The sequence below is a fragment of the Monodelphis domestica genome, chromosome 1, assembly GCF_027887165.1.
Source record: "Monodelphis domestica isolate mMonDom1 chromosome 1, mMonDom1.pri, whole genome shotgun sequence".
Classification (NCBI taxonomy): domain Eukaryota; kingdom Metazoa; phylum Chordata; class Mammalia; order Didelphimorphia; family Didelphidae; genus Monodelphis; species Monodelphis domestica.
The window spans coordinates 695,792,332-695,914,879 of NC_077227.1; the positions used below are offsets into that span (position 1 = coordinate 695,792,332).

The 122,548-nt window shown below is 39.7% G+C and overlaps 3 protein-coding genes across 13 annotated transcripts; 1 reads left to right on the top strand and 2 right to left on the bottom strand.

The window, feature by feature from the left end:
- The first annotated feature begins 17,111 nt into the window (after positions 1–17,111).
- On the top strand, positions 17,112–90,002 carry PSKH1 (protein serine kinase H1). Of its 11 annotated transcripts, none has more exons than XR_459482.2 (7): positions 17,118–17,210; positions 48,431–49,465; positions 85,692–85,799; positions 86,750–86,875; positions 87,208–87,310; positions 88,552–88,622; positions 89,340–89,408. XR_459482.2 is itself a non-coding variant. In XM_056809061.1 (7 exons), the coding sequence occupies exons 3-7, from the start codon at positions 48,518–48,520 to the stop codon at positions 89,473–89,475; spliced, it is 1,389 nt and encodes a 462-aa protein (XP_056665039.1). In that variant the 5' UTR covers positions 17,157–17,210; positions 48,237–48,345; positions 48,431–48,517; the 3' UTR covers positions 89,476–90,002. The 11 variants fall into 11 exon arrangements, 9 of the variants coding, with proteins under 9 accessions (XP_007477271.1, XP_007477267.1, XP_007477273.1 ...); XM_056809061.1 differs by lacking the exon at positions 87,208–87,310 and adding an exon at positions 48,237–48,345 and having other exon boundaries at positions 17,157–17,210; positions 89,340–90,002; XM_007477205.2 differs by lacking the exon at positions 87,208–87,310 and having other exon boundaries at positions 89,340–90,002.
- Positions 90,003–90,986: 984 nt separating this feature from the next.
- On the bottom strand, positions 90,987–95,647 carry CTRL (chymotrypsin like). The gene is made up of 7 exons (XM_001373744.4): positions 95,590–95,647; positions 94,537–94,640; positions 92,740–92,819; positions 92,418–92,496; positions 91,858–92,035; positions 91,547–91,680; positions 90,987–91,251 (listed from the first exon to the last, which is right to left on the bottom strand). Exons 1-7 carry the CDS (start codon positions 95,639–95,641, stop codon positions 91,078–91,080), a joined length of 801 nt encoding a protein of 266 aa, XP_001373781.2. The 5' UTR covers positions 95,642–95,647; the 3' UTR covers positions 90,987–91,077.
- A 16,677-nt stretch (positions 95,648–112,324) lies between these two features.
- PSMB10 (proteasome 20S subunit beta 10) lies at positions 112,325–117,435 on the bottom strand. The gene is made up of 8 exons (XM_001373762.5): positions 117,011–117,435; positions 116,567–116,654; positions 116,328–116,425; positions 115,848–115,988; positions 115,555–115,670; positions 114,518–114,576; positions 112,674–112,825; positions 112,325–112,510 (listed from the first exon to the last, which is right to left on the bottom strand). The coding sequence occupies exons 1-8, from the start codon at positions 117,064–117,066 to the stop codon at positions 112,399–112,401; spliced, it is 822 nt and encodes a 273-aa protein (XP_001373799.1). The 5' UTR covers positions 117,067–117,435; the 3' UTR covers positions 112,325–112,398.
- Between the last annotated feature and the right edge of the window lie 5,113 nt (positions 117,436–122,548).

Here is a 122,548-nt window from a genome sequence, read left to right on the forward strand (position 1 = left end):
CTCCTGTCTTGGAACCAATACACAGTATTGATTCTAAGATGGAATTAGTGTTATTAAAAATATTTTAAAGCATTTATTAAGCACTATGTTCAAAGCACTCTGTTGAATGCTAGAGATTGAAAGTCTCTGTCCTCAAGTTGCTTACATTCAGAGAAGTAAATGGTCCAAATCAACATTTTAAAAATTGGCAATATGAAATCACACATGCAACAAAAAGGCAGGATAGTGTAATGGGGAAAGAGGGACTCAGATGTTCCTGGAGATCATATGAAGAAAGTGGGGACATTTAGCTTGGAGCAGAGAAGATTTAGCAGGGAACAGGATAACTGTAGTCAAGTATTAGAAGGGCTCTCATATACAGGAGGGTAAATTAGATTTGTTCTGCTTAATTTCAGAGGTCAGAAATAGTGATAATATGTGAAAGTCACAGAAAGGTAGATTTAGGGACAATGAAAGGAAAAATATTTTAACAATAATAGTTAACCCAAAATGGATTTGGGAAGTCATTGTTTCAAGAAGTACTGGGCACTGCACCCCATCCTTCAACTCAGATGACTGATTATTTGGGATACTGTTAGGAAAAGGATTTTTGTTTCAGGAATGGTTTGGACCAGAAGGACTGTGAGATCTTTTTCAGTTCTGTTTCTATGTATTTATGTAATCAAATTAACATTCAAAGCACCTACTATGGTCTAGGCATTGTACTATATGCTGGAGATCCAAATACAGAAATGAAACAGTCCTTGCCCTCAAGAAGATTACAGGTTAGGGAGCCACAACATGTTTTTGTTGTTGTGACTCCATGGACCATAAGGTTCATGAGGTTTTCTTGGCGAGGATACTGGAATAGTTTGCCATTTCCTGTTCCAGTGGATTAAGGCATATAGAAATTAAATGACTTGACCAAGATAACACAGCTGGCTAGTGTTTCTGGTCAGATTTAAACTCATATCTTCTTGACTCCAGGCTTAGTACTCTATCCACTGTGCCACCTAGCTGCCTTGTATAATAATCTGTTTAGAGAAAAGTAAATGGAGGGTACATACAGTATAGATACATGATTCTTTGGAATGGGCAGGGTTAACAAATGGGGGAATCATGAAAGAGCATTTGGAGAAAGTGACACTTGAGCTGAAGTTTGAAGGGAGCTAAAGGTCTCAGGATGTAAAGGGGTAGAGAAAGTATTGGGGAAGCTTGAGTAAAGGCACAAAGGTGGGAGATTGCATGCAAAAAGTTTAGCAACAAGGAGTCCAGTTTGGTTTTGTGGAAGAGAGAAATTATAAGGCATGCAAAAGGACAGAAGCAATGACTGAGTGATGACCTGACTGTCAATCACAGAAAGATTCCATTTGGAATGTTACCTGGAAACAGTTGAAGGCAAGAGCCAACTGCTGACTGATTTCTGGGCTTCTTGGCTGATGGTGGTAACTTTGAAGGAAGAAGCTGGGTTTATCTCTGGGACTTGAGATAATCAAGTTGGAGGTGGCCTGGCTGATTTGAAGGCAGAAGAAGAAGGACAATAGTCCATATATGAATTGCCATTTCTCTCAATATCCTCCAACCTAAGGCTCCCTGTAGATAATAGGGAAACCTTCAACTCTCTTACCTCCATTCTCTACCCTTTTCTGTTTTCCCCAAATAAATCCCTTACTTGAGATAAAAGAAGATAAAGACTGCATCATTTTAAACATCATAGCTCACCCTGAGGGACTTACGAGGAGGCTAAAGAAGAAAGGGGGGAGGGGAAGAAGAGGGAGAAGGGTAGGAAAAAGAAGATAACTACCTGATTTATTAATTATCATTTACCCATCAAATATACCCCCTCAATAGTATCTCTTATAGTTTGGAATGCAGAGTGGATGAATAAATAGGTCTAATCTGGAACCAGAGTGTAAAGGGCTTTGAATGGCACGAAGAGGAGTTTGTATTTTATTGTAAAGATATGAGGATCCACTACAATTTCTTATTTGGCATGAGATGGGGTTATTTGGTTGTTGTTTTTTCTGGCATATTTTCTTTTTTATTATGATCTTAAACCAGCAGCAAACTCATTCAAATACACAAAAACTAACAACCAAAAAAGATTGTACCTGAGATAGTAAATTTCTTTTGCAAAGCTTAAAAAAAACTGATACTAAATATCAATTCCAAGTTAGAAGTGTGCTAAGGGCTAGACAATAGGGCTTAAGTGACTTGCCCAGGGTCACACAGCTAGGAAGTATCTGAGATCAAATTTGAACTCAGATCCTCCTGACTTCAGACCAGGCTTTCTATTTACTGAATCCCCTTTTGCATAGCTTTAAAAATATTTATATTAAAATTAACAAGGTAGTAATAAAATCACCTTGTTTCTCTGGCCCTGTCTGACTCTTTATTTTCCTCTGTATATTTAAATTTGTGTTATTTGTTATTTTTTTATTTTAATAACAAATTTCCATAGGAGTTTTCAAAAGTTATATAATCCAAATTGTCTCCCTCCTATTTCCCCTTCCCCCTCCCAAAGCTAAAAGCACTTCAATCTGGGTTATACAGTATTATCATGCAAAAATGTTTCCATATTATTCATTTTTGTAAGTGAATAGTCTTATAAAATCAAACCCCTAAAACATATTCCCAAATAAACAAGCGATAAATCACATTTCCATTTACATCCTTACTCCAACAATTCTTTCTCTGGAAGTGGATAGCATTCTTTTTCACAAGTCCCTCAAGACTTGTCCTGGATCATCATATTATTGTTAGTAGCAAAGTCTATTACATTTGATCATTCTACAATCTTGCTGTTACCGTGCACAATATTTTCCTGGTTCTGCTTATTTCACTCTGCATTCATTCACATAGGTCTTTCCAGCTCTTTCTGAAATCATCAAGTTCATCTTTCCTTATAGCACAATAGTATTCCATCATCATCACATAATAAAATTTGTTCAGCCATTCCCCAATTGAGGAACATCCCTTTAGTTTCTAATTCTTTGCTATTTAAAATTTTATTGATATTCCTTTTATTTTACAACTGTTACCTCACCTCAACTCACTCTACACACAAGCCCTCCCTTGTAGCAAGTACGGTAGGACCTCATTTTCTGTAACCAATGGCTCCAAGATCCTTTGGGCAAGTTGGAATTCATTCAGAATAGCCAACTCCATTACTTAATAAGTATTTTTATATGACTATATCTAGGCACTTTATGACTTTTCTCAGGCATAGCAGAGATACCAGCATCACTGTTCTTGTACTTTGGGACCACAATTAATAACTAAGTAGCATTAATGAAAGAAAGAAGCCTGGGACAGACTTGTTACAAGTGAGAACTCAGGACAAAGACTGATAAAGGAGCTCATGTTTGGCACCAAACAATGTAACGACTCACATTGATGCTTCTCAGAGTGAGAATGAGTGATTTGAGGTGAACTGCTGAGGGACTTTATTCTGCTTGGGGAAATGGCTCAGATTTAACATATAATTAAATTTTTAAATGTTATGTAGTTTTCAGCCTTTATTTTTTTCAATAGCTAATCTTGTATACCTGAATTCATGTGTTCAGTTTGAATAAAATGAAGTCCTACAGTAAATATTATTAAATAAAATAAACCAACCCATTGACCTTTCCTGATGAAGATCTCATTCTTTTCTTCAAATATCATCTCTTTCCTATCTGACATGGAAGGCTTATTCTCCACAGGTTGGATCCTCCCTATCTCTCTCATCTTCTCACACTGGATTCTTCTCCACACACTTTGCCATCTCCAACCACACTGGCCCACTTGCTATTTCACATGAGATCCTCTCCTCCCCACTCAGTGTCTTTGCCCTGGCCAGCCATCACCCTGACCTGGACAATTTGTCCTCTTTATTTCTGCTTCCTGGCTTCTCTGACTTCCTTCAAGATCGGTTCTAATCCAGCCGTCTATAGGAAGCCTTTCTTCATGCTTTCCCTCCTCCCTCTCTTCTGAGATCGCCTTCCACTTACACCGTCTTCAACTTGTCCGAACATAGTATGAGTGTTGTCTCCCTGGATTAAAACATGAGCTCGTTGAGGGCAGGGCTCCCTGTTTTTGCTTTTCTCTCTATCCCCAGGGATTGCCACTGTGCATGAGTAAGCATTGTTGACTCACTGACCTCTCTTCAGAGAAGCAAAAGAATAATGCTTCATTTTCCTTCTGAAATCACGATTGGTTACTCCACTGATCAGAGTTCTGAAGTCTATCAGTTATTGCTTTCCTTTAGTTACTTGTTCTCTTATCTATATATTGCATGTTATGTGCATGGCACTCTATTAAGTGTTTGGGACACAAGGAGAAAGAATGAAAATCTGTCCTTGCTAAAAAATCACATTCTAATAGTAGAGATAAATACATATAAAAGACATACTACATATTGAAATATCAAGTGACTAAATAGAAGCAAATACTAGGGTGCTGATCCCTTATAGACCCCATTAAGTTGCTCAACTGATGTAACTTCCCCAGGTGGAAACATCTGGAAGGCCTGCTTCCAGAAGAATTAGGATGGCATACACAGAAGGAACTATGGGGAACTAGGAAGTCTGCCTAGTACTCAGTTCCTGGCTCTCTTCTGTGAAGGATGTGATGGGGAGAAGTTTTTTCAGCTGGGTTGTGTAGCTGCAACTAAGGACATCTAAAGAAAGACCCAGCAGCATCAGCTACGTCTCTGACTCCTGAGACCATGATGCCATGATGAAGGGAAGAGGTCTGGGGGCCTTCTCCCCACGAGGTCATATGGTCCTCGGAGACTGCCTTGGTCCTTGGTCTCTGTGTTTGTTCTTTTCCATTCTAGGAAAAGGGAGTGGAGTCCCTGGCCTTGAGAGTTTTGAAAGGTCAGAGGAGTGAGTCACAAAATCCAGCCTGGAGTTTTTGGCCAACTTGGCATTAATGCCTCAAGGAGCAAGGAGTGACCCTCTGGATCCAGGCTGCTGGAAGCTGAGATGAAGACTTGTTTGATGATCACAACTCATCTGGACATGCACTTGGTGGGACTAATGTATGGAGGAACTGAATTATGAGCCTATTCCTCCCCCAAGACCAGGGGGTACAGGAGAAAGTGTGTACTTATCCAAGGCAGGGTGCTAAGGAAAAGGTTTATAGCTTTGTCCATGCTTTAATTATGATTAAATATGATAATATTTATTATTATTTCATAATAATAAGCAAATAAAAAATAAATAAATATATCTTTGTAAAACATAATTTATATTAAGTGGTTAAATGGAACAGGGGCACTAGTCACTGACCCCTCACGTGAGAGCTATCCAGCCAGTGGGAGCTTAAGCTAAGGACCTTAAAGAAGTGAAGAGGAACAGCTAGGTGGCACAGTAGATAGAGTGCCAGGCCTGGAGATGGGAGGTCCTGGGTTCAAATTTGGTCTCAGACACTTCCTAGCTGTGTGCCCCTGCTCAAGTCACTTGACCCCCATTGCCTAGGCCTATTGCTGTGGCCTTAGAACCAAATACTTAGTATTGATCCTAAGACAGAAAGTAAGAGAATACTCCAAAGCCCTCAGGGACCCTTGAGGAGTATAGATGTGGCCATTTTAGCTCTGAGAAGGCCAGACAGAACATACTAGCAACAGTAATGAAATACAAGGTAGTTTGGGAGCAAGAACACTAATCATTTAGAGAGAACAGGAAAAATATCACTCTTTAAAGGTGCCGTAGAAGGAATAGATGAAGTCCAAATGCAGATTGAAACATACCATCTTCATTTTATTTCTTCCATTTTCTAGTGTAAGCAATGTGTGTCTTATTTCACATGAAGACTAGGGAAATATGTGTTATATGATAAAATATGTACAACCTGCATCATCTTACTTGCCTTTTGGGGGTGGGGGGGAAGAATGAGGCAGATTTTTTGATATAGTTGATAAGAAAGTCTGTTTCTTTTAGATAAGCATATGTATTATAATTTAGTAAATGTTTGTAACAAAAAATACTAGAAAAGCAAAAAAAAGGTGATTCAATGAGGCTGAGATAAGGAGAGAGGGAGTTTCAGGCTTGGAACCAGCCAACACAAAGGCACCCATTTATGGGATGTGTTTGTATAAAGAAATCAACACAGCCAATGTAGCTGGATTGCAGAGTATGGGAGGAGGAATAGAGTGATAAGAGAAGTTGGGGCTGAGTTGTGAAGGGCTTTAAAAGCCAAATGAAAGTTTATTTTTGATCCTAGAAACACCAAAAATACAGTGGAGCTGATTGAGTAGCGGGAACATTTGCACTTAAGGAAAATACTTTGGCCAAAGAATATAGGATGGACAGCAGTAGGGAGAGACAGGTAGGGAGAACCATTAGGGAGCTGGTCCAATAATCTAGGTAAGAGATGGTCAGGGCCTGGACTGAGCTGCATAAGTGAAGCTAAGGGTTTGGATGTGAGAGATGTTATAAATGTAGAAAGCTGGAAATTGATTGGATAGGTAGGATGAGGGAGTGTGAAATCCAGAATAATGTCAAAGTTATGAACCCTGTACCCTGGACAGAAATAGTAAAGATTGGAAAAGTGATAGGTTTGGTGGCAAAGGTAATGACAGACATCCTCAATTTGAGATGTCTCTAGAATGTCTTTTTTGAATATCCAACTTCAAATGTTAATTCAGTTTATTTTGCTCTATATTAGTTCTTATGGGGGCAGCTGGGTAGCTCAGTGGATTGAGAGCCAGGCCTAGAGATGGGAGGTCCTGGGTTCAAATCTGTCTTCAGACACTTCCCAGCTGTGTGACCCTGGGCAAGTCACTTAACCTCCATTGCCTAGCCCTTACCACTCTTTTGCCTTGGAACCAATACACAGTATTGATTCCAAGATGGAAGGTAAGGGTTTAAAAAAATATTAGTTCTTATGAGTCTTTCCAAGTTTCTCTAATTTTTTATATTCATAATTTCTTAAGATGCAATAACATTATATTCATATGCCATAATTTATTCAGTCTTTCCCAAATTGATGGGCACATATTTTACTTTCAGGACCTTGCTATCACAGAAAGGATGACCAATATTTTTCTATATATATAGGATCTTTCCCTCTACCTTTACCCAATTTGGGGTCTTTGCCTCATAGTGTTATCAACAAAGAGTAAATGTAGTTTGCCACTCACCTTCCTGAGTGGAAGAATGACATTGTCAAACCTGAATATTAGGAATGTCCATTTGGTATTGAACATGGACTGTAGAATGGATAGATTAGACTCAAGGACATCAGCTAAGATAATGCAGTAATTCATGTAAGAGGTAAAAAGAGAGACAACTAGGTGGTTCAGTGGATAGAATATCAGGCTTGGAGTCAGGAGGACTCAGAAATTTTCAAGGCTGCGGAACCCTGGGAAAGTCATTTAAGCCTCATTGCCTACTCTTCTGCCTTGGAACTGATACACAGTATTGATTGTAAGGCAGAAGGTAAGGGTTAAAAAAAAAGTGATGATAAGGGCTAGTGGTCCATTAGGGTGGTGTCTGAGCCAGTGGAGAGGAAAGGCAAAGGAGACATATACTGAGGAGCCATAATCAACAAGACTTGGCAACTGATTACTGTAGTCAGTTGGTAGTTTGCATACTTTATCATGTGTTGTCTAGAATTGGGATTGGTCATTTCATTGATCAGAGTAAAGTCTTTTAAAGCTGTCTTTACAATGTTGTGGCTATCGTACAAATTGTTCTACTCATTTCACCCTCATCCATTCATACAAGTTGGAATACAGATTTTTTTTTTGGATTCTCAATCTATGAGTTCCCTATTTTACAAATAATAGGTTCAGAGATGGGGAGCCCTTTGGGTCACACTTAGTAGTGTCGGAGGTCAGATTTCACAGAATCACTGAATAGGAGAGTTGGGAAGTATCTCAATTGTCATCAAGTCCATGTTTCCAAACTTTTTGATCATGTACTCCATTAATGATAAAATTGTTGAGCATGTACCAATGTATGTATTTTTGTAAATGATATATGTTCTATTACTTAAATATATGCAAAAATGGTGTAAAATGGGATAAGATGAAAAAACAATATTTTTTATAAATTTGTAATTTTCCTTACTAATAATTTTTAAATATTTTGCTTTCGAGAGTAATGTATAAATCCATTTTATTATTTTTAAAATACCTATGCCATGTCCTGGGGGAAAGGGTGGTCTTGTAAATAATAATTGTTAGTGATTAATTATTCAGTTAACTTCATTGATGTAGCTAGCCAAGCAGGTGAATTTTTTTAGTCAGTTGATAAATCAATATAATTTTTTTCTTAAACCCTTACTTTCTGTCTTGGAATCAATACTGAGTATTGGTTTCAAGGCAGAAGAGTTAGACAATGGGGGTTAAGTGTCTGAGGTCACATTTGAACCCAGGACCTCCCATCTCTGGGCCTGACTTTCAATCCACTGAGACACCCAGCTGCCCCCTCAATACAATTTTTATTAAATGTTTACACTGTGTCAGGCATTGTGCCAAGCACTGGGTATAGAAAAATAGGCAAAAAATAATCTCTCCTCTTATAAAGCTTACATTTTAATGAAGTAGACGACATGTAAATTACTATTTATACACAATTACGTAATGAGGAGATGGAAGCAAAAGGAAAGTTCAGAAGGGAAGGCTCTAGGAGCTGGAAGGCCCTGGGAAAGATGTCTGAGTTGATGGAACTGATGGAAGAGAGAATTTTTAGGAGACAGAGGTAAAGAAGGAGAGCATTTTAGACATGGGGGATAAGTAGGGAGTTGGGAGATCAAGTGACATGTGTGGGGTTAAAAAAATCTTCCAGTTTAACTAGATCATAGAATTTGTAGGGAGAAAAGACAAGGGTAAGAAGACTGGAAAGATGGGAAGATGCCAGATTGTGAAGAGCTTAACATTTGGTCCAGGAGCTAAAAAAACTTGGCTACTGGAGTTTATTGAGTGAGGCAGTACAGTCAGAAACACTTTAGGAAAACTACTCTGGCAGCTACAGAGAGGGTTGATTAGAATGGAGGAAGACATGAAGCAGAAAGGTCAACTAGGAGGCTAGTGTAATAGTCTAATCAAGGCGAGAGGAGGGCCTGAACTAAAGTAGTGGTTGTGAGAGTGGAGAAAAGGGGAGAGATATGAGAGATGGTATGGAGGCCAAAATGGCAAGATTTGATAACTGCTTCAAAAAGTGAAGTAAGTGAAAGGGGGGAGTTGAGGATGACACTGAGGTTCCAAACCTAGATGACTGTATGTAAGGATGGTGGGGTTTTTGATTTAGGGATATTCAGGAGAGGGGTGGGTTTTGAAAAGATAATATAAGACTTCTTACCATAGACCACATGCCTATTCACCCCTTTGCAAATTATTGTCCCATCTTTAAAATGAAAAGGTGGATAAGGTCACTGCTTTGGAACATAGGTATGCAGAGCCCATCCTCCAAACCTGCCAAAGAGCCAGGATATGAGGGCAGGAGAGAAGTATGAGGGGGGGGGGAGGGAGGGAAGAAGGGAGAGAGAGAAGGGAAGGGAGGGAGGGAGAGAGAGAGAGAAAGAGAGAGACAGAGAGAGAGAGAGAGAGGGAGAGAGAGAGGGAGAGAGAAGCAAGCTAGAGGTTTGGAATGTTGGGTGTATGTAGGTATGGAGATAAGTCCATCTATTGACTGTTTATCAAGTGGGATGTATTTTCCTGACCTCCAGTAGGATGATCACCTACCCTTTGAAGTCATACTTTGGCCTCCCAGGAGGTCGTGGCAATTTACCCTGCCACTTCTTGGAGACCATTGACTCGGTCAAATTTATACATGAAAGAAATCTTTATTAAAATTATCCCTCTATTCATCATCCAAACTCTGTCTTAAAAATTCCAAGGAGGGGTGGAACCCACCACCTTTCTAGGCAGCCCATTCTACCTTTGATTAGTTGTACTTGTCAGGAATTACCATTAGAGGTATCCAAAAGTAGAATGGCACAGCTGTATGTAGCTGGGTGGTATAGCGGATAGGGTGCTAGGTCTGGAGTCAGTAAGAATTTTCTTCCTGAGTTCAAATATGGTCTAAGACACTTAGTAGTTGTATGACCCTGGGAAAGTCATTTAACCCAGGTTGTCTCAGTTTCCTCATTTGTAAAATTATCTGGAGAAGGAAATGGCAAACTACTGTAGCATCTGTCAGAAAAATCCCAAATGGAGTCATGAAGAGTCATATACCACTGAAAATGACTGAACAAATGCAATTGTCAGGAAGGTTTTCTGGTCTAAATTTGTCCCTTTGCAACTTCCACCAATTGCTATTGGTTCTGGCCTATGGCCAAACAGAACAAGTCTAATTCCCCTTCTCTATCTGAAAGCCCTGCAAATACTTGAGGACAGCTATCATGTTCCTCTTGAATTTTTCCTTTTCCAGGCCAGACATGCTCAGTTCTTTTTTTTTTTTTAATACCTTTATCTTCTATCTTACAATCAATACTGTGTGTTGGTTCCAAGGCAGAAGAGCAGGGAAGGCTAGACAATGAAGATTAAGTTCCTTTCCCAGGGTCACCCAGCTAGGAAGTGTCTAAGGCCATTTCTGGGCTTGGCTCTCAATCCACTGAGCCACCTAGCTAACCCAGTTCTTTTAATCAATCCTCATACAACATGGATTCAAGGCCCTTCCCCATTCTAGTTACCCCTGGATAAGTTGATTGCTGGTAAAGTTGATTTTTTTTTTTGTACCCAAGTATAAAGCTTGAAATTTATCTATATCAAATTTCATCCTGTTTGACTCACCCTATTATTCTAGCCTGGTCAAGTCTTTTTGGAGGCCTGTTGTCCAGTATGTCAGCTAGCATTCCTTCCAATTTTGTGTCATTTAAAGTGTTTAAAGTGACTCTAGGAAGTGTCTGAGGTGAGATTTAAACTTAAGATCTCCCACTTCTAAGCCTGACTCTCAGTCCACTGAGCACCTAACTCCTATTGTCACCTATACATTCGATGAATATGTATGTTATCTTTCTTCCTTGACTAAGTCACTGCTAACAGTGTTAAAAAGCCCAGAACCAAAGACAGATCCCTGCAGTAATTCTTCAAGTCATGTTGATGTCAATGCCAACTTGCCTTCTTATTGCTGTCTACATAGTTCTACATCCTATGCTCTGAAGGCAACTTGGAGACAAAGTGAATAGATTGGTCTGAATTGAGAAGAGGAGCTGTGTAGGGGAGGCTCCACCCCGAATACATCTTTCATGTAGGATCTGGCATCAAGAGTCTCTACATTTGAATCCCACCTTCTTTGACCCTCATTTACAATATGGGAAGAATAATAATACTTGCCATGTCTACTTCAGAGAGCTGTTGTGAGAAACAAATGAGATAATGGATGTAAAGTGTCTTATAAACTTTGAAGAGCTATTACAACAGCTATTAAACCAGCCCAGGATGTTGCTGCAATTACTAGACAGAAATCCTTTTCCATCCACTGGGGTAGGTCCTCCCTCAGCTATCCACAGAGCCCCTGGGGAATCTTGTCTAGGATAGAAGTGGGAGAGCCTCCTCATTCAGCTGCTGGTGGTTTAAAAACTCCAGTGACCTACTTTCCCTTCCCAACTTTGCTTCCTAAATCCCTTAGATGGCTCCTTTCCAGCTTTTCCCTATTGCAGGGGATAAACTGGAGTGAAGCCTAATTTGCTCTCTACTGCATTCTGGCCAGGAGATTAAGTGCTTTGTGGGCATTATCCCTTTCCTTCCCAGGGACAAAACTGGGGCCTAGGAATAAAGAGAAGGGGTGGAAGAGAGGACTAGAAATTGCTCCCTTTCCTTAGGGACTTAGCCTTGGCAACTAACTCCCTCATCCTCTGGCGCCTTCAGAGCATCAGCAAGGCATTAGAAGAATGGAGAGTGATCAGGGAGGCAGCTTCCCACTAAAGGAGGAGCTAAGCTCTGGTAGTGAATGGAATTACCTCTTACTTTCCCAAGCTTTTTAGCCAGGGTTGGGAAGCTATTAGGTGAAGTGTCTTCCTAGAAAAGACACACTTTTGTATTATAGTGTTATATTACACACACACACACACACATATATATACATATGTAGTATTATTAGAATTTTAAACCCCTTCCTCTAATAATGAGAAACAGTTGTCATTTATATAGTATTATTTAATTCCTATAGCACTTTATATACATAGTCTCTTTAATTTGATTTTTATCCCCTAATCCTTAGCAATACCTTAAGAGAAAGAGGGGAGAAAGTAGTTACAAAGCTTTCCATGTATGGTCCATTAATTAAGAGGGTAGGATGACATATTGGAAAGAGGAAAGGATATTAATTCAAACCCTCATGCCCTACTGATCGATGTGACTACGGGGATGGTACATAATCATCTTTGAATCTTAGCTTTTTCATCTGGAAAACAAGAATAGCTGTTGAACAAGTTGTACCCCCATACCTGGAATGCTCTGCCCCCTTACCTCCACCTCTCTTTCCCTGGCTTCCTTCAAGGCTCAGCTCAAATCCTACCTTCTGTAGGAGGCTTTTCCTTGGCTCTACAAAGCTACTCATGTCTTCCTCTTTTAGATTACCCTCATCAATTCCATCTATTTTGTGTGAGCTTAATGATTTTCATATTTGTTTCCTGTACTAGAATGTATATTCTTTTTAAAAACCACTTCCTTTTTTGTCTTAGTAACAACTTTAAGACAGAAGGGCAAGGACTAGGCAAATGGGACTTGCCCAGGGTCACACAACTAGGAAGTATCTGAAGCCAAATTTAAGCCCAGGACCTCTCATTTCTATGCCTGGTTTTCTATCCACTAAGCCATCTAGCAGTCTTGTCATGAATTTAAAGCATTTAAAAACCATCATACTGGAGGCAACTTGGCGGTTCAGTGGATTGAGAGATAGGGTCAGAAATGGGAAGTCTTGGGATCAAATCTGACTTCTGACACTTCCTAGTTGTGTAATCCTAGGCCAGTTACTTAACTCCCATTGCCTAGCCCTTACTACTCTTCTGCTTTGGAACCAATATATAATATTAATTCTAAAACAAAAGGTAAAGGTTAAAAAAAAAACAACAACAACTATGCTGAGGAGTCCATGGGCTTTGCTGGTGATTGCCAAAGGTCCATAATACAAAAAAGGCTAAGTATTCCCCTCCCCTCACATACATACAGTTTAGAGGTCACATAATCCAATATAGGGGAAGGAATTCAGGACCAAAATAGAGAATGAATTTGCCTAAAGTGACAAGGCTAGTCAATGGAAAATGGGAGAAACTACTATCTTGGTCTTCAACCAAGGGAATCTTCCTTCTCAAGGTTGTTGTTGGGGTTGTTTTTTAATCCTTACTTTTCATAATAGAATCAATACGGTGTATTGCTTCTAAGGCAAAAGAGCAGTAAAGGCTAGGCATTGGGGATTAAGTGACTTGCCTAGGGTCACACAGGTAGGAAGTATCTGAGGTCAGATTTGAACTGAGGATATCACATCTCTAGGCCTGGCTCTAAATCTATTGAGCTACCTAGCTGCCTCCCTTTTTCAAGGTTTTAAGGAGAACCAATCAAGCCTTCTGGAATGGTCAGCTGTGCTCAGCTGAATGTTCCTGGCCTGTGGCAAGAGGAAAGTCTTTAAGGAAGGCTACTCAGTCTGAAAATGCCCATGAAGAAAATTTTTGGCTGTTCCTTGAGTATTTGATCAGTTCATAAATAGAACAACTCAGGTCTTCTGAGGTATAGCTAAAGCCAAATTGGCCTGGCTTGTTGTTAAATCTGTAGAGATTAAACTTTAACATCAACATTCAATTAAAATTATCAGTGATACTTTAATTGTTAAATCAAATGACTTTTCCCCAATTTTCATACTTCCAAATCTCACTGTTGAATATCTCTTTCCTGATAGAGATCTGGTTCTCCTGTCTTCTTCTTAGTATTCTTTTCTGGAACATATCCATATCACACCTCTTAACTAGAGATGTTCCTCAAGCCTGAGTTCTGAGGTCTTTATCTCTATACTCTCTTACTTGGTAACTTCATCAGCCCCTATGGATTTAATGATCTCTCCTTGAATTGACTCCCAGTTATTATACAAGGTGTCCCAAAAGTCTAAGAGCAGTTTCAAGCTTTAATAGTCTAAAACTGCAATTTGGAGTGGAGGAGAAGGGAGGTCACCTTGTACGTCCAGCCCTATTCTTTCCCTACTAAGTTTCACAATTCTCACAGCACCACCTGCTCAATGAGCATTTCCTACCGGATGTTCCACAGGCAGTTTAAACTCAATATGTTGAAAATTGGAATCAAATATTTCTTTTACCTCCAAATCCACCTTATTTCTAATTATTTAAAGCTTCCCGAGGCGAGAGAAGCTTTAAGGTAGGAAGATAGAGGAAGGATAGAAGTTTTGGATATCGTGAGGGGGGTGGCGGAGCCAAATTAGAGCTATGAGGTGGCAGGAATGAGTCAGAAATGCAGGCCTTATTAATTATCAATGAGCCACAGAAAAACTCCAATCAGTGGACTACTCAGAAGGCTTATACCCATCCAGTGATCCAAATTTAATACCACACAGGTTGGAGAGATGATAGAGAAAAGAAAGCGCCTGGCTGAAGGCCAGGTCCCAGGTGAGGGAGATAGAGAAGGAACAGAATTAAAGATGGAGAGGCCAAGCTCCAGCAAGGACAGACATCAGTGGGAGCTGAGATCCAAGAGGAAGAGAGGGAAGAGAGAAGGCGGAGCTTGCTGTGGCTGCTTTTAATGTCGTTGATATGCAAATATACACGATACATAGGGATGATTATCATTGGTTAATGACAAGGTATAGGTGTGGTTTCTCTTAACCAGGTGAGCACAAAGAAACCTGTTTTCCTGCCTAACCTGGGGGAAGCTGGGGTCAAGGGTCAGAGGCTTTCCTAGCCAAGCACAAGACTGAGCATGCTCAAGACTGAGCATGCTCTCTTCTAAAACAATCTGTATATACCAACTGTTTCCCTTGCCCATAGCTAGGGGTGGACTGCTACATTATTTCTGATGAGGATACCAGTCAGTCAATCAGCATTCAAGTGCTTCCTAGATTTATAACTCTAAGGAAGTGATAAGGATATAAAGAAAAACAAATAGTGTCCTTGCCTTTTCAAGCAGTCAAGCCAATAGGTGAAGGAACTATGTATATAGATAGTGATACAATATATAAAAGGAAGATAATTTCAAGAGGGAAAGTATTTGATGTGCTTCAAAGTATCAGCTTCTATAGAAGGTGAGATTTGACCAGTCTTGAAAGAAACCAGGGTACTTAGGAGGTGGAGATGAGGAATATTCTAGGTATAGAGGAAAGTCAGTGATAGGAGATTAGGAGATAGATTGTTGTGTGTAGAGTCTAACAACTAGGCCAAAATAACTACATCTTAGAAAGGGGAGTAGCCAAATAAAGTTAGAAAAGTAGGAAGGAACTAGGTTTTAAAAGACTTTAAATACCAAAAGGAGGATAGGGAACCCCTGAGTTTTAAGAAGAGTAACAAGGTCAGACCCACACTTTAGGAAAATCATTTTGGCAACTAAATGGAGGAGGGATTGGAATTTTGGGAGATGAGGCAGGGAGTCCAATTAAGAAGGCTATTAGACAGGGAAGTGAGGTGGCTCAATGTTGAGAGTCAAATCTAAAAAGGCGAGGTCCTGGGTTCAAGTTTGGTCTCAGACAATTCCTAGCTGTGTGACCCTGAGGAAATAATTTAACCTCAGTTGCCTAACCCTTACCTTAGAATTGATACCTAATTTGGTATTCTAAGACAGAAGGTAAGGGTTAAAAGAAAAAAGACTAAAGGGAGGGAGCCAGGTTATGAAGGAATTTGAATGAATGCCAACCAGACCATTTTTTTATTTAGTCCTCCCAGAGGCATAGGAAGCTACTATGATTTATTGAGTAGTGGGGGACTGATATGGTTAGATTTGCATTTTAGGGAAATCACTCTGGTGGCTGAATGGAGGATAGACTAGAAAGAGAAGAGACTTGAAGCAGGCAGGTCCCACCAGCAGTTATGAGAATAATCCAATTGTGAGGTGATAAGGGTTTGCCCTAGAGTGGTGGCAGCATCAGAGGAGAGAAGGGGGTATGTTTGGCAGATGTTTTAAAGAAGACAGGCCTTGGTGATAGCTTGCATTTGGGGTGGGGGTGGGGGACAGTGAGAGTGAGGAATCCAAGATTTCCATCCTGAGGGACCAGAATGATGGTGGTATCCTCTGCAGTAATAGTGAAGGTGTATGTGTGCACATGTGTGAATTAGGAAGGGTTTAGGGGGAAGAAAATAAGTTCTATTTTGAACATATTTAGTTTAAGAGGTCTACTGGGGGCAACTAGGTGGCTCAGTAGATTGGAGGCAGTAGGTCCTGGGTTCAAATGTAGCCTCAAATGTGGCTGTATGATCCTGGGTAAGTCACTTAAAGATATTACTTGTCTTTATCATTCTTCTGCTTGGGACACAGTATTGATTCTAAGATGGAAGGTAAGGGTTTAAAAAAAAGCCTATTGGACATCTAATTTGAGCTGTCTGAAAGCAGTTGGAGATGTAAAATTAGAGATCAGCAGAGACTGGGGCAAGAAAAGTAGATTTGAGAATTATCAGCATAAAGATGATAATTAAATCCATCAGAGCTGATAAGACTACCAAGTGAAATAGTATAGAAGACGACTCAGGAAAGAACCTTATGTTAGAAGGGCATAATCTGGAAGAGGATGCAGCAAGGGACACAGAGGAGTAGTCAGTGAGGTAGGAGGAGAACAAGGAGGAGAGGGTGTCCAGAATGATCTAGAGAAAAGAAGGTGATCAACAATGTCAAACGTCAAGAAGAATGAAGATTGGGAAAAAGCCTCGTTAACAATCAGTGCCCTATCCCTAACCTCTATTTATCTTGTAAGATGGTGGTTCAGATCCTGCCCACTTCCCTTTTTCCTTCAGACATACACACATATGAAATAAGAAATTCATATCCAAGTTTTTTTTCAATCCCAACAAAACTCCGCCACCATCTCGAGCTTTTATAGCCTCGGCCTCACCCATTAGCCTATTACAAGGTATATTGAAATGATTGACAAGCGCATCCCAGAGCGAGAGCGCGTCATGGCATTGATTGACAGCTAGTTCTCCCATTAGAGAGTAAGGTCTGACCCCCGGGGCCCGCCTAGTGTAGGTGCCGCGGGCCTGTTTTGACGTCGGGCGCGCTATAATGACGCGATGACGCTGACGCGAGAGGATGGCGGCGGCGGGATCCTCCGCAGAAGCCGCCGAGGAGTGGAGGAGGCTGTGTGGGGTTTGAGGTGAGCGCGGCCCCGCCCGGCCGACTGCCCCAGGAAAGCCTGCATCCCGGCGGCCCGAGGGCTCAGCTCCCGGGCCCCACCACTCCAGCCCGATCAAGGCAGGGCGGAGGGGCGGGCCGTAGCGGGCCGGGCTTAGTCTCGCTTCGCGGGGGGTCGGCCGCGGCTGGCCCCTGGGCCCGGGGACCCTGCCCGCCGCACTCCGGAGCCAAAGGCCTTCTTCTCCCGGCCTTCCTTGTGAAGCCTTTGTCATTTCGGGCCGCAGGTCGGCGGGCGAGGTCCTCGCTATCCCTCTCCTCCACCTGTCGTGTTGGGCTCAGTTTGCACAACCCCTAGAGGGGCATCAGCCGCCTCTTTCACTATTGGAGCACACAAGGGTGGGGATCGAGCTATTAAGAGTGCGGGCTTCCCCACTCAACTCACTCCTTTCTCTGGCCTCAGTTTCCTCATCTGTAAAACGACGGGGTGGTATTAGACACTTCCCAAGGTCCCTTCCAGCTCTAGGCAGACTGAGACGTGGGGGAAGCCTGCAATCACTGTCTGCACTCCAGCGGGTTTACTCAATCTCGCACCTCCTTTCTTTTTAACTCCTTTCTTGGTAACCGAAAAGTCAGCCCCCCTCTCCTTTCCCAGACTTGACCAAACTTTCTACAGCCTTCACCTTTTTTTTTTAAAACTCTTATCGGTCTTAGAATCAATACTGTGTATGGGTTCCAAGGCAGAAGAGCAGTTAGACTAGGAAATGGGGGTTAAACCTAAGGTCATACCGCTAGGATGAGTCCTGAGGTCACATTTGAACCCAGGACTTCGTCTTTAGTCCTGACTCAAACTCACTGAGCTACCTAGTTGCCCGTTTTCGTTTTACTGCTTCGAAACTAGTTCACTTCGTTTCTCCTGCTTGGGGTGGGCTTGCCCTTAAAGAATTTAGAGCTGGAAAAGACCTTAGAGATCATCTAGTTCAAAGGGAGATGACTTGGCCAGGGTCATACGGGTTTTTAAAGTAGTAGATCTAGTTGGGATAAACCTTTATCCTTTGCCTCTATATCCAATATTCTTTCCATGGCAATCAGCTGCTTTTTCATGTAGGCATGCTTGTTGGCATCAGCAATATCAGAGCAGCTCCTTAAGTGACTAGTATTCTTCAAAGGTGAAGGACAGTATTCAGCCCAGAGTAGGGATTCATTGTCTTTTGAAACCATGTAACTTTCTTGTTACCAGTTGTAAACAATGACAATCCCTTTTTAACAGTTTTCCCCCCCTTTCCCAATGGGATCATTACTAAGCCTGACTTTAGGGTGAGGGATATACTATGTTTTGGTTATTTGGTTATCTCTTCCATTGGCAATTTATATCCAAATTCAAAGCTTCAGAGTATTTTTCTGTAGATCTAGACTTGAAATTTGGTGTTATGTACTTGTTTTGTATGTGTTATGTATGTGTCAGAGCCAAAACCTTTTTATGAAGACCATTGCATTGAAAGGATAGGGTGAAATTAGTTCATAGCTTCCCACTGAAGCTATGCTGGCCACACTATTTCCATTAATCAAGTAGAAGGCTCACCCATGCAGTTTTCACTTGACTCAGACTTTTTGTTTTGGCTAATTTAATGTTGCAAGTCAAAGGAAGAGAGAACATCAGAAAGAAGGAATGAATAATGTGAAAAGTTGTAGAGAAGTAAAGGAGAATGAGCACAGAGAAAAGACTTCTGGGTTTAGCATTTGGACAGTCATGGCTAACTACCCAGAGACTAAACTTTGGAGACAAGGAAAGAAAACTTGATGCTCAGGTTTTTCACTTTTAACAAGTAGAGTAGTGGTGTGCTTAGAAGTCAGAATACAAGAGGGGATGGTGACCCCTTCCCCCCAATATTAGACATTTCCCCCCAATATTAGACATAATTTGACCCCAAGGTGGTCAAAGACAGAAAGTTCCTATATGTGCCAGACTTTTTGCAGTAGCAATCTTTGGTAGCAAAAGACTGTAAACAAAAAGGGTGCCCATTGATTGGGGACTGACTGAAAAATCCTGTCTTCTGTAAATATAATAGAATATTAATGTGCTGTAAGAAGCAATAAACAAATTCAGAGAAATGGAGGAAGTAAAGAAAGAACTTAAAAAATATTATATCCAATGACTATAATAATGTAAAGAAAAAAGCTAAAGGGCATGTGAACTCTAATTATTATAACTGATCTTGGCCATAGAGAATATAGATGATGATAGATGATGAAACTTACTTTTCCTCCTTTCAGAAAAGTTGGGATTTGTGGGAACCAAAATATATGTAAATCTACTGACATAATTGCTTTATCAGTTGATTTTGTGTAACTTAGGGAAGGGAAGGGAAAGGTACAATATATGAGTGTGTGTGTGTGTATACATTATATGTGATATTTTGAGAAATGTCTATGATGAAAAAAGTGCCAAAAGGCATACATAAATTTTTATTAAATGAGGGGATGGTGGAAAAAATAGAGGTCAGGATTATACTTGTTCCTGAAGTTTGTTAGGTCTATGAAGTATGCAGTTGTAATTATAATTCAAGAGTAACAAAGTCAAAAGAAGATGTTTGCTTGTTTTCTTTTAAGGATAGTGGAACATATATTTATAAGTGGAAGGGAAGAAACCTATGGAAAGGGTAAGATTGAAGATAAAGACAGAGGGGGAATAACTGAAAGAACAAGGTCTCTGGGAAGGTGGAATCAAGGAAACAGCAGTTAGCTTAGGTTAAATATAAAAGCTACCTCACCAAAAGGAGAGGGAAGATGGAGCTAGTTGTTTTGAGATATGGAGACAGAGTTGAGGAATAGTTTTAATTACTCTAATTTCTACTGCTAATATCTTCCTGATGAAATTGTATTCTCTTTACCCTGTATATTCTGCATGTGCAGTTTTTGTGGTGTCTCCCTCATTGTAATGCAAGCTCCCTGAGGGAAGAAACCATGTTTTCCCTTTTTCTCTAGTACTTAGTACAATGCTGGGCACCCATATAGTAGTAGTAAATGTTTGTTGATTTAGTAAGTTAAAAATAACAGGAGAAAGAATCAGTCTCTAGGTTTTTGTAATCTACTCTCTTTCATTTACTTCCTACCTGTCCTATTACTCTTTCTCAGTCTTCTGACTTTTTATCCAGGTCATGTCTGCTAATCTTGGGTGTCCCTTAAGACTTTGCCCCAAACCCTCTTATTTTTCCTTCTATACTATTTGTTTAATAATTTCATCAGTTCCCATGGATTTATTACTGCTATGCAAATGATTCTCAGATCTTTTTGTCCAGTCCTTTTCTCTCTCTTCACCTCTAACCTCACATCTCTGACTGTCTATTGCACATAATAATGGTAAATAATAGCTAACATTTATAAAGCACTTGCTCTGTGTCAGACATAGTGCTAAATGCATTATAGATTTTATCTTATTAGATCCTCACAATAACCTTGTGAGGTAGGTACTATTATCCTCTTTAAGGTACTTATCAGCTATAATTTTATAATTCTGTGATTCTCTTATTTATCTTTGACTCTCCTTTGGTACTGCCAATAATAAATAGTATATATTTGTTGAGGTGAATGGATTTGAATTGAAAGGTGAACACTAGAAAAGGTTTGCTGCTCTAATACTTTGTCCAGGTTGCTTTGAGTTTCTTGGTTTCTCTCCAGTTTTGTTACTGAACTATATTCTAGTGGGTTAGAACTTGCTTCCTTCTGACAATAAATTTTGGGACATAACTATGTTTAGAACTGAATGTTTTCTTATTTCTCAGAATCATCTTCAATTGGCAGATCCCAGGCTCCATGGAATCTGAAATTGATGTTCTTTAAGTTGGGAACCAAGAGGTGAATATAAATTCTTGGTTTATAATCTTGGACTTTCTATTTTTTTTTTCACAAGAGACTTGAAAGTTGGGATTTTTTTTCCCTTTCTTCTGTCTTCCTTCTCTCCCTCCCTGCCCTCCATCTTGGAGGAAAGCTATTCTGTTTGAAAGGGTTGAGAAGAGATTTATTTGACATTATTTTCCTTCCAGGAATCTTATTCATGTTCTCTATTTAAGCTGGTTTATGTCAGTTCAGACATCATTGAGATAGTGCTTGGTACAGCGCCTTTGTTACCAAGTTGTCCAGAAACAGTGATTCCAAAGGAGAGGAATGTGGGTAATCTAATTTACCTAGGAGAGATTCCACCTCCTAAGGAGCTTTTCACTTGAGTTCTTTTTTTTCCCCTTCATTTTTTATTGTCATGCAAAACACACTTCCATATTGGTTATTATCGTAAGAGCAAAGTCATACATAACCAAAACCTGAAATCAAACCAAAAATATACTGATGTGAAAGACGACTCTGGAGGTGAATAATCTGTCATAAGATTTTCAGGATTGTTCCATATCATTGCATTGCTGAGAGTAGCTAAGTTTTCACAAATAATCATTGTCCAATATTGCTATTATTGTGTACAGTGTTCTCCCAGTTCTGCTTAGTTCTCTCTGCATCAGTTCCTGTAGTTCTTGCCATCTTTTTCTGAAGTCATCTTGCTTATCATTTCTTATAGCACAGTAGTTTTCCATTACCAATATGTACCATAATTTGTTCAGCCATTTTCCAAATGATACACATCCCTCCAATTTCCATTTCTTTGCCAATACAAAAAGAGCAGCCATAAATATTTTTGTACAAGTAGATTGTTTCTTCTTTTTTATTATCTCTTTGGGATACAGACCTAGTAGTGATATTACTGGATCAAAGGATCTGCAGTTTTAGAGCACTTTTAATATAATTCCAAATTGCCCTCCAGAATGGTTGGATCAGTTCAGAACTCCACCAGCAATGCATTAGTGTTCCAATTTTGCCACATCCTCTTCCACTTTCCTCTATTGCCATATTGGCCAGTTTGATAGGTAGTGTTTTGAAACCTCAGTGTTTTTACTTGGGTTCTTGAATCTTCATCATAATAATAGCTAACATTTATGTAGAACTTTAAGGTCTACAAAGTATTTTGCATACATTATTCATTTTTGAGAAGAGTTGGTAGTTTGAGATGTGGAAGAAGCAGCTGAAGATCATTATACTTCATTATTTAAAAGAACTCTGATTTTATTAGTATGAATAGTCCCTCCACTGATTTAGAAGGGTTGTAATACATAGCTAAGTGGACCATCTTCAAGAATTGCTGTTGTAGACAAATTCATTGACCTCTGATTAAGCTGAGGCTGAGTTTCTCAAAATTTTAGAAGAGACAGTCTCACTGGTCCTGTACTTTCTAGCTTGGTAGGACATGCAAAAGCTTTCTTTGCATTGCTATAACCCTTTAAGAATTTAAGATCACCACCATGCCACAGTGAAACATGAAGCATGGGAGGAGGAATATTAGCTTTACTGGTGATCTGCTTTTCCATTGCTGTGAGCTTCTGGTCTCACATTTTTTGTAGTTCTGGGTTAGTTCTTCTAACTTCTGGGTTAGAAGTCACTATAGGTTCTCATTGGATTTCTTAATTATTATTCAAATGGTAAAAATTTCAGGTTTTTCCTGGGGTTCCTAAGTATGTGGGAACTGTACATCTTCCTTTGTTTGGCAACCATCTTGTCTAGAAGTCTCCTGAATAGGTTTTTGTAAACTAAGAAAACTTCCTGTTCCCTCTGTTCTACTACACAGCAGCAAAATTGGGGTCCCTGTTCAAAGGATATTTTTGTAACTTCTAAGATTGTAGAGTTCATGTCTAGAAAAAGACCTCAGAGATTATCTACCCCACTTTCCAATCTCCCCTCTTTACAAATGAGGAAACTCAAAAGGCCAAAGAAGGTTGAACTGTCCAAGGTCCCTAAACAATAGACCAGTCTGGAGTTGCCTCTATGGTGAAGGTACAGATAGAAGTGAGGGAAATATTTCTAGTTTTAATAGGGAGAGCAGAATTCAGAACAGTTAGGTGGTACAGTGGATTGAGAGCACTGTGCCTGGAATTAGAAATACCTGAGTTCAAGTTTGGCTTCTGACTTGCTAACTGTGTGACCCTGTTCAAGGTATTTTATCCTATTTGCCTCACTTTCCTTATCTGCAAAATGAGCTAGAAAAGGAAATGGCAAAACTACTCTAATATCTTTGCCAAGAAAACCCCAGAAGGGGTAATGCTGAGTTGTATATGACTAGACACAACTGAACAACAACAGAATTCACTGCCCACAGAGAGTAGATTGACTCTATTTCAGGAGTTTCTGTGCTACCTTGCCCTGGGGTTATGTAGATAGTTTTATCTCCTATGATAAGGATATTGTTTCTTATTTCCAAGACTTTATTACTTTAGTCAAAATAGGTCCCAGAACCCTGGAACCTGCTCCAGAGAACTCTATGTGTAAATACTTAACAGCAATCTGTTTGATTCAGACTCTTCTAACATGTTTAGAACTGTGCTATATTTTGTCAGGAGAATAATAGAGGTGTAAGACTCAATCCATATGCCATCCATTTGGGTAGATGAATAACTGATAAAACAATTAGTAGTAAAAGAATGTATAGAATCAGATGCTAAATATTAGAAGTTCAAAGGAGGCAGAGCAGCAATTAGGTATCCAGGTAGTCATTTTATTTAACCTCAAAATGGTAATACTACTACTACTGGCATTGTTATTTACTTCAAAAGATTGTTTTTAGGAAAATTCTTTCTAACCTTTAAGTGTGATATAAATGTGAAAAAAAAATGTAAAAAAACCCTTACTTTCTGTCTTAGAATTGGGACTAAGTATCAGTTCCTTCCTCCCTCCCTCCCTCCCTCTCTCCCTCCCTCCCTCCCTCCCATCTTAGAATAAATACTACCGTATTGGTTCCAAAGCAGAAGAGCATTAAGGGCTAGGCTGTGGGGGTCAAGTGACTTTCCCAAGATCACACAGTTAGGAAGTATCTGATATTTGAACCTAGGATCTCCCATCTCCAGACCTGACTTTCTATCCACTGAACCACTTAGCTGTCCCAAGTATGAACTTTTTAAGAAGGCATACAAATACTTTTTTGTTTAGTGGGGAGGGGGGGTGAGAGTCATTGGGGAGGTTTTGTGTAAGATGTAGGACTTGAGCTCAGTCTTACAGCTTGATTAGATTAAATTGGATGGGGATAGTGTACTTGGTTGAATAAACGGACAGTATATTTTTCTCTTTTTTTGCCCCTAGCTTTTTTTAAATTAAAAATTATTTTGTAAGTATTCTTTAAATTTTTTTTGAGTTCTTATTTCCCTCCTCTCCCATTACTTCCTTACCCACTGAGATTTTTCTTTTATTTTTTCATTCTTTTGATTTTGTTTTGTAGATTCTTTGTTTTTTTTTTTTAAACCCTTATCTTCCATCTTGGAGTCAATACTGTGTATTGGCTCCAAAGCAGAAGAGTGGTAAGGGCTAGGCAAGGAGGGTTAAGTGACTTGCCCAGGGTCACACAGCTGAGTAGTATCTGAGGCCAGATTTGAACCCAGGACCTCCCATCTCTGGGCCTGACTTTCAGTCCACTGAGCCACCTAGCTGCCCCCTGTTTTATAGATTCTTGATGCCTCATGAAGTCATTTTTCAATTCTAATTTTTAAAGACTGAATTTCATCCATGACTTTTTGATACTCTTTTTCCTTTTGATCTATTTTTCTTTGTAGATAATTCTCTTTGTCTTTTACTTCTTTGCCTTGTTTCTGCACTGGTCAATTCTGGCTTTTATGAAACTATTTTCTTGTTTTAGTTTATGTACCTCTGTTTCCAGATAACCTATTTTGCTCTTTAACTTCTTTTCCCAGTTTTCTTCAACCTGTCTTGTTTTTTTGAATTCTTTTTTGAGCTCTTCCAGAGCTTGAGTCCAGTTTGCTGGAGTTTTTCAGGTTTTGCTTAATGTTCCTTTGTCCTTCTTTCTTCCATCTATTCTTTGTTCTTTTTCTGAATAGATGCTTTCAATTGTAATTTCTTTTTTTCCTTCTTCTGTTGTTTACTCATATTTTTCCTTTTTCCCCCCTACCTTATGGTCTGTGCAGTTGCTTCTCTGTGAGTTTGAGCTTCTCCCTTTAGAGGCTTCTTCTCTGCTGGTATAGTAGATTAGGCCAGTTGAGCTGGTCTTGAGAGCTGATGTACCCTGAGTCCAAAATCCTCCCCAACTGCTGGCAAAGGCAGGAAGGTGAAGATGTAGCGGCCAATTTAAGGGCAAGGCATGTGCTTCTCTTTCACTTTTGGGGATTCTGGACCCTTCCTTCATCACAAGGTTAGAAAGGGCCTATTGTATCTTTTGTCCTGTTGATTTAAGAGTTTGTGATACTGGATACACCAGTATACTAGAAAGGAGACTAATAATCTGGATCAGAAAGCCACAAGATCTCTGATTTCAAGAATTTCTTCTGTAAATTGGTCACCTATAAATCTAGTTTCTCAACAGTCAATTGCTAAATTTTAGCCCTTTGCCAGCATAAATATGGGTAGTTTTGTTTTATAACTTAAAGGGAAGAAAACCTTGGAATGTAGATTTGGAAAAAGCTATTTCATTTTTTAAACCTGAAGATTAAAAGTCAGGTAGCAACGCTTAAGACTAATTCTAGAAAGCACTCAAAAGTTAAAGTAATACTTTTAAGAGAACACATTGGAGGGGAAAGAGAGAAGGGAACAAGCACTTATTATTGCCTAGTATGTGCCAGGCATTTTGTAAATATCTGGTCCTCACAAAAACCCTGGAAAGAAAATGCATATTATCTCCGTTTTATAGTTGAAGAAATTGAGGCAAACAGAGGCTAAGTGACTTACTCAAGGTCATACAACTAGACAGATTTGAACTCAGATCTTCCTAATTTTAGTCTTAGGACTCTATCCACTGTCAATCTAGAGAATATGATAGATGTCTTGAATTATTTGAAAGGTTGACATATAGAAAAGAAATTGGATTGATTCTGTTTGTCCTTGAAGATCAGAACTAGAAACAATATTTGGAAGATGCAGAAAAAATGAATATAGATTCATTGTAAAATGAAATACTTCTTAACAGTTAACACTGTTTGGAAGTAGAGTGGGTTGCCCCAGGATGTACTAGTAGTACTCCTTCACTGGAAGTCTTTAAGTAAATGCCATGTGACTGCCTTATTAGGGGTACAGTAGAATGAGCACTTTGTCAGATGCTGGATTAAGCAAATGGGATCTTTCTTCCAACTCTGAAATTCTGTGACTAGTTTCAAATTAAACAGATCAAACAACATTTAAGTTTCAGGGAAATGTTCATTTTTAGTTTCCTTCACCATTGTGTATCTTCAGATTCATCTATGACTATCATATCTTTGGGAATCTTCCCAAGGTTGCAGTTGCTCTGAAGAATGAAATCTGTTTCTTAATCTGGATTATGACATTTTCAGTGATAGAGATACTTCTGGCTTTCTGCCTTCCAGAAAACTGTTCTTCAGGGCAGTGCTGATGTTTCTCCTTCTTTTTCTGCAGCCTTAACAGCCTTGCTGCATCATTACCACTACTCCACCAGTGCCCCCCAGCATCATTGCCTTGTCCTGTTTCAGTCTGGCAGAAGTCATCCAACTTGGGCTGTGATTTGGTTGGTGGGCCTTATTTCTTTCATTCTGAAGGCATTAGATCAGCAATTGTGGCAGTTATAGTAAAGTATGTTAAAACTACAGCATTGGTCTCAGGGGATCTTTTCTTACTTGCTTTCCAGAAGGATGACTCAGTCCATGGCTTGCTCCTATCCAGAGAACACTTGAACAGGATGGCTGATTGGTAGAACTATAGCCAGGAAGGGGCTCCATTTTTCATTCCCAGAAATGGCTTTAAAAGCTTCATAACAGTATATCTATATCTGACCTTTTTAAAAAAATTTTTATTTTTTACCAATTACATGAAATAAATTTCCACACAAATTTTCTGAAGTTATATGATCCAAATTGTCTCCCTTCTTCCTTTTCTCTTCCCCTCCTAGAGCTGGCAAACAATCTAGTCTGGATTATTTATATATATATATATATATATATATATATATATATATATATATGTATATATATATATATATATATCTTGTTCTCTGTTGCACTGAATTAACAAATGTTTTCACTTTTTTGTAGTTTAATATTTTCAGTAGCATGCAGCAGAATTTTCCATATTCTATCAGAGGCTCCTTTGAAGTGACTCTCTGGGAGGATAAGAGAAAAATAGACCTAGCACAGAAAGGTTGGAGACTCTTGTTTGATAATATCTTTTTATTTAGCACTAAACATTTGGAAGTGCTGAGCTGACTACAGGGAATTAATTGTCACAGTAGGCCTGTGAAGTGGAAGGGTGACATATCCCATTTTCTCTCATCTCACCCCTAGAGAAACAGGACACCATGCCCTCGTCACCCAGCCTGATGAGAGAGTCAGGTCAGAACTGAGCTTTTAGCTTTCTCTTTGAAGTCCTGTATTGTCTCTCACCTTTCAAACTGAACTAACAGTCACCCTTGTGGATATCATATTTTTTTACTGGTCCAGAGTTTGAAGCTAACTTTCACAGATATCATTATCAGTTCTTGTCTTTGGACTGTATTTCAGCCACTTGGAAATGGAACAGTTGGCTCCTTAAATTCTCAGAAGCTATGAACCTGGGGGTTGATGCTACAATGTAAAGAGTACTGGGCAGAGAGGCAAAAAACTTGCTGAGTGATCTTGGACAAGTCATTCAGTGTTCATTTTTGTAGCACATCCTTGAACAAAACACATAAATTTGTGAAGACAAATTGTTTTGCTTAGCTTTTTTGGACCTGAGGTTCTTTAACTGAAACAATTATAGCTGAATCAATGAATTTTATGGTTTACAGAGTACTTTATAAAATTATCTCATATAATCTTCACAACAATTTTATGAATTAGATTACAAATGTTATCTCTTTTTCAGATTAAGAAAATGAGGGGCAGAGTAATTATTTTACTGAGATCTGAAACTAGTTAGGATAGATCTGAACTTATTTCTTCTGACAGCAAGTCCAACATTCTTTTTGCTAAACTATGCTTACATCTTATATATAAAATTGAGGTCTCAGAACAGATGATTTGTAAGGTCTTTTTCTACTCTAAAATGATGATTCTCTGACTCAGTGATAGAAGTATAAATACTCAACATGTAGTGTGAATATTGATGACTTGGAAGAATTTATGCTGGAAGAGCTCTTGGAGACTAAGTCAAACTTCCTTCTTTTATGGATGAAGAAATTGCTGCCCAGGGAGATTAGGTGCCCAGGCTTACATGGGCAGTAATCCTCATTGGTGGGATTTGAATTTGGTCCTCTGTCTCAAGAGGCTGTCTTTTTTTTTTTTTAATCTGATGATCCTTTTCTAGGAAACGTGTATAGTTCACTCTACTACTTACAGTGTCACACCTTAAGTTCAACTTGCTTACTAAATTGTTTCCCTTTTGCCTATTTTATAGTCAGTTCCTAAAGACAAAGACATTTTCCTAGAGCCTATTTTGTAAAGGAGCTGCTCTTGTTCTTACATATTTTTATCAGAAAGAAAGGATACCAGTATCTTTCTATAAAGTAGGACCTTGTTTTAAAATGACCAATATGTTCCAAGACCTTTCGTGTAAGTTGAAAATAGTGCATAACAGTGAACCCTATTATTTAAGAAGTATTTCTTACATGAACATATCCAGACACTTTACAACTTTTCTTAGGCTTAACAGAGCTAATAGTATCACTTACTCTTGTACTTTGAAAAATTCTTACCTTCTGTTTTAGAATCAATACTAAATATTGCTTCCTAGTCAGAAGAGTGATGAGGGCTAGGCAGTTGGGGTTAAGTGACTTGCCCAAAATCATACAGCTAGGAAGTATATTCACCTAGCTGTCTCTGGGGCCATTATTTTTTTTTTATATATTATTTTATTTGGTCGTTTTCATACATTATTCACTGGAAACAAAGATCGTTTTCTTTTCCTCCCCTCCCCTTCCCCCCCCCCCCCCCCCCCCCCCGCCTTTCCCTCTCCCATAGCCAACGCATGATTCCACTGGTTATCACATGTGTTCTTGACTCGAACCCATTTCCCTGTTGTTGGAATTTGCATTATAGTGTTCATTTAGAGTCTCTCCTCAGTCTTATCTCCTCCAACCCTGTAGTCAAGCAGTTGCTTTTCAGCGGTGTTTTTACTCCCACAGTTTATCCTCTGCTTGTGGGTAGTATTTTTTTTTAGATCCCTGCAGATTGTTCAGGGAAATTGCATTGATACTAATGGAGAAGTCCATCACCTTCGATTGTACCACAATGTATCAGTCTCTGTGTACAATGTTTTCCTGGTTCTGCTCCTTTCGCTCTGCATCACTTCCTGGAGGTTGTACCAGTCTCCATGGAATTCCTCCACTTTATTATTCCTTTTAGCACAATAGTATTCCATCACCAACATATACCACAATTTGTTCAGCCATTCCCCAATTGAAGGTCATCCCCTCATTTACCAATTTTTGGCCACCACAAAGAGCGCAGCTATGAATATTTTTGTACAAGTCTTTTTGTCCATTAACTCTTTGGGGTACAAGCCCAGCAGTGCTATGGCTGGATCAAAGGGCAGACAGTCTTTTATCGCCCTTTGGACATAGTTCCAAATTGCCCTCCAGAATGGTTGGATCAATTCACAACTCCACCAGCAATGAATTAATGTCCCCACTTTGCCACATCCCCTCCAGCATTCATTACTTTGCATAGCTGTCATGTTAGCCAATCTGCTAGGTGTGAGATGATACCTCAGAGTTGTTTTGATTTGCATTTCTCTGATTATAAGAGATGTAGAACACTTTTTCATGTGCTTATTAATAGTTTTGATTTCTTTGGCTGAGAATTGCCTGTTCATGTCCCTTGCCCATTTGTCAATTGGAGAATGGCTTGATTTTTTGTACAATTGATTTAGTTCTTTATAAATTTTAGTAATTAAACCTTTGTCAGAGGTTTTTATGAAGATTGTTTCCCAATTTGTTGCTACCCTTCTGATTTTGGTTACATTGGTTTTGTTTGTACAAAAACTTTTTAATTTGATGTAATCCAGATTATTTATTTTGCATTTTGTAACTCTTTCTAATTCTTGCTTGGTTTTGAAGTATTTCCCTTCCCAAAGGTCTGACATGTATATTATTCTGTGTTCGCCTAATTTTCTTATAGTTTCCTTCTTTATGTTCAAGTCATTCATCCATTTTGAATTTATCTTGGTGTAGGGTGTGAGGTGTTGATCTAAGCCTAATCTTTCCCATACTGTCCTCCAATTTTCCCAACAGTTTTTATGAAATAGTGGATTTTTGTCCCAAAAGCTGGGATCTTTGGGTTTGTCATATACTATCTTGCTGAGGTTGCTTGCCCCCAGTCTATTCCAGTGATCCTCCTTTCTGTCTCTTAGCCAGTACCAAATTGTTTTGATGACCGCTGCTTTGTAATATAGTCTGAGATCTGGGACTGCAAGACCCCCTTCCTTTGTATTTTTTTTCATTATTTCCCTGGATATCCTTGATCTTTTGTTCTTCCAAATGAACTTTGTTATGGTTTTTTCTAAATCAGTAAAAAAATTTTTTGGAAGTTCCATGGGTATGGCACTAAATAGATAGATGAGTTTGGGTAGGATGGTCATTTTTATTATATTGGCTCGTCCTACCCACGAGCAGTTAATGTTCTTCCAATTGTTCAAGTCTAGTTTTAGTTGTGTGGAAAGTGTTTTGTAGTTGTGTTCATATAGATCCTGTGTTTGTCTCGGGAGATAGATTCCTAAGTATTTTATTTTGTCTTGGGTAATTTTGAATGGGATTTCTCTTTCTAGTTCTTGCTGCTGAGCTGTGTTGGAATTATATAGAAATGCTGATGACTTATGTGGGTTTATTTTGTATCCTGCAACTTTGCTAAAGTTGTTGATTATTTCGATTAGCTTTTTGGTTGAGTCTCTAGGATTCTTTAAGTAGACCATCATGTCATCTGCAAAGAGCGATAATTTGGTCTCCTCCTTGCCTATTTTGATGCCTTCAATTTCTTTTTCTTCTCTAATTGCTACTGCTAGTGTTTCTAATACAATGTCAAATAATAGAGGTGATAATGGGCATCCTTGTTTCACTCCTGATCTTAATGGGAATGGATTTAGTTTATCCCCATTGCAGATGATATTAGCTGATGGTTTTAGATATATACTGTTTATTATTTTTAGGAATGACCCTTCTATTCCTATGCTTTCTAGTGTTTTTAGTAGGAATGGGTGTTGTATTTTATCAAATGCTTTTTCTGCATTTATTGAGATAATCATGTGGTTCTTGTTGGTTTGCTTGTTGATGTGGTCAATTATGTGGATAGTTTTCCTAATGTTGAACCAGCCCTGCATCCCTGGTATAAATCCTACTTGATCATGGTGGATGACCCTTCTAATCACTTGCTGGAGTCTTTTTGCTAGTATCCTATTTAAGATTTTTGCATCTATATTCATTAGGGAGATTGGTCTATAATTTTCTTTCTCTGTTTTTGGCCTGCCTGGTTTTGGAATCAGTACCATGCTTGTGTCATAAAAGGAGTTTGGTAGAACTCCCTCTTTGCTTATTATGTCAAATAGTTTGTATAGTATTGGGATTAACTGTTCTCTGAATGTTTGATAGAATTCGCTGGTGAATCCATCAGGCCCTGGGGATTTTTTCTTAGGAAGTTCTGTGATGGCCTGTTGGATTTCTTTTTCTGATATGGGATTATTTAAGAAAACTATTTCTTCTTCTGTTAGTCTAGGCAATTTATATTTTTGTAAATATTCATCCATATCACCTAGGTTGGTATATTTATTGCCATATAGTTGGGCAAAGTAGTTTTTAATGATTGCCTTAATTTCCTCTTCATTGGAGGTGAGATCCCCCTTTTCATCCTTGATGCTATTAATTTGCCTTTCTTCTTTCCTTTTTTTAATTAAATTAACCAGTACTTTGTCTATTTTGTCTGTTTTTTCAAAGTACCAGCTTCTAGTCTTGTTTATTAGCTCAATAGTTCTGTCACTTTCTATTTTATTAATTTCTCCCTTAATTTTTAGGATCTCTAGTATGGTTTTCTTCTGGGGGTTTTTAATTTGTTCATTCTCAAGTTTTTTGATTTGCATTTCCAATTCCTTGGTCTCTGTCCTCCCTAATTTGTTAATATATGCACTCAGGGATATGAATTTTCCTCTAAGTACTGCCTTGGCTGCATCCCATAAGGTTTGAAAGGATGTTTCGCCGTTGTCATTTTCTTCAACGAAATTGTTAATTGTTTCTATGATTTCTTCTCTAACTATCCGATTTTGGAGTATCATGTTATTTAATTTCCAATTAATTTTTGATTTGGGTCTCCATGTACCCTTGCCGATCAATATTTTAATTGCCTTGTGATCTGAAAAGGCTGCAGTTAATATTTCTGCTTTTCTGCATTTGAGTGCCATGTTTCTATGACCTAGTGTATGATCTATTTTTGTGAATGTGCCATGTGGTGCTGAAAAGAAGGTGTATTCTTTTTTGTCCCTATTTATTTTTCTCCATATGTCTATTAATTCTAATTTTTCTAAGATTTCATTCACCTCTTTTACCTCTTTCTTATTTATTTTTTGGTTTGATTTATCTAAATTTGATAGTGGTTGGTTCAAGTCTCCCACTAATATGGTTTTACTGTCTATTTCCTCCTTCAATTCTCCTAGTTTCTCTATTAAAAATTTGGATGCTATACCATTTGGTGCATACATGTTGATTAGTGATATTTCCTCATTGTCTATACTTCCTTTTAGCAGAATATATTTACCTTCCCTATCCCTTTTGATCAGGTCTATTTGTACTTTGGCTTTGTCAGATATCATGATTGCAACTCCTGCCTTCTTTCTATCAGTTGAGGCCCAAAAGGTCTTACTCCAACCTTTAATTCTAACCTTGTGAGTGTCAACCCGTCTCATATGTGTTTCTTGAAGACAACATATGGTAGGGTTTTGGGTTCTAATCCAATCTGCTATTTGTCTGCGTTTTATGGGTGAGTTCATCCCATTCACGTTCAAAGTTATGATTGTTATTTGTGGATTCGCTGGCATTTTGATATCTTCCCCTAGTTCTGACCTTTCTTCTTTAGCCTTCTTCTTTTGAACCAGTGAGAAAGTGTCAGTCCCCCTAGTCCCCTCCCTTGAGATGCTTCCCTTTCTAGCCCCTCCCTTTTTATGCTCCCTTCCCCTCCCCCCTCTCCTTCCCTCCCTTTTTGTACTCCCTCCCCCCTTCCCCTCCTTGATTTTTCTTTCTTTCTTGCCCTAATGGATAAGATAGAATTCAGGATCCCACTGGATCTAGATGTTCTTCCCTCTCAGATTTGATTTCACTGAGAGTAAGGTTTAAGTAATTCCACTTCACGCTCTCTTCCTCTCCTTCTCATATGAGAGTTCTTCCCCTCCCCTTCCCATGTGTATCTTTATATGGGAAAGGTTATTCTATTGATTCCCCCCCTATTTCTTGAACTTAATCTTAGTATTATCGCGGTTCCCCCCTCCCTTTTCCTTTCTTTGCCCCCACTTTCCCCATATCTTCTTAATGCCTCTGGGGCCATTATTAACAACTAAATAACATTAATGAAACAAAGAGAAACACTGCTCAGATTGGGACATGACTTGTTACAATTGAGGACTTAGGATAAAGACTGATGGGAGTTATTGTTTGGCCCAGAACAATATAATGACTCATACTAATGCTTCTCAGAGCGACAATGAAAGTGATTGGGTGAATTGCTGTGAGACTTTACTGTGCTTGGGAAAATGGCACAGATTTAGCACATAATTAAATTTTTTTATTTCATGTATTTTTTTTTGCTTTCACGTTTTCAATCGCCAGTCTCATATGCCTGAATTCAGGTGTGTTGAGTTTAAATAAATTGAGGTCCTACTGTATAGAGAACAAATATGATCCTGGGAAATGGCTAAGTAAAATTCTACATGTTGAACTACAGTTTGACTCCATTAGTCTGAAAGTTTCTTGAAGGAAGGGGCTGTCATTTAAATTTTTTTTTTTAATTTTCAATTCCAAATTCCCTTTCTCTACTTTCCCCTTTCTCTACTCATTGAGAAGACAAAGGGGGAAAGTACCCTTTACAAATATGGATAGTCTTGTAAAACAAACTTCCTCATTAGCCATGTTCCCTAATCCCTCAGAAAAGCAAGAAAAAGAAAAAAAACATAGGAGAAAATTTGCTTCAATCTGCACTCTGAGTTCATCAGACCTTTTTATCTAGATTTGGATATCTTACTTCATCATGAGTCCTTTGGAACTATGGTGGGTCATCATGTTGAACAGAATTATTGAGCTTTCAAAGTTGATTATTTTACATTATTGTTTTGTATAAACTATTCTATTGATTCTGTTTATTTTACTTCGAATCAATTCATACAAGTCTTTACAGATTTTTAAAAAACTGTTCACTTCACAATTTCTTACAGCACAATAGTATTCCATCACATCCATATGCCATAACTTGTTTGGCTATTCCCTAATTGGTGGACATCCTCTCAATTTCCTATTCTTTGTACATGAGTGATTTTCCTCTTTTTTTTTTTTTGGTCTCTTGGCTAAAGGGTATGCACAGAATAATAGCTTTTTATAGCATAGTTTCACATTGTTTTCTAGAGTGGTTGAGCTAGTTAATATAAACTGTCATTTTAAATCTTTGTATCTCCAGCTTTTAATATATAATGTACCTTATACATATTAAACAATTAAATGTTTGTTAAATTGAATTCCCTTGGGTGACACTGTAGCTGGACATTTCTTTTTGCTGATGACACAAAGCGAACATATTGGCCAGCAGTGTCAGGATTAGGATAATGGGCTGAAATATCTTCCCACATTTTAATAGAGAAGTGGTAGACTAGAGGTACATACATTTTCAGGCATGGCAATTGTCTTGATTTATTTTGCTTAATTGTTTTTTCTTTTCTCTTTTTCATTCAAAGGTATTTTATTTTCCCAATTACACGTAAGAACAGTTTTCTGAATATGTTTTCCAAAATTATAAGATTCAAATCAATTCTCTCCCTTCCTCAACCCTTATCCCTCTCAGAGATGGTAAGCAATTTGATTTGGATTATACATATATTATCATACAAAACATACTTCCATATTGATCATTATAAAACCAAAACCCCAAAATAAAACTAAATAAACTAATATGAAGATAGTATGCTTTGATCTGCATCTGACTCCCAACAATTCTTTCTGTGAAAGTGGATAGCATTCTTTGTCATAAGTCCTTCAAAATTGTCCTGGATCGTCATAATGCTGTCTTTCACAGTTGATCATCATACAATTTTGCCATTACTGTGTACTTTACTTCTGATTCTGCTTAGTTTGCTTTTTATCAGTTCATGTAATCTTTCCAGTTTTTCCTGAAATAATCCTATCATTTCTTATAGCACAATGATATTCCATCACCAACATATGCCACAATTTGTTTAGCCATTACTAAATTGATAGATAGCCTCTCAATTTCCAATTCTTTGCTACCACAAAAAGAACTTCTCTAATACTTTTGTACAAATAGATCCTTTTCCTTTTTTTTTATGATCTTTTTGGTATACAGACCCAGTAGTGGTTTTACAGGATCCCCAGCATAGTTCCAAATTGTCCTTCAGAATTGTTGGATCAGTTCACAATTCCATCAACAATGCATTAGCGTTCCAATTTTGTCACCTCATCTCTAACATTTATCACTTTCCTTTACTATTATATTGACCAGTCTGATAGATGTAAGGTGGTACCTCAGTGTTGTTTTTATTTTCTTTTCTCTAAGAGTGATTTAGAAGATTTTTTCATCTGATTATTGATAGTTTTGATTTGTTGTTTCCCTTCTAATCTTGGTTATATAGGTTTTGTTTGTACAAAACCTTTTAAACTTAATATAATCAGAATTATTCATTTCTTATAATGCTTTCTATCTCTTATTTGACCATAAATTCTTCCCTTCATAGATTTGCCAGATAAACTATTCTATGTTGTAAAGGGTAAAATTATGGCTGTGACTGAATGTAAAATTAATTTAGGTTGCCAAGGGTTTTATTTATAAAAATCCTAATGAAAAACCCAAATAATAAAATATCCAAGTCAGTTGCCAAATTTTATGGTGATTTAATTGATATAGTGGAGAAGATTAAGAAGAAGGGAGAAGGAAAGGATGAAGGATTTCTCCCCCTGCCTGGCTGATACCTGTCAGGAAAATTAGAAGATCTAGAAAGTAAGGGTTTGGAGTGTGAAGGAGGAAGGAATCAACCTGAACCCCAAAAGGGGCTCAGCTGAGATGCCTGAATCAGGTCAAGGACAAAACTCACCGCCAAAACCCAGACAAATAACTTCCACCACTCCCAAGATGTCAGAACGCCTAGCACGCTGCCAGCCAGAGTCGCCTCTCCAGGGAAAGAGAAAGAGGCAGGAAGTGATGTGCCTTATATGGACATTTTTACATCACTTTTCTGCGACTCATCTGTATCAATGAGGACTTAGCTTGGCTTAGGACAGCCCAGAGGTCTGTCTTTTTTTTGCACATGTCTGTTGAAGGCCATCTCCTCAAATAATTAAATCTTGAGTTTGATGCAGACCTTCAAAATCTTGCTAAACTGGGTAGGGTGGAGAATGTAGTTTCCAGGACTTGATTCTGTTATTCCAAGTATCTCCATTGTTATTGATCAGGAAATAGCTAAATCAGATCTTCTAAAGAATGGTCTGATTAGGGCGGAATAGTTTTAAAATTCACAGTGTTCCCCTAATTTACTTATGGTATTACTCTTTAGAACTAGATCATATATCCATTTTGGCCTTATCTTGGCATAGGGTGTGAGATACTGGTCTCTGTCTAGTTTCTGCCATACTGTTTTTCAGTTTTTCCAGCAGTTTTTGTGAAATAGGGAGTTTTTATCCCAAAAGCTGGGGTCGGTCATTTACTCCTGCATATTGTATATTTAATCTATTCCATTGATCCACCATTCTTTTTCTTAGCCAATATCAGATACCAATACCATCATATCATCTACATAGAGAGATAGTTTAGTTTCCTCATTGCCTATTTAAATTACTTTAATTTTTTGTCTTTTCTTACTGCTGTTAGCATTTCTGGTACAATATTAAATAATAGTATTAATAATGGGCATCCTTGCTTCACTCCTGATCTTATGTGAAAGCTTCTAACTTCTCACCATTACAGATGATACTTGCTGATGATTTTAGGTAGATACTACTTATCATTTTAAGGAATAGCTCATTTATGCATATGCTTTCTATAGTGTTTTTTACTAGGAGTGGGTATTGTATTTTGTCAAAGGTTCTTTCTGCATCTGTTGAAATAATTATGTGATTTCTGTTAGTTTGGTTATTGGCATTATCAATTATGCTGACAGTTTTCCTAATATTAAACTAGCCTTGCATTCCTGATATAAATCCCACCTGGTCATAGTGAATGATCCTTGTGATAGATTGTATTCCCCTTGCTAGTTAGTATTTTATTTAAAAATTTTGTATCAATATTCATTAATGAAATTGGTCTATAATTTTCTTTCTCTTTTTTTTTTGTTCTTCCTGGTTTAGGTAACAGTATCATATTTGTGTCATAAAAATAATTTGGTAGAATTCCTTCTCTGCCTATTTTTAAAAATAATTTATAGTGTTGGGATTAATTCTTTGTTGAATATTTGATAGAATTCACTTGTGAATCCATCTGGCCCTAGGGATTTTTTCTTAAGTTCACTGATTGCTTGTTCAACTTCATTTTCTGAGATAAGATTATTTAAGTATTCTATTTCCTCTTTTGATAATCTGTGCAATTTATATTATTTTAAATACACATCCATTTTGCTTGGATTGTCAGATTTATTGGTTTATAATTGGGCAAAATAGCTCTTAATGACTGCTTTAATTTCCTCTTATTTGGTGGTGAATTTACCTTTTTCATTACTGATACTGGTTATTTGATTTTCTTATTTCCTTTTTCTAATCAAATTTACCAATGACCTATCTACTTTATGTTTTTTTCTTTTCATAAAAATTAGTTCCTATTCTTTTTTTTTTTAACCCTTACCTTCCTTCTTAGAATCAATACTGTGTATTGGTTCCAAGGCAGAAGAGTGGTAAGGGCTAAGCAATGGGAGTTAAGTGACTTGCCCAGGGTCACACAGCTGGGAAGTGTCTGAGGCCAGATTTGAACCTAGGACCTCCCATCTCTAAGTCTGGCTCTCAATCCACTGAACTACCCAGCTGCCACCCTTATTTTTTAATTCAATGGTTCTCTTACTTTCAATTTTATTAATTTCTCCTTTGATTTTTAGGATTTCCAATTTAATATGTAATTGTGGGTTTTTAATTTGTTATTTTTCTAGTTTTTTTAATTGCATGCCCAACTTATTGGTCTGCTTTTTCTTTGTTTTATTGATGTAAAGCATTTAGATATAAATTTTCCCCTAAGAACTGCTTTGGCTGTATCATACATTTGGATATGTTGTCTCATTGTCTTTCTTTTTAATGAAATTATTGATTGTTTCTGTAATTTATTCTTTGACCCATCCCTTTTTTAGAATTAAAATATTTAGTTTCCAATTAATTTTTGATTTGTCTTTCTATGGATTATAGTTTTTTATTGTATTATGATCTGAAAAGTATGCATTTATTCCACATTTGGTTGTGAAGTTATCACACTCTTAATACATGGTTGGTTTTTGTGTATGTGTCACGTATTGCTGAGAAGATATATTCCTTTCTATTCCCATTCCATTTTCTACAGAGATCTATTAGTTCTAACTTTTCCAAAATTTCATTCACTTCCTTTACTTATTTCTTATTTTTTTTTTTTGATTTAATTTATCTAGATCTGAAAGGGGGAAGTTGAAGTCCCCTACTGGTGTAGTTTTATTGTATATTTCCTTCTAAAGCTCACTTAATTTCTCCCTTAAAAATTTGGAGTCTATACCATTTGGTTCATATATGTTTAATACTGATATTATTTCATTTTCTGTGGTACCTTTTAGCAAGATTTAGTTTCCTTCCTTATCTCTTTTCATTAGATCTATTTTTGCTTTCTGCTCTTTGAGATCATAATTACTACTCCTGTTTTGTTTTGTTTTGTTTTTACTTCAGATGATGCAGAATCACTTCTGCCCCAGTTTTACTTAATTATTAAAAGAAAGGATTCAATTTCTGGGGTTGGGGAGTATGAGCAAAGAAGTCACTAGGGAGTGAGTATTGTTTAAAAAACAACAACAATGGATCAATGAAATAATTTCTCCTGACTCCTACATCTAATCTTATAAGACTGAATTTTAATAGGAATACATGTAAAGTGCCACACTTTGTTTAAAAAAGTCAATAGGATGAGAACTGCGTGGTTGAACTAATTCATATGTGAAAGATCTGGATTTTAGTGCAGTGAAAATGCAGTATAACTCAGCAAAGTGACAAGACAGCAATAAAAAAGAAATATCAAAAAACAAAGTAATACTCTTCTAGACTATATTAAGAGAAGTGTAGTGTCTTGGATGAAATAGATGATAGTCCCATCTTTTAAGAAAAAAGTTTTCCTTGAAGATCATCTATAGAAAGGCAAAAGATTGGAGGTTATGCCATAGAAGGATTAGTTGAAAAAGCTAAGGTTGGAAAAAAAAACTTGGCAATTGAAAAAAACTAGAATCTGGCAGTGATTTCTTTATTCAAAACTTGAAGGGTTTTCACGTAGAAAGGATTAACTTTGTCCTGCTTAACTCCATGGTGAAAAATAAGGTAAATAAAGTAAGTGGAAGTTATAGATTTGCATTTTCTAAGAAAATATGGAACGAAAGATGCTTCTCAAAGGAATAAGAACGGCTTGTGTAGCAGATCCTGCTAGCCTTGACCTGAGAGAATGTCTGCCTGGCTAATTAGTTCCCTTCCTTGGTGGGCTATGGGACAATCAAGGTCCTTTCTGAGCCTCCCAAGAATGTCCAGTTGGATCTGGTTTAAAAGTTTTTTGTTTTTTGCAATCTTTCTTTGCTTACTACAAGCCACAAGACTGATATATATATAAACATTCATCAAAGATGATGGAGTTGGGGCCCCTAAAACTGAACTTGTGGTTTAAGTTCTCCATCATTGAAAGTCCCTATTTTAAAAATATTTTATTTTCTCCCCAACCCCCTAAATTTCATGTTATAAGAATTTTTTTATAATAATCCTTACCTTCCACATTAGAACCAATATTATGTATTGATTCCAAGACAGAAGAGTGGTAAGGGCTAGGCAATGGGGGTTAAGTAAACTTGCCCAGGATCACACAGCCAGGAAGTATCTGAGGTTAGATTTGAACCTAGGACTTCCTGTCTCTAGGCCTGCCTCTCAAACCACTGAACCACCCACCTGCCCCCTAGAAGAATTTTTAAGGAATGTTTTCCAAAGTTCGAGATCCAGATTCTCTCTTCCTCCCTTCTTTCCCCTTTCCCTGACATCCTAAGCAATTTGATCTAGGTTACACATGTGTGATCATGTAAAACATTTCTCCATTTTGGTCATGTGAAAGAAGACATATAAAACACAACTCAAAAAAATCCCAACCCCTCCCCCCAAATATAAAGTGAAAAATAATACTCTTCAATCAGCATTCAGACTCCATCAGTTCTTTCTCTGGAAATGCACAGCATTTTTCATCCTAAATCCTTCAGAATTGTCTTGGATCATTGTATTGCTAAGAATAGCCAAGTCTTTCATGATTGATCATCATATAGTATTGCTATTACTGTATTCAGTGTTCTGGTCCTGCTCACTTCACTCTGCATCAATTCAAGTAAGTACAGATTTTTTCTAAAATCATTCTGCTTATCATTTTTGTAGTATAAGAGTATTCATATACCTGAACTTGTTTAGTCATTCCTTAATTGATGGACATCACCTTGATTTCCAATTCTTTACCACCAAAAAAGAACTGCTATAAATAATTTTGTACAGAGAGGTCCTTTTCACTTAAAAAAAAAAAAATCTCTTTGCGATACAGATCTAGTAGTCGTCTTTTTTCCCCCCATTTGAATAAGTTTATTTAGTCAATTTAGAACATTATTCCTTGGTTACAATAATCACATTATTTCCCTCCTTCCCCTCCACCCACTCTTCCCATAGCCAACATGCAGTTTCATTGAGTATTACTTGTGTCCTTGATCAGAACCCATTTCCATGTTGTTGTTTACACTAGGATGTTCATTTAGAGTCTACATCTCCAACAACATGCCTTCAACCCATGTATTCAAGCAGTTGTTTTTCTTTGGTGTTTTTACTCCCACAGTGTTTCCTCTGGATATGGATAGTGGTTTTTCTCCAAGATTCCTCCGAGTTGTTCAGGGTCATTGCATTGCCACTAGTGGAGAAGTCCATTACATTCAATTGTAGCACAGTGTATCAGTTTCTGTGTACAATGTTTTCCTGGTTCTGCTCCTTTCGCTCTGCATCACTTCCTGGAGGTTGTTCCAGACTCCATGGAATTCCTCCACTTTATTATTCCTTTGAGCACAATAGTATTCCATCACCAACATATACCACAATTTGCTCAGCCATTCCCCAATTGGAGGGCATCCCCTCATTTTCCAATTTTTTGCCGCCACAAAGAGCGCAGCTATGAATATTTTTGTACATGTCTTTTTCCTTATTATCTCTTTAGGGTACAAACCCAGTAGTGCTATGGCTGGATCAAAGGGCAGACAGTCTTTTAGCGCCCTTTGGGCCATAGTTCCAAATTGCCCTCCAGAATGGTTGGATCAATTCACAACTCCACCAGCAATGCATTAATGTCCCAACTTTGCCACATCCCCTCCAACATTCATTACTTTCCTTTGCTGTCATGTTAGCCAATCTGCTAGGTGTGAGGTGATACCTCAGAGTTGTTTTGATTTGCATTTCTCTGATTATAAGAGATTCAGAACACTTTTTCATGTGCTTATTAATAGTTTTGATTTCTTTAACTGAAAATTGCCTATTCATGTCTCTTGCCCATTTTTCAATTGGAGAATGGCTTGATTTTTTGTACAACTGGTTTAACTCTTTATAAATTTGAGTAATTAGACCTTTGTCAGAGGTTTTTGTAATGAAGATTGTTTCCCAATTTGTTGCTTCCCTTCTAATTTTGGATGCATTAGTTTTGTTTGTACAAAACCTTTTTAATTTGATGTAATAAAAATTATTGATTTTATATTTTGTGATTTTTTTCTAGCTCTTGCTTGGTTTTAAAATCTTTCCTTTCCCAAAGATCTGACAAGTATATTATTCTGTGTTCACCTAATTTGCTTATAGTTTCCTTCTTTATATTCAGGTCATTCACCCATTCTGAGTTTATCTTGGTGTAGGGTGTGAGGTGTTGATCCAAACCTAATCTCTTCCATACTGTCTTCCAATTTTCCCAGCAGTTTTTATCAAAAAGTGGGTTTTGTTCCCCAAAACTGGGATCTTTGGATTTATCATAGACTGTCCTGCTGAAGTCATTTATCCCAAGTCTATTCCACTGATACGCCTTTCTGTCTCTTAGCCAGTACCAAATTGTTTTGATAACCACTGTTTTATAGTATAGTTTGAGACCTGGGACTGCAAGTCCTCCTTCCTTTGAATTTTTTTTTCAAAATTTCCCTGAATATCCTTGATCTTTTGTTCTTCCAAATGAACTTTGTTATGTTTTTTTTTCTAATTCCGTAAAGAAGTATTTTGGTAGTTCAGTGGGTATGGCACTAAATAAGTAAATTAGTTTGGGTAGGACTGTCATTTTTATTATGTTAGCTCGTCTCACCCATGAGCAATCAATGTTTTTCCAATTGTTTAGATGTAGTTTTAATTGTGTGGAGAGTGTTTTGTAGTTGTGTTCATATAGTTCCTGTGTTTGTCTCGGCAGATAGATTCCTAAGTATTTTATATTGTCTAGGGTGATTTTAAATGGAATTTCTCTTTCTAATTCTTGCTGCTGAGATGGATTAGAGCTATATAGAAATGCTGATGACTTATGTGGGTTTATTTTGTATCCTGCAACTTTGCTAAAGTTGTTTATTTTGACTAGCTTTTTAGTTGATTCTCTAGGATTCTTTAAGTAGACCATCATATCATCTGCAAAGAGTGATAGCTTGGTCTCCTCATTGCCAATTTTAATACCTTCAATTTCTTTTCCTTCTCTAATTGCTACTGCTAGTGTTTCTAGTACAATGTTAAATAATAGGGGTGATAATGGGCATCCTTGTTTCACTCCTGATCTTATTGAGGCTTCTAGTTTATCCCCATTGCAGATGATGTTTGTTGATGGTTTCAGATATATACTGTTTATTATTTTTAGGAAAGACCCTTCTATTCCTATACTTTCTAGTGTTTTCAATAGGAATGGGTGTTGTATTTTATCAAAGGCTTTTTCTGCATCTATTGAGATAATCATGTGATTTTTATCAGTTTGCTTGTTAATATGGTCAATTATGCAGATAGTTTTCCTAATGTTGAATCATCCTTGCATTCCTGGTATGAATCCTACTTGGTCATAGTGAATAACTCTTGTGATGACTTGCTGGAGTTTTTTTGCTAGTATCCTATTTAAGATTTTTGCATCTATATTCATTAGGGAGATTGGTCTATAGTTTTCTTTCTCTGTTTTTGACCTGCCTGGCTTTGGGATCAATACCATGTTTGTGTTGTAAAATGAATTTGGTAGAATCCTTCTTGGCTTATTCTGTCAAATAGTTTGTATAATATTGGGATTAGTTGTTCTTTGAATGTTTGATAGAATTCATTTGTGAATCCATCTGGACCTGGGGATTTTTTCTAGGGAGTTCTTTGATGGCTTGTTCAATTTCTTTTTCTGATATAGGATTGTTTAGCTAATTTATTTCTTCCTCTGTTAGTCTAGGCAATTTATATTTTTGTAAGTATTCATCCATTTCACCTAGATTGCCATATTTATTGCCATATAATTGTGCATAGTAGTTTTTAATGATTCGCCTTAATTTCCTCTTCATTAGAGGTGAGGTCTCTGTTTTCATCTTGGATACTATCAATTTGTTTTTTTCCTTTCCTTTTTTAATTAGACTGAATAATACTTTGTCTATTTTATTTGTTTTTTTCAAAGTACCAGCTTCTAGTCTTATTTATTAAATCAATAGTTCTTTGACTTTCAATTTTATTTTCTCCTTTGATTTTTAGGATCTCTAATTTAGTCTTCATCTGAGGATTTTTAATTTGTTCGCTTTCTAGTTTTTTAATTTGCATGCCCAATTAATTGACCTCTGCCCTTCTTAATTTGTTAATATATGAACTCAAGGATATAAATTTGCCCCTGAGTACTGCTTTGGCTGCATCCCATAGGTTTTGAAAGGATGTCTCATCATTGTCATTTTCTTCAATGAAGTTATTAATTGTTTCTATGATTTGTTCTTTAACCGGTTTTGGAGAATCGTATTGTTTAATTTCCAATTAATTTTTTATTTACCCCTCCATGTACCCTTACTAATTATTATTTTCATTGTATATTATCTGAGAAGGTTGCATTCATTATTTCTGCCCTTTTGCACTCGTTTGCAATGTTTTTATGCCCTAATACATGGTCAATTTTTGTGAATGTACCATGTGCTGCTGAAAAGAAGGTATATTTCTTTTTGTCCGTATTTATTTTTCTCCACATGTCTACTAACTAATTTTTCTAAGCTTTCATTCCTCTTATTTATTTATTTTTTGGTTTGATTTATCTAGTTTGGATAGAGGAAGGTTCAGGTCTCCCACTAGTATAGTTTTTCTGTCTATTTCATCCTTGAGCTCCTCTAGTTTCTCCTTTAGAAATTTGGATGCTATGACTTTTTGTGCATACATGTTGAGTACAGATATTTCCTCATTGTCTATACTGCCTTTTATTTATCAGGATGTAATTATCTTCCCTATCTCTTTTAACTAGATTTATTTTTACTTTGGCTTTGTCAGATATCATGATTGTGACTCCTGTCTTCTTTTTATCAGTTGTTGCTCAGTAGATTTGGCTCCATCCTCTTACTTTCACCCTATGCGTATCTTTCTTCCTCATGTGTGTTTCTTGTAAACAGCATATGGTAGGGTTTTGGATTCTAATTCACTCTGCTATTTGCTTGCATTTTATGGGTGAGTTCATTCCATTCACATTCAGAGTTATGATTACTAGCTGTGTATTTCCCAGCATTTTGATTTCTACTCCTGGTTCTACCTTTTCTTCTTTCACTATTTCCTTCTATACCAATGTTTGTTTATAATCAGTCTCCCTAGTTCCCACCCTTATTTTACTTCCCTTTCTACCCCCCTCCCTTCTTATTCCCCCCTTATTTTCCCTATAGTCTTTCTAAAATTCCCCCCCTCCCTTGTACTGCTTCCCTCCCCACCAGTCTGTTTGTTACCCTTCTACTCCCCTATAGGGCGCAAATCTATTCTCTGCCCCAAGACCAATCAAATGATTGGTCTTCCCTCTTTGGGTCAGTTTCAAAGCACGTAAGAGTTGAGTATTTCCTATCTCCAACCTCTTTACCGTTCCGGTGTATTGATGTTCTCCCCCCTCCCACCATAAGCTTCTTTGTGACATATAAATTTACCCCCATTTGTTTTTTTTCCCCATTTCTTTTAGTATTAACCTCTTTTTTTTTAGCTCTAGTTGATACACACACACACACACACACACACACACACACACACGCACATATGTATATGTATTTATGCATGCATATATCTATATACCTATTTGTGTCTTGTCCTTTCATCCTATACAGTTTGTCACTGTTCCCTCTAAGTGTAATTCTTCTAGCTGGCCAGGTGATAGCAACAGTTTTTAAGAGTTACCAATGACCTCTTTTCTCATAGGGATACATATCATTTTAACTTATTGAGTCTCCTAAAACAATTTTTTGTTGTTTTGTTTTGTTTTTCTTTTTTCCCTCTTTTAAAATTACCTTTTGATGATTCTCTTGAGTTCTGTGCTTGGACATCAGATTTCCTCTTCAGGTCTGGTCTTTTCTTTATGAATGCTTGGAATTCTTCTATTGTGTTAAATGACCATACTTTCCCCTGTAAGAATATAGCCAGTTTTGCTGGGTAGTTGATTCTTGGTTGTAGACCTAGTTCCCTTGCTTTCCGGAATATCATATTCCGTGCCTTTCGATCCTTCAGTGTGGATGCAGCCAGATCCTGTGTTATCCTCACTGTGGTTCCGTGGTATCTGAATGACTTCTTCTTGGCAGCTTGTAATATTTTTTCTTTGGTCTGATAGTTTTTGAATTTGGCTATAACATTCCTGGGTGTTGTCAGTTGTAGATCAAATAGAGGAGGTGATCTGTGGATTCTTTCAATTTCCACTTTTCCCTCTTGTTCTAGGATATCGGGGTAGTTTTCCTGAATAATTTCCTGTAGTATTATGTCCAGGATTTTTCTTTTGTCATGGTCTTCTGGTAGACCAATGATTCTTAAATTGTCTCTTCTCAAATGATTTTCTAAATCGTCTGTTTTGTGAATGAAATGCTTCATATTTTCCTCAATTTTTTCATTCTTTTCATTTTGTTTTATAATGTCCTGCTGCCTTGTGAGGTCACTTAATTCCAGTTGTTGTATTCTGGTTCTTAAAGACTGGATTTCATCCCTGGCTTTTTGGTCATCCTTTTCCTTCTGGTCTGATTTTCTTTGAAGGTCATCTTTCATCCTCTTTACCTCAACTTTCATCACCTTTGTCTCATCTTTCATCTCCTTTGCCTCATTTTCCAGCTGGTTGATTTTGGCTTTCAAGACACTATTTTCTTGTTTTAGTTCAAGTGCCTCTGTTTCCAGATGACTTATCTTAATTTTTAAGTTCTTTTCCCAATTGTCTTCAGCCTCTCTTAATTGTGTTTTGAGTTCTTTCACAGCCTGTATCCAATTTGCTGGGATTTATGATTTCTCATTTCCTGATCTCTCCCCCTCTGTTCTGTTTGCTGAATAGAAGCTGTCTATTGTAGTTTCTTTCTTCTTTTTCTATTGTTTGCTCATATTCACCCCTTCTTTGCTCCCCGTATTTGTCTGTATTCTTGCTCCTCTCATTTTTTTGGTTTTGGGGGCTTCTGTTAGTCTCCCCTCTTGGAGCTTTAATAGAAGATCTCTCGGTGTAGTCTTTGGGGGAGGGTTGTTGGGGGTTTGAGCTTCCCTGTCCTCTGGAGGCTTTTGATTGGATTAAAGTCCAGCAGTCAATGAGGATGGGTGTGGAGCGTGGGTTTCTCTGAATTCTGGAGACTTTTGATGGGATTAAGTTCAGCTTAGTTGGGCTGGTTGTGCTCTGAGTCCAAAACCTCCTGGAAGGCTGGAGCAAATATGGAGGATCTCCACAGCTCTGGCCAAGCTGCCAGGTCTATGCTCCCTCTCTAGCTCTTTCCCCGCCGTCTGTGTTGGATGCTCTGAAATTGATACAGCCCTGTCCACAAGGTACACCCTCCAGATCAGCACCTTTGCCCACCCAGAAGTTCCTGCTGCTGCTGGAGTCTCAGCGTTCTGGGTGGGAGGGGGGATGGGTCTGGGGACCTTCCTTCTGTCTTCCCCTTAAACTCGAGTGCTCTCAGATTCCGGCTTTTCAGGGGGCATACCTTTTGAATTAAGTCCAGTAGGAGGGTTCCTTGACTCTGTCTTGTTGTTAAGTTTGATTTTCAGTCCCCTAGGAGCATTCAGTTTGTGATCGGTAAGGAAGGGTATTCAGAGGTCTGAATTTCTGTTCCTTCTAAGCCACCATCTTGCTGGATCATCTCTCTCTCTCTCTCTCTCTCTCTCTCTCTCTCTCTCTCTCTCTCTCTCTCTCTCTCTCTCTCTCTCTCTCTCTCTCTCTCTCTCTCTCTCTCTCTCTCCCTCTCCCTCTCCCTCTCCCTCTCCCTCTCCCTCTCCCTCTCCCCTCCCCTCCCCTCTCTCCTCCTCTCCTCTCCTCTCTCCTCCTCTCTCCCCTTACTTTCCTTCTTGGAATGAATACTGTGTATTGGTTCCAAGGCAGAAGAGTGGTAAGGGATAGGCAATGGGGGTCAAGTGACTTGCCCAGGGTCACACAGCTGGGATGTGTCTGAGGCCAGATTTGAACCTAGGACCTCCTATATCTAGGCTTGGCTCTCAATCCACTGAGCTACCCAGCTGCCTCCTGGATCATCTCTTAATGGAGTTTGGATGCCTGTTTGTCAGGAGTGTTGTAGAAAGACTACTTGGCAAGAAGGTGCGCTTTGATTATGTGATCTTTGAAGCCCCTTTAAACTCTGGGATTTTGTAATTTTGATCATCTTTGTTTCTCTTCTGTCTAGGTGTAGACAGAGACACAGCTTGCACAGCAGATCCTGCTGTCCTTGACCTGAGAGAATGCCTCCGTGGCTGCTTAGTTCCCTTCCGTGATGGGCTGTGGGACAAGTAAGGTCCTTCCTGAGCCTCCCAAGGATGTACAACTGGATCTGGTCAAAAAGGTTGAGCCTTATACTGGCCATAAGACTGATGTGTACAAGCATTTCATCAAAGATGATGGTGTTGGGACCCTTAAAACTGGATCCCCATTACCCCCTTATCACATTCAACCATATCCAGGAACTCATCTGGCTAGTCACATGGAGCCTCATGAGCCCCGAAGGACCAGAGTGGCCAAATACAGGGCCAAATTTGATCCGCGAGTAACCGCTAAATATGATATTAAGGCCTTGATTGGACGGGGCAGCTTCAGCAGAGTTGTTCGAGTAGAGCATAAAGCCACTAAACAACCCTATGCCATTAAGATGATTGAGACAAAGTACCGAGAAGGGAGGGAAGTGTGTGAGTCTGAGCTGTGTGTCTTGCGACGGGTTCGCCATACTAACATCATCCAACTCATTGAAGTATTTGAGACACAGGAGCGTGTTTACATGGTGATGGAGCTAGCCACTGGAGGAGAACTATTTGACCGGATCATTGCCAAAGGCTCCTTTACTGAGAGGGATGCCACCCGGGTTCTGCAGATGGTGCTGGATGGTGTCAAGTACTTGCACACTTTGGGTATCACACATCGGGATCTGAAACCAGAAAACTTGCTGTATTATCATCCAGGCACAGACTCTAAGATTATGATCACTGACTTCGGGTTGGCAAGTGCCCGGAAAAAAGGGGATGACTGCCTTATGAAGACTACCTGTGGCACTCCAGAGTACATTGCTCCAGAGATACTGGTCAGGAAGCCCTACACTAACTCTGTGGATATGTGGGCCCTGGGGGTCATATCATACATCCTGCTGAGTGGAACTATGCCTTTTGAAGATGACAACCGCTCAAGACTCTACCGGCAGATCCTAAAGGGGAAGTATAGTTACTCAGGGGAGGTGAGTATGGTGCCTATGGATGCACCAACTAGGCTTCTCCTGACATTCATGAAGATGATCATTGTTCTTGTCTTCTGCTTCTCAGGAATCCTTTGGAGAGAACATCCCCCACTCCATCTCATCCCCTGTATGTGCCAAAAGCCTTCCTCTTCATGCATTCCTCTTCCTAGAACATTTGTGGCTATTGTGAAGAGAAAGCAAAACAGGCAGGTCTAGGTTGTGATATGAATTCTTTTATATAAGTTTTAAAAAATATTTTTAACCCTGAGAGCTAAGGTGGTTAGTGAGCATAACCTGCAGTTCCTGCTCAAGGATATCATCTCTATGGGCTTTCTTAAGCATCTTTTCTTAAGAGTCTTCTCTTTGCTTCTCTCTGAGGCTGAGGGATGATCTCTTATCCAAACAGCAAGTATTTCATTTGTGGAGTCCTTATTATATGTTAAGCCCAGTGGCTAGCTAGCACCATGGTAGAAACAAAAGTAGTATTGAAACACAATTTCTGTCCTTAGGGAACCCAAACCCAAATTTTATCCAAAGAGAAGATGAACATAGTTGACATCAATGTAGAGCTTTAGGTAATCTCAGCACAATATAGCACTTATCTTATTAGGTATTAGATTATGTAATAGTGATAATAATAATGATACTTTAAAGTTTGCAAAGCACTTTACAAATATCTTATTTGATCCTGGTAGGTAGATGCTATTATGAAACTTATTTTACAGATGAAGAAACTGAGACAGGCAGCAGTTAAGTGACTTGCCCAGGCTCAAGTAGCTCCTAAGTGTCTGAGGTTGGGTTTGAACCCAATTTGATTCCAGTTTCAGCATCCTACCGACTTTGTTGCCTTTATGTATGAATCCTGTATGAGTTGAGAAGAGAAGGACTAAAGTAGTTAGGAAAGATTGCATGAAAGATTTGGGACTTGAGATGAGCTTTAAAGGCTAGCTAGAATTTGACCATTTCACTGAATAGTGTCATTGAGAATTTTGTGATTTGTATGGTACTTCTGAAATCCTTATTCAGAGTCCTACATGCAATCCACTGTTGATTCTGATGCCTTTGGAGGTAGAAAGACCAAAAGGAGGTTTTTGCTGTTGTCAGATGGGCCAAGGTTTATATTTTTGTTTTTTAAAGTTTTCTTAAGTCAGTGTGCATATCATGAATGAGTAGGGATGTTTACCTCAGAAACTTAGGGAGAGATATTAGGTCCTATTTGAACCCAAGTTAGTGCTCTGACTACAGTAATTTTAGTGGATATTTGAAAAATGATCTTTTGTGTATTCTTGGCAGTCTTTTTTTTTTTGTCAACTTGATCTTACTTTCCCCAAGGAAACAATAAGCTTGGCTCCCAGGACAGACAGCTGTCATGCTTCATTTTCGATTCTAAACTCAGAACTCCAAGGACCAAAGATAAATCAAAGTATTGAGGTTTTCAGAGAGAATGTTTGGGATTGGAAGTTGTCCTACCTTTGGGTTTGCTAATAGTAATTCAGGTTGGTTTGGCAGTAGTCTCTGAAATATTCTTTTGATAGATGAGCAGATCCCTTGCTCAGAGAATACAGGATTTTAGTCCATCCAATTATTTATTACTCTTTGTCCTCTTCAAGCTGTGAATTGGTCCTTTTGACATTCTGAGCTTACAACAGTGAATTATGCCTGGTATCAGTGAATGATTATTGAATTAGTTTTGTCTGCTTTTTTTTCCATTTTTTCTCCACTCCTCAATCCTTCTTAGAGAAGAGGACAGTAAAAAGTTATTAGGCTCTTTATGACCTAATGCCGCCATTGCTGATTTCTTTGAAGAAGTCGTTGTTTAGTCAGCTTAAATGGGAAATCTTCCATCCTTTTTAGTTCAGGGAGTGAGGGTCATGACCTGGAGACTTGCCTCACACTAGGAAGCTTTAACAGGCCTTTCCCCTACTTCTGCCTCAGCCAGCTGGCAGAATGGCATTTCCTTCCAGAAGTCATCAAGGTTATTCATACTTCTCAGATGACTACTGAAGCACAAAACTAATCTGGCTCTCTTTCTCTTTCCTTATCAACTTCAAAGCCAGAGCTGGTCCAAATTTGCAATGTTCCTTGATTACAAATTGGATGTTATTTAGAAGAAACCTTATGAATATGGTATTTCCATGATGGAAATCCCAGGATGAGGTTTGTGAAACCTAGTTAGCTGAATGGAGAGAAGAGAGAAAGAATAGAAAGATACAGAGAGAAAGAGATACAGAGAGATAGAGATAGATAGATAGATAGATAGAGAGAGATTATTATACATAATGATATTTGAAATGTAGGGAAAACAATACAACATATTATTGCAGGCATCAAGTGAAAGCAAGCTGCAAAAGTCTTTATGTAGTAATTCTGCTGCTTTCTTTTTTTTTTCTTTTAAACCTTTACCTTGAAGAGCGGTAAGGGCTGGGCAATGGGGTTTAAGTGACTTGCTCAGGATCACACAGCTGGGAAGTGTCTGAGGCCAGATTTGAACTTAGGACCTCCCATCTTTAGGCCTGTCTCAATACACTGAGCCACCCAGCTGTCCCCTCTGCTGCCTTCTTTTTTGCTATCACATGGTAGATGAAGACCTAGAAGCTGTTTCTGGTTCTGATATATTTTTGTTGCAAAGGTGACTAAACCTTTGTAATGTCATGGAAAGCAGATTATAGTAAAAGATAAGTTCTGATATGCATATTTGTGATGTACCCAGATTAGATTTATCAGATATTTTACCTGGAAGTGATCTTAGTGGTTGAGTTCAGTCATTATTTTTAGGAATGAGGATCTTAGGGTTTGGTGAAGTTTTAGTGTTTTGTCTGAGATTACATACAGACTTGTACAATCTCAAGTAGCCAAGTTGTATAACCCTCTGACAGCTTGAGGATTTGAACCTAGCTTTCTTGATTCCATTATAAAATAATAAGTAATTATGATCAACTCACATTACTGTAGTGCTTCATGGCTTACAAAGTAATTTGCTCATAATTCTCTGTGTGTATATACATAGATACACACACACTGTGTGTGATGGAGATTATTCCTATTTTACAGATAAGAAGCCTGAAACTGAGAAATCAAGTGATACTTAGAAGTTGAGACTAACCTCATTGAAAATTTCTAGTGCACTCCCACCCCGCCTCCCACAAGTATAAATCCAAGAGAATTTCCTAGGACTTTGCTGTGTCATCTTGGTTGAGATTCTTGTGCCTGACATGTGAAGTGATTATCAGTATTTCTTAGATCATTTTGATTTGTGATTGTAAGATGTTAGAGACAGAAGGTAAATTAACTGGGATAACAGTATTTATGCTACTTACTTAAAGTTGCGAGTAAAGTGATTTGTAAATCTCAAAGTACCTTTTAAAATGTTTTGTGAATTGTTATCCATATAACTGCATGATAAGTTAGGCATTCATTTAAAAATTTAAAACTATACATTTTATTTTAACTTTGAACAAATAAATGAACAAAGATAAAAGAAAGAAAATAAATTTTAAAAATTGATCATCAATGATCATGCATGTAATTGTATTCTTATTATTAATTGTCAAAAGAAATGAGATATTTTAATACTATAGCAAATTGTCCTTTGTATTTAAGATGAATTTTGTTTCTTTTTGTATACTTTTATTTAGTTTTTAGGTTTTATTTTTATTTATTTCATTTTAGTCTGCATTTATGTACTTTTAAGTTCTGCTTTTAATATTCACCTCATGTCTTCTCATATTTGTTTGAATTCTTCAAATTTATTGTTTGTTGTGGCTTATTAATATATTGATATTGTGACAGGTAATGTAGTGATAGAGGGACAGAATTAGGATTTAATTTATACTTGAAATATCCTATGAACAGATACAACCTTGAGCAGATCCCTTAACTTCTTTGGGCTTTCAGTTTCCTTATCTCCAAAATGAAGGAGTTAGACTACATAACATCCAGGAGCCTTATGACTTCTAAATTTATGGTGCTAAGATTCTGAGTTACAGATCAGTTGCCAATTTTTGTTAATGGAGAGAGTTCCTCCCACTTTGAAACACCATGATTTACTCAGCTATGCTTGTTTCTGGGCATATGGTTTATTTTTGTTTTTTAGCTATTGTAAATAGTACTGCTAGAAATATTTTTGTACAAATAGATTTTTGACCCATCCATAAAATTTTTGGGGTATAAACCTAGAAGTGAAGTGCTGGATCAAAAGGCATTAAAATATGTTTGTAACTTATTGCATAATTCCTTATTTCTAAAAAAGATCTAAACAATTTATAGTTTCACTGACAATATTAACCTTGGGTGGGAATTATCATCTCCATTTTCTAGATGAACCACAGAGATTCAAAGAAAATGATTTGTCCAAGGTCACATGGCTACAGTGGAAGGAAATCCATATGCAAAGATGCTATACTTATACAAGAAAGATTACTTTCTTGGATTCTAGGTGTACATATAAGTTCCTGATTTGAGAGCTCTTGGTGCAAGTAATTTATCTGATTAGAGTTTTGCAGTCTTAACTGGCTATTGATTTTTACCGCAGGAGAATTATAAATGAAGGCAGTAGTGTTTTACCTTCAAGTCTTTCTGTCAATGAGCAAAAATTAGCTAGGGACGTTGTTTTTAGCTCTATCTAACTAGGATTACATCCAAAAGCCCACCTGCTTGTTTATGTGTCTGTTTTGTGCTTAGCATGGATAGATGTCAAATACTTTTCCAAGTCTTGAGAATATAAACCTTGGCTTACAAATGAAAATTAATGGATCATTCCCTAGAGTTCATTGTTGCCTCTCTTAAGGCAGAGTCAGTTAACTTGAATTTATGTTAGCTTAGGACATAGATTTCCTATTTCTTTGAAAAAGTTATAGGGCAGCTAATATTTAGTGTTCCTCTGTTAGAGAGTTTTTAAGGGGAGATGCTATAGAATCATAGATTTTTAGAGGTTATTTAGTTCAGCTGAGGCCTAGAGAGTTTATGCTTTTTATTTAATCACAGAGGTGAGTGGCAAAACTGAGCTTTGAACTTGGATTCTTTGTCATCAAATCATCTAGTGTTTCCTATGCCTGACAGAGCTTTATTAAGAGATCATCTTTGGTAATAAAACTTTAATAGAACTTTGGCCAGCTATGTGGGGCAGTGGATAGAATGCAGGGCTTGAAGTTAGGAACGCTTCTCTTCCTGAGTTCAAATCAGGCTTCCGACACTGTGTCAGCTGTATGACCCCTGGGCAAGTCACTTAACCCTGTTTGTCTCAGTCTCCTCATTTGTAAAAATGAGCCAGTAAAAAGAAATGGTAAACCAGTCTAGTATCTTTGCCAAGAAAACCCCAAATGGGTCATGAAGAGTCAGACACAATTAGAAAACAACTGAATGATGGAACTTCATTCAGATGTAGAAGGAAAGGGACACAGACTAAGACTTTTTCTTTGCCGATTATTCTGGTTCTACAAGCTTAATTGCTAAGAGTTTATGTACTATTATACTCCATATTTTGTGTGTTTATTTTTGTTGATGGTTAAGTTTATAATTCAGAAATATTTTTTAAAAATGGAACCACCCTTGGAAAGTAAAGCTTGGAGGATATTCATCCCAGGTAGAGGCTTCATCATGATAAAAACCAAACTGTCTTTTAGGAAACTAGGGGCAATATTTTTTCCTTATTGTTAGGCTCCTGGAATGATATAAAAGAATAAGATATAATCTCTGCTCTCAGCGAGAGCCTCATCATTTGTGAAACAGTTCAAGAACATATCTGCAGATCATTGAGGGCAAATTAACATCAGGCCTCACCAGTACCTCTCCTCCCCTTGGTAAATTAATTTGGTTAGAGCATGGTACCGAGAAGCTCAAAGGCAGCCATTTCTACTCCGGTATGCACTAGATTTTGTGTGGTTCCTCTTATCACTGCAGATTGCTAGTAGGCAAAAATCAAAGAGCATATTTACCAACTCTGATGCTGATGAATCCTATAAAAGATGGCACCCTAATTGGGTATTCTATATGTGCTGAACATACCTACTACATGCAAAACTACCAAGTACAAACACATACATATAGGGTATTTACTTATTAAAAAGACTGAAAGGTCTTTAAGTGAATAGTCAAATGGGGTCAATTATGTAAGACTTCCTGTTATTTCCATTTAGATTTTAAAGGAAGCAAAATGATGTATGAGAGAGACTTAAGGTATAATAGCCCAATTCTCTTGAGGTAACAACATTATATCCAGGAAGTTTGTCTGCAAGTGCTTAGATATGGATCCAGAAATAAGCAGATAGAGTCAGATGTTAGATTAGGCTAGCTAAGGATCATAGTCTCTGCAGGGAAATAGGAAAAATTGACATCAGAGAGAAAGGGGCAAGGGATAGAGTTGGTTGAATACTTGAAGAGTTTGGGGTCTAATAATAGAAAACTATTTCTTAATCAGTGTTTGTGATGTGTTGAAAACATGTAGTTTTAAAGTAGCTTGGTGAATGAAGTATTAAAAGTAATGTGCTACATACAAGGAATACAAATAGAAAAGTAATACAGTCCTTGATCTCAAAGAGATTATATTATTAAAATTTTTTTCTTTTTTTTTAAGTTTATTTCTTTAATTATTTTGCAGTGTTTTTCCATAGTTACATGAATCATGTTCTTTCCCATCCCTTCTCCCATGCCCTTCCTGTAGCCAGTGAGCAATTCTACTGGTTTTACATGTGTCATTGATCAAGACCTATTTCCATATTATTAGTATTTGCACTAGGTGATCGCTTAAGAGTCTACATCCTCAATCATATCCCCATTGAACCATATGACCAAGCAGTTGTTTTTCTTCTGTATTTCTACTTCCATAGTTCTTTATAGCGCTCTTTCTCATAAGTTCTTCTGAATTGTCCTGAATCATAGCATTGCTGCTAGTAGAGAAATCTATTATATTAGATTGTACCACAGTGTATCTGTCTCTGTATATAAGGTTCTCCTGGTTCTGCTCCTTTTACTCTGCATCAATTCCTCAAGGTCATTCCAGTTCACATGGAATTCTAGAGTATCATTTCTGCTAATAAAATTATATCTGGTTTGGATGTTGAACAGTTTGACAGAGTGAAGGACTTTGGTGGGAAGAACCTTCTTTTCTGGATCTGTAGGAATAGCCCTGGAAGGAGCAGCTGCCAAGTTGTCTGTCCACAGAAGCATAAAAGAATGGGGGTTAAACGACTAAAAGAGTTAACTTAGTATGTGCTGACCCAAACAGTGGTTCTGACCTATCTGTAGGCTCAGGGGTGTCAGCCACACCAGTCCTCTGAATGGTTAACAAAAATCTGACTGCAGTTTGATGTTATTCAAATAAATGATGTTTACTTTAAAAATAGCAGGATGGATGGTGGACCAGGGTAAAAGGAGTTCCCTAAGCTCCCAGGTTCTATCTCCTCCCATTCAGATACTGGTCCGCAGGGACCTGCTTAGACCCTACACATTGGGTCTTACTCTTCTTATCTGCCTAAATCCTTCTAGCTAACTAAATCTGACTAGCTGGTCCAAAAATTGAGAACAAAGTTTAGATTATAAGGTTTAGCTAGAAGCCAACAGGCTTAAGCCAAGAGTGGTCTGGCTCAGAGTATGGGAGACAGATTCTGTCCAGGCAACTTCTCTCATGCAGATGAAATCCTTAAGAACCGGGTCTCATCACTAAGATGGGATCAGGATGAGGGTCGGGATCAGTTATAGAGTCTCTGGATTACTGTGTTTCCTCAGGTAAGTCTGGAGCTCAGTCAAACCCCCTGTAACCAATCAAAATGGCCGCAGGAAGTTCCCCTCTCCCACTCACAGTGTCCCAAGGCAAACAGGCCCATCTGGGACTCTTTGTCCTCTCACTTATCCTTTCCTCTAATTCCAGAATGCGACCCCAAATGATTCCAGGCATGTGATCAATTTGCAAACAGTCTATTCCACAAGGTTCTTCTATGCTTTTCCCCCCAAGTCTTTTGCAAGTTTGCCTTCATCTATCTTTATTTTAACAGGAGGCTTCCTAGTATGATGACTGAGGGTACTGGACTAGACTACATTGCTATTCCCAAGGCTCTTGGGTACAAGTTCCTGGGAAATTTCCATCAGGGTGTAAGGAGAGATGGTGGTCACAGTGGTAGTGGTGATGGTGATGATTGAACTTGCCTAAAGGCATGTGCTGGTTCCTATCTCTCCTTCAGGGTGCCCTACCACTTTATTTCACCTGTCATCCCTACTCTGGGTAGGCAGCTGGCTCCTTCTTCACTGGAATTGTGTCTGTAGGATGGCAGTGAAGGCTTGAAGGTAGTAGTCTAGTATAGATTGCAGGTTAAGAGATGACCAAAGAAAGCCTCCTGAAGTAATTTCATTTAGGTGATGGGATTTTGATTGCTAATAATTAAATAAATATTTCAAGGTAATGTTTCTATAATGCTTTACATAAGTTATCTTCATTGATAAGATATTATTCTTCTTAAGAAGTAGGAGTCATTTTTATCCTTATTTTACAGTTGAAGAAGTTGGGGCTGAGAAAGGAGCACACAGTTAAAAGTGCCTAGTAAGGCCATATTTGAACTCCTGTCTTCTCTTCAAATTTTGCTTTCTACTTATTATACTACCTACCTTGAGCAAGTAGTAGACAGATTCTCTGGTGATAATGGTGCTAGGCCAGACTTGGGTGCCTGGAAAAGAAGAAAGTTTTGTGGTCCTTAGAAGGAGGAAATGATTTCTAGTATAGGTGAATAAGAACCATCAGATATGATAGTCTTTTGCTGCCACATTAAAGATGGAGGGTGAGTACTAATCAGGCTACATACATCCTAGGCTAGAGATAACAAACATGATGAGTAAAGTTATCATTTCTATTTTTTTTCCCCATGGATGAGATGTGTCTCAGCCTAGTGGAGGTGATTTTGTCAAGAGTTTTTATTTGCCATTTTAGTTATAAACCTGTAGTGTAGAATGCCTGAAGAAGCTATTAAGGGATCAATAGTGGAGGTATCCTATAACAGACCTTTGAGGTTCTGCCCACATCAGCCTCTCTAATGATCACACTCCCCTCTTTCCTTATAGTTTTTAACCCAGAGAGAGCTTCAGTATAAAAGAGTCATAAAGTTGAACAACTTCTAGTTGTTCAGGTATTTGGCTAGTACCTAATTCTAATTTTGCCCTGTTTAGGAGAGAATGAGCATATTGTGCCAGATAGAAATAGTTTGGCCTCTCCATTAAAAAACAAAACCTAAACCCAGTTCTTTTTATTAATTACTGACTTAGGAGAGAAATCTGGCCTTTTGGCAAGTTACTGAATTAGGATATCATATTTCCCAGAGTTTCTAGGCAGCTCAATAGTCAGGTATGTCTTTGTTGTGGGGGTGGCATTCAATACTAGGGCTTTGCGAAGGTGAAAGACTGTCCACACAGTATATCAGAAAATCTACCATGTTGGCATTCACAATGCCTAGCAGTGGAATCTAGTAAACTTTGGGTTAGAGAGCAGGTCTGAATTGTAGTCCCGGGTTTATAATCACTGGGTGAGCCTTGTACACAGGTTTCCTGTCTCTAAAAAGGAATACTTGCTATCCTAAACTCACAGGGGTTTGAAGCTAAGATAAAAATATAAGATGATTCAGAGACACTAAATTCTTTAAGTGGAATAATTGCACTACTCTTTTTAAAAAACAAAATTTTATTGATATGTTGTTTTTTTAATCATCCACCTTGCCAAATATCTTTTTTCCACTCTTCCAAGAGAACCTTCCCTTAGAATAAAAAAAAAGTTTCAGCAAAACTAACCAACCTATCAAAATGTCTGTTTATAGTTGGTGTTACACATCTATGATCCCTCACCTTTGTAAAAAAAAAATACTCTAAAAAACTAGGCTTGAGGGACAGGTGAGATCTGGTCCAATTTTTACATATGAAATAACTTGGGCTGAGAGAAAGAAAGTCTCTTACCCAGTTAATAGAGGTAAAGGTGAGATGAAAACAAAGTCTCTGACTAAAAATATAACATTCTTTCTGAAATACCAGATGGCATCTTTTCCTATTTCTTCTCCAAGAATAATACAAAGAATTCTACTTCATATCTTGTTTCTTTTCCCTGCTGAGATTGATTCAAGGCGAGTGCAGAAAGAAGGGAAATAGAAGTCTCCTCTTCTAAAGCTGAGGTGATTTATATTTACAGAGTTGCCTTCCCTCTATATCCAACTTTTTAAACCAAATGTGAGGCCTCCAAAGTCAGAGGAGGAGAGATACAGGAGGCTGAAAATGTATTGTTTAGTCAGGAGAGGGTGTTGCCCAAGTAGGCTGCAAAAGAGAATATTAGAGAATATAAAATGTATTCTTTAAATTTTTTTCCCAATTCCATGTAAAATTAATTGTCTCTCATATAACACCATTTAGAGCCAAGAGGGAACTGTTTGAACCCTTTCCTTTTCTTCCTTTTGACTTTATTTTGATATTCTCAGACTCTTTGGACTTTGCTCAAATGTCTTTTGTTTGATAATAAGTCAAGAGAACTCAGAGGCTGATTTCTGACTTTTTGTCATGTAGCAGCTTGATGACTTGTAGCTTGGTGGTGATGTGTTTCAGTCTGTGGTAAGATATTTGAGGCTTGATGAAGTCTCAAAGACTTTCCAGACATTTCCCTCAAGACATTCCAGAAGTTGAAAGCCCAAGTTATTGTTGGTACCTCAGGGAGGACCATGGGATTTTGAGTGAGTGGTTGTTTAGATACCAGTTTAGATGGCCTCCAAAGTCTAAGAGGGAAGAGTTCTGCATATGGAAATTTTGTGGCACATAGCTTATCTTTAAATGCCTTTATATTTTTTGAGGTAAGAAGATGAGAGATAGATAAAAGTCATTGATTCCTCTGAGGTACTTAGGTACTTAACTGGTATAGGTGGTAGGAGTTGGGTATTGTAGAACATTCTTCCAAGGCTGGTCTCTGAAGAAGAGTTTAATTGGAGCAAAGTTTCTTTTAAAGCCTTCTAGGGGTTTCTTAGCTTGAAAAGATAGGGCCTGTAGTTCCTGGGAGAAGAGAGAGGTAGAAATTAAAATGTGAGGCATCTAAGTGGCTGTGTTTGGGAATCCTGGGCAGATGGACAGTATCCCCACTGGTGGCTTTTTTTAATTGGGGAAGAAGTAAGATACTTCTCAATATAGGTCCATTTGGTCATTTCTTTCAGTTGGCTGCAGAAATACCTTTCATAACTGAGTAGTTAGAAAAATCTAATCTATTCTCCTTTTCAGGATATATGGGAAATGTCCCTGCATACTTACCTCTACTCTCTCTGTGAATACAGAATCCAAGTCTATCCCAGGGCTAGGGCTGAGAATTAAGAACCTCTTTACACAATATTGCTCTATTTTGTCTGATTCCTACAGAAACACTGAGCTCTGATCTCCTAAAGCATTTCATTAACCTTAAGGTCAAAGCTGCTCTTAACAAACCCTATTCCCCATCTCCTATCCTCTCTCACAGGTACTGACATACACAATCACTAACAAAAGTGAAGCAACATTGATTGTGTTCTAAACCTAGTTGGTCTGGGTATCATTGGTCATCTTTTCTTTTCCACTTCATTATTTATCTCCCACCTAGAGAATTCTAACCTTCTAAATGGCCTTAGGCCTTGTAATCAGTCCAAAATATATCTACCAAAGCTATTTTTCTTTCCCCTATGCTAACCTCTTTAAAATCCTCTATTGGTTCCTACAAAGTCATATTATTGCTAATGCCAAATTTCAGACTGGACCATACCCAGGCTGGGCTTGTATACCACGATTTCCCCAGTGGCAGGACTCTCTGTATGATGACTCTGTCATCTGTTCATAGGCTCTAATGACAGGCAGAGTTCCCTCTGAGAAGGGGATTTTTCTCAACTCTGTTTTGGCAGTTATGGGGCTATTCTAAAGTCCTGAACCTTTCTGATCTAACCAGCTGATAGCCAATCTTACGTGCATAGTAGGTGCTGTTATGCTTGATTTTAATTTGCAAAAAAAGGATATCACTTTCTCTTTTATTCTCTACCTTTAGTCTTGCCCTTCAGAATGTCATCTTTGTTTCCACTGTCACCATGCTAATCTAAGTGCTTTATGCTCTGCTTACCTTGCCAAAATAGCTTCCTTACTAACTTTCCTGCCCCTAGTCCCTTTCTAGGTCCTCATGCTACCAGATTGCCCAAAGATCTCCAGTTGTTTACTTTAGCAAGGATCTAGGCTCCTCCTTTGCCTGTTTTTCAAAAACCTCCAGAATATGGCTCCTTCCTGCCTAGACAGTCTGATTTGGGGGCAACTTCCCAAAACATAGTCTTCAGTCAGGCAGGTCTATTGACTGTCAACCCATGCTTACTCCTATCCCATGCTTCTGTTCATGTGCACCTCCCTGCTCATGCTGATTCCCACCCTAGAGTACCCTCCTTCCTCTTCTGCTTTTTCTAGCTCTACTCATTCTTCAAGGTCCTGTTCAAATAATATCTTCTTTATGAAGCCACTTTCTACTCCCTGTCTCTGAACTGTCTTGTACTGTCACACATAGTTAACACTGATTGTTTCATTTGTATCTTTTTCCTCAGTGTCTATATATGCTTTTTTAGAGTAAGAGACTATGTACTTTATTCAGCTGCCCTACACTGCCTTCAGGGCTAGGAACACTGTTGACATTCAATAAAGCTATTAATTTACTGAGTCAAGAATTTGGGATTTTCCTGCATATTGTGTCCAGTTTCTTCCACAGGTGAATTCATTTGTTCTTTTTTGAATTCACTTCAGCTCATCTGCCTCTCAGTTGTACCAAAGTAATCTAAATTGTCTACAGGTCAGAGCAGCCAAGGCTAAACTGGTCATTCCTAATTTGGAATTTATGCTTAGAATGAAAGAGGTACTCTTAACCAGTAGCATTTATTTAGTAAAGCTATTTTTGGGTTCAGGGAGCTATGTGGTTCAGTGGATAGAGCAGTGAGCATGGAGTCAAGAAGACCCGAGTTCAATCTTGGCCTAAGATTGCTATGTAACCCTGGGCAAGTCACTGAATCTCTGTTTGCCTAGTCCTTTGGAGAAGGAAATGGCAAACCACTCCAATATCTTTGCCAAGAAATCCTCATACAGGGTCATAGAGAGTCAGACATGACTGAACAACTACGTTCTTGGGTCATACGCTATGAAGCCACTTCAAATTTGGACTAACCTAGGTTTTATGTGGGGGAAAAGAGAATGGCTCGCAAGTAACAGATACTGATTTAGGAAACATGATGAGTCCAAACATATTTTTCGTATATTACCAAATGGAGGACAGATGAGAATTCCCTTTTCCTGGAAACTGTCACCTTGGAGACTTCAAATCTTCACTAGAAGATACAAATTTAACATAAAATAAATCCCTAGAGGCCTGGGGGAATGGAATTTTCTAGCATTAACATACACACACACACACACACACACACACATACATACATACACACAACTTCAGTATTTCAAAGATCCAGGATTTCATTAATATTCATACGCTATTGATAGAGAGCACAACCCCTCTGTGCTATAGTAGATGGATGGTCTCGGAGTTTTTATTAAGGAAAATGAGTAGGCAGCCTGCCACTGAGTCTCTTGGAAACCAGGAAGGCTAAGCCTTGAATGGCAGGCCTTGGGACCCATTCTTTCCAAAGACTTTTCAGCTTTGTAGAGCCTATCTCAGCTTGCACTCCACTGGCATAGCCTTTGAGAAACTATGGTTACATCTGTACCACCTTCAGGCATTGGAGAAGAGTTTTAGTGGAGATGTGCATTTTGAAAAATGAACTATTGTGGGGCAGCTGGGTGGTTACATGGATTGCGAGTCAGGCCCAGAGATGGGAGGTCCTGGGTTCAAATCTGGCCTTAGATACTATCTAGCTGTGTGACCCTGGGCAAGTCACTTAACCCCCATTGCCTAGTCCTTACCTCTCTTTTGCCTTAGAACCAATACATGGTATTGATCCTAAGATGGAAGGTAAGTTTTTTTTTTTTTTAAAGAACTATTACAGAGTGTCCCCTCTTTGTTCACTTTTACTCTCCTTGCTTTCTGTCTAAATAACTTTTGGTTAGTACTTCTTATTGTTTGTTATTCCTTATTATAACCTTTTGTCTCTTTGACCTTTGCTTTTAAGGAGAAAAAGTTGTATATCACTCTTTCCCATTTCTCTAGTTACCTCTGCTAAATAGGTCTACTTCACTTGTTTTCTCTTGTTTAATACTTGAGATAGTTTGGATTCTCTGTGACCTCATTTCAACCAATTTTTAAAGTGAAACAGTATATCACTGCCTGGAGTTAAATTGTTTCCTAAAAGTTCATGTTTTGCCCCTATGATTTGCCCTGTACTGTTTTTGCCCATTGTTCACAACTCTTTTTAATAATTTATTCCGTTATTAAGCTTTAATGCCATTTTTTTCTTGCTAACTTGATAGTATAGCCATGCCATTTTCCAACTCCCTTCCTGGGACAGTGTCTTTCAGAATGAGAAAAGCTTTTCCTTGTCTTCTGAGTCAGCAACTGTTTTGTTTCCTGTGTGCTTGTCAGTCTCTTCTCTCATATATGACATGTGGGGCCTGGACCAGTGGGGGCGTAGTCTTATCTTAGTATTCATCTGAGAAGGACGCTTACTAAAAAGCAGTTTTGCTAACCTTTAAGTTGTCACGTCTTTTATAATTTTATTTTTATCTCCCTTGTTCTCTTCAAAAAAAATTGCGACCTTTTCATCTCCTTTCCCCCAAGTTCTCTACTTACTCCTCCGCTTCACTAGGCTTCCTTCCTTTGTCTACTCTCCTTTTTCTTGATTTCAGATTGTCCTTTCTTTTTAGTCCTCTTGATGAGGATTTTGAGGTTCAGGAGACTGGATAGTATAAGGGCCTGAGTAGGGCAGGCGTATAGTTGAGGAGGTAGTGCTTCTCCCACGTGTGTTTCATTTTCCCTGTATTTTTCAAATAATTTTCAGAGGCCAAATCAATATGTGGTTTTTGTTTGGTACACTAATGGTCCTTTTCCCAGGAGTAAACACTCCCCTGCTCTGTTTCCTAGAATTTCTTCCTCTGCCAATGCTTTTGTTTCTCATTCATGCCCACTTACCAAGAGATTGAGGGTCAAAGACAGAAAAGGGTTAGGAAGAAAAGTGACAGAAAGGTGGGATTGCTTAAGAGAGCCCAATTATTCCTGTTATTCCCAGTGGGGTTGACAGAACCATTAGCATGGCATTGCTGACTGTCAAGGGCCAGATGATACTGGTGCATAGTTCAAGCTTTCCTTTCTTCTAAGGTGATCTCAGGAATAGAATTGCTTTTCCAACCAGATGGGTCCTTTTCAGGAATAGCTACTAATTCTAATAGACAAATAGAGTTATTAAAAGCCTGACAGACTGCCTCTTTTTGAATGAGAACTTATAAGTTAAGACCTCTCATCCTCTGCTTGGTCATACCCACTGTTTCAGGGAGGAAAAGGGAGCTAGTACACAGGCATCAATCACTGCCTAAACTCAATGTGTACTGTTTATTTCATATATAGTCAAGTGGGAAAAAGAGATGAGAATCCTCTTCTTAGAATCTATACAGTATGAATTCAATGAGGTCAGGGACCACATGGTATCTAAACAGACTCTGGAAGAAATAGGGCTCAATACCCATTTAATGTGTAGTGTGTGGAGAGCTTTCCTAGACCTAGGGGAGATTTGGAGTTAATAGGACAAGTCCCTGCTGTCAGGATGATTATAGTCTAACAAGGAAATAAGACAGGACTGTAATATACATTATTTCAAAGATGAGGGCTTTAGAAAATACCTGTAAAACAAAGGGCTATGAATTGAAGCATAGACCTTTAGAACTGAATGGGACCCAAGAGAGTGTCACTGATGCTCCAGCCTCCTGATTCTGTAGAATAGGAAGCTGAGGCTATGAATTGCTTAGGGTCAGCAGCAGAAATAGACCTTAGAGCCCTCCTAGTCTGCAGTCCTGTTACATGACATTGCCCTCTGTGATCCAGAAGTTCCTTTGTGGATAGCCCCAGGTTCTGAATTACTGAATTTCTTTGGCTTGAACAAGTTCCCTGTGGGTAAGTTCTCATTCTGCTGGCTCATTCTCTACTGTTTGTTGGCCTTCTGCCAAAGAGTTGGAGTGCTGAATCCACTCTTCCGCTAAGCATCTGGGGAATGATTTCTAACTCCCTAGGTAAATAGAGAAATAAACGGTTATATTATCTTCAGGAGCTTTGACTCCAGCAGTGTTTTTACTGCACACATGTTCATAATAATCATACTAACATTTATATAGTGCTTTAACATTTGCAAAGTTCCTTACCTACATTGCATCATTCAAGTCTCACAATACTCTGAAGTAGGTAGAATCAGGCTGACATTTAAAATACATTTGGAGTAGGAGGATTAATCACCCTTAAGGGGAGTAGCCTTTTCTGTTTTAATGCATTTCTTCCATTTGAAGTGAAAGTTGGATTTCCTTGGCACAGAAGTAGGCTTTTAGAGAGGTGGTGTGACTTGGGGTTAGAAACCTAGAAACCTTAGGTCAGAAGTTATGACTGCTTAATTTTGAAGTTTTATTGTTTTTAGGCAATTGACTTTTAGCCGTTTGAGCCTCTTATGGAAGCTAGAGATGCCGATAAAATTTACACTGCCTACTTTTCAGGATTGTTCTAAGAAGCAACTAAGATATATAAGTAAAATGACCTGTAAATAGTAAGTTGTTATTATCCAGGTAATTCATCTAAAAGTGTGGAAGACTATAGAATCCTCCTTTCTGCTAAAGAGTCCCAGAGTATCTGAGAATCTAAAACCAGATCACTCAACCTATATAGACTCTGGTTTCTTTAAGGCCAGTTTTAAAAGATCTGCAATCTGTTGGACAAAACCAGGATGTTTTGATTGTACTTTGTTGCCCCTCTTTCCTTCCACTCTACCCTTTTAGGGCTTTACTTAGACAGGCTTAGAGAGCCTCTGAAAGCATTGTACAGAGTTGCCCATGGAGGGATTATTTGTGGAAACACGTGAACTTTATAGATCAATGCCAGGCAGGTAAGTACAGAGAATATGCTCGAATTGTCACTTAAGCTTCTGGTTGAGCAACAGCCTGTAGATCTTGTAAAAGATCTTTTAGAAAGGTGCTAGAAAGGAACTTTTATTTCATGTTTGAAGCTGTGAGCTTTGATCCCATACTAACAACCCAGGCAAGTGGAGATTTAAGAATAGCCAGTGTTTAAAAATGAAGTTGCTGACAAATATGTTTCTCCCTGAAATTCCTGTTGCATTCCATGTTTGGTTTTAGCACTGCCCCTGTAGCAGCTGATGGAAACCCCTGGGAGATGGGCTGATTGATGCTCAGAGCCAGGCTTCTACTCCGCCTTTGCCTTTAGACACCTGGGCTCCCAAATGCAAGGACTGGAAAAGCTGCTGTTTTCAGATTGTTTGTTGGAAACATTTGTCACATAAACTTATGGGCTGCTACTTAGCAAGATCTCTTCACAAGGCAGGGACTGGAGCAGAGAGAGTAGCCAGAAGTGTTCTTTACCTCAGTGTTTTCTTTCATCCAGTTTGACCCAACATCATTTGATTGAACTACAGAGAAAAAAGAGCCATAGTTTATAATCCTTTTGCTTCTGACTCCCATAATCCTCAATTTGTCAGCCTTAGTGATCTGGTGCCCAGGAGCAGAAACTGTGAGCTCAACAGTGAAAGGGATAGGTTGGTCTTAAGGCTTGTGTTGACTATTAAGAGAAATTCTACCAGGTTGGGATTGGAAAGGCAGTAAATACATGTACAATATGACATTAATTTTATTTATTTAAAAAATATTTTCCATATTTACATAATTCATTTTCTTTCTGTTCCCTCTCCCCTCCCCCATCCTGGATCCAATAAGCACTTCCACTGGTTTATCCAAATGCCTCTTCCCATGTTACTCATTTTTGCAATAGAATAATCTTTTAAAACCAAAACTCGGGCAGCTGGGTAGCTCAGTGGATTGAGCGTCAGGCCTAGAGATGGGAAGTCCTGGGTTCAAATCTGTCTTCAGACACTTCCCAGCTGTGTGACCCTGGGCAAGTCACTTAACCTCCATTGCCTAGCCCTTACCACTCTTCTGCCCTGGAACCAATACACAGTATTGATTCCAAGAAAGTAAGGGTTTAAAAAAAAAAAGAATTGCTATGCAAATTCATGAAATGGATAATGGATCAAAAAACTCTTTAGGGGGCAGCTGGGTAGCTCAGTGGATTAAGAGCCAGTCCTAGAGACGGGAGGTCCTAGGTTCAAATCTGGCCTCAGCCACTTCCTAGCTGTGTGACCCTGGGCAAGTCACTTGACCCCCATTGCCTAGCCCTTACCACTCTTCTGCCTTGGAGCTAATACACAGTATTGACTCCAAGACGGAAGGTAAGGGTTTAAAAAAAAAAAAACCAAAACTCCCAGTCATATATCCATATAAACAAATGATAGTCGTTTGTTTTTCTTCTGTGTTTCTACTCCCACAGTTCTTTCTCTCAATGTGGATAGCATTCTTTCTCATTAGTCCCTTGGGACTGTCTTGTAGTAGCAAAGTCCATTATATTGGATTATTCCACAGTATTTCACTTTCTGTATATAATGTTCTCTTGGTTCTACTCATTTCACTCCATATCAGTTCCTGGAGGTTCTTTCAGTTCATACAGAAATCCTCCCAGATCATCATTCCATCACTATCATATACCACAATTTGTTCAGCCATTCCCCAATCAAGGAACACCCCCTCATTTTCATTTTTTTTTTGCCACCATAAAGAATGCAGCTATGAATATTTTTGTACAAACATTTTTCATTATTATCTCTTTAGGGTACAAATCTAGTAGTGGTATTGCTGGATCAAAGAGTATGCATTCTTTTTTTTTTTAATATATTTTATTTGATCATTTCCAAGCATTATTCGTTAAAGACATAGATCATTTTCTTTTCCTCCCCCCCACCCCCCATAGCCGAGGCATAAGTCCACTGGGCATTAGATGTTTTCTTGATTTGAACCCATTGCTTTGTTGATAGTATTTGCATTAGAGTGTTCATTTAGAGTCTATCCTCTGTCATGTCCCCTCAACCTCTGTATTCAGGCAGTTGCTTTTTCTCGGTGTTTCCACTCCCATAGTTTATCCTTTGCTTATGAATGGTGTTTTTTTCTCCTGGATCCCTGCAAGTTGTTCAGGGACATTACACCGCCACTAATGGAGAAGTCCATTACGTTCGATTACACCACAGTGTATTAGTCTCTGTGTACAATGTTCTCCTGGTTCTGCTCCTCTCGCTCTGCATCACTTCCTGGAGGTTGTTCCAGTCTCCATGGAACTCCTCCACTTTATTATTCCTTTTAGCACAATAGTATTCCATCACCAACATATACCACAGTTTGTTCAGCCATTCCCCAATTGATGGGCATCCCCTCGTTTTCCAGTTTTGGGCCACCACAAAGAGCGCAGCTATGAATATTTTTGTACAAGTCTTTTTGTCCATTATCTCTTTGGGGTACAGACCCAGCAGTGCTATGGCTGGGTCAAAGGGTAGATATTCTTTTGTCGCCCTTTGGGCATAGTTCCAAATTGCCCTCCAGAATGGTTGGATCAGTTCACAGCTCCACCAGCAATGAATTAATGTCCCTACTTTGCCACATCCCCTCCAGCATTTATTACTTTCCTTTGCTGTTATGTTAGCCAATCTGCTAGGTGTGAGGTGATACCTCAGAGTTGTTTTGATTTGCATCTCTCTGATTATAAGAAGTGTTCTAAATCTCTTATAATCAGAGAGTATGCATTCTTTTAAAGTCCTTTGGGCATAGTTCCAAATTGCCTTCCAGAATGGTTGGATCAATTCACAGCTCCACCATCAGTGTATTAGTGTCCCAATTTAGCCATATCCCCTCCAACATTTATTTTCCTTTACTATTATATTGGTCAATCTGCTAGGTGTGAGGTAGTACCTCAGCATTGTTTTGATTTGCATTTCTCTAATCAGGAGGGATTTAGAACACTTTTTCATGTGATTATTGATAGTTTTTTTATTTCTTCATCTGAAAATTGCCTATTCAATAACATTAATTTTAAAAGGATTTTACTTATTTATTAATATTTACCAGCAGCCAAAATCTTCTTTCTTATCCTCTCCTGCCTCCCCTCCCCCAACTGAGCACAAAAGCAAAACATTATAAAATGTTTATTGTCAATCACAACAGTTTTCTACATTGGCTAAAAAAAAACTGGTCTCATTTATTTTGTCTTTCACCTCTCTTATCAGGATGTAGGCCATATATTTTTTCATATATTTTTTCATGTTGGTCATTTTACCAGTGAGATTTCTGCAGCATTCCATTTATATGTCAAAACTTGTTCACCATTTCCCCAAATTATGGATATCCCTACAGATTCCCATTCTTTGCCACCTCAAAAAGTGCCATATTTTTGTAAATAACTTAGAGTTTGTTTTGCTTAAAACTAATCCCTCCTTTAATCTATTCTCCCTTTAATTCCTCCTCTATGTTTCTCCCCTGCCCCTTCTTGTTGAGTGAAATGTATTTCTGTACTCAACTCAGTGTATATTCTTCCCTTTTTTTGAACAGTTCAGATGAGGTTCAAGAGTCAGTCTTCTCCCTCTCCTTGTTTATATAAATGTCTACTTGTCCACCCTGATGGTGTGAGATAATTTCCCCTAACTTTCCTTTCCCTTCTTCCCCCTTGCATGTTCCCATTCCTTTGTCTTTTCATTCTTTTTTAAAATTTATTTTATTTTTTAAAAACTCCTTTCCATCTTAGAATCAATACTGTGTATTGTTTCCAAGGCAGAAGAGTGGTAAGAGTTAGGCAATGGAGGTCAAGTAACTTGCCCAGAATCTCACAGCTAGGAAGTATCTGAGGTCAGATCAGATTTGAATCCAAAACTTGTCTCTAGATGTGGCTCCCAATCCACCCAGCCACCTAACTGTTTCTTCTTTTCATTCTTTATCATAATGAGACTATCAGATTTTGTCTGATTAGACTCCTTTTAAAGACCTCAGTTGGTTTAAAGGGGACATGTTACTATCTCCCCATTTTTTGATGTAAGTAGTTTGTCCTTGTTAGACCTTTATTATTGTTCATTGTGTTTATTACCTTTTTATAGTTCACTCCTATGTGTAAATTTCAAAGTTTCTCCTCAGATCTGGTCTTTTTTAATTAGAAATGTTTGGAAGCCCTCTTTCATTTAAGGTTAATTTTTTTTCCTATTCATTTTTTCTGTGTATATTATTCTTTGCTACAAAGAGTATATTGGGGTTCAAGTCCCATCTGGGTGCCAACTGTTTTAAAAAAATAAAATAAAAAAGGGAAGGGATGTAGTCTAGAGGGGAGGTTTGGACCCTGAGGTATAGAAAGGGGGGAAGGAGAGGAGAACCCCCCTTTTCCACAAAGCGTAGTTCAGGGGAGACAACAGATATAATAGGTTGGCTCAGAAAGAGGAGAGGGGGTTTGAAGATTTTTCCCCCTTCTGTCTTCCCTCCTTAGCTAAAGCTGCTCTCCCCAATACACTCTTGTCCCTCTTATCCCACCTTCACTACTCGAGACCCAAAGGTCTCCCCTAGATCTGTTCACTCACTCTCAGCTTGGGGAACAGATAACGTTTAATGTTAACTCACTCAGGTAATACAAAAGGAATAAAGGGTGGGGGATAATGGGAAAAGGAAAGTGGGAGAAAGGGGGTCCCTGAACCCTTTTCTTCTCTCCTCAAGTTTTCGGGGAACTCAAGCCTTGGCAGCCTGAGCCCCACCTTAGAGAAAGTCAGGTTGACTCACCCCTGGGCAACAGGAACTGAGGTAAAGTCTGCTCAGGTTTCTCTTCAGAAAGTTCCTTAAATTGGAAAGTGTTGGGGGGAAAGATTTCCAGTCACCAGCAGGAAAAATGGGTAACCCTCAGGAGAATGTCTTTATCCACCTTCTCTCTTCAACATCTCAAGACTGAGAGACCCTCACTGCTCTCCTCACCAGAGTCTTCTCTCCTCAGGAAATTCACGCATGGGGTCCCTCCCCCATCGAGGTGATCAATTTCACATACTCTTCAGTCTGGCACTTTTTCTCTAGTGCCAACCACTATCACAGCAGTTAGCACAGTACCAAGTGCATAGTAGGTACTTAATAAATGCTTGTTGACTGACTGAAACTTTTGGGTGGAGACAAACAGAGCCCAAAGAATTAAGATTCTTAGGTTGTCTCCCAAGATTAGACCTGGGATTTATAAGCATAGAACTTGGAATGTTATGCCATAGTTTACCAGAACCTGGCAACATTTTCCTTATTAGGATCAATTAACTAACTCATCTGAGGTCTATAAATTTTTTTTAAATTTAGATAACTATTTCAATACTATTTATTTCCTTTTTAACTCTATGCATTTTGTTTTATGTACTTAAAATTGTTATTCAGAAAAAGGATCCATAGATTCTATTAGACTTCCAAAGGGGTTCATGACACACAAAAAATGATTCAGAACCTCTGAAATAGGAGGTAATATGAGATAATAGAAAGAAATCCTGGATTTGGAATCAGAAGGCCTGGAATCATGTCTATGGCTCTCCATTTTCTACATCTGTGACCTTAGGCACATTGATTTCTCTGGGCCTCAGTCTTCTCTGTATGATTAAGGAATAGACTTGATAGTTTCTAGACTAACTGCTTCTACATCCTTATTCTTGTGTTTCATCTGCAAAATTTACCATTAAAGTAGAATCCCGCAACAAGCAACTATTTGGAGCTGATAGAAAATGGTGGATGAATTTGGGGTTGGCCAGAGAGATAAGTGGGATAGCCGTCTTACCAAGTGAGTCTATGAGCATCCCACCTCAACTCAGATTAGAGAGTGGTTACAGTGGTTTTTACATGCAAAGATCTGAATGACAGATCACCTTACTAGTTTGGACAAAACAAAACATTCTTTTTTAAAATGTATTTTATTTTTTAAATGCCTTCAGTTTTGTGAACTGTGTTTTCTTTTATAATTTTCAGCATCCAGGTTAATCTTTGTGTTCTTAGGATTATAGAATTTTAGAGCTGAAAGGGCCCTGTGGAAGCTGCTTTACCTCCTTGATCTTATGGAGAAGAAACTGAATTTCAGAGATGTGACACAATTTGCCTGAGGTCAAAGCAATAGTGAACAGAAGATCCAAGGATTCATACCAAGGCCTTGGATACAAAACCCAGGGCTGCAAACACTGGACTATGGTTGCTTTGTGAAATAAAAATAACACACAAGCATTCCATCTAGTTTATACATATTGAAACTCAGACCTACCATTCTTTGACATCTTGGGTGGGTTTACAGCTTCATGGCTAACTGAAGTTTCCTGATTCCCAGTCAGGTAGTTTGCTGCTTCTTCCTATAGAGAATTGTGTCCTAGATTACCAATACCTCCAATACATTTTCTTTTCCATACTCTCTAAAGCCTTTTCAGTAGAAACTCTAGGGTGAGTAATAGCCCAATTTTGCTGGCTTTAGCTATCCCCAGTTTTGCTGAGTATGGAAGTGATCATTTAGCAGTGAGGCACGAAGAGCATTGGCTGGTGGGTAAATTGACAAACCATAGCTTTTGCATCTAAATTAGCCATCTGAATATTGAACATCTTCTGTACACTGTTCAAGTTAACCCTCAGTAACCTCCACTTGACTGTTTTTTTCCTTTGCATTTTCCTGTCATTTCTAGACTCCAAAGAAAATCTCTTAAGTTGAATTGAATTGAAGAGTTGAATCATGTAGGGCATTTACTGAAAAGCAGTTGCATAGGATTGTTCTAATGTCAACCTGTGAAAAGAAAGCTACCATACTTTAAAAGAAAGATGACACGAGTTCAGGGAAGATTGGATTTTTTGATGCGAATTCAGGAGATAGTCATTCTTTTAGTTTGATTAGAGGTCCATTGCCCCAAGATTAGTGATGGTTTTAGGGCCAGCACCCCCTTAGTAACCTCAACTTCTGTCATGATTTGCTTTCTGAAACATTGGACCAAAGAACATTTCTCTTATTTGCCAACCAGGAGCAGGATGCTGGTGAGATGACTTCCTCTTTTTTTAAGATTGAAAATAAATTATTGGAAAGGCAGTTTTAAAAAAGATTATATTTTGAATTCCATTTTTATAGTAATGTTTTTGGAGGAGTTGAAGTTTCAGAATCTACCTAGGAGCAATATTGATGCTCAGGAATGCTAATCATATACTTTCATTTTTATTCATTAATTTTAATTCTGCTTTAGCAAGTGTGCGTTAATGTATATATCTTTTCAGAGATTAGAATTTCAGAGGAATGGAAGCCAAGCCATCTGATAAGTTGTGAATTGTTACATTTTTTTGTGAACATAGTTCTATCCTTAGACTAGTGAGCAACCTAGACCAAGACATAAGAAGTCAGATGTTGGTATGGTGCATTCCTGGCCAGAGGGGATGAGACAGACTTGGGACATCAAGCCATAAGATCCTCTACCTGCCTTCTTAAGATAGTGACTCAACATTTGGAGCACCATCTGATGATGATCTTGTTGCTCCTCCTTCAGACATCTTGACAGTTGACTAACCTATCTCTGGACACACCTCAGGGAATTCACCCTGAATGAAGTGATATAAATTAAATATACTAGGGTGGGTGTCATTGGAGTCCCACAAGCATGATGGCCCAATTGGTTAGCATATATAGTTTAACTATTTTTAGCTGATTCTCTATATTTACCAATATTTTTAACTATAGTAAGCTATAGGTAAACTGAGATCCTTGTGCTAGAGGTAAAAAAGGGGGTTGGAGTTGCTTCCTTAACTTCTAACCCAGTCAATACTCTCATTGTCTTTAATTATTATCCTCTTATTCACATCTCTTTGCAGTCTGGCATTCAACCTTATTCACTCAATTGAGACTTCTCCCTCTATTTACCAGTGATCTCATAATTGCCAAATCTGATAGTCTTTTTCGAGTCTTACTCCTTCTTAACCTATCTGTTCTTTTAACAGTAGTGGTTGCCTTTCTCCTCCTGGATGCACGTTCCTCCCTTGTTTTCATTACTACTCTCTCCTGGTATATTTCCCACTCATCTGATCCCTTCTCAGTTCCTTTGCTGGCTCATTTTCCACATCATGCTTCCTAATTGTGGGTGTTTTACCCTTCTTTTCTCCCCCTCTGCTCTCCCTCGGTAATCTCGTCAGCTCCCTTGAGTTTTAACTATGTAGATAACTGCATATTCAGTCCTATATATCCAACTTCAGATCACCAGTTGCCTATTAGATATTTCAAACTGGATGTCATAGAAACATCTTAAACTCAACATGTTTGAAACTGAGTTGGTTATCTTTCCCCCTAAATCTTTTTGCCTAAGGATAGCTCACAAGTTATTTTTGTTGAAGGAAACATTGTCTACTTTCTCAGGTTCTTAATCTCAGCATTATCCTGAACTTGTTACCTTCACCCATGTATCTAATTAGTCACCATTTCCACCCAGCCAACATTTCAGATGGGAACCTTTTCTCTTTTCATACAGCTGCCATTTTAGTTCAGGTCCTTAGCACTTTTTGCTTAGATTATTGCCATGGCTTCCTTGCCTCAAGTCTCTTATCATTCCAGTTCATCCTGTATACTTCTGCTAGAGTAATTTCCCTTACATGCTTATTTGATCATGTGACTCCCCTACTTCACCAATGTCAGCAACTTCTCATTGTCCTAGGATCAAGTATCAGATACTTTTTATGCCTTATACAGCTTGACCCCAGCCAAGCTTCCAAACCTCTTTGGACATGACTCCCCTTCCCACATTTGTGATCCAGCCAAATTGGCTGTTTCTCTGTTCTTCAGACAAGATATACTATCTGTTGTGTGCTTTGTACTGACTATGTTTCATGATTGGAATTCAAGCCCTCCTTTACTCCACCCCAGGGTCCCTCACCCTTTAAGATGTAGCTCAGGCAGCCTTTTTTTTTTTAAACCCTTATCTTCTTAGGATCTTATCTTCTTAAACCCGTATCTGTCTTAGAATCAGTACTGTGTATCAGTTCCAAGGCAAAAAGTGGTAAGGGCTAGGCAATGGGGCTTAGGTGATTTACCCAGGGTCACACAGCTAGGAAGTGTCTGAGGACAGTTTTGAACCAACCAGGACCTCCCAACTCCAGGCCTGGCTCTCAATCCACTGAGCCACCTAGCTGCTGCCTAGATCAGACAGTCTGCATGAAGCCTTTTCTTATTTTTCAATAGCTAGGGCCCTACCTCTCAGATTACCTGCTATTTAAAAATTTGTGTGTTTGTATTTATTAACATTATGCTGTACATATTTTGCTATGTGTTTGTTATCTCCCTCCATTAGAATGTAAATTCATTGCAAGTAGGGATTGCCTCGTTCTTTGTATTATATCCCCAGGGCCTATGCACAGTGCTTGACACATAGTGAGCATTTAATATAAACACTTGTGGATTCAATGATTTCTATATCCAGTTAAGGAGGGTATCTGTACACTATGCCATATACATATTTTTTTTTCTTTTCTTAATAAACCCTTACCTTCTGTCTTAGAATTGATACTGAGTATTGGTTCCAAGACAGAAGAGTGGTAAGGGCTAGGCACTGGGGGTTAAGTGATTTGCCCCAGGTCACATAGCTAGAAAATGTCTGAGGCCATATTTGAACCCTGGACCTGGCTATCAGTTCCCTGAGCTACCTAGCTGTCCCTATGCTGTATATTTTCAAAAATTTTTTCTGACTAGCCAAGATTCTGGGGCCCATTTTGATTGACTAAGATTTCAGACTTCTGTTTTAAAGGATAGAGCCCTATTATTTTACTGTTGCTTTGTTCAAGTATGATCTGAACCATACTGTTTTTTGCTGTATTTAGGTTGTTTTTCTGTTGATGCAATATTACATTACAGCAGGCATCTATAATGTAGGGTTCTACAGATTTCTAACTTGTTGGTGGTTTTGCAGTTGCTTGTTAGCAGGAGGGCCCCCTACCATTCCTAGTTCCTACAGTGGCCTGGCCTCCTGGGGAAGCAGGCTGGAGTATGTGACTCTTACTGGGTCATCTTCATCAGTGTGGCTCACCTCATTCTCCAGGATGTGGCAACAAGGTTATTAAGGATTTTTATGGAGCTAAAAACCACAATAGTGTTGTTCAGGAACTTCTGAAGTCTATAAGGAATATGTGGTCATATTGTCTTATCTCTTCTTGACTGTTGGTTGCCCCTGCACTGGTCTTCCTTCTATTCTGAAGGTCTAAACTCTGTCCCAGGGTCTTGGGAAAGTTTTCTTTCATAGGAGCCATTACTCTGGGCTCTTTGGCTTGTTTAGGACATGCATAAGGAAAAATTCATTATTTTGAGAACTGGGAGGGATTTTAAAGATTATGATCATTCAACCCCACTACTTTTATAGGCCAGGAAATTTGTGACCAAGAGTTTTAAGTAACTTTGTCCAAAGATATACTGGTGATGAGTACAAAACTAGGATTTGAACCTAGGTCCTTTTACCACTCAGGTGTTTTATTTTCTCTGCTTTAGAAGAGAAATAGATCAGTAGGGTCATAGATGGTAATTTGTTGCAGTAGGAGGAGCATTCAGGCTTCCTGGAATCCACAATCTCCTCTAAAAAGTTTGTTCAGAAAACAAAATTCCTAATTGCTTTCATTGACTTTGTCACCTTAGCCTTTGCTAAAAAGCACCAACTTTCTAGCACTTCTTCCCTGACCCTTCTTTCCCATCCCCTTATTCTGCAGAACTGTTTGATCTTTAGAAATCTATACTGAATTAGTATTTCTATAAAGGCTGAACCAGATAACAGAGCTGAGTTGCCCAGGCATTGTTTTAGGGCAGTTGGTCAGAGCCCAGGGGAATGTTGTGGGTGTGATAAGTGTGGAGGAGTCAGGGCATCTGGAGCAGCATTGGTGCCCAGGTGGCCTATGCTGTGTCAGTGGAATCCACTTGGTAATTTTATTGGAAAAGATGGGTTGTAGCAGTTCATAGCACCAGATGGCTGCTCTTGCTTAGAGAGCAATGGATTATTAAAAGGCTATTGTGATTCTCTTTTATATCCTCTCCTCAACCTGGTTTCCCTCTTTTCCCCACCCTATTGTTTCATTTAATTGCCATTGAAGTCTTGAAAAATATGTGTAAGGACAAATTTAACACAAGGTTAGGATGGCCCAAGGAGGACTTTGTCTGAATCAGAGTGCCCCATTTTGCATTGGGGGATGTTTGAGAAACTTCTCATTCTTAAAGAAATATTATTGTGTGATGGGATAGAACATCGGCCCAGAGGTTAAGAGACTCAGACTGTAGTTCTTACTCTTCTACTCATTATGATGATAATCTGTTACATTTGTAGAATATTTTGTGTTTATATAATAGCTTTACATCTATTATCACAGTTGAGCCTCACTTTATCATTCCCATTTTATAGATGAGGAAGGAAACAGAATTGGACAGGTCTCATATTGGCGGAGCTAGAATACGAACTTAGGTCTTTTGACTCCATCTTCTGACTCCAAATCCACTTAAAAAAATTCAGTGTGGCATTCTGGGTCTCACTAATTATCTATATGACTGTAGGCAGCTTACTTCACTTCTGTGGGTCTCACCTCTTCTTTAAAGTGGGGACCGAACTAGATCTTTTCTAAAGTAATTTACAGTTCTGTGAACTCATTCCACAATTCTGTGGTGTTTGTGATGTTGGGAGGATAGTAGGAGGAAACTGACATAGTATACAGGCTCAGCAGCAAGTGGTTTTGTGTTCTTAGAACTTGAGTCATGCTTACCTCTATAAAGAGTTCATATAGAAGATGTATTTAATCATGTGGTTCATGGTGGTGATTTAGTTAAGGGTTAGTATTGAATCTGAAATGAGCACAAAAAGTAATAGAGGAGCAGGAAGGAAAGGTCCTGTCAGATTAGAGGGAAAGACTAGGATAGCGAGAAGAGATATGAGGCAGAGGCAGTATTACCCTTCTAGGTAGGGCTGTGGAATAATGATTGAGGCCACACACTCATTCTGCCTTTTAGACTGTTTTTCAGGAGATGTTAAAAAAATGATCCATTGTATATATCCCTCTTCTATAGAACTGAGACCACAACTGGACCCATTGGGGATTGGTGCAGGGTAGGATGTGGCCTATGGGCCTATGGGCCAGGCTCCTTGATGGGCTCCTGAAGAGTAGATTTGAGAAGGCCATTCAGAGTCAGAAGACCAGAATGCCAAGTCAAGTAACCTGAAAAGTAAAATGTGAATACAAAATGAAACATCATTTACAGTGCTAAATTGAGAAAAGAATTTTTAAAAATGAGTAATCATAGAATGTTGGATCTGGAAGGAATGTCAGATAGTCAAAACCCCTCACAGTAGAAGGAAGCCCCAAGAGGGGAATTATTCAAAGTGTCAAAGTTGCAGAGTTAGTGAGTGGTAGAATGAGGTTAGAGCAGGGGTTCTTAATCTGGGGTCTGCCAACTTGTTTTTTCTAATATTTGGCTAACTCTATTTTAATATAATTAGTTTCCTTCACAATCCTACATATTTTGTTTTATACACTTAAAACATGATTCTGAGGGGCAGCTGAGTGGCTCAGTGGATTGAGACCCAGGCCTAGAGATGGGCAGTCCTAGGTTAAAATCTGACCTCAGATACTTCCTAGCTGTGTGACCCTGGGCAATTCACTTAGCCCTCATTAAGCACCCCTTACCACTCTTCTGCCTTGGAACCAATACACAGTAAGGGTTTTTAAAAAAACAACAAAAAAAACATTATTCTGAGATGGAATCCATAGCCTTCCCCAGACTGCCAAAGGCAATCTATGGCACAGAAAAAATGGAGAATCCCTAGGCTAGAGTCTCATTTTCTAATTCACTATTCTAGTCTTGTCTTCATGATATTAAGGCAGCTACAGCAGGTGTTGTTCATGCAAAGCTTCCAAATTTTCTTTAAAGAAATGATTGGCAGAGCTATTATAAAGCTCTTTGTTAATGGGGAGCTTCTCCACCTGGGCTCTTCTAGAAGTTAGTAGTGTAGACCCACACCTAAGGGTAGGCAGTCTCTCATTTGATAATTCATTGTTTCCATTCTGTTTAGAAATCTTTGATTTTTCTATCTCTGTTAAAAGTTCTGATGGCTTAAAAGGTGTTGTGGGTTTGTAGTTTTTGCCGAGTGAGCACTGGACTTTCTAAAACATTTGGGATTCTCTTTAGGCTTTCAGATTTGGTATCATGGGATGAGGAGAATGTGACAGAATTGACCTTTCTGGAACCCACTCTTGTTTTGAAGTCTCCTGGCTACAGATCAAGCTTAGTGTTTGTATCTGACTGGAGGCATATTCCCTGCTGGGTTCTAACTCTTGCTAGAAGAAGAGTAAAATGGGACAGTTCTGAGGCAAACATATAAGCCTCTTATAACTTTTTTCCCTGGCAAGCTGTGGCCATTATCAAAAGTGCAATTTACTGAAAGAAGGCCCCTAGAGAGAACTTCTTTTGGGGAGACAGACTATAAGGTCTCCCTTCCCTCTCCTGGTTATTTCCTGTGAGTCTGCAAGGCTTTAGTAGCTTGCTAGAACACTAATCACCAACAGGGAAAACCATGAGGGCTAGAAACAAAAAGAAGCTGACTTGAGTTTCCTATTTTCATACCAAGGCCTTAGTGGCCATGATTCTTTCTCCCTTTTAACTGTGGTTTTGTGTCTCCTGTACAGCTTCAGACCTAGAAAGGCTGGAGGCCAATCCATAGGAAAGGATTTTCCCATCAGTGACAGATGGCCAGCAAAGCAGGGATTAGCTTCCTTGACAAGAGAACTGGGGGCACCTGAGAATACTGTGGTGCTCTCCCTTCATCTTTATTTGAGAACAAGGCTCTCTGGGCCAAGGAAAATGTTGGAAGAGGAAAGGCTATTTGTGACCATAAGAAGTCAAAGGAAAGCCCGGACCAGAGTCTTTTAGGGCAAAGTCTGCATTTCTCCAGAGTTTATTTACCAGCTGGGCCTCTTACATGGCATTTAAGTAATCAGTTTAAGGCAATCAACTTGTACACAGGTTCTCCTTCCTGATTAACTGTAAACTCTTTATGGACAAAGACACCAGCCAACCCTATTTCTGGCCTTCTCAGCGCTTGGCCTAGCATCTTATAGAGAGTAAGTGTGGTTAGATATTTGGTGAATGCAGTGAATACTTTCTTTTCACAACAACTGGTGATAAAGTTATTCCTAGGTTCATCTCAAAGTTTCACAGGATTGTTATGAGGAGAAATCACTTTGTAAATTGTAAAGTACTGTATAAATACAAACTATTTTAAAATTGCTCATATTTAAGACCTTGAGTTCATGTCATATAAGGATTCTCAAATGAAATAGGGATGTTTAGGCTTGAGGAAGAGGGCAGAGACAGAATAGCTGAATATTTAAAGATCTTCCAGATGGCAGCTAGATTAGGCTTGTTCTCTTTGTCCAGAGAGGGCAAAACCAAAACTAATAGGTAGAAGTTGCAGAGGCCAGTTCAGGCTTATGTTAGAGAAAACTTCCTTCCAATGAGAGTTATCTAAAATCTACCTTGTGGAATTTACAAAGATTAGTTAAGTCTATTAAACTGTGGTTAGGACCCCAAATGGGATATGTGTTCCTCATTGTAGGCCCTCCAGTAGAAGCTGAATGACCATCTGTCACCTAAGTTAGGGCAGAGATTCCTTTTATATGTGGCTTATAGATGGCTGCTGAGGTTCCTTTCAATGCCAGTTAAGTGGTTGTGTGTTCAACTTTGAATCTACTTCCTTAGCCCTTACATAGGCATAGTGCTGAGCAAGCCTCTTCACGGTCTCCTCTCCTTTTCCTTCCACAGTTGTTGGCTGTGACTTATGTATTTTGTAGAAAGTAAGAGAAAAGGCTATAATCTGAACAGCCCTGCAATTTTTCTTAATGCTGAGTTTTAATGGGAATTAATTGCAAGAGTTTCTCCACCCCCACCCCACCCCGAAGTGGTTACAGAGTGAGCATGCTGGACTTGGCTGACAAAGGCTCTGCTTCCTATCCTAAGAGGAGAGATTTTTGGTGGGTGTTTATCGTATAGAGGCCATGTGGCAGTTGCTTAGTGAAGTGGGAATGTGGTTAAGATGATGCCAAGCATAGTGGGCTCTGGGACAACCTTTGGATTTTAAAGTGTGAGAAGAGGCTTCAGCAAAAACAAGTGAAGTTGAACTTAATAACTAACTAGTGCTTCTCTTGGCAATGCCATAGAGTTATATGGCACGTCATACTTTTAAATTTATTTTAACTCTCATATATTACCTCATTTGATCTTCATCAAAGCTCTGAGAGGGATTATTACTTTTCTTTCTATATTTGAGGAATTAAGGTTCAGAGAAATTGCCTTTTCCAAGGTCATACACCTTGTAATTGATAGAACCAGGACAATAATCCATATCTCTTCACTCCTTTGTAAAGACCATATTGCTTAAAGGAAACCTCAACAAATACTCATTTTGGCCCACCATTTTTTTAGGGAGTCACAGGCATCCAGTTTTTCACCATTTCTGTCCAAAACATAAGGGACCTTATTTTTACCCCTCTGTGCTTTCTCATATTTCTACCATTGCTTCTCCTTGTCCAAGATCATTGACTGACTTTCTCTTTGCTTTCCCCTGGGTTCATGTTTGGTGAGGGTTGAGTCCATGCTGTCTTGCTAATAGGTTGTCAAGGTAGGTTGTATTTATGGGGACCAAGGCTCTCAGCTGGGGACCCTCCCCAAGCATGATCCAGGAAGAGACTCAGGAAGATGGGGAAAGGTTCTGTGATGCTTTGGTCAGTGCTGCCTTACTCATTCTGTCTTCTTTGACAGTCCTTCAGGTTCTTTGCTCACTTCATTCTGAATCTGGCAGTTGACTTTAGCTTGTCCACTCTTAGAACTGAACTTTGTCATGGTTCAATTAAATTCTATAAGCATTTAGTTAGTGCTTCTTGTATATAAGACATTATTTACACAGTGGAAATACAAACCCAGTGAAACAGTTCCGCTCTCAAAGAGCATGCCTTCTGTGGGTGCTGCCTTGTGTGAAATTTGGCCGCAGCCCCTCAGCCTATGGTTGGCACCTTATGACTGGTGGCCTCAGATACGTTGTTATTTTCCTCAGTGGAATATAATGAATTAAAATTGGAGTTACACAGAGTACAGCAGGTGAGCCCTCTAGTGGCATAAACAAATCAATACATTGATTTGTGTTTGCTGACTGGAAGAGATTTCTCATTACTGAACCTGCCAGCTTCTCCTTCTCCTGAAACCAGTCATTGGTTACTTAAGAAATCCAATTTGCTCATGTTAAAGAGATTCTTTTTGAGATCATTGCATAGCTAAAGCTATATGATTGTACAGACAGAAATAGCAAGTTCGCATTTATAAACCTCTACCTGTACAACAACCCTGCAAGGTAGGTTGTAAAATAGCACACCCATTTTCTAGATGAGAAAACTGGAGGCTCATAGTGGGGAAATTACTTTTCCATGGTATAGAAGTTAATGTCTACATTGAAATCCAAACCAAGGTCTCCTAACTAATTCCTATAATTTTTCAACTATATTCCACTGCCTTGCTTTTTATTTTTAGCCCTTAGATATATAAATCATCAATTTATGTGCCTCTTCTCATGTATAGGAAGACCTCTCCCCTTAAGTGATCAGTGGCTGGTGGCTTTCCCAGGACTCTGTAGGATTCAATTTCCCTATCTGTAAAATTAGGAGGTTGGACTGGATGAACTCTAAAGTCCATTCTGACTAAATCTCTTAGCTTTGTCTTTTTGTTTTCCTGTCTTTCTTCAAGACTCAGTACATATCCCTTCCATCTACTTTGTGTGTGTCTTACATATGAGTGCAATGATGCTTCACAATCTGCCTTGCAGGGTTTTTGTGCAAGTAGAAGTTCATGAATGTAAGCTACTATTGTATCTGTATGTACAGTCATATAGCTTTAGCTACCCAATCAATGAACTCAGAAGGAAACTTTTAACATGAACAAATTGGATTTCTTAAGCAACCAATAACTGGTTTCATAACAAGGGGAGGCGGCAGGTTCACTAGTTATCCACATGTGTGCTGAATGGGGGCCCTTCCCCCATTAGAAGGTATGCCCCATGGGAGGGGCTATTCCCCGCCCCCCTTTTTTGCATCTACAGTACTGAGCATTAGTGCCTGACATAAAAAATATTTCATAGAGGGCTTGTAGAATGACTGCTTGACTAAATCTATAATCTTGTGAACCTTTCAGATCAGGACCTCAGAGCTTGCCTCTGTGAGCCTTAGCCATGCTTGAAGTTAGCCTTCTCTTCTTTGAACCTGAGCAAAGCACTTAGCCTGTTTGCCTCAGTTCCTCATCTGTAAAATGAACTGGGGAAGGACATGGCAAACCACTCCAATGTCCGGAAGAATCAGAAACAATTGAAATGACTGAACAACAAAATTAGTGTAACAAACTAGAGATAGGGACACGATTGAATTCACAGAGCACAGGCTAAGAAAAACTAGATTATACATAAAAAGCACTACCAAGCAAACTAGAGGAGCATAGAATAGTTTACCTGTCAAATCTATGGCTAAGAGAAGAAATTATGACCAATAGCATTATAGAATGTAAAATGTAAAACTTTGATTATATTAAACTAAAAAGGTTTTACACAAACAAAACTAGTGCAACCAAGAATAGAAGAACAGAAGAAAGGTGGGAAAAATTTTTATAGCAAATATCTCTAATAAAGGCCTTATTTCTTAAATATATAGAGAACTGAGTCAAATTTATAAGAATATAAATCATTCCCCAATTGATAAGTAATCAAAGGATATGAAGAGGTAGTTGTCAGATGAAAAAATTTGCCTCCTGAGAAGGAACTGATGAAGTCTGAACACAGCCTGAGATATACTATACTTAATTTTATTTCTTCATTTTTCTTTCATTTGTTTGAGTTCCATATCACAAAAGGACTAATATGGAAAGATGTTTTACACTATTATATAGGTAAAATCTATATCAGGTTGCTTGCTTTCTTGGGGAGGGGAGAAGAAAAGGGAGGGAGGATGAGGATTTGACTCAAAGGAAATGAAGGTTAAAAAATTTTTTTATATAATTGAATTTTTAAAAATTCATTATAATAAAAAAAAAGTAAAAGAAAAACCCTAGCATAGACCAGGTTTTGTGATTGCAGAGTATATTTGTTTGTGTTTAAGTTTTTCATCTCCCCATGTGCCTCTTCTAGGCACAAGGTTCTCTATAGGCAGTAGGTATTTAATGGAGTTTGAATTCAACTGAATAAATTTCAGCAGGAGTTTTGGCTTTCTTTTCATCGCCATTGAGAGTTTTTATAATTTCAGGGTGGTGATTGGTTGATCCTTACATTTCTGTGGCAAAAGAAAGGCAGGCTTGAAGAAGTTTCCTCTCAAAGTCTGGTTAAGTTGTTTAAAATGTCTCTTTACTCTTAAGAAAAAAACTAGATCAAGTAGTTGTTAGGAAGTAGGTTTGGAGTCATTGGGACCCTCTGAGAGGCTCATGTGCTTCTCTCAAGAAAGCCATCTTATCCTTGGGAAGTTGATTATCCTTCTTTCCCTCAGATCCAGACCCTTATTTTGGGAAAGACTGGGGAAAACTGTGAAATCCTGGCAGACCCAGAAATATGCTAAACTACATGGGTATTGAGGTATAGTGAGCAAAATAGAAATTAACTAGTTTGTCAGGGATTGATGGAAGTTGGGTCTTTTGGATAAGGTTGGGAAGTGGGAAAAGAAAGCACAAAACCCTCATGGTTAGAAAGAAAGGAGAGCAAGGCAAAAGATAGGATTCTCAGTTCTTCAGAGACATTCCCTGGGTAGAAGATAATAGAAACCTTGAAAATATCAGACCTAAAATGCCAGGCCTGGCTCCCTGGCTTTTAAGGCCAACTTTGCCACAGGCCTTGGAACCCAAATCAGGTTAGCTGCTGTGTAACAGTATGAGAATCATCAGACTTCCTAAGTCAGAACAGTATCAACAATTGAGCTTCATAAAATTTAGAGTTGGGAAAGGACTGAATATCTTAGAAAATTTAGAATAGGAAGGGATCTTGGAGGTCATGTAATTGCCTTCACTTTTTAGTTGTAGAAATTGAAAACAAATTATGATTTATCTAAAGATTATGTACTTAGAAACTTGTCAGGACCTCTGACTCTAAATCTAGTGGTCTTTTATTTGTACCAAGATCATCAAATGTTCTTTGGTCCTAACTGGTTTCCCTCTCTGATTTCCCAGCCCTGGCCCAGTGTGTCAAATTTGGCAAAGGATTTCATTGATCGTCTGCTAACTGTGGATCCCGGTGCCAGGATGACAGCTCTCCAAGCCTTGAAGCACCCATGGGTGGTGAGCATGGCTGCCTCTTCTTCCATGAAGAACCTTCACCGTTCAATTTCCCAGAATCTTCTTAAGAGGGCATCTTCTCGATGCCAAAGCACCAAGTCAGCCCAGTCTACACGCTCCAGTCGCTCTACCAAATCCAATAAGTCTCGGCGTGTTCGTGAGCGGGAACTGCGGGAACTTAACCTGCGCTACCAGCAGCAGTATAATGGCTGAGCCATCAGCTTTCCTTGCACACCTTAGGTCTTCTCAGACACACCTTTTCTCATCCACTTCCCTTCAACTGAAGTGTTCCCAGGGATAGGCCTGGGGAAGTGGCAGTGGGACCCAATATCTAGGGAGCTAGAGCAGATACCACAATCACTCAAGCTTCTCTTCTTATTTTGGGAAGGACCTGGGTCTGATGATACCCATTGCACAAAAGACTCCTATCCCCTTGCCAGATGTCCACTGTCTTAAGTGCCTTGTGCCACCTCATAGGCTAGTTAGTACCCCTGGAAGGAGAAAAGCCTGGTGGGGCTGGGGTGCCCAGTATTATTTATTAATGCCAGATTCTAAGGACTGAGCTTGTCTGCCTACACCCATACGGTATATATAGGTGGCATGTTTTTGTGAATCAAGAGCCCTTCTCAGATGACGAAGGATGATACTTCTGTTGTGTGCCCACCTTTCCTGGGAGGTTGGAATACTGAGTGGCTGTGACTCAGCTACCTAAGAGCTTCCTGCTGTGTCAGAACTACCAAGGGTTGTTTGATTGTTTGATTGGGGTTGATTGTTGATGGGGGTGGGTGGCCACGTACTAGGAGATCTGGACTAGTAGTAGACTAAGGATTTTAGCTCTGAGCACTTTCTTGTGGTGGGGTAAGTTTTTGAAACATAATTCCTTAGTGCATTTAAAAAAAAAAAGGAAAATCTTTTTTAAGGGAATCCCTTGTCCCCTCCTTCTTTAATTCCAGTCCTCTCTGCCTCATCTCCTTGAAGTTCACAGCCTAGAGATGGTCATTGTGGATGTGATGTTATATAGACCAGGCTGCTCACTTGGAGTAAGGAATGCCTCTCTTTGCAGCCTGCATTATTTGATGGTAAATTCCCCAAATCCTCCTCAGGAGAGGTTTTTTTTTTTTTTAACCAAAGCCCCAAGCCTTTCTTTTCCACTCACTTGGAGCTAGTACGTGAGAGCCCCCTGATGTCAAATAAGTTGCCCTTGGCTGTTTTGCTTGTTTGAAGGCTTAACAGGGAAATTTGGTAGGATATTCATCCAGATCCCTTTCTTTCCCTTCCTTTTTTTTCTCCCTCCTTTTCTGGGGAGTACCCATCTGGTTTAAAGGAAACCCTGAAATCAGAGATGACACCTATAGCATTTACTTGGCACTAGAGTACCCTTTCTGATCAGGACCCCTTGTGTTACCAACAGGAAATGGAATACCTTTGTGGTAGACTCACCTGGACTGGAGTAGGTGATCAGTAGTGACTCAGTGAGGAAGCTCCTAGAGGGAGCCAAAGAAATCTACTCAGATGTGAGTGGTCTTTCCTAAGGGGGCTGGGGGTAGGAATGGCATGGGAGGAGGGTAACTAAGCATCCAGGTCCCCCAGTGAGTGGGGGAAGGATCCACTAAGGGACCTGAGAGGGTATAGCTATCTATAGGATCTTCTTTTAAATAGAAGTATGTTTCTGTAAAACAAGAAATACAGAGTACATTCAGCAAGCTTAGTCATTCCATCCCTTAAGACAGCCTGCTTCCTTCTCCTGAAAGGAAGCTACGATATGTACAGGGACTATTTCAAGGCAGATCCTTGTACCATCTTATTCTAAGGGTTCAAGTGTCTTATCATATCCCAGGGTTGTCCTGGCCCCTTTCCCTTTCATCTGATTTCTCTCAGGAAACGATATTTAAAGGGAAATCTGAACCTATCTAGTCCTAGTTCTGGAAAGGGGAAGAGCAGGTAACCTAACTCGTAGCCAGGAAAGAAGAGGAGAGTGTCTGGCTTTCCTGCAGCATTCGGTGGTGAGTGCTCAGGCTGGAGGAAAAAGCAGCTGAAATAGTCTCTCAGGGCAGACAAGGTAATCAATCACCCTGGCCTCTAAGCAGTTTTGGCCACCCCCCTTAGAAAAGTGAAACTACACATTCCCCCTTTCCTCTTTTATCCTGTAGACCCCGTTATCCTCAGGGGAGGAGTTGTGTCCCACCTCCATTTGGAGAGTTCTTCCACTTTTAGGGTAGGGATGGCTATAAAGCTGGGGGAATGTTACCTCTTTCTCCTTCCCTGCTGGGTGCTATCTCTGCTGTTACAGTGCACACACATTGTCAACTCCATGTCTCTGCCTACCTTGTTTCTTCTGTATTCTTCAGAACTCCTCTGTCTATCCTACTTTTCCCATTAGGCCCTGCAGGCAGGATGTTTTTAGAACTTTTTTAGCTTATGGGTTGGGGTTTATCCACTAAGTGAACCAGTCTTCCATGGACAAAGTCCAAGTGACACCTAGTGGCTACTTGGGACATGACTAGGCAATGAGTCTGAGAAGCAGCCACGATGGGCCTGGACAGGAGGTTCTGGAGCTGGAATTCTTTTCCAAGATCCTGATAGGAGTGTGTTTCCCACTTCCTCCCACCCTGTTCCCCTTCTCATATCCAGAATCATTTAAAATGTGGAGTTAACACATCCTCAGGGAGTCAACATGCTGCCTGAGGAGTAAGGGAGTTCTAGGGGAAGAGCTTGGTCATAACTTCGTTTATTCTTCCATTCCCTTCCCTCCCAGCCAGGAAGCCTGCTCTTAAGGAATTTCTTGTGGAACTTAGCAATACTGTGTGAATCTGCCCAGTCCTGCAGGTAAGGGGAGTGGGGGAGGCCCCTGGTGCCCTTAGGTGAAACAGCAGGGCTGGGATGGAGGGGGGCTGGTTCCCCCAACATAGCCCATTTGGGACTGTATACTCTCAGTCCTGACCAGACTATATTGTCTGCTTGGACATCTCTAACTCCTTTAAAATGCACGGGCTTGCAAACCTTGTCTGGCTTACAGCTAAGATGGAGCAATAGAACCCATTTTAAAGGGCTTCCCTCAGTTTTCCCTGCCTATCTTTAAACTGAAGTTTCTTTAAACTGAAGTTGCTTTCAGCAAATTCAGAAAGGGGCTAGGGCTTAATGGAAATTAATCAAATAGTCAAGCTGCTTCTTTAATAGGACCCCCATGGCCCTTAGAATAGGGGATTCTGCCAAGAAAACAAATGTTTTTCCATATCCCTGGCCCATAGAGATCTAATGGGGCACTGTTGTTTATATAAAACATCAACAATAAAAGTAAAACTTCATATGGACATTGTTGCCAACTCTAACCAGCAGTGCCAAGGACCAAGCCTCCTCTCGTGGTGGTTCCTTGGTACCAACAGGAAAACCAAACCAAAGTCACTGTATATTTGTCTATACAAGTATACATTTGTGCAAAGAGAGCCATTTGTCACAAAGTGCCTCCTCCAGGGCCTGGGGAGCCTAAACAACCTCCTCTTGGGTCACTTTACCTGCCATTCTGCTTTCCTCTTAACAACCCAGGGACTTTCAGGCCCAATTTTCTATCCTGAAGATAGAAAGTTGCCCCTGGAAGATGGTCTCACAGCCAGGAGAAATCTCAGCCACTTTTCCAACCTCTTGGAGTGTTGGGCAGCAGTCAAGATACCTATGGGACTGAGAAGCAAATCCCTGATGTGTGCCCAGAGCTTCTTTGCTTCCATACCTCCTTACACCGACCTTCTTCCTCACTGCCAAGAGCCCTCGCCCTGGAAGGATCATATGGATTTGTCTTGGCTAGGAAAAGGGAGATGCCTGGGTGGAAGCTTCCTGTTTCTTTCTCCTGACCCTTGGTTCCCAGTGATCTCTTTGGGGTACCTGGCTCTTCAGAGGACTTTCTCATTGCCAATCCTATTACCTGCATACCACTACCCTACTTCCTTACCCAGTTGAACATTCTTGAATCCAGTCACCTCCCTCTCCTCTCCAAACCCATGAGAAGCAGGATAAATATATGCTTGTGGCTTTGAGACGTTTGTTCTTTGTCTTAGCCTCTTGATACTAGAGAAGTCCCTCATACTATTGTTCCCTGGGAGCTTGTGCCATTGGATTGAGAATGTATAAAGTTATTTATTTTGTGTACTCAATTTGAAAATGTATCTTTCATATTCAATAAACCTTCAGTCTTCCCCCAGGATGACTACTCCATCCCTGTGGGCCATGACTGCTTCCTGGTTTGGGGGTAGGGGAAAGGGGGAAGAGAGGAGAGATGTGAAAATAATAATAGCTAATGTTTATATAGTTCTTACTGTGTGCTAGACACTAAGCTAAGTGCTTTACAGTTATCTGATCCTCACAAAACCTTGGGAAGTAGTTGCTGTTATTTTTCCAACTTTACAGATAAGGAAACTGAGGCTAATAAGTTAAGGGACTTGCCCAGGGTTACATAGCCAGTGTCTGTGACTGAATTTAAACTTGGAGCTTCCTGACTCTAGGCCCTTCACTGTATATATATCACCAGGATTCCTTGAGTTGAGGACAATCTGATGGTGAATGACAGAGAATGTAAAGTAGCCCCAGAATCTGCTGGGAAAAGCAGCTCCTCTCATGCTAACCTTTCCCTGCCCCACTTCCTTTGTGCAGAAACATGGTCTATAAGTACATTTCTGAGGGGCTGTTGGGTAGCACAGTAGATTGAGAGCCAGGAGTAGAGATGGGAGATCCTGGGTTCAAATATAGCTTCAGACACACAGCCTAGCTGTGTGACCCTGGGCAAGTCACTTAACCCCCATTGCCTAGTTCTTACCACTCTTCTGCCTTGGAACCAATACATAGTATTGATTCTAAGCTGGAAGGTAAGGGTTAAAAATAAAATAAAATTATAAATAAAAGTACATTACTTCCTTCACAAGTCTCAGGTTTTCCTTCCAATGGCATCAAAGCCAAGTCCCAAATCCTAGTAGGTCTTGGCCAGTGCCAGGTAAAGCAGAAAACCTTGCAAGTGCCCCAGAGTGGGTGGGCATTAAATTCCAATATTAATGAGCATTCAGGGATTGTGTGGAGTTCCAGGAACAGAACCTCTAACTTGTTCTGAGGGCAGCTCCCTCCTCAAAGCAGCTTCACTTAATACATGGTCATCCAAGGCTAGAACAAAGGAAGAGCCTGTGGAGAGCAAATAACCCACACTTGAGAGAAGAAAGGAAATTTATTGGACTTTGGGGAATAGGGAAGAAGAGCAATAGGGTTTGTGTGAGGTATCCCCAAAGCCTCTTTTCCAAGCTCCTTAGTAGCTGGACACAATTTGATTGATCCAAGAACTGAATTTGCTGATGCGTGTGTACATGGCCGGTGCCTGGATATTGCAGTTGCTTGTCCCCCAAGAGACAACACCGACTTGGACCCAAGGTGCGTTCTGCAGGTTGTTTTGTCGGCACACGAGGGGTCCTCCAGAATCACCCTGCAGAGAAATGGAGAGGATAAAGGCAAGTGAGCAGGGAGCTAGAAAGACTTGGGGGGTTCTGACACTGGAGCCTAGAGGGTAGCTGGGAACCTTGGGGCAGAGTTAGAGCCTTGGTTCTTCCTGGGAACAGTCATTTTGGCTCTTGAGAGAAAAAAATAAAGAATCCTAAGGAAAAGGAAGAGCTGGCATTCTAATGTCTTGGAACTTCTTTTGGTTTGGGGATGTTCTTGGTCTTTTGGGGACTACTTTAGTCCCTAGGGGCAGCACCAGGATTACCTGGCATGCAGATTACCTGGCAAGAGGAGGCTCCGGAGCCTCCAGCACAGATCATGGCATCCGTGATCCGGCTGCCCCAGTACTGCTGGCACTGATACACTGTCACCAGGGGCAGGACCACCTGCTGCAGCTGGGCTGGGGTGGTGTTGGCTGTAAGACCAGGCAAAAGTCATTCATTCTTCTCTCCTAGACCTACTTCTGCCTCGAATGGCCTCCCAAATGGCCCCAGAGCCCTCATGCCTGTTCTGATGCCAAAACGTTCCTCCAATAGAAGAGAAAATGGCCCTAATAGAAATCCCAGTCACTCTGAAGTGCCCTTTTACATACCGACACCACTGGTGCGGCCCCAGCCTGTGGTGACACAAGTGAGACCCTGAGGGAGGTTGCTGTTTGTGTTCAGACAGACTGGGGAGATGCGGTTGGTGAATTGGACAGGCGAGGACAGCTTCAGCAGAGTGAGATCGTTATTCATGGTATTGGAATTCCAGCCAGGATAGGTGATGATCTGTGGGGAGCCATCATCAGAGAAGTCAGATTAGGACCCTAAGGTCATAGGAGAGAGCCAGGTCACTAGACTCTTCCCTGGCACCTTCACCAACCCCCAAGCCCTGGTAGACAAAAAAGACACCAGCAAAAGAGTGAAGGCTTAAAAATAGTGACAGTGAACAAGGCTACTTTCGTTTCTTGATCATATAAAGATTGAGAAGAATGATTAGAAATTAATTGGACCAAAAGTCTCTACCTGACTCAGACTGGGTCCTCAGTACCCTCTTTCCCTGTGACTTAGGTGGTGAGGGTTGAGCCCCAGCACCTCCCTGACCTCAGTTCAATATCTCCCCATCTCCCAGGGCTGAGGCCTATTGGGCTCGCTCATTCCAGATGCTCACCTTTGAGATAGTCCTGACCTGAATGGGTTCTGCGCTGGACGATCGGTCGTGTTCTCCAAGGACAACCACGTGGTTTGGGCTGTGGCAAGAGTGAAATATGAGAATAGGGAGGCCTAGAAGGATACAGATCCCCTTTGGATCTGGAGAACTGGGTCTGGAGCTAACAGCAGAGCCTGGACCATGAACAGGATCATTTGGGGGGAGGGAACTACAGCCTAGGATAGAGAGCTGAAGTTATTGGACTTGGGGTGGGTTACTCTTCTTCAGAAGCCTGATTTCCTGTGATGGGGATATCAAAGGAATGTGATTTTAGGGTCCTCACCTCACATTGCAGTGGGCAGCTGTGACTACCCAGTTTTGGTTGATGAGGGAACCTCCACAGAAGTGAAAACCATTTTGCTGCTGTAACAGAGAGAAGAGAGGAATAGTTTGTTAGGCTCATACCCAAGTTTGCAGATTAAAATCATCAGTGTGTATCGGAAGTGATGAAACACAGACATGTATCCAGGGAGTATGTGCTGGAATCAAAAGAACATTGGCTGTGTTAAAGCCAGAGGATATAGATAGGAATTCTGCCTCTGCCTACTCAATCACTTTGTTCACTGTAGTGCTAGAAAACTGGATTTTGAGTCAAATGACCTTGGTTTAAATCCAGGGTCTGCTGCTTACTATAAGCTGCATGACTTTAGTCAAGTCACAGAACTTTTCTGGGCCTCATCCGTAAGAGGGAGGATAGGCCGGGTGACCTCTAAGGTCCCTTTCAGCTCCGTCATAAGGGAATCACAGAATTTAGAGACGGAAGTGACCCTGGCTGCCTTTAGCTCAGCTCATGTATGAAGGGGAACTCAAGCCATCTCTGGAGGCAGCCCATTGCACGTTGGGACAGGCTTGAATTGCTGGGAGGATATACCTGAAAAATTAAGGCCAAAGTCGCCTCTATCCACCCAATAGTTCTTGGTTCTTGCCCAGTGGAGCTAGACAGAAGGATTTAACTTCTCTTCCACATAACAGCCCTTTAGCTACTTCAAGACGGCTATTTCCCTCTTCCTCTCGTCTCTATCTTCTTTTCTTCAGGCTAAACATCCATATCCCTAGTTCCTTTCCAGATTGTCATTTGACATTGCTTGAGGCACTTCACCAGCTGTAGAAACTCACCATCTTGTCAGACTACTTGAACTGTGGTGCCAGAACTTAACACGATATTTAGACATGGTCCGAGGAGGGCAGAATAGAAGAACTATCACTATACTCCTGGAAGCTGTTTATTAAAATAATATGACCCAATCTCATACTAGCTTTTTGGGCCATTACATCAAGTCCTGACTCATATTGACCTGGATTCCACCAACCTTACCCTGCCCCAGACTTTTAAGAAAAAAACAAAAAACCTGTTACCTTCTGTCTTAGAACCAATACTGTGAATGGTTCCAAGGCAGAAGAGTGGTAAGGGCTAGGCAGTGGGGGTCAAGTGACTTGCCCAGGGTCACACAGCTGGGAAGTATCTGAGGCCAGATTTGAACCCAGGATCTCCTGTCTCTAGGCCTGGCTCTCAATCCACTGAGCTACCCAGCTGCCCCTCCAGATTCTTTTTAAGACAAGTTGCTTTCTAATCATGTCTTCCCTATCTTATATCTGTGAAATTAATGTTTTTGAATCCAAGTGTAAGGTTTTGCCTTTATTTTTATTGAATTTCACCTTATTAAATTCAGCCCAATGCTCTATCCCATTAAGATTTCTTTTTTAGATTCTGATTCTGTCATCCACTATGTTAGCTATCACTTCCAATATTAGTTTCTTTGGACAAGTTTACCTAGTTTTGGCCTCAGATTCCTTATCTATAAATATTTCTGTTATCTACATAAGATTTCTTGTGAGGAAAGTGTACAGGAGTTATTAATAGGAGAGAAGGGTTTTGTCCAGAGTCTCCTTGTCCTGGAACTGCTGCCCTCTCCTCTAAACAAAGATTATGTTCCATTTTTCCCAAAGCTATGAGCCTGAAATGGTAGAGGAGGCCAGAGAACTGCTGGCCCTGGATCCAGAAGTCCCATTTCTCTTTTTACTCCCCTCCCTTATCTCCATTGCTGGCCTCTGCTAATCCTTGCCCCAAGTAAGCCATTACCTGCAGGGACACCTGCCAGGGCCAGGATCCTGGCACAGCATTTTCTCCATTGACAATCTTCTGATTGAAGTTCAGAGCCGGTGTAATGGCTGGGATCCCACAGCCTATGGTGAGCAGTACAGAACAATCCCATCATAGTTTACCATTATAAGGTCTTATGTTTAGAAAGCAAAATCTCTAAAACTTTTTTTTTTAAACTCATACCTTCCATCTTGGAGTCAACACTGTGTATTGGCTCCAAGGCAGAAGCGTGGTAAGGGCTAGGCAATGGGGGTCAAGTGACTTGCCCAGGGTCACCCAGCTGGGAAGTGGCTGAGGCCAGATTTGAACCTAGGACCTCCTGTTTCTAGGCCTGGTTCTCAATCCACTGAGCTACCCAGCTGCCCCCTAAAACTCTTAACAACCCTATAAATATAATTATATGTGAGGAAACAGGTTCATCAAAGTTGAGTGAGCGACCCACGATCACACAGGTGGTGGGGTCTGTGCCCAGTGAGAACAGGCCATGAAAGTTTTGAGGGATAAGGGTATGGGGTGTACCCCTTTGTTCTAAATTGCTCATCCCAAGATGTGTCTGCCCTCCTTTCCTCCCCCAAACTCCTCCCTCCTGAAGCCTGCCATATCCCCTGCCACTGTGGCTCTCCAGCCATATGGCCTGGGGGGAGGGGAAGCTGCAGCCTGAGAATTGGTGGGCAAGGGTTTGTAGGAGTTGAGTTCAAGTGGAACATGAGCCTTGTGCTGGCAGATACCAGTGACCACTGAGCAAGAGAAATCACAGAATCTCAGGATTGACGGGGCCATTAGGGAGACTGGGAGGCAGGATGAGGAGTAGAGGGTCTTGGGAGGCGGGTTATTAGGTATGATGTGTGGACATTTCCAAGAGTTTTGAAAAAGCTTGGGATAGTGAACCCGGAATCAGAACACCAGAGTTCGAGTGTCCCAGCTGCCTTGACCCAACAGGTGGCACAGTGGATAGAGAACCCACTAGGAGGGTCATAGCCAAAGGAAAGGGAGGGCACAGAGAATGAGGGCAAGAGATCTTTTATGACTTACCATAAGAAGAGCCAAAGAATGCCAGGCACAGGAGAGCCCACAGCATGGCCATCTCTGCTGATTCGTTTAGGACCGGTGCTGGGATAGGGCAGAGCTTTATAGAGCCTGGGAAGGAAAGACCTTGGGCTTTATTCCAATGCCTACCCAGCTGTGTCTTTCTTGCCCCTTCACATACTCTGTCTTGATAGAGGAGATTCAGAAGGAGGTGGGGCAGGTCACCTGCATTTCAGACATCTCTCAAGTCAAAGTCTGTGCCAAGATAGAGTATACATAGAAGGATGGGCTCCCCCAGGCCTAAATATACCAGCAAACAGGTGTAAGACTCCCACCAGCTTGATTAGGAGGTTGCCCTTCCCTCTGAGGCTGTAGTATTTCCCAAGGGAACAGGTTGGGTATGGGTACAGAAAAGGTCTTCCTTCAAATAGTCGTTCTTAGAGCTCTAAAACCCAGAGAAAAGGGGAAGGGTGAAAGGAGTGGAGTGGGTGGGAAAAGATCCTGGGATGCTCTCTCTCTTTGGCTGGTTTCTTGGAAGGTTCTGTACAGCTACATACCCCCTGCCTATAAAGACTTCCATGCAGATACCATTCTTCCCCTCAAAAAGAAATTGAAACTGGACCAGAAGATGGGAGGGGGGAGGGGTAAAGTAGTGTTGTGGATGGAAAGCCAGTCCTATCTCATGGCTTGAGTTCACTTTTCCCCAGTGATGGAAGCTTGATTGGGAATTAAACCCTCCCATTCTTAACTGGTTGCCAGAAGCCCATGGTCTAGATGCTAATGAATACTTGTTGAGATTTGTGAAGGCAGGGAGATGGGATGAGGCCATGTCTAAGGACAAGAATGGAGGTGAGGGTTAGATGCCCAACAGAAAGTGATCTGGAAAGAATGCCGGATTTCTGGATTTGGAATCAAGCCTCAGTTCTACTACGTATTACACATGCGACCCTGGACACACTACTCCTTGTTCTGCTTCTTACCCATTTATACTGATCTCTAAGGTTCCTCAGAGCTCTAGCTCCCATGGTGCTAGAGAGGGAGGGAGATCTGGGATTTGTGGGGGTCGGAGAAGATGTAGAAAACAATGGAGGGAAACATGGGTGAGTAGTTTGTGTTAGTTTGAGGAGTCTGGTGGCCACTCAAATTCACAAACTTCTACTGGTCCTCTTTCATGCCAAACCTTGTGCTAGATGCTATGGGCAGTACAGAAGGCAGTCCCTGTACTTGCTGTAGTTTGGGAGGATTGACATGTCAGGGAATTGGAGACCAGTGTGGCCCATGCCAGGACTGAATGCATAATGTGACACAGACACCAGGCAGAGATGAGAAAGGCAGAAGTGTGTGTGGGTATGGGTAGATGTAATTGCGTGAGGTGGGGAGAAAGTAGAAAGACAAGAGGAAAGGTGGGACGATCTGTATGACAAAGCAGCCTAATTTGATAGGGCTCAGGTAGGATTAAGGATTGATAAAAGCCAGAGAAATTAAGGAGGGAGGGTTGAGGGAAGCTCCTTCTGTGGATTTAGGGATTCCCAGAGCCATGTCCTTGCCAGGCTAGAATATAAACTAGAGAGGGTGGGAAGCTCTTTCCCTCTCCTCCTGTCCACAACCCTAGGCTTATCAGTAACCAGGTGTAAGACTCTCACCAACATATTCTCCATTGGTGAGGCGAATTGCCCTTCCTCTCCAGGTATCAAGTGTCCCCTCCCCCAGATATTTCTGGGACTGGTTGACTTCTCTAAATCCTATAGGCAAGGTAGGAGTATGAGGAAGACTGCTGATCATCAGGCAGAGACAATTCTGCCATAGTTCCTTCCCTGAGACTTTCTCCTCTTTTCCTTCTCTTTCCCTTTTTCTTCCCCTCCCTTTCCCTCTCCCTGTCTCTTTCCCTCTCCTTTTTCCTCTCTTTATTTTCTCTCTCCCTCTAGCCCAAAGCTCTCTTTCTCTTTCTATTTGGAGGGAATTGAAATGGGATCTCTTTAACAGGTACAGTCAGCATGGGAGGAAATTGGAAGAATGGAATTTGTTTTCCAGAGGGTCAGACTCTAAAATCTAAATACAGATGTCCACCCCAGAAAACCCAATGAGGCAAGGCACACTAAGATCCCTTCTAGCTCTAAATCTTTTCGTTATTCTTTTTTTTTCCTGTTCTAAATTCATTCCCTTCCCTTCCTCCACCCACTGAGAAGATAAGAAAAACAAATCCTGTTAGAAATATGTATAGTTATGTCAGACATACTTCTGTATTAGCCATGTTCAAAAGAAAAGCAAGAAAAAGAAAGAGGAAAAATTTTACTTTTGATCTGTACTATTGAATCTTTTTGTTCTTTTATCTGGTAGTGCATCATGAATCCTTTGTGATAGATCATCATTATCATATTGATCAGTTACTAAGTCTTTCAGAGTTGCTTATCTTTATAATATTGCTGTTACCTTGTAGATTGTTCTCCTGGTTGTGCTCACTTCACTTCTAATAAGTTCGAATAGGATTTCCTGAATCTGTGTTTTTTTTTTCCCCCTGAAACTGTCCCCTTCATCATTCCTTATAGCACAATAGAATTCCATCATATTCACATAATCACAGCTTGTTCAACCATCCCCAAATGATGGGAATTCTTTCATTTTCTAATTCTTTGTCACCATAAAAAGTCTAGCTCTAAATCTTATGATAAGCATAAATAACTAGCAACAATCCATTCTACCCCACTACTCTCCAGCACTTAACTCTTCTATTTCAGAATGCCTAATACTATACATATATATACACCACTTCAGTATGTCTACCACTAAATGAAAAAAAAATAGAATATAGTATGACTAGATCTCAAACTATATTATAAAGCAGTTGTATAAACTATTCTCTTATTGGTTAAAAATAGAGAAGTCAATTAATGGAACAGAGTAGGTAAGCAAGACTCAGAAGTAATATAACATATTAGTCTAGTGTTCAATAAATCCAAGAAACTACAATAAAAGGGAAAGACTGAAAATCAGTTTGGCAGAAAATAGGTTTAGACCAGCAACTTATAGCATATGCTAAAAAAGCTTCAAATCAGTACTCTGCCTAAATATAAAAGGCCATATTATGAAAATAATTAGATACTGAGGCATTTTTCACACCTATGGCTAGAGGGAGAATCTTTTATAAAGAAAGATATAAGTGAACACAAAAGATAAGAGACATCTTAAAAATTATATAACATTAAAAAGCTTTCACATGAATCAGAATAAGAAAAGTCCAACATTAGGGAGGGATCTTTATATCAATTGTTTCTGATGTCTTGTTCCTAGATATATAGGGAATTTGCACAGATATGTAAGACCAAGAACAGTTTCCCAATTGATAAGTGGTCAAAAGTTATAAGAGGTTCCTACCCCCTCCCCTTTCCGTTTTACAAAGAGCCATCCCTTATAATAATGATTTTAAAAAGAAAAAAAAGTTCTACAAATTAAAGATGGCATATATTTTTTAAAGCTTGTTATTAAACATAGTATTCCACATTCATGATCCCCTTAGCTCCACCAACATCTTTCTACAAGTCCTTCACATTAACTGTTCCTATCTTTCATTGTCCTTGCCAATTTGTTGGAGTTGAAGTGAAACCTCAAAATTGTTTCCATTTTCATTTCTTTTATTATTAGTGACTTGAAGCATTTTTTCATGTCTGTGAATAGTTTGTAATTCTTTTGAGAACTATATCTTTTGACTACTTAGAGCTCTATCATGGAATGACTTTTGGTCTTCTATATTTCACTTCATTTCTATATATCTTAGATAGCAGACCCTGATCAGAAATATTAGATACAATTATTTTTTCTTAACCACTTCCCTTCTTGTCCTACTTCTATTAGTTTTGTTCATGCAAAAGTTTTTCCATTTCATATAACAAAATTACTTATTTTATCTAGTACAGTATTTTTAAATCATTTAATCATTGCAAAAAGGCTTTTAAAACAAGGCAGTCTGTATAAAGTAGATGAAGCTGAGATAGTTACAAACAAATGAATGTAATGTTAAGTGTGTATTATTACCCAATGTCAACATTGTCTAAATGTGACTCATAGGGAGACACTGATAGATATTTCTGGAAGTCTAACCTACCCTTCTTCAAGGTAATCTTTGATTTTTTTTCTGGAGATGAACAGAAAAAAGGCCACAAGGCCAGCCACTCTCTTCACTTCAGAAAAAAAAAGGGTACTGGATTATATTTATATGCCAGTACCTATAAATGTTGCTGATCAAAGGTAATTATTTTTAATATTCAAGCTTTTTTCACATCAACATCCTTAAATTTTTAAATGTCCAATAATATTTTTCCCAATTGCATGTAAAAACAATATTTAACATGTTTTTTTTACTTTTGAGTTCCAATTTCTCTCCTCTCCCTCTCCTGTTCTATTACCTGAGAGAGTAAGCAGTTTGAGACATTATATACATGTAAAATGTATTTCCATATTCATCATTTTAAAAAATATTTATTTAATTAGTTAATTTAGAATTTTTTCCATAGTTACAAGAATCATGTTCTTTCCCTCCTTTCCCCCACCCCCTCCCATAGCCAACATGCAATTCCACTGGATTTTACATGTGTCATTGATTAATACCTATTTCCATATTATTGATATTTGCACCAGGGTGATCGTTTAGAGTCTACGTTCATGTCCCCATCAACCCATGTGATCAAGCAGTTGTTTTTCTTCTGTGTTTAATAAACACAGTTTATTTCTCTGGATGTAGATAGCCTTCTTTCTCATAAGTCCCTCAGAGTCTCCCTGGATCATTGCATTGCTGCTAGTCGATTCCATTCGATTGTATCACAGTGTATCAGTCTCTGTGTATAATGTTCTCCTGGTTCTGCTCCTTTCACTCTGCATCAGTTCCTGGAGGTCATTCCAGCCATATTTATCATGTTATAAAAAAATATAGACCCCCCCCCTAAAGACCCAAAAAATAATTAAAAACATTTAGACTCCATTAATTGTTTTCATCATGAGTCCTTTGGAATTCTCTTGGATCTTTGTATTGCTGAGAATAGCTAAGTCATTCACAATTGATCATTGTACAATATTATTGTTACTGTGTCCAATGTTGTTGGTCTGTGCACTTCACCTTGTGTCTGTATCAGTTCATAAGTCTTTCTAGGTTTTTCTGAAATTATCCTGCTTGTTATTTCTTAGAGCACAATAGTATTCCATAGACCACAACTTGTCCAGCTGTTCCCCAAATGGGAACATTTCCAATTCTATTTCCAATTCTTTACTACCACAGAAAGAGCTGATACACATGCACAAACACACACATGTGTCCTTTTCCCTTTTAAAAAAAATCTCTTTAGGATACAAATTTAGTAGTGGTAATCATCCCTTAAATGGGAGAATTTGGAGCTTGAAATTTAGGAAAAAAGAATGCTAAAAAGTAATAAAGAAAGCAAATAGTCCTGTGACAAAAGAAAGGAAATTTTCCATTAAATTTTTTTAAAATATCCTTTAAAGAGGCAAGAATAACCCCCAAATTATATCAATGAACTTGATTCTCTCCCATCAAATACTAGTTATACAAGAGATCATCACAAATAGCAAATAAGGACCTGACAGAGAGCAAAGCGAAATTGGAGAAGTTATGCACATTAAAATATGTCAGAAAATACACAGATGAATTAACTCTCCACTAAGAGAGAGAAAGCTCAACCAAGAGAAGGCCCCTGATCTCAATAAAGCATAAACTTCCCAGAGTCAGGGACAAATTGAAGAGTCAGCTTTCTTCCAAATATCTGCCTTTTAAAGTCTTTTCTCTCTTTCCTCTGTATATGTCCTGAACAGGGTCTTGAACCACATGTGTAACTGTCTCTGAAAGCAGAAATGAAGAAGAATTTCTGTTCTTTAAAGCTCTTGGGCCAATTCTACCCTTCCCACAGGCATGTGATGAATTATCATTCTCTCCACCAATTCAGAATCACACCTAAACAGTGACCCACAAAATGCCCCCATTATAAACCTTGTTTATTTTGTACATTTTATTTCTCATTGCAATCAGCCAACCTATTGATCAAGAAGGAAAAACAATGACTTCTACTCAAAGGAAAAAGAAAAACAAGTAAAGACTTAGGTGATGGGAATAATTGAGAATTTAAATACAGATGAAAAAACATAGGATTTGGAGTTAGAAGACATAAGCATTGTCCTTAAGATGAGGAATGAAAGGACCACCCCATCCCACTCCTTTAAAGAGGTAGGAAGTCCACATGTGTGCTGCATGCTTTCAGATTCTTTGGATGTATTAGTTTTATAGATTTTTTTCTCTATTGTTTTTATTTTATAAATAGTATTTGTCTTATTAGATAGCTCTCTGGGAGGTGGAAGGGGAATAATACTAGGAGAAATTTGGTGAGGTAAAAAACAAAAGATAAACATTTTAATCTAAAAAATGATCAAAATCTTGTTCTCACACTTTTCAGTTATGTGACCTTGATAAAGTCACTTCCCTGAGGCTTAACTTTCTCATCTCTTAAATGGAGGTAATAATAATTATATCCAGGGGTGAGGAAAAGTACTTTATAAATCTTAAGACTTTACAAACTCTACCTTCCTCCTCACCCCAGCCTTAGAGCCAGTACCCCACAGATTTATGTGACCCATTTTATGGAAGAGTTAGAAGATTTCAACCACCAAATGATCCTGTTCATCCAAATAGCCTACTCATATTGGGATTCAGAGGTGTGCCTTACTATGTCTCTCAGTCTCCCAAGTGTGTCCTCGAGATACCTCAATATTTCAAGATAATGTGATTCCAACATCATTACCTATATATCACTACTCCTCCAGAACCTTGGTGATGAATCTCCTCTAGAAGAGATATCAAGATAAAATGATTAGTTACAACATACTGAAGAATATGAGGCTTAGAAGCAAAGAATCTCCCTTAAATTACTGCTCATCTACTCAGTACCTGAGTTCTGTCACCCCCTTTATACCCACTTACCACAGTTTTGGAGGTGTGGTTATGGATGGGGGAAAGAGATAGAAAAGTTTTTTAATTGGAAGGAGAGAAGGCAGTTTATATATGATGGGATAGCATATGTTATCCTCTAGGATGGATGCCATGGGTTAGATGAAGAGGGAGGGAATTGTTAGGTATTCATAAATATGATTTAGATTGAGAGAGATTTTAGATATCATAGAATCATAGATTTAGACCTTAGAGATCATTGACCTCAACCAGCCTCATTTTATATGTGGCAAGAGTTAATTAAGCCAGTTCAAGAAATCTCCCATGATATTGAACATGTATACTAGCTTCCTGCTGAGGAACTTGTACCTTGCTGAGTTATCACAAATTTGTCCCAAAGACCTAGGACTATACCAAAGATTATTAATGACTCTGGGCATTAGGAGGAGTCAGACCCCACCCTAGCTTACAAGAAGAGTAAGGAGAAATAGTCTTTTGGAATTCTTTTCCAGTGTTTTCTTTTCTTTGGATTTCTAGAAAGGGAGAGGAGGTTTCTCTCCCCATTTCTCCCATTTGGCTGATCTAGAGATAGATGCCTAAATTCACACGAACTGGGTTGAGTCTTGAGGGGCCTGACTAGGGGGTCAGGTTTTTCTTTCTCTGGATCTGTCCTTTCCCTGGAATAATTTCAGGAAAATTACTAAAGTGAAGCTTACATTGGCTAACATAAGCTGAAGGGAATGTGGGAAAATAGGAACAGAAAAATTGGTAGACTTGTGAACTGGCCCAACCAATAGGGAGAACAATTTGGAACTATACCCAAAGGGCAATAAAAATATGCATGCCCTTTGACCCAGTAATACCATTACTAGGTCTATCTTCCAAATTTATCAAAGAAAGAAGATCCATAAATCCAAGAATACTTACAGCAGCTCTTTTTGTGATGGTAAAGAGTTGGAAATTGAGGAGATGTTCATTACTTGGGGAATGACAGAACACTCTATTAAGAAAATGATGAAAAGAATGGTTTCAGAAAAACCTTGCAAGACCTATATAAACTGATGCAAAGTGAAGTGAGCAGAACCAGGAGAACATTGTACACAATGTTCCTGCTGCAGGCCACTAAGGAAAAGAGAAAGCCCTGAAAAAGTCCCCAAATAGGCAGAACCATTTATTTTCAAACTTCTTGTAAATTAGAGAAGGTGTTGTTACTCTTGCCAAAGGTCTCTCTTCCTGATTTTCAATCACTCTCATCTTATTTTCAGCCCTTAGACACTTCCTGGCTATGGGACCCTGGGTTAGTCACTTTACTCCAGCTGCATAGCTCTTCTCTTCTGCCTTGGGACCAATACTTAGTATTGATTCTAAAACAGAAGGTAGGAGATTTTTTGTTTGTTTTTTAAAAAGGAAGGAACTGGGAGAAATAGGTTTTTTCCTTTTTGTTAACTCTCTCTCCACCCTGAATATGGAGAAGTCCAGGTATGAGCCCTTTCCTTTCCCCTCCCCTCTCACTGATGCTTTTTCTCAGTTCAACATAGCTGAGTGGCAGAAATTAATTTGTTAACATAATTTCTGATGGGTTTGTCAGCAGGCAAATAATGCCTCAAAGGCTTTCCAGCCCCTTCCAGTATTTTAAAAGGTATAATTCTTAAACCCAAAGGAGTTGGGGTCAATAGTGGGTAATACAGGCAGACTTCAGGAAGGTAGAAGAGATCATTAGGGACAAGACTGTCAGTGGGGTTAGGATCTTTCTCCTTCCCTTGAAATCAGGACATTTCCACTTAGCCTCCTAGATCTAGATCTAGAACCAGTCCTGACCCACCTAGGGCAGTTAGCCCAGCTTCAGAGTGCCTTTGTGTGTTGTATGTATAGGCATCATCCCTGGGAATGGCTGTCAGAAGTTGCCGGGGGTGCCTCTAACTGTAAGGACTTTTTAAGAGATGGTTCTATTCCTGAGTTTGGGGGTTGGAGGAGACCTCCAAAGGCTGCCTGCCTTTGGCCAGAGAGGCAGGGAAAGGATGGAGATCCAAGCCTTTGAATTGTTTCTAGGTTACTAGAATGGGAGGTGGGCAGAGGGCAGGGGCATGGTTTCCTTTCTGAGTAAGATCAGGTGTATGACTTAAGGTGAATTCAAAAGGCACTACCTTAGAAACAAAGTAAGGAGTCATTCCTCCCCTCCCTGAGCGAAGGGGTTTTTGTTTCTTTGTCCCTTGAGGAGAATGCAGAAGTCCCTCAGTTAAATTTGGTTTTTAAGCAAGTGTGGGGCTGAAGTACCTGCCACACTCCTGTAGGTTGTTAACAAGCAAATTTGTGAGCTGCTGGAGTCAGTCAAGACAGGAGAGGCAGGGAGGCTTAAGGGATTATTTCTGGCAGTCAGGAAGAGAGCCAGCTCTGGGGGAAGGAACAAGATCTTGAGAAGGAATCACTCTTCACCATTTCCTTCAAACCTCTTCTGGAACCCATTGGGGATGGGGTGAGGACTTCTCTTCTCCTCCCTATTGCTGCAGAGTAAACTTCACAAGATTTCTGCTCTGTACCTAGCAGAGAACAGACCCAGAGTCCATTGGATTGACATGCCCAAGGGGAATGATGCTTTGCCCCAGGGGAGTATGATGAAAGCAACACCTATGCCCAAAAAGACATTGGGACCCTAGAATATGAAATGTGTAAGTTATATTGGCCATGTATTTATGTGTTTTTCTATCAGTGTATTGTGTGTGTGTGTGTGTGTGTGTGTTCCAACTCTCCCCATCCAACACTGTGTATTTATTGGAGACTACTCCCCAGGTTTATGCACCCCACAGCAGAAATGTTTTGTAATGATTATTTTTGCTATTTCATTTTTGTAAATGTCTTTGCTTTGCTAGTCTGTAAGTCTTGATTAAGCACCTACTGTGTACTTTGTACAGCTAAATGCTGGGGGATACAAAAAGAGACAAAAGGCGGTCCTTTCCTTCAAGGAATTAAAAATCTAATGGAAGAGACAACAAGCAAAATAAATAATAACAGAGTCCAAATACTAGAATTCAGAGGAATTGTAGAGGTAGCTAGTTAACATAGTGGATAGAGTGTCAGGCCTGAAGTTGGGAAGACCTGGGTTCAAATGTGACCTCAGACACTTATTAACTGTATAACTGAGTAAGTCACAACCTCTGTTGTCCTTTGTTTGCTCATCTGTAAACTAGGGATAATAACACCATTCAATAGTAAATAAATATTAGCCTGCTCATTTCATAGATGAGGACTCCAAGGCCCTGAAATGCTAATTGATTGCCTTAACTCAAGCAGGGTAAGTGGCAGAACTCGAGTCCTCTGACTAGAATTGAAGTTTGATTCCAGATTCTCAGAAACCCAAACCAAGATAGAAGCTCCGTCTCTTAATTCTGGACCCTGTTTGTAATAACTGCTGAAGCTTGACCTGATAGATCTGCTTGATGTTTGGGTTCTGAAACAATGACAGGGCTGTCTTCAGCTCCTGAGGTTGTCCCACCTTCATTCTTCCTGAATTGCCGCAGGAGCTGGACAGGAGAAGAAGGAGAAGGTGCTCACAGCAGTTTTAAGGGCAAAGTTCTGTTTCCAGGGAACAGAGCAGGTGTACTGGGAGAGATTGGTGTACCTGGGGACCCTTGTGCAGGGCAATCACTGTGAAATCTGAGGCTGGCTGACCTCATGACTTAATCTCATGTTTATCTATTTCTCTTAGCCTTCTCTTGGAGGAGGTGGAAACAGTCACACTTTAATGGAATTATATCCATAAATCATGGGGTGGGGGGGATAGGCTAGAGCAGACAGTAGCAGGAGGTGCTTAAATTGGTGATTTATGGTAGAACTCATATTTACAAAGTATTTTAAAGTTTGCCAAACACTTGCCTCACAACCATTTCAAGAGGAATGTGATGTCCCTTCTCATTTGGATCAATTCACTGGAATTCTTCAACTAGGCTTTGAACTTGGTTTTTAAAAGATTCGCATAATTGCAGTTCAATATAATTAGTTTCCTTTATAATCCTGTGTATTTTATGCATTTAAAAACATGACTCTGAGAAGGATTCAATAACAGACTACCATAAAGTTCCAGGACCCTCAAAAGGTTATGCCTTGTGTGACATATAATAGGCACTGAAGTGCTTGTGGACTAACTATACCCCTGAGTACTTATACTCAGGGATTATTCTCTCAGTAGGAGAAGGGTGACAGTCAGTAATGGAAAGAATGATATGGCCATAGATAATCCTTCTGCCCTCTGCCCCTTTCCTGTGAGCTCCTCTTGGTATTTGCCCCGGGATGAGTTGACCTTTCTCTGACTATGGGTGGATGGTGACTATGATTACTTTTGTAAAGTGTTTATGGTATCCTCAAATGACAAAGTAGGATCCTGGAAAACTCCCATCCCTCAGGGCACCAGAACCATTACTTGGGCACCCAGAACCTGGAAAAGTAGGTAGAATCTCTATCCAGACCCAGTTGGATACAGGGTGTGTCCTTCAATTTGACTCTACCAATGAGCTAAAAGCTAAGGCAGAATGAATGGTGATGGGCATCAGAAAGCCCCACAGGAGGCTGTGTGAAGCTTGAAACAGGAAAAGTAGCCTTTGTTTGTCCAGCTTGACTGGACTGGTTATATTCAAGGGAGGGATGGTGCTTCTAAGGTCTCTCAGGAGCATGGATGTAACATTCTGTGTATACACTGTGAGATAGCACATTGGCTATCTTAAGCAGCTCAGATCGGCTCATGAACTACCTTCTTCAAGCCCACGTAATAAGATCATATGTGACTCAATTATCCAGCAAGAGATTGTATTTTCCACAAGATGGCGATGTAATCAAATCACTAGCCAAATGGTCTTTTCAGAGTCTCTGGCACATGCCAACACTCTGTGTCTCAATTCTAATCATTGGTACCGATCAGTTATTTTAAAACCTAAAGCTGGCAAGCACCCTAAGATGGCAAAGACCGATACTGAAGATGCTAAAAAATAGGAAATGTATGGCTCTATTTTCACCCAGCATCTGGAATTTCTTTTCTCTGTTGAGTGATCCCCATATTCATAAGGACTGGGGCATCCAATGGATACTAAAACAGAAGGTAAGGGTTATTCTTTTTTTAAATTGATGCCTCTTCCATGGGCAGACAGAGCCTCTGGTTGAGGCAGATAAAGTCTCCAACTGTATTTGCCTGTGATCACCACTGCTATATTCTCAGAGACAGCTTCTGCTTGTCCCAAGGTGACAGCAATCCCTATTCCAATGTCAGTCATCAGGAACCCCAATCCCCCAAGTGGCAAGCAGGATATCTCTGTTAAGGGCCAAAGAAGAGGAAATAGGAAATCCCAAGATCCATTTCTTGGTGGCACAATTTTTTTCTCTTTATATGAATGTGTAGTGGCCCTCTTGACTCCCTAGAGAGATGAAACATGGCAAAAATACCCCCTAACTAGGCATTTATAACTGTTAGAGGGATTAGAGTATCTGTGGACATATTTTGCAGATGAGACCCAAAAAGGTGAAGCAACTTGTCTTCTACAAACTCTATGGATATTCTCCCTTAGTGAATTCAGTGCCTGGCTCACAGCCTTTCTCTCCACCCCAACCTCGTCCTCAAATTAGAAGTTCTTCAACATACACATTGATATTCTTTCAAGTACCCTAACTTTCTAATTCCTTAATCTACTAGGTGTTCCCATTTCATGTTTGTGAACTCTGAAATTCCTTTAATTACATTTTCCCATTCTATCTCTATACTTTATGATCCCTTGCTCTGTTTACTGTACTTCCACAATTCACTCCTCCCCTCAGTTCTTTGTTAGGCCATCACCCCTGCACTGACTACACTCTTTTCCTTCCCCTATCTTAACGCCTCAGGAAATCAGTTCAATTCTACCCTTAAGCTCCTTGCCCCTTCATCCTACCTCTGATCATATCTTGCCAAGCAAAGGTCTAATATGACTTGTATAATTCTCACTCTTCACTGCCTTTGCTGCTATTCATATGCTGCAGAATGGAGATGGAGGAAGTCATGAAAACAAGTTTAGTGGCTTCACTACAAATATTTTTTTTTATTATCTCAAATGGCCCTTTATTGTGGCCAGGCAATCCTTTTATTCTTCCCTACTTGATTCATTCTCCTACTCACCACAATGGCTCTTTCAAACCTTTTCATCCAGGCTGCAGCCTTCCTTGGCACCCCTTCTTTCCACCCTTTCAGCCAAGAACCTTGTCTCATACCTCACTGACAAAATGGAAACAATTTGCTGAAAGATCTTTCTCTCCTGTGTCTCATCTAATATCACTTAGATGTGTTCCCTAATATTTCCCCCTTCACTGCTGTCTCAAATGAAGAAGTGGTCCTTCTTCTTTCCAGAGCAAACCCCCTTACCTGTACATTCTGTCTTCAGCAGATTGTGCCCTCTATCATCCTACTCTTACACTAATCTTCAATCTCTCCCTGTCTAATGGCTGCTTCCCTGCTCCCTACAAAAATAAAGAGGGTCAGTCTCTGTGCTATTGATTCGCATATCTATCTATCTATCTATCTATCTATCTATCTATCTATCTATCTATCTATCTATCTATCTATCTATCTATCTATCTATCTATCCCTGACTTTTCTTGATCTCCAATCTCACTTCTCTAACTAACTGCCTTTTAGATCTCAAAATGAATGGATGTCCCAGAGACATCTCAAACTCAATATATCTAAAGCAAAGTTTATTATCTTTTCCCCAAATCTCCCCCTTTCCCTAATTTCTCTGTTGCTATTAAGGACATCATCCTTCCACTTACCTACACTGACAACCTATATGTCATCCTTAACTCCTCATTCACACCTACTCCACATATCTGATCTTTTGCCAAGTTTTGTTTCTACTGTCTCAGTATTTCTGATATCCATTCTCTTCTCTCCAATCACAAAATTTCTTTCTTGGTGCAGGCCCTCATTACCTCATGCTTGGCCTAGTGAAGTACCTTTGGTTGATCTCATGGCCTCAGATCTTTCTCCACTGGAATCTATCGTTCAGCTGTCAAAGTGATTTTCCTAAAGCACAGAGTGACTGTTGCTCATTGAGGTGTCACTAAACTCTAGTGGCTTCCTATTACCTCCAATATCAAATACAAAATCCTCTGTTTGGTTCAAAGCTCTTTAGAAATTGCCCCTTTCCTCCCTTTCAGTCATCTTATTCCTCTTGTTTTTCAAATATGACATTTCATCTCTATGAGTGGGAGAAAAACATCATCCTGTTTTCCTTTGGCTCTTCCTCATTCCTGGAATGCTTTCCCTTTTCACTTCTTTCTCTTTCTTCAAGACTCAGCTCAAATCATACCTCCTGCAAGAGAGATCTCCTACAAACTCTGCTGTTAAATTGAGTGTAAATGGAAGGTAATCTTGATAAATTGAGTGTAAATGGAAGGTAATCTTGGAGGATTATCTTATATTTTCCATTTTTTTCTACATTCAAATGTAAGCTCCTTGAGGGCAGGGACCATCTTTTTGCCTTTGTATTCCCATCACTTAGCTTAGTGTCCTGGCACATAGTCAGCTCCTAATAATGCTTGTTACCTGACTGTCAGCCAGTATATATCAGAGATTGGCTTTAAACTTGGACCTTTCTTGATTCAAAGTCAATTCTCTATCCACTACACCATATCAACCTCTCATAAAAATAGCAACACTGAGATTAATTAAACCTCCATTCTTTGGACTCCAAATCCAGTGCTCTTTCTACTATATGACACAGATGGCATCAAGGCCAGGACTAGATGGCAAGAAGCACAAGACACAAAGGGAAGCCTCACTTAAGCTCCTCTATGACTGCCCAGGATTATAAGTTGGGTCAGGGGATAGATGGATAGGAGATATTAGGAAGATAGATAGAAAAATAGATAAAGATAGATGGATAAAAAGATAATTTGTTACTTGTTTACTATGTGTCAGGTACTAACTGAGCTCTGAGAATACATATTCAGGTAAGCATGACAGTTCTTGCCCTCAATGAGCTTAGGTTCTTTGTGTGTGTGTGTGTGTGTGTGTGTGTGTGTTTAATATATATATATATATATATATATATATATAAATTAATTAATTTAGTCAATTTAGGACATTATTCCTTGGTTACAATAATCACAATATTTCCCTTCCTCCCCTCCACCCACTCTTCCCACAGCTGACACACAATTTCATTGGGTATTACTTGTGTCCTTGATCAGGACCCATTTCCATGCTGTTGATGTTTGCACTAGGATGTTCATTTAGAGTCTACATCCCCAACCATATCCCCTTGACCCATGTATTCAAGCAGTTGTTTTTCTTTGGTGTTTCTATTCCCACAGTTTTTCCCATGAGCTTAGGTTCTTAAAAACAATCCTTGATTTATGTCTTAATAACACCTCTAAGACAAAAGGACAAGAACTAGGCAATAAAGGATAAAGTGACTTGCCCAGGGTCACACCAGGAAGAATCTGAGGAGGCCAGATTTGAACCCTGGTTCTTCTGAATCCAGACCCTGTGCCACCCAACTACCCTCAGTAAGCATAGATTCTAATGGGGGATCACACCATAAAAAGGGCAGCTGCAAGGGAGGCTATCTATAAACCTAAGACCTAAGAGGTCTGGTTCTGGACAGGAAGGTGAAAGCTCATCTTCCAGAGTCCTAGGTAGTTCCAGGGGCAGAAAGTTGAAATGATGGTAGAATGTAGAGGATGGCTTTTATAACATTCTTGTTGAGCAGCCGTCCAGCCTTTACTTAAAGACTTCCCTTGATGGGAACACATTAGGACAGACCATTGCAGTTGGGGGATGGAGTTTTATTGGTTTAAAAAACAGGTAAGGAGAGCCCCTCCTCCAATATAAATCAGTTGCACATGTCAAAGATAGAACTTGAATGCAGGTCTTTCTGACTTTGAAACGGTCTTCTCCATTATACCACATGCTTTCCTTCTACTTTTAGGCAGCTTTAATGATTGAAAAGTTTTCTTAACCCTAGGACTGCCTTTCTCATTTTTACCTCTTGTTTCTAGTTCTTCCTCTGGGGCTAAGATAAACAAGACCAATTCTTCTTTCACTGCACCAGACAGTACCAGAAATATCTGAAGATGGCCACCTCTAGCACTACCCACCTCCAGACTAACTGAGCACAGTGCCTTAAGATGACCCTCACATAGCAGGTGTATTCAGTTCCCTCTCTGGCTATTTGTTGGTGACCTTCATAAGGTGTTGTACCTAGGACTTGATTCAATACTCTAGATTTAGTGTAATCAGGGCAAAAGGGCTTCTCAGATTTCCCCCCACCCCAGAGGAGGAATAGGAACAGGGCCAGAGGTAACCTGTGGAGCACAGGAGTTCCCTCAAATGATCATGCTCTGCATTCTCTTCACTCCTCTTCACTCACTTCATTCCTGCACTCTTCTATTTGCTGTTTCTCAATAATTCCTCACTAAAACATCTGAAAACCTCAGCATTTATTTGGGTTGAATTAAGAGAAGTCTTAATGAGTGGGGGGGAGCAGAGCTTAGAAGGTTCAATGTTGTGGTAGCAGCCTAGGACATAGGGTTAGTTAGAGGAAACCTTGAGGCACAGGTCCTGGGCTTCAGTTAACCCTATGGCTATTCCCTGCCATGCTGTCTTAGTTCATGGCCATCCCAATCAATAAATCCATAAATAATAATTTATTAAGCAACTACATGTGCCAGGCACCATTCTAGGCACTGGAAATGTCCCAATCCACGTCTTCTAACATCAGTGTGCTCCTTTTACCCCTATCAGGAAGGAATGCAGGGTCCAGAAACTCTCCGACTCAAAGCTCATGTCAAAGGCTTTTATTACCCAGGAAGTTTCCCATGCCTTAGTGTGGAACCTTGTGACCATTAGGGCTCATTCACTCCACCTCCATTGTCTGCACGGTCTCCTCAATCATCTCTAATGGCAGTGGCGTCACAGTTTCCTTCATTATTGCTGTAGTACCCACTGGGTAGTGATACTTGCCTTGCCTGAGGAGTAGGGAATGGGACAGACCATTTGTAGTTATCTCCTTATTGTTCTTCCCAATATTCATCTCCCCCATCCCTCCTGCCTATCCTTGACCTCTTCTTTCCCATGTGACTTCCTATTACCACATGTTTTCCACCCTCTGCTTGGTATCCAGTTTCTCACCTCTTGGAGAGAACAGCTGGTGTGCTCACTGCCCTCTGGAACTTGGCTCCATCCTGGGTGATCACACACACATCCACATTGCTTCCTGAGCCCAGGTCCTCCAGGATCCCAGCTGTCACTGCCTCTACCACCAGCTTCTGACCTTCCTCCAGCTGAGGAATAGCAAGGGGACACCCAGAGGTGGGAAAGGCAAATTAAGATGAAGAAGAGTGAGAGGTTCAGCAAATATAGAAATAAAGGGAAGCAATAGAGAGGACAGAGGGATAGACAGTCAATGAGAGGACACAGAAATAAGGAGGAAGGTGAAGGGGCAGAAGATAGGGAAGGGTGAAAGGATAGACAAAAGAAGAGGCATTGAGTGGACATCAAGGTAAGGGAGGCAGAGGAGAAGATGGAGACAGTGAGAGAACAGAGGGGAATGGAAATGGGGGAAGTGAAGAAGAGATGAATAGAGAAGAAAAAAGTGAGGAGGGTGACATGAGAGGGACAGAGAAGAAGTGAGGAAATACCTCAGAAAGTGATCTGCTATTCTAGCCATATCTGGTACCAGCCCCCCTCTCCCCTTGCCCCATTCATCCATCTATCCATCCATCTATCCATCCACCCACCTATCCATCCATCTACCTATCCATCCATCCAACCATCCATCCATTCCCCTTTGCATCTGCCATTTTCTTCCCCTGATGTTTCTCCCTAGGTTTCATTCTCTCCAAGAAGCTAAGGCATATCCCTTCTCCCCATTAAGCCCAGCCTCTTAAGGCACCAGGATCTCCCCAAACCAGCCTAGCCCAGCCCAGCCCAAGTATGGACCAAGGCCTTCTATTTAATGTAGCTGCCCGTCTGACTGACAGGGCCATCCTGATGAAAGGGCTTTGCCAACCTCAGTGTACAAGAGTAGTTTGAGGTAAGACCTTCCATCAGAATTAAAAAACAAACAAACTATTATTTTTTAAAAAAACCTTTCTTTAGGAAATTGAGGCTAAACCAAAACAAAAAGACCCAGAAAGAGAAGCAGCACAGAGGGCCCAGGGACTAAATCTCAAGGTAACCAACCACAGCCTTGGTGCAGCAGTTTCAGAAACCACAGCAACCTAGCCCCTGCACCACCTGTTCTTCATTCTGCCTTCTTGGGGCTTGGGACTCTATTTACCCTTGACTAAAGCTGAGTTTCTTCACCTGTTCTGAACTCCCATCTGAACTCTTATAACATTCAGTCAAAATCTGCCTCTCATCCACTTCCAGCCAGTTCTGCCCTCTGGGACCAAGCAGACCCTCTCAGTAACTCTTCTCCACCCCCACCCCACCCCCATCCCCACCGAAAAAAATTCCTGTAGTCTATCTACAATCTGCCAACTAGTTGTAATAGGGAATATGTATACGCACTTTAAGATTTGCAAAGTGTTTTATAAGCATTCTATCTTAAGAAGGCTGCCTTCTCTTCCTATTTCAAAACCTTCCTATGTTTGCCACTATTCAGCCCCCCAATGTGTTCTCATTTCCTGGCTGAGGAAGCCTCTCCCTCTCAACTCATTTACAGAGCAGGAGAGGTAGTGGACAGGTCCTGAGCTCAGGGTATCCTGGCTTCTTCCCATGTCCCCCAGCTCCTTGCTGCTTCTCGCTCAGTCAGGCTCAGAGACTTTTCTCTGATGGATTTGCAATATGAAAAACCATTCTCCTCAGTCCAGATAAGAGAGAAATGCTCCCCACTGCAAAGGAAGCTAGTTTTAGCACAAGCAGCAGGGAGAGAGAAATGAAAGACAGCGGGGAGTTGAGGAGAGGGGGAGGATGAGATGGAAGACCATGGAGGGTGGTCTAGAGGCAGGATGTAGAAAGGGACCTCTCACCGTCATGTTTGGTTTGAAGCGATCCTCTAACACTGAGATGGCTGGTCCCTGTCCAGAACCTTTTGGAGGGGGGGATAATTTTGGTGAGAAGTTTAGGCCTTAGGTAGCCCCACCTCAGCTTTCTCCACTAATGAACCCCTCCCATAGTCCCTCAAGACATCCTCCTGTCTTGGTCTGCTGACTATTTGGGGGGGAGGGGGATGTCAGGGGGAGCCAGAGTTAAGGAAATATCCTTAGGGACATTTGGTCTCAGATGTCTCTAATCACAATAGCTCGTGTTTATTTTTTTATTTTAAAACCCTTACCTTCCATCTTGGAGTCAATACTGTGTATTGGCTCCAAGGCAGAAGAGTGGTAAGGGCTAGGCAATGGGGGTCAAGTGACTCGCCCAGGGTCATACATCTATGAAGTGTCTGAGGTCAGATTTGAACTTAGGATCTCCCATCTCTAGGCCTGACTCTCAGTCCACTGAGCCACCCAGCTGCCCCCAATAGCTCATATTTATATAGTACTTTAAGGGATTAAAATGACGTGTTATCTCACCCAATTCTTACAATAATCTTGTGAAATTAGTGCTATTAATAAAGCCATTTTATAGCAAGGCTGAGTGCTTTCCTGGGATCATGTAACTTTCTTGAGATCACATAATGAGTAAGACAAGGATTCAAATGCAGTTCTTTCTGACTCCATATCTAATTCTCTATTCATTGTGCCACCTAGCTGCCAGAGAAGTTACAAAGGAGATTTTAAATGAATTAGAGAAACCCTTTTCAAAAATGATTGATATCCTGTGTAAGGAAGTGAAGTGGAAAGTGTGTTAGATTTGAAATACTTGACCTGGGCTTGAATACTAACTCTTCTATTTATTACTATGTGACCTTGGGCAAATTACCCAATGTCTCTGAGCCTCAATTTTCTCACTATAAACTCCAAGGGTTGGGCTAGATGGCCCCTGGGGTGTGTTCCAACTGGGATTTTGTGATTCTAGGAGTCTGAGAGTGGGGAGAAGTTGGTCTGATTAGGGCTCAGGAACTTACCCATGGCAGTGAAAAGTATGTGGCTGTAGGAGCCATGGGGATGCACACTGTAGAGATGGGGGCCTGTGACATCCATTCCCCCTATAATCAGGGAGGCCCCAATGTGGCCTTGGTAGCTGTAGGGAGAAATCTCATCATTTCTCTTCTTAAACTCAGCTGCATTCCCCTTGAGCTCTTTCTCCTACCCCATTTATCTTCCAATCCTCATCTCAAATTCTCCTTCTATCTGCCTTCTTCTCAGATCTCCCAAATCTCTACTTAACTTCCCCTCCCCAGCTCTCATGACCCCACACCGGAATAGCATCTGGCGGAGCATTCGTGTGACAGTGGCTACTCGTGGCTTCCGGTTGGTGGACAAAGCATGTAGCTCCATGTTGGACGCCAATATCTGTGTGGTCATCTCTGCATCAGCTGCCACACCTGCCCCACAGCAGCTGAGGAGAGAGTCAGCATTAGAGAAAGGGACTTAATAGGAGAGTGGGTCAAGCTAGACGGGGTGATCTAGGGGTGAAGTGTGGAGCAAAAGTCCAATATTAATTATGGAAAAAACATTGGGTTTGGAGCCAGAGGACTTGTTTCTTAAATCTTGGCTCTGTTGCTAATTCACTTCCTTTCCCACAGACTCACTTTCCTCATTTGTCAAATAAGAGGGTTGGACTTAATGATTCCTAATGGCCACCTCCAGCTCTTACTCCTTTGCACTAAGGAGAAGATAGCTGGGGATGAGTAAGGAAGATGTTGGGCAGTGAGGCGAGACAGGAAAGGTCACTCACTAGATATTGGGGGCAATGAAGTGGATTTTTTCACAGTTCTTGTCAGCCACAACTGAATCTTCTGTGGCTCGGGTGTCTGACCCAAGGATAACTCCCTCCTAGAAGAGAGGTTGGGGATTAGTTCCAGTCCTTAATTCCCTGCCAGTATTATGTCCACACTTCCCCTAAAATCAATTTCCCTCCGAACCCCTGGCTAGTCTGACACTCTCATCCCCTCCCCATCTTCCATCTCACCTCACCTGAAATACAAGGCCAGCGATGGTTGTCCCAGTTTTGCGGGCATGGGGGACACGGAGTCCCTTTAGGGAAGTTTCCAGAAATGTATTTCTGGGATGGGAGAAAAGAAAGAGAAGACACTGTTGAGGCAGAAGCCCCATTAGAGGGTTCTTCCTAGTTCATTAAACTTATACCTTTTCTAACCAGTTTAGGATTCTTTGTACTACAACTATTCCTCTCCCCCCACCCCATGACAGCCCCAAGACCATCCACCCACAAATTACATCAGCCCCTCAAGAATTCGCTGACCCCCTCCCCCACGTAGTCAGTTTCACTTTTCTTTTTCATTCCCAGAAATTCAACCCAGAGAAACCAACGTTTTTAAAGAATAGGGATCAGGGGCAACCAGATCCCTTCTATCCCCAATCTGGGACCAGGTCCCCCATCAAAGCCTGGGTTCCTCCTACCTCTGGCAGTTTTCAAAGGAGAAGCCCCCCTGGGGCTCCCAGGCTGAGTGCAGCATAGTCCAAGCTGGGTGGGTGTGAGGCAGAAAGCTGAGGAGGAGGAGGAGGCTGCTCCAGGGCTCGGGAGATAAAAGTGAAGACTGGAAAGGTTGGGGAAGGGGCGAGAAGTCCGTGCTGGGGGTCGGAGCTCTTATGGGCAGGCAAAAGACCTGTACACGCCTAGAGTTTGAACACTTCCTCTTCTTATAATTTCAGCTTTCACTTTCACCTTGGCTACTAGAGGAGGAGGGACTGGCATGGTGCTAGTGGGAGGTGGTAGAGGAGGATGGGGAGAAGAGAGACTGCCTGAGCTCTTTGCTAGAACATCCTCCCCTCCTCCATCCTGTCTCTTCCCTTGCACCTTGTCCCATCTCAGAATCCTCATCCCTTCAAACACAAGGACTACCAGTGGGGGAGGGGGACCTTCTTGGGATTGGTGTCCAAGGGAGAGTAGCTCTGCCCTTCATCGGTTATTCTAATGGCTCACAGTGACCTTGGGATAAGTCATTTTGCTTCTCTGGGACCCAGTTTTTCCCATCTGAAAATGAGGGGATTAGAACTGATCTCCAAGGTCCCTTCCACCTCAAACATCTGAAGTTTCTTTTCCTGTCCAAACATTTGGTCCCCTGCCCTGCCCTCTTCTCCATGTAGCATAGGTGCTGGTCCTAGGTACAACAAAACCGAATCAGGATGGAAACAGTGGACATTATTACAACAGGGACAGATAGCATAGAGATCAGCCTCACTCAGGAGACATGTCTCTGGGTGATCAATTGGTCTCAGATTGCTCAAACCTAGATGCCCCATCTACATTCTTTCTGGTAATAATTATAATAACCCCTATGTATATAGCACTTAAGGCTTGCAAAGGGAGGTGGATGCTATTATTATCCCCATTTTACAGAGAAGGAAACTGAGGTAGGCAGAAGTTAAATGACTTGCCTAGAGCCATATAGCTAGTACCCTAGGGCCCTTTTGAACTCAGGTCTTCCTGATGTAAGCCAAATCTAGGGCCTATTTACTGTAATACCTGACTGCCTCTGGTGGGGGAGAATCTTTCTGTGATATCAAACCACTTAAGAAAATAAAAATCTCTAAGGAAAGTATCTTTCCTCTCCATCTCTGTCTCTCTGTCTTTGTCTCTGTTTGTCTTTCTTCCTCTCTGTCTCCCTGTCTCTGTCTATTTCTCTGTCTGTCTGTCTCTCTCCCCCTCTCTCTCCATATGTGTCTCTCTTTCCCTCTCCATTTCTGCCTTTGTCTCTGTCCCCCTTCTCATCTCCCCCCTTTGTCCTTTTCTCTCATTTTCCAATCTTGGTATACTTTCTTTCCTCACCTCTATGGGCATGCCCAGCTCTTCACCAGCCTGATGAAAAAAACAACTTTAATTAGTTCTGTAGCAGGGAAACTCAGAGGAAAGAGGCAGGTAGAAGAAGAGGTGAGAACTCTTAAGTGGCTCATGGGAGCTCCTAGATCTTCAGACATGAAGAAAACTGTAACTCCCAACATGTCCTGCAATAGTACTAACAGTGAACTTCCCAGGTAAATTTGTTTTATTTTTGGTGGAGCTGAAATTTTGTTTCATTTTCTTTCCTTTTATGTATCCTTTTGTCTAAACTAATCTGTACAACTTTCCTGTTAATTGTTTAGTGCTTACATTGATAAATGTTTCCTTGTTCTCTAGGATTGTCTTTTATGTAACAAATGTTTGGAGGAAGGGCGTTAAGCTGGCCAAGAATAAGCTAATTGCTACCTTCTCATTCCAGGGCAAGACTACTTCCCATCTTGAGTTACCAGGGAAAGTGGCTTTTATCCTGAACTCTCGGAAGAGCATCTGTAGACCCAGATTGTTTGTTATATAGAATATGATTGGGACAACTAGGTGGTGTGGTGGATAGAGCACCAGGCTTAGAGACAGGAAGACCTTAGTTTAAATCTGGCCTTAGATACTTGCTGTGTGACTCTCACCAAGACCCTTAACCTCATTTGCCTCAATTTCCTCATCTGTCAAATGACCCAGAGAAGGAACTAGCAAACCCAAATGGAGTCATGAAGAGGCAGACATGACTAAGAAGAATGAACAACAAACATATAAATATATTGTTGTTAAGTCATGTTTGACTTTTTGTAACCAGAGTTCTCTCTGGGAGTGGGCAGCATTTTTCATCCTTTGGAATTATCTTGGATTATTGTCTTGATCAGAACAACTAAGTTTTTCATAACTGATCATCATCCAATATTGCTGTTACTATGTACAATGTTCAATTTCTGCTCACTTCATTATTTATCAATTTATATCAGTCTTCCCAGGTTTTTCTGAATCCATCTTGCTTGTCACTTTTTATAGCACAATGATATTCCATCACAAGGCAATTCTGAGTCTGTTACTATGAATAATGATCTGGTTCTGTTCATTTCACTTTGTATCATTTCATGTGAAAGTCTTTAAAAGCCACCTAGAGGGTCCCATAGTGTATTGAAGGCAGAGACTAAAGTCAGGAAGACTCTTCTTTTTGGGTTCAAATCTGGCCTCAGACATTTACTAGCTATGAGACCCTGAGCATGTCACTTTACCCTGTTTGTCTCAGTTTCCTCATTTGTCAAATGTGCTGGAGAAGGAAATGGTAAATCACTCCAGTATCTTTGCCAAGAAAACCCACATGGGGTCACAAAGAGTCAGACATGACTGAAAATGACAGAACGATTCCAACACAATCATATACCATAACCTGTTTAGCCATTCTCCAGTTGATGGGCATCCCCACAATTTCCAGGTCACAAAAAGAACTGCTATAAATATTCTTGTGCATATGGGAACTTTTCCCTTTTCCTTGATCTTTTTTGGGATAATGGCCTAGTAGTGATATTGCTGGATCACTTTTGTAGTCCTTTTGACATAGTGGTTAAATCAGTCCACAACTCCATCAACAGTGTATTAGTGTCCCCATTTTTCCATATCCCTTCTAGCTTTTATCATTTTCCTTATCTGCCATGTTAGCCAGTCTGATAGGTGTGAAGTGGTACCTCAGATTTGTTTTAATTTGCATTTCTCTTATCAAAAGTCAAAGCAGAGAAGTGGTGTAGGGAATAGAGCACCACACCTGGAGACAGGAAGACTCCTTTTCCTGATTTCAAATCTGGTCTCAAATACTTCCTAGCTGTGTAACCCTGAGTTAAATCCCTTAACCTTATTTTCTTTAGTTTCCCCATCTGTCAAATGAGCTGAAGAAGGAGATGGCAAACTACTCTAGTATCTTTGCCAAGAAAACCCCAAATGGGATCTCAGACATGACAGAAAAACGACTGGACAACAAATCAGTAGTGATTTAAAGAAATTTTTTTCATGTAACTATTCATAGCTTTGATTTCTTCTGAACACTGCCTGTTCATATCCTTTGATAATTATCAATTGGGAAATCCTCCCCTTTAAATATAAATTTGACTCAGTTCCCTACATATTTGGGAAATGAGGCCTTCATCAGAAAAATTTGATGTAACCCCTCCTTACCCCCAGGTTCCTGCTTTCCTTTTAAATTTGACTTCATTGGTTTTGTTTGTGCAAAACCCTTTTTAATTTAATGCAATCAAAACTATCTACTTTACTTCCCATGATCCTTCCTGGCTCTTGTTTGGTCATAAACTCTTCCCTTATCCATAGATCCAATAGGCAATTTTGTCAACAGGAAAAAAATAGAAGATATTTTCTATTGCTTCTCTAATTTACTTATGACATTACATTTTAGGTCTAATCATGTGCCTATCTTGGCATATGGAACGAGATGTTGGTCTATGCCCAGTTTTTGTCAAGTTGCTCTACAGTTTTCCTAGAAATCTTTTTTGGTCAAGTGATGAGTTCTTACCCCCAAAGCCTTAATCTTTAGGTTTATCAAATACTAGATTATGATGGCCATCATCCTTCACATTTTTCCCACTGATTCATTCTGATATTCTTCACCTTTTGTTCTTCCAGATTAATTTTGTTATTTTTTCTACCTCTATAAAACAAGTCTTTGATAGTTTTACTGAATAAGTAAATTTACTGAGTAAGAAAATCTAATTTAGGCAGAATTGTCATTTTTATTATATTGTCTTGGTCCACCCATGAACAATTAATATTTTCCCCACTGTGTAGATCTGATATTATTTTGTGAAAAGTGTTTTGTAGTTGTGTTCATATAGAGCACTGCCTTGGTAGGCAGACTCCCAAGTATTTTATAATATCTGCAGTTATTTTAAATGGAATTTCTCTTTCTCTTCTGGATTTTGTTGGCAATATATAGAAATGTTAATTATTTATATAAGCTTATTTTATATCTTGCAGCTTTGCTGAAGTTTTAATTGTTTCAACTAAATTTTTAGTTGGTTCTCTAATATGATGTATAGCATCATATTATCTGCAAAGTGATAGTTTTTTCTCATTGTCTACATTTATTCCTTCAATTTATTTTTATTGTATTATTACAATACTAGCTAGCATTTCTAATATACTATTGAGTAATAGTGATGATAATGGACATCCTTGCTTTAACCTGGATCTTATGGGAAGACTTCTAGCTTATTTCCATTACAGATAATGCTTACTCTTCTTTTTAGATAGATACTTCTTACCATTTTGAGAAAGACTCCATTTATTCCTGTGCTTTCTAGAGTTTTTAATAGCAATGAGTATTGTATTTTATTTTTTTAAAGTATCATTATTTTAAAAAATGAAATGAACAGAACCAGGAGAACAATTTAGACAATAATAGCAGTATTGGAAAGATTATCCACTATGAAAGGATTTATAACTGATCATCATAATGATCCACAATAATTCCAATTCCAAAAGACTCATGGTGAAACATTCTATCCACTTCTAGATTGAAGTTGATGGACTCAGAGTGCAGATGGAAAATATGTTCTTTTCCTTCTTTCTTTTTTTTTCTTGGCCACAGTTAATGACAGAAGTAGCTTTGCATGACTATATACATTTGTAATGGGCTTTGTTTTTCTTGACTTCTTAGTGGGTGAGGGAATAGGAAAAGGGAGAGAGAGAATTCAGAACTAAAAATAAAATAAAATTGAATTTTAAAAATGTATGTTGAAATGTTTTAGAATTAAGGCAGGAGTAGAGAGGGGTGGAGAGGGAGACTATGAGCCTGGTATCAAATTCTTTTAGGAAGAAAGGAGAATGTCTTGAGGACTGATAGATAACAGCTACTAGAATCGAATGCATGAACTTCAAAACTAAAGAGGTTGCTTGAGTAATGATACTAGAGAGAGAATCTAGAAGTGGTGATTGAGAGCAAGGAATATTCTGATTCCTTACCATGAGCCTGGGGATGAGAGAGAAAGTGAAATCAGTACTGAATAATGGTCAGAGATGCAGTGACATCCAGAGGGAGCCAGGTCTCAGGGAAGAGCTAGAAGATGGCAAGAGAAGACATTAAAGATGAAAAAAGGTTTGTTAATTATGAGCAAAAATCCCATAGGGGGCATGTTGGAAGGGGCAGATCTGGAGAAGGA

Bases quoted from the DNA above. Each gene is read 5' to 3' on its own strand.
- CTRL (XM_001373744.4), bottom strand. From the start codon at position 95,641: ATGGCCATGCTGTGGGCTCTCCTGTGCCTGGCATTCTTTGGCTCTTCT. The intron at 94,641-95,589 runs GTAAGTCATAAA...TGCTCACCATAG, and splicing joins ATTCTTTGGCTCTTCTTATG to GCTGTGGGATCCCAGCCATT. The intron at 92,036-92,417 runs GTGAGCATCTGG...GGCTCCCCACAG, and splicing joins AGGTCAGGACTATCTCAAAG to ATCATCACCTATCCTGGCTG.
- PSMB10 (XM_001373762.5), bottom strand. From the start codon at position 117,066: ATGCTGCACTCAGCCTGGGAGCCCCAGGGGGGCTTCTCCTTTGAAAAC. The intron at 116,426-116,566 runs GTGAGGTGAGAT...CCTCTCTTCTAG, and splicing joins TCGCTGGCCTTGTATTTCAG to GAGGGAGTTATCCTTGGGTC. The intron at 115,989-116,327 runs GTGAGTGACCTT...CTCTCTCCTCAG, and splicing joins TTCATTGCCCCCAATATCTA to CTGCTGTGGGGCAGGTGTGG.
- PSKH1 (XM_007477205.2), top strand. From the start codon at position 48,518: ATGGGCTGTGGGACAAGTAAGGTCCTTCCTGAGCCTCCCAAGGATGTA. The intron at 85,800-86,749 runs GTGAGCATGGCT...CTTTAATTCCAG, and splicing joins CCTTGAAGCACCCATGGGTG to TCCTCTCTGCCTCATCTCCT. The intron at 88,623-89,339 runs GTAAGGGGAGTG...TTAACAACCCAG, and splicing joins GAATCTGCCCAGTCCTGCAG to GGACTTTCAGGCCCAATTTT.